At 35.5% G+C, this 121,896-nt stretch overlaps 1 protein-coding gene across 2 annotated transcripts; it reads left to right on the top strand.

Annotated features, from left to right (window-relative positions):
* The first annotated feature begins 6,631 nt into the window (after positions 1–6,631).
* On the top strand, positions 6,632–75,777 carry LOC109685548 (MICOS complex subunit MIC27). Of its 2 annotated transcripts, XM_074064088.1 has the most exons (9): positions 6,632–6,774; positions 26,973–27,077; positions 31,811–31,930; positions 46,247–46,301; positions 47,865–47,963; positions 53,698–53,789; positions 58,941–59,054; positions 59,257–59,374; positions 75,254–75,777. In XM_074064088.1, exons 1-9 carry the CDS (start codon positions 6,760–6,762, stop codon positions 75,340–75,342), a joined length of 807 nt encoding a protein of 268 aa, XP_073920189.1. In that variant the 5' UTR covers positions 6,632–6,759; the 3' UTR covers positions 75,343–75,777. The 2 variants fall into 2 exon arrangements, with proteins under 2 accessions (XP_073920189.1, XP_073920190.1); XM_074064089.1 differs by lacking the exon at positions 26,973–27,077 and having other exon boundaries at positions 6,663–6,774.
* Positions 75,778–121,896: the final 46,119 nt, after the last annotated feature.

Below are 121,896 nucleotides of genomic sequence, written 5' to 3'. Positions count from 1 at the left end.
AGATTTACACATCTCTTAGCAATAGCATGTCTTTTCCTATAGTATAACCTTGGATGATGCCCTTTGGTTTTGATATCTTCTCAATATTTAGAAGACAAAATAAACTTTATTGATAAATTATTATTTTTACTTATTTTAGAAAAATTCATCTGGTTATCAGAGAAATGACTTTACCTTGAATACAACACAAAAAATTCAATAAATGAATCTATTATCTTCAGAATTCTCATAGACTAGTATGCTAGGGATTTGGAGTGGATAGATTACTGGTCCAGTAAATTCTAATTTTCAGATGTTTATCATTGTGATTTCTAGTCCCATTTATTCTTTTCCTTTTCATTTCTTGACTACTTATGCAAAATTATGACATTCACATTTTCCTTTGTCCAAATACATGACCAATAATATATATTTTAAATGGATTCTTGACTACTATTTTTTTCTTTCTAGCTCCTGCTGTCTCCATTTACAGGAAAAGGTTTGTTTATACTAATTTCCTCTAATTTTCATCAACCTATTGCCCTTTTATATTTTTGATTATATAATAATAATGATAGAGATTTTCTGTAAATATATTAAACTTCAAATTTTTGAAAAGTATGAACAAATTATTACATTACTTTTTTGCTCCAAAATTTTCAAATAACTTTAAAAGAGAATTGGGAGAAAAACAATTATGTGCTCTTCCTGAACAACGTCTTCCATTGCTAAGATTTTAATGATCATTTATATACAAGATTAAAAACTCTTTATTGACTGCTCAGATCTCTCATTGGAGCTGCATTATGTATTTGAATGTCATACAAACATCTTAAAGTGTACACATTCCAAACTGCATTCATACTCTACTCACATTCTCCCCCATTCCATGGTAAACTGTCTTAGTTTCCATAAAATCATACAATATTTGTCTTTCTGTGCCTGGCTTATTTCACTTAGCATAAAGTCCTCCAGGATAATCCATGTGTTGCAAAAGACAAAATTTTCTTCCTTTTAAAAGTTCAATAATAGTCAGTTGTGTGTATGTGTTATATTTTCTTTATCCATTCATCCAATGACAGGCTTCCATATTTTAGTTATTGTGAATAATGCTGCAATGAACATGGAAGTGCAGATACCTCTTTGGCAATCTAATTTCACTTCCTTTGGATGTATACCCACCAGTAGGACTGCTGAATCAGATAGTAGTTCTATAAAGTAGATTTTAAGTATTGACTCTACAGAAAAGGACACAAGTATGTGAGGTGATGGATTTATTAATTAGATTGATTTAATAATCCACAACATAATCATAGATCAAAACATTACATTGGACCACATAAACATATACAATTATTATTTGTCAATTGAAATTTTTAAAATTATTAGGCCATATGGAAAGCAGTATGGAGGTTCTTCAAAATTTAAAATAGAGCTATCATATGATACAGTAATCTCACTTCGAGGCATATTATCATAGGAAATAAAACCAGTTTGGTAAAAAGACATTTGCACTACTGTGCTCCTTGCCTAAAAGATAAATGTATACACATACACACACACACACATATATATATATATATATATATAGAGAGAGAGAGAGAGAGAGAGAGAGAATGTGAATATGATTGTAATAGGTCTTTCTGAAGGAACTACAGGGAGGTGAAGGAGAGAAGAGAACGACAGAGAGTAAATAATACTGAAAGACATTGATCTGTGTATGAAGATAGGGTAATGAATACACTGTAAACTGCTGAAAAATAAGAGAGCAGGTAAATAAAAAGTAAGTAATACAAGGGCCTAATATGATTAGGTATAATATATACATGTGTGAAATACCAAGGTGAAGACCCCTTGAACAATGAATATACACTTTAAAAAAATGAAGGACAAGAAGGTAAAACAGGTCCTGTCTGGAGGTGAATGGGTTGGATACCAGTAGAGAGGGGTGGATAAATGAAGAGGGTGAATATGGTCGATGTACTTTGTATATATGCATAAAAATTGAACAATGAAACCTGTTGAACTTCTTCTAAGAAGGAGAGGTGAGGAGGAATGTTGGAGGGGGTGAATCTAAGATACATTATAAGCTTATATGTATATGTCATAATGAAACCTCATTGTATAACTCATATATGGTAATAAAAATAGATCAAGCAGAGAAAGACAAGTGCTACATGATCTCACTCATATATGGAATCTAAAATATTGATCTTATAGAAGTTGGGAATGGAATGGTTGTTACCAAAGGCTACGGAGAGGAAGGTGGAAGGAGGAATGGCAAAGGGTGATCAATGGTTAGTAAGTTACAGTTAGATAGAAGAAAGAAGTGCTGGTGTGTTAATGTTCAGGAGGATGAGTATAAACAGTAATGTACTGTATATTTCAAAAATTAGATGAAAGAATCTTGAGTGTTTTCACCATAAAGAAATGAGAGATGTTTGAGGAGATAATGTTTAATCTGATTTAAACATTATACAATGTATGCACATATTGAAATGTCACATGATACCCTATTAATATGTACAATTTTTATGTATTTATGTATCAGTTCAAATAAACTTAGTTTGAATAAAACTTAAATTTAAAAATCAAAATTTTCTTAGGGTATATTTAATTATAGGAATCAGAAATCTATTCAAAGTTGTTTATGTCTTTTCAAAATATAAAACCTACGTGTTACAGGGCATAATACTCATGGGATTTTGTTTTTCCACTCTTAACACACATCCCCTCTTTTCTCTTAGATTGAGGAGCACTAATTGCAAAAGTATGAAACATTTCTTGCTCCCTTACAATGAAATAAAATTATTTATATTTCTAAGAACTTAAGGAAAAATATTTTTAAGTTAGTGTGTCATGAGTGGAGATGTAGTTCAGTGGCAGTGCTTGCCAAGCATGTGCATGAAGCCTTAGGTCTGATCCCCAGTACCACAACAAAAGGGAAAGGAGTCATCAGGTTGTGATGTTTATCAGATCCCATTACATAGGGGTACGATTTAGAATGAGAACTCCTTTCAGTGAAAGCCTAAAAAGGACTGGGGATGTGGCTCAGTGGTAGATCACTTGCTTAGTGTGCACAAGGCCCTGGGTATGATAACCAGCACTGCAAAAAAATGAGTATCATTTTTAAAGGGCTGGTGATGTAGCTCAGTGGCAGCATGCTTGGCTAGCATGAGAAAAGCCCTGGGTTTTTTGATCCCCACCACAGGAACAAAAAAACTAAAGAAGAAATGCATGGGGTCATGATGTCATGTGGTCAGTGGGGCAAAAGACATGTGTAAGAGGCTCTATATCCTGAGGTTCAGATGCCTAACCATATTATTATTGTTTTTTATCATTATTATCATTTGTGGTGGTGTACTGGGGTTAGAACTCATGGCCTTGCACTTGCTAAGCAGGTGCTCTATCACTTGAGTCATGTGCCCAGCCCTATGCTTGACCATATTCTTGAGAGCAGTCCTATAAACTACACATGGTCTGGAAGGTATTGCAGCTAGTGGGTTGCTGTGAAGGGCTCTGTGCAATTGCACAGGATTTCTAATTAAGTGGAGAACTCACATCAGCACCACAATTTACAGACAACCCATTGCATAGAGACCACTCAAGGGGAGTGAGAACCTTGTTCTATTATGTCTCAAAGTGTTGCAATACAAATTGAGTTTAAGACTGTGATTTCCTGTTACTTCATGCCTGTCTGAAGCTCAAAGATAGGTTGAGACAAGAGAAATACATTTATCATGAAACATGATATTATGGAGTGAATAAAATGAAAAGAGTAAAAAACTGTGGAAGATACTTCAATATTCATTTTTCCCTTTTTTTGTGATATTATCCAGACACACTACTGTTCAGAATACAGATTTATCACCTAGCTTCCCCTGCTGTTAACTGTGGCCATGTAACTAGGTTCTGGACAACAGAATCTAGGCAGAAGCAATATGTCTTGCACTTCTCAGAAATATTATTAATGTGAGGGGTATGCTCTTGTTCCCCTTTTCTCCTTACTGTTGATTGGAATGCAGATATAATGCTGGAACTGGAGAAGCCATTTTTGACTAGGTATATGTTGAAAATGCTAAAACAATATGTGTTCCTGAGCCTCCATATCAGCGATGGACTGCCTACATTTACACAAGAAGGAAATAAATAAAAGTATGTAGCAATTAATAAATAACATATTATAACTGATACATAGGAATTTATTGGCAAAAAAGTTGAGGAGATATACCATGAAGTCTATGCTAGTTAGCATAAACTGAGACCAGAGACACTAATAGATAGTGAAAAAAGGAAAGATGCTATGGTAGCTTCACAGTATATTTGGAAAGACTATGATGTTCCCTTCTTTAAAGCTAAGACACATTTCTCCTCCTCTGGAATGGGCTTTACTTAATGACTCGCCACTAATGATTTAAAGAATGTGGCTGGAGTGACTGTGTTTGACATCCAAGATTGGGACATAAAAGGCATCATAGCTTCCTCCTTGTTTTTTTTTTTAATTTTTGGTTTGGCAGTACTGGGATTTGAACTCAGGGCCGCACACTGTTTAGACAGGCATTCTACCACTTGAGCCACTCTGCATTCTCTGTTCCTTGCTTTTTCTCTTATATCACTCACTCTGGGGAAGTTAGTTGTCATGTCATGAGACTCAAACAACCCTATGGAGAGCTTCATATGCCAAATAACTGAGGTCTCTCAACAACCTCATGAGTGAACCATCTTAGAAATAGATTCTACAGTCCTAATGAAGCCTTATGTTAAATACAGCTCTAACCTATATCTTGACCACAGCCTCATGAGAGATCAAGAGGTAAAATCATCTCACTAAGTCACTTCCAAATTCCTAAACCACAGAAACTATGAGACAATAAATGTTTGGGTTTTTTTTATATGGCTAAATTTGAGATAAATTGTGTGCGGCTATGGACTGCTGGTATTGACATTAAGGCTTAGAGATTTTGAGGAGGCCAAAAAAAAAAAAAAAGGTGTGAGTCAAAGAGCTCAAAGGATAATGATTGAATTCAGAAAATGTTTGAATTAAAATTTCAGAGGGGAGGGAGAAAAAACAAATAGGGACAAAAAAAGAGAATGAGAGCAGAATATGAAACAACCTTGTAAGAAGGCTTCTGGTGTGAAAAATTTCAATGTGTTTATCAGATAGGAAAATATTTGGAAAAAGCCAGAATCAGCCTTGAGAAATGCAGCATGAAAAAGTAAGCTTTACATTGTTGTTGGAAGATTGAGTTAAAGAAATTGTGGAGAAAGTCATTTACTAAGCAATAATAATGTAACAAAGTGAACATTTCAATTTTGTTTTTGTTGGTACTAGAGTTTCAACACAGGGCCTCAGGCTTAAGTTTGGGCTTTAAATAAGCACTCTACAAGTTGAGCCACTTCTCCAACCATATTATGGGCTGGGTATTTTTGAGATAGGGTCTCACAAACTACTTGCCCAGGTTGGCTTAAACCATGTTCCTTCTGATCTCTGCCTCCTAAGTAGCTATCTACCAGTACCCAGCTCATTTTGATTATTAAAAATTTTATATATATATATAGGTATATATATATATTAAACTTGCCTTCAAGAGGCTCATTTTTATTTTTCTTTAATATTAATTTAAATTTTTTATTGTTGTGGTGTGTGGGGGGTACATTGTGGCTTCCACAAAAGTTCTTACAATGTATCAAATGTATCTTACTTGAATTCACCCCCTCCACCATTCTCCTTTGTTGCCCCTTCCCCCATTCCTGGTATAGTTTCAACAAATCTTATTTTTCTATTTACAAACTTGTGTACACAGTATTTGCACCATATTCACCCTCCTACACCATTTATCCCATCCTCCTCCTCCCACTGGTACCAACCCCCCAGGCAGGACCTCTTCTGTCCTCCTGTTCTCTGATTTTGTAAAAGAAAAAAATAACATTTTTGTTTGTTTAAGATGTTTACCCAGAGAATTTCATATGATACTTACATGTATATATAAACATTGAAATTTAAAGAATAGCAGGATAAATGAAGGAAGACGCTTGTCTGACATTGCCAGAAATGAAAAGAACATTATTTGAATGTCTTGGTCACTAAGCACTGGGTACTTGTTTTAAAGCAATGAATCAAATAAGGACACAGTTTCACTTAGACATTTTCAATAGCATAGAGTTCATGCTCAGTGACATAGTTTTAGGATGAATGAACTTGCCCATGTTCGGCACAGGTAACATGGGTTTGTGTGTGTGTGTGTGTGTGTGTGTGTGTGTGACTACTGTATATAGTTAATTAAGGCGGTGGACTTGGGTTTTAGGTTCGTATGTAGACAAACCATATATACTCAAAACAAAAGAAAAGTTGTTAATCCAAGGAAACAACTCTCAACTGGACTATGGAGAATATTGTGAAAAGCTTTATCCAGGAGAAAACAAGAACGAAGCCTTTCTCTTCAGTTTTTTGTTCGTTTGTTTGTTTTATTTACTCTTTTGGAATACTGGGGTTTGAAGTCTGAGTCTCCTTTATTTATTTATTTTTTGCAATACTGGGGGTTTAGAACTCTGACTTTTATGTTTGCTGGGCAAGCAGTCTTAACCACTTGAGCCACTCCTCTAGCCCTCACAAACTTTTCTCCGAAAACAGCTTACTAGCAAGGAGCACCAGCTGCTAAAACCGCAGGAGGGCGGAGTAAAGGCCGCAGGCCAGGGCGTAAGGAGGCGGGGCTGTCAAGTGGAACTGTTTTGTCCCTCTGAGCTCTCCATAAGCGAACTTGTGCTGACAGGGTTATAGATATGGCGGCTTTTAGGGTAAGTAAAAACAAACTTAGTTATGTGTGTGTTTCAGTATCGATAACATTCCAGTAAGTGTGTGTCGGATTCTCCTAACTTCGGAAGGGAGCCCTTCAGCAAGTAGTGGTGCGAAGGTGCGATTGTGAGAGAATTTGATCATTAATTTTGAAGCCTCAATACACCTGCCTTCCTCTTTCCTTAGTTTCCTCAGTCTAGGGCACTGTTCTCTCCATAGCCCTCTACGCTGGACCGATTATCCAGCGGCGATACAAACTTAAAAACCGCTGTGTTCAAAATGGCCAGCCAGCCAGGAAGCGAACAGCTTCAAGAAAGACAAACGGGAATTCTTGGCATGTGTCTCGGTGCGCAGGGCGGAGCCTCGTGACTATCAAAGGACTTTGTTCAAATCTTCTTTGGGACAAAACAGATCGGGATAGAGATTTCCCAGAATCTCTGCAATATGCGGTTTCATAAGTAGTGTTGTTACTCACAGTCGAATAATAGACCCGTTTCTTTTGAGTTTTATAGTGAGAAAAAGGTTGTTTTAGAAATAAGAGTACAGGAACTGACTCAGCTGGCTGCTAGGTTTCACTAACAGTAATTTACAGATATTTACGTAGCGCATTTTAAGTGTCAAATGTTTTGTTAGCTTTGAAGGAGTTGTAAATATGAATAACTCAGTTCAGCTTGATTTTAAGTCAACTCTGTACCTTTCTTGATTCGCCGTTCTTACTTTATTTCTGCAATTCTGAGAGCTCATACCTTTATCTGAACTATCAAACACCCTCCTAACTGGACTCTACGTCCTTCCTGCCTCTCGTGGAATCTATTTTCCCCTTTGCTGCCGGAGTACTTCTACCAAAGGGCAAATCTGATTATGCACCTCCTCTACTTAAACGTATTTCTCCATACTGTATTAACTGCCCTTCATCTCTTGTCAGTCAAGAATGCTCCTCGATGTTGAACTACTTGCTTCACCCTTCCATGCGTTTTTACTTCCTCTTTCTGCTGATCCTAAAGTGCCATTGCCCATCCTCGTCTATGTTCTACTTACACCTCATCCATTCATCTAACATATCTGTGTACACCCTCCCCATTTGCTAAGCAGAAAACTCTTTTTTCCAAGGGAGTGTACCCAAACAAATCAGTCTAATTCAAATACCTCCTCTTTATGCTTCCACAGAACCCTCACCATATTTGCAGTATTTCTTAACACTGCAAATATTGTAATATTTACTGCCTTTTCTACCATCCTAAATCATAACCTCCTTGAGAATAGTAATTATAGCATGATAATCTTTGTATCCTTAATACTGAGCACAGGTCTGACTTATATTGGATATTTAGTAAGTTCTGCATGAACAAATAAGTGCCAGGCAGTGAGGATAAAAGAAAAAACTAAATTAAACAATGGAGATGCAACATTTAACACAAACGGCTGTGATTCTGAGTAAGAAGTGCCTTGCCTCAAAAGAAGTACAAAGTACTTTGAGGTTTCAGGGGAAAAGGAGCTTGCACCTGGTTTGAAGAGAATAAGGAAAAGCTTCAGGGAGGAGATGCAGAGACAGAAGGAATGGTTAGTAGTTAAAAGCAAATCAGAAGTGTGTTATCAGTGAAGCCTAGAGTAAAGATTTGAACTGTTTTTGTCTGTTTCTTTGTTTGTGGTGCTGGGCATTGAACCCAGGACTTTGTGCATGCTATCCTGAGCCTGTAAACTTTCTTTCTTTTTAAAAAATATGTCTTTTAAAAAATGTGTTTCATTGTCACATTTTTATACATGCATGAAATATACTTTCAGACATGTTCATCCCCTGTCCCCTCTTCTTTCCTCCTCCCCCTTCCTTTTTTCTGTTGGTCCCAAGGTGATCTTACTGATCTTCATCTACTTTCCTTTTATAGCTCATTCTACTTATAGCTTCCTCCTCCTTGTGCTTCCCCCAACACCATAGCCCCTCCCTTTACATTCATGTCTGTTTTTTTTTAAGTTCTAGATTTTGCATATGAGAGAAAACGTGATATTTGTCTTTCTGAGTCTGGCTTACTCACTTAACATGTGAACTTTCTTTTCATTTGACCAGTAAGTCACCAGTAATGGACATTTATTAAGTGCTTATCATAGGCAGGCACTATGGTAAAACACTTTATATATATATATTTTATATATATATATATTATATATATATATATATATATATAACTTCATGTATCCTCTAGACATTATATAGTAGATATTATTGTTTTACAGACCTAAAATAAAACAAAGAAATATAAATAGAGTAATATAGAGAGACATCCCAGATTGCAAGAAGTTAAAGAAAGGATAAGAGATGGAGAACTGACATTCATCTAGAACCTACTTTGGTCATTTGCTCTGCATATATTCACTTTAACCCTATTGATGACCCTAAAAAATGGGTAATATTACCATTTCACAGATTTAAAAAACTGAAGTATAAAAAAGTGCTTGTTTTGGATCAAACAGCTGGCAAGTGGAAGATGCAAGATCAAATGCAGGTATTTTTGGTTCTAAAGTACTTCTGCTATTACTTGCTTCTTCTGGAAAGGTTTATGTTATTCTTTACAAAAGTTTAGTGGTAAAAGGAAGGAAAGAAATGTTGGGATGGAAGTAGCAAATTCCAGAAAACATATCTTCTAATTTAAAGTCAGGAGACTTATGTAAGTTTGGAGACAAGGGAAAATGTGCCAAGAGCTAGTATAAAGAAAAAGATAATTAGTAATCATAGCTGTTATGTTTCTTGAGCAATTACTGTGATTTAGGTATTTCTCTTGGTGCTTTATGTGAATTTTCTCCTTTGTGTTTCATAGTGGGTCTGTGAGTTGGTATGGTTACTATGTATCTTTTTACAAGTAAGGAAACCAAAGCTTAGAAAAGTTGAGTAACTTGCCCAAACTCACATAGTAGTTACTAGTGGTAAATCCAGATCTGAAATCACATGGTCTGAGTCTAGAACCTGTACTCTTGACCACATTTCATAAAGAATTGCTGAAATCAGGAAGACAAGTGGAGGGATTGGTCAGAGCTAGTGAATGGAAGTTGATTACTGGGAGATCTTGAAGAACGTAGGTGGGAAATTGAGGCAGCTCAAATTGGACATCTGTGTGTTCTCAGTGTAAGGTCATCATTTAAAATAAGAAAAAATAGAATGTACCTTTAGGAGTTTAAGAATGGAAAAGACTTGGAAAGGGGACTATGAAAATTAAATATGCTATCAATAGACATTGAATAAAATAATTGTTGACAAGTAAGGGCTCAGCTGATATTACCTCTACTGTTACGACTTTCTTCAGCAGTGCTAATTGACTAGATGAGGAAAAGGAAACAGTTAGCAGGTACTCAGGTGCTGAGTGTTGGCCAGGTGATAATGGCAGATGATCTAGGGAATTTATCCAAATAGTTGTTTATATTGGATAAGAAGACATGAAAAAGAGGATGGAATTGATGGCCTAGAAGATTGTCAGGCACAGTGAAAAAAAAGAGCAAGTTTCAAGAGAGTGGGAGAGATGAAATGACATTCAATTTTAATCAGGGACATCTTCAAGCATTTAGGCTATTGAAAGTGAAATAGTTTTTAGTGAATTGCAAGGTAAGGTCACTACATTAGAAAGGGCTAAGATTCATGGAGCTCTTGGGGCTTAAGAAGCTTAATGAAGCATCTGTGAGGTTAAGGTATCAAAAAGGCAGTCTATGTGCATTTTTTTAGCCCAAGTTTAATAACAAGGGTTAAGAAAGAGGGAATTCTTGAAAGTTGGTAGATACAGTTAATATACATCTTGAACTATAAGAGCTTGTTGAGCAGATGTCATGATGAAATACTGATGTAGATTTAGTCTTGAGGAGCAAGGACTGTGTTGATCTCTCCTGACTTTTGGAATCAGGGGAAATTGATGGAGGACTGGCCTTCATTGAAAAGGGTTGGGAAGAGTTTACTGCTGTCAAAAAAAAAAGGCCCATATTTCATTAATGCCAGAGGTTGAGAGTGAATTTGAGGAAAATTTGGATCATGAACAACAAACATTATAATAAAATACTTAATATCATAAGGTGGCTAGGGCCATTAGGTTCCTTGGTGTTGTTGGCTGCTTGGTTAATCCTGGTCTCCTTTTTCTCCAGAGAAGGAATCTAAAGTGGTTCCTCTTACAATTATAATAAAAAATTTTAAAAAATGAAGTGATTCCTCTTGTCATTGGTTGTAGCATATGAACACACAGCTGTGGTGGTGCTGAGATCAGGGTACTTGGGTGCACTTAGTTGCCACTGTGGTTTGAATATTGCTGCCCTCCCCCACCAATGATTCAGATATTGGAACCCAATGTGATAATATGAAGAGATGGGCCTTTCTGGAATGCATTAACTTTTGAGACTTGACCTTCTAGTGCCCTTATAAAAGAGGTTGGAGGTAGTTCCTTTGCCCCTTCTGCTTTGAGAGCACACTGTTAAAAGACACATTTTTCAAGCAGAATGCAAGCTTTCACCAGACATAAAATATGCTGTTGCTTTCATCTTGTATTTCTCAGCCACCAGAACTGTGAGCAATAGTAAATAATAAATTTCTGTTACTTACTAGTTACCCAGCCTTAAGATATTTTTCTGTAGTGCCCTAAGTGAACTAAGACAGCTCTGATAATACCAGGGCTATGGCACTGTAGTTTGGAGCAGCAGTAGGTCTGGAGTATGTGGGGTCTGCACAGAATTGCCCCAGCAACTGGGAACAGGGTGCAGGCATACTTCCTGTGGCAGTGGCACCAAGACTAAGATGAGGCCTTATGTAGAACATCTACAGATTGTTGGGCCAGGTCTCTAGGGCATGCCATGATGACTTTGCCATAGGGAGATTGGATATAGAATTGGCACAGATCCATTAATGACAGCCCAACAGATACTGGGGTTCTGGGAATGGGGTGCAGTAGTATTGAAGCTCCAGGAATAGCCGTCTGTAGCTACAATTCAGGCTCCAGGATTAGGACACAAAATAGTGGTAGGTATAACTTAGGCCCCAGAGAATGGGGTGTAGAGCAGTGACAGTATCCTAGTGATGGTGAGTCACAGCCCTGGCTGAAGACCTAGGGTGGTCAAAACAGAGTAACAGCAGTGGCCTCAGAAATGTTGTTGAATAAATATATCTCAGTTTGTTGTAAGCCCTTTTATCAACATCCAAAGAATGTCAAATCTTTCAGCCTTCTTATACTTATGATTACATTGGTGCCATCTTGATAATCCACAATAATTCTTCCTCTAAAGATCCATAATTTAATAATATCCGAAGAATTTTTTTTTTTGGCAGAACTAGGGTTTGAACTCAGGGCTTCGTGCTTGCTAGACAGGCACTCTACTTCCTTGAGCCATGCCTCCAGCCCTTTTTGCTCTGGTCACTTTGGAAATAGGGTCTCACTTTTTGCCCAAGCCAGCCTAGACCATGACCCTCCTATTTTAAACTTCCTACCATTGCTAGGATGACAAGTGTATACCACAATGCCAGTATTTTTTTCCATTGAGATGGAGTCTCACAAACTTTTTTTTGGTGGGGGGCAATACTAGGGTTTGAACTCAGGACCTTATGCTTGCTAGGCAGGTGCTCTACTGTTAGCCACTCAACCAGCCCTATGTGGTATTGGGTATTTTTGAGATAGGGTCTCTTGCCTGGACTGGCTTGGAATTGCAATCCTCCTGATCTCTGCCTCCTTAGTAGCTAGGATTACAGGCGTGATGTCACAAACTTTTTTGTTTGGACTGGCCTGGAACCATGATCCTCCTGACCTCATCCTCCCATGTAGCTTAAGATGACAGGTGCTTGCTGAGCTATTGTTAGAAATGAGGTCTATACAGGGAACTTAAAAGACTAAACTCTCCCAAAATCAATGAACCAATAAAGAAATGGGCAACTGAACTAAACAGAACTTTATCAAAAGAAGAAATTCAAATGGCAAAAAAATACATGAAAAAATGCTCACCATCTCTAGCCATAAAGGAAATGCAAATCAAAACCACACTAAGATTCCACCTCACCCCTGTTAGAATAGCCATCATCAAAAACACCACTAACAAAGGTGTTGGTGAGGATGTGGGAAAAAAGGAACCTTTGTACACTGCTGGTGGGAATGGAAGCTAGTGCAACCACTCTGGAAAAAAATTTGGAGGCTTCTTAAAAATCTAAGCATAGATCTGCCATATGATCTAGCAATCCCACTCCTGGGGATATACCTGAAGGAATACGACACAAGTTACTCCAGAGGCATCTGCACACCCATGTTTGTTGCAGCGCTATTTACAATAGCCAAGTTATGGAAACAGCCAAGATGTCCCACTACTGACGAATGGATTAAGAAAATGTGGTTATTTATACACAATGTAATTTTACTCAGCCATGAAGAAGAATGAAATCTTATCATTCACAAGTACATGGATGGAACTGGAGAACATCATTCTGAGTGAGGTTAGCCAGGCTCAGAAGACCAAAAATCATATGTTCTCCCTCATATGTGGACTTTAGATCTAGGGCAAATACAGCAATGTGGTTGGACTTGGGTCATATGATAAGGAGAGAGCACATACGGGAGGTATGGGGGTAGTTAAGAAACCCAAAACATGAAAGTGTTTGATGTCCCCACTGCAGAGGAACTTATACAGAAACCTAAAGCAACAGAGGTCACTTATGAAAAGGGGATCAGGAACTAGTGAAAAGGTCAGTTAGAGATGAATCAACTTGGGTTGTAACACATTTGGACATGGAAGCAATGCTAGGAATCTCTCTGTATAGCTATTCTGATCTCAAGTAACAAAAACACTTTGTCTTTCTTATTGCTTATGTTTTCTCTTCAACAAAATTAGAGATAAGGGCAGAACAGGTTCTGTCTGGAAGTGAGAGGGGTTGGGGGAGGCGAAATGGCCCAGTGTTTGCACATATGAATAAATGAATAAAAAAAAAGAAAGAAATGAGATCTTGCAAACTTTTTGCCCAGGCTGGCTTTGACCACAATCCTCCAGATCTCAGCCTCTCAAGTAACTAGGATTACAAGTGTGAGCCACCAGAAACAGGCTCTGAAGAATTTTTTTTTCCATATAAGGAAACATCATTCACAGCTCCCAAAGAATTGTACATCAACATCTTTTGGGACTGTTATTCACTCTATCACAATCCTCTTATCAGGTAAATCTTGTTTCTGACTTTGGTAATTTCATTTTCTCTGAGGTCATATATTCATATCTCATATTAATATAGCCACTCCTTTCTTTTGATTAATGTATGTATGGAATATCTGTTTCCATCTTTTCATTTTCACCCTGTCTATAGTATATTTGTGATAAGCTACTTGTCAATAACCTATAGTTGGGTTGGGATTTTTAATCTACTCTGCCAATATTTGCCTTTTAGTTAGTATTCTGTAATGTAGTTATTGATATGTTAGGTTTTAAGTCTGTCATTTTGTTTTATGTTTATCTTTGTTCTGCTTTTCCTTTCTGTATTTTCTTTTTCCTGCCTTCCTAGAAGTTATTTGTACTTTATAAAAAGGTACAAACTCCGTTTTGATTTACTAGTAGTATTTTCAGTGTATCTTCTTCTAGTGATGTTTCTAGGAATGTCTATTGTATTTGTATTTATCCATAATTTTATGCTTTCTGGTATGCTTTGAATAAGTATCCCATAAAGACACATAAGTAAAGTTTTGGTCTCCAGTGTGGTGGTATTGAGAGGTGCTCTCCACCTTAGTAAGTGAGGTCTTGTGGGAGGTCCTTAGATCATTGCAGGCATCCATTTGAAGGTGATCTCATGACCCTTGTCTCTTCCTCTCTGTTACTGTCTACTTCATGCTCTTACATGTGTTCCTTCCATGATGTGCTACCCTCACCAGAGGCCTAAACCAATTGGGCCAGTTAATCTTGGCCTAGAACCTCCAGAATCAAACTGTGAGTCAAAACAAACCTTTCTACTTTTTAAGTAGCCTATGTCATATTTCTCATTAAAATAATGTGATGTTGACTAATACATTATCCATTGTTATTTCTTCTTTGCAGATGTCCCAGAATTTCTTCTTTTCTCAATTCCTTTCTTTTTAGAGAACTTCCTTTAGCTATTATTTTAGGACCGATCTACTGATGACAAATTCTTTCCATTTTCTCTCTTCTAGGAATGTTTTGATTTCCCCTTTATTCCTGAAGGATTCTTTTTCTGGACATAGAATTCTGGATTGGCGGTTCATTTCTTTAATCACTTGAGAAATGTGCTAATTCCTTCTGACCCTTGTGGTTTCTGATGAGAAATTTTCCATTTTTCAAATTGTTTTTGCTCTGTAGATAATGTATTTTTCTCTCACTGTGTTCAGGATTTTTATTGTTCTTTACTTTTCACTAAGAAGGAGTCATTCTTTTCAAAATTCCATTTGAAAAGTTTGCTTTAAAATGGCTCTTGTTAGTGACTTGAACCTGTATTTCATGTTAATTAATATTTCTTCACGGCAGAAGAAACATTTAAGAAAATATTGACAGAATTTTGTAAAAATAATAAAATACTCAAATCACTAATCTAAGAAGCACAGAGAACACCACATAGGATAAATCACACACACACACACCCCTACCTTACTCCCCTATACACATAGCATCCAATTGGAGAAAAGAGAAGCAGAGGTAAGAATTACAGCATGCTTTTTGAAAACTACACAAGCTAGATAATGTATCTGAAGGATAATATTCTTTGTAATTGTATTGTGATTCAGAGATGCTAGTACTTCTTATTTGCTTTTCTTTTGAACAATTGATACATTTTATGTGTAAAAACAAAAATAACCCCCAAGACCAAAATCTCTACCTATACTGCAGAGGAAATGCTTGACTATGATCTATTCTGTTTTTTTATATCATCATGGTTGCACTATAATATATGTCTCCAAACAGCATATACTTAGTTTCTTTAGAATTGTCTTTAATACCATTATATGATAGGGTATCTGATTTGTCCTGGATTGGCTATCTCTGTTCTTAATATTTATGTATAAATTCTTTATTGCATTAAGACTCAATATTTAATGATTCCAGGGTTATAAAATTCTTCAAGTTCTGTTTAACAGCTTAAAAAATATTGTTTACATAAGCCAGGCACTGGTGGCTCATGCCTGTAATCCTAGCTGCTCAAGAAGCAGAGATCGGGGGATCACCGTTTGAAGCCAGACCAGGCAAATGGTTCGTGAGACCCTATCTCGAAAAATACTCATCACAAAAAGAGTTGGCGGAATGGCTCAAGGTGAAGGCCCTGAGTTCAAGCCCTAGTAGTACAATAAATAAATAAGAATACTGTTTACATACTAAGTACAGGTTAAGGGGCACACAAATTCTACAACATAGTTTCTACTCTAAAGAAACTTACAGCTTTGTTGGTAAAGAGGACATATTCTTATGAAATGGGTGAGAAGATCATATACATTTAAATGTTATAATATATACAAAAATTCTTTAGCAATTCAAGTAAGGAGAGACCCATGTATTATAATCTGTTAGGCCTCATAGAGTTCAATGTTGATATTTAGATTATAAGGACTGAAGGAGTTAGATTGTCAACAGTGTCTCTGGGTTGAATATTGTTTGTTATGATATATTTCAGGTTTAAGGCAGTTAGGCTGGCTAAATCAGAAAGGTAAATTTAGGCTTACTTATATAAGATAAGATTAGATTAGAAAAAGCAAATCAGTGGAGTGCTTGAATACCAAAATAAGTTGGAATATTATTTTACATTATGTTTTGTTTTGAGATAGGGCCTTACTATTTAGCCTAGGCTAACCTGGAACTCACCATCCTCCTACCTCAGACTCCCAAGCAATGAGGTTGCAGGTATGTACGACCATAATCAGTTGGACTATTATTTTGAAGACAGTGTAAAGCCCTTGAAACAAGTCCAAAATAGTTCATTATTTTTAAAACTTAGTGTAAAATGGTGCAGATACACAAAAGGATGTTAGCAATAATATAATGAACACTACTAATGTAGTTGAAACATCCTATGTACTCCTTCAGCCATTATTGTATTCCACCTGAACCCCAACATAGCCTCTTCCTAGACTTTGGTATTTAACTTTGATATGCATGTTTTTAGACTTTTACTGTATATGCATATATGCCTAAAATTTATATACTATTTTTGTGTGCTTTTAATTTTTTAAATGTTTTTATTAGTATATAATAGTTGTGGAGGGGGTTTTGTTGTGACATTTCCATATAAATATTTATGTACCCTAGTTTGGTTCATCTTCAGTATTCTTCCTCTTCCCGCTCTGCCTTCTTAAAATGACTTAGACAGTTTTCAGTGTTCCATATTCATATGTGTGTAGAAAATATAGCAAATGTATTCACCCTCCAATTTTCTTACAAGCTGTATTTATGCTGCATATATTCTGCAGCTTGTTTTCAAGTAGCATTCTTCTGGTATTCATGTTTAATATGTGTAGCTCTTGTTCATTCATTTTCATCACTGCATAGTATTCCTTTTAGAAATATACATTTATTTTTCCATTCGCTTTATGGATATTATGGTTACTTACTCCATTCTTTTTATACTACAAATAATGCTGTTATGAATAATGATATACTTGTCTCTTTGGACCCATGCAAGAGTTTCCCTACTCTTCCACATAATAGCTATACAACTTTGGGCAGGATCACTTAATGTATGTATACTTCAGTTTTATCAGAATAATTAGGAATGAAATAATACTTTTCGCCCAGTGTTTTAAACCAGAAAAATCTATGTACACAGTATACAATATGCATTATACTATGCTTGCACTCTTTAAACTGTACACTAATTGTTAGCTGCTATAGTTATTCTGCTGCAGAAAAATATTTGTATTCCTATTGCACTGCCTCAGGTACTGCAATATTACTTGTGATCTTCAGATCTCAATTTAAGTCTTGCATTCTTCATACTCATGGTAGGCTAATACTATGTTTTTTTAAATGACTCTGAACATCAGTAGTCTCAAGCAATTAGATCAATAATTTGTTGTATATTATTATCAAGTTTTATTAAAGGGAGTATTTATTTACAGACTTGCTTCTTTTTCAAATTATTATGATGTCTTTCAGTCCCTGGATAATTATTTATGATTTTTTCATAACAGAAATAATCTTTAAAATTGTAGAATGTACTATATTTATTTGGTTTTCATAATGAACACAGAGGTTACTCCAGAGATTGTTTACCCTCAAACTGTCCTGTGAAGTGTAAAATAGTTTTCATGGCTTAAGAAAAGTTTCTTTAAAAATAATTCAAATTGCAGAAGGTGAAAGTCTAGTAGAGTGGGAATGAGAATACCATTTTCATTGATCTCCTAGGACAGCCTAACTGATAAAGTATAAATTAAGGCATAATAGAACCCCAAACTTTTGAGCATTGAGATCCTAAGGCTTTATAGTTTAGTGACTATTTTACTTTCATGGCTTTCCCACAGGTTCTTTATTTTTTTTATCTCAGCATTTCATTCCTTTGAAGTAGGCTGTTTGAAATATTGACATGCAAGGAACAAATTTTACAGGTATATTTTTGTAGTTTGATTATTTAGTTTATTTGTTCTTTCAGTACCACTATCTTTTCTAACAGTTTTGCAAGAAAATACAGGCATGCTTTACATGTAACAGTATAATGAATAATACTGTGGCTAAAAGATTCAAGCTGTTCTCTGTAGATTTAATGATACTTTATTCACTTAGAGATTATTCATCTACTCATTATTTGCTGAAGAAAATAAGCACCCTGATATATACAGGTCCTCTGTTAGCGACTCACTGGTGATTACTCTAAAACAAGGCACCCTTGTGTAAGTAAGACTTCTATGTTGCTGTCAAGAAATAGCTCTTAGGCCGTATCTTCAAAATAAAGCATTAATACCTTTTCCCTTTTCAATTTAAGTCAGAAAAAATACAGTACTACCTATGTTAAAGCAGAGTTGGGTTTAGTGCCACTTGTTATTATCAGAAACTTTATTGTCCTTGAAAATAGTCTAGGAGACAGAGGGGTGCCATTTGAAATTCAGAAAAGGGAAATTAATATATACTTTCATGGAGAACAGAGGCTACACCTATTCTATATGACTCAAAGAGAGTAACTAGGATCAGGGAAAATTATATGGACATGTTCCAAGTCAGTCTACTGAAGAACTTCCTCGTAGAGCTGTAAAAAAAAATGGAGGAATGACCTATTATTGATGGAGTTTCCTGGTACTGAAGATCATAAATAACTGGGGGTCACTTCTCAACATGCTTTAGAAAGTCAGACAAATTTAACATCAATAGGAATGGCTGGACCAGAAAATGTTTAAGATTCCTTTGCATTCTGAGACAGAAATTCTCATCCCAAGCAGGAGATATGTCTGATATATAACCCTTAAATTTAAAAACAATCTGTCTTTTTACAGATTCAACAATTCTGTTGAATTCACTGATCATTAGTTTAGTTTACTCCCCAATGGTTCTTGATCTTTGAGGCAAATTTCTAAACATCATCAGTTGTGTAACTATGCCCTTGTGTTTGTTTTCCTCAAGAGTGTGTGTACATTAGCTCTGTAGACAAAGGAAATCACTCAGAACAGTGCTGATGTTCTTTCTCTGATGTTCTCCCCTGCTAATAAGGCTGCTATTGGGGTAAAGAAAGAAAAGGAAGTAAATAGAGGTAAAGGAAGAATTGTAAAAACAATTTGGAACAAATGGTTATGGGAAAAATTAAAGGGTGGAAAAAAGAAGTGAGAAGAAAGAACAAAAAGTAGGAGCAATTAGAGTTGGCTACTTTTCCCTTAGTAATGATGCCAAACTATAATTTTCCTTCTTCCCCACCCAAATATAGTGTGATCCAGTGTTTACAAATAGCTCTGTGGTGATGGTATCTTCCTTTGGAACAGCTCCTCTGACACCAGTACCATACTGAAAAGGAAATTTTTTATACCTTTCTAGCTTCTTCCACTGCTGGATCTTTTGGGCTCCACAAAATGAGGACTTTTTAAAAAAAATTTAAGCAACTGTAGTGTGAAGGAATATTTTTTCCTTTGCAAAAAAAAAGATTACTGGCTATTCTAGCTGAAAGTATATCAATTTAAATAGAAAGTAATAATGGTTTAAAGCATTTACTTGATGTAATATAATAGTTGCATTAATTTTACCAAGAAATTATGTCATTTCACATGCAAAGTAGAATGCTATTTCTAGTAAGAAAGAAAAAGACTTGCTTTTTGGCCACTTAGAAATAATCTTCAGAAGGTAGAGATTTGGGCAACAAATATATTATGAGACTACTAACTTCCATTTATAAACTTTTGTCTATTATAATATTTCATTCTTAGGACATTCCTATGATAATTTTGTATCTATGCGTCAAGACAAAATATACTTGTGATAAATCTCATTTGTGGTGGGGCTGGATTGATTGGGTCCTCAAATGCTTCAATAGAATCTTGGAGTCTGTAAGCATATGCAGAAATTTCAGAGTAAATACATTTGAGGAGAAGATAGTTCATAATTTTCATTGGATTTTTAAGAAGTTAACAGCAAAGAACCAGCCTCACAATTTTAGATTAGTTTTAGGATCTTTAATTCTTTGCTTGCACAAATGCTTGATACATGTTATATAAAAGAACTTACTAGATTCTGGATTTATACTGCCTTATTTACAACTGTGGATCATTTCATTACTTAGTTTTGGTGTCTTTAATCCTACAAAGTCCTTTGGAAACAAAGAGGCATAAGACTACTCACAAGAAGTCTACATTTTAGTAGAATATAGGTTGCATTTATTTTTATAAAAAATAATAATATAATGTATTTGGTGAATACCAGATTACTGCTTCACACAAATAAGAGTTATATAATTGAGAGTGAAGGCTGTGAGTGAGCTAGTAGAACATGAGTTAGGCATTTAGAGAAGGGCAGAACACAGATAAGTATATTCATTCAACAGTGATTTTTTGAGTAGCTGCTATGTGCTGGGTACTGTTAGGTACAGGATTGGAGAAGTCATTCTAATAGGGAAAATGAAATGAGAGGCACTGAAGGAGGAGTATGCTTGACATACTTGGGGCCATAGAAGACTGATTTTGGCTAGAATCAGAGAGCATATGGATTGAGGTTGGGTAAATGTTTGTTTGATGAGGTGGCAAGACAAAACAGTAATTTGGAAAGATTAAGAGCATTGGACCTGGTGGCACATGCCTATGATCTTAGCTACTAGGGAGGCAGGAGCAGGAGTATCACAGTCTGAGCCAGCCTGGGCAAAAGTTAGTAGGACCCTATCTCAAAAACAAGCCAGGCATGGCATTACATGTCTGTAATTCCAGCTACTCTGGAGGCTAAAGTAGGAGGATCACAAGGCATCAAGTTCAATCCTCACATTAAAAAAATCAGCATTTCTGTATAATTTATTTAGTCCTATTTTCAAATTTTATAGCATTTAAATTTTAAACTAACATTAGCTTGAAATCACCTCTTATTGGAGTGTTACTGTTGTAAGTAAATAGAATACTCTCAATATTCCTCTCCCACATCTCTACAAGGTAGATAGAGCCTAATTTTCTCCTATGTATAATGCACATGTGTATATATGTAGGGGCCATTAGGTGGTTTTTAAATTCCCAATTCCTGACTTTGATAATACTCAGTATTTGTCTGATCTCAAGTACTCTAAACTGATTGAAGTTGAATTATGCCAATCTGCTGTACCATTTCTGGATGATTTTTAATATATTTATTTGTGCAACTTTGCTCACTGTGTATATTTTTATTTTTATTTCCTACTTCTTGGCTTTTTATTTATCTTAGATAAATTTTTTATACTTTCAAGTATTACTCAGTAATAATTACATCACAATTTTAAATGATAAAAATGTTCAAAAATTCTAAAATAATTTAGTTCTTTTATAAAACTTAATTAAAGTACTTGGTATTCAAAATACTTTATCATCAATGCTCTGTAATTTAAGAATACAGGCAGATTAAGCTGAGTAGTATTTGTTTTGGCTAATTTAAGATTGGTCTTTTAAGTGCTGGAACTTTAATTTGATGGAAGTTACATCTCACGTGTACCATGTAATTCTCATCCACCTTAAACTAGGGATTTGAACCCATTCTTCATCACTCATTGTCTTCAATTCTTAGCTATGCCAATTGTAATATGCTGTAGCTGTTACTTAAATGAATATATTAATGTAGATAGTGGACCTAATTGGATATTGAACCCATAAATAGCTTTAAAAAATGCTGTCTTGAAAAGATTTCTGGTGTCATTTGCCTTTTTCCTATAACTGTTTATTAAATCCACCTCTACAGTCAAAAACATCAGTCTAATAGTGGTAACAAATGCTATGGGTAGGTTAGAAGAGTAGCACTATTATAGTAAACTGAAGTTTAAAAAACTACATTTCACTCTTCCAGTCATCAGGCTGGCCTGCATTATAACCTATCATTACAGAATAACAAAACACAATATGTGTCCCTCAATTAATACAGTTCATAAAAGTGATTGCGCTTTCTCCTCCTTACTCAATTTCATTCTCTATTTTTATTAGTTGCTAGATGTTCAGGGACAGGTTTTTGGTCACAGGATATTTTGAATTGTATTATCTTTTTTCTTTTTCCCCCTCCCCTGGTTTGAGAACTCCTTTAGCACCTAAAAATTCTAGATAGCTGAGATACACTATCCTTATAGTAAGCAGGATTGTAAAGGAGACAAGTTTATAAAATCTAACAGAAAGTTCTCCAAAAGTGAGATTAATATCAATTAACTTATTATAAACTTCCTAGGCCCAAGTATTTGATGTATGAATTACTATATTTGGCATAATTCTCACAATCCCAGGGCACTAAGTATATATTATACCTCATTCCCCAAGGAGTTAACAGTCTATTTGGGGAGTAAATGTTAATACCAGTGACTAGCTGCAAGTGCAAAAAGACACTTAGGGAAGAGATGGGGAGAGTGAGAAATAAGACTACCTATATAGATTGGAGATAGATTATAGAGTATCTGAAAAGTACAGAATTGTTTTAAGTAGTGTGTTAGGAAAGAGGAAGAAAATTTACTTTCTTGAGCCAGGATAGTGCCCTGATTGACAAGAGAATTTTCTTGGCTTGACAGTAATTATTGTTGGTTGGAGTTAAATGAGACTGGAGTAGTGGCCGTAGGCTAGGAGACTGAGGATGACATTGATAATGATGATGGTAATGGCTAACTTATATTGAGCCCTTGATGTGTTCTTATGAAATAGGTGATATTATATGTGCAGAAATTGACACAAAGCTTGCTTAAAGCCAAATTATGAATAAGTAATAGAGCTGGAATTTGGATTCAAGTCTAACTCTAAAATCTACCCTCTTTGCATACCTATCTATACCATAAACACTCATCATCCTGGGCTGCTATTGTGTTATATACCTGTTTTTACTGCCTCTTGTACTAGATGTGACTCTGAGAGCATGAATCATATCTTAATCATCTCTGTAACCCCAGTAGGGTACTTGATAATGGTTTTTTTTCTGGTGATTTTGTGATTTAAAATACCTCCAAACTATAGTGCTGAAGTGCTACCTAGTGTTTTTTTAAGTGCTAGGCAACTAGTTATATGCCTTACAGAGCAAAATATGAATATTGATAGCTTTGTTCAAGCATGAATTACAGCACCATTGGCCATAAGTTCAATGTTAATAAACCATAAAAATATAAATAAGGTGTCTGGAAACAGAAATGAACATGAAACAGTTTATATATCTATCGGTTGATGAAACTGAAACCAATGAATCACAGGATGCTAACCCTGCATTTTCCCAAGGAACAGTGGTTCACAGCTACTTTGTAGAATTTAACTATCACAAATGATAATAATCAGCCATATTTTAATTAGAGAAATACTTAGAAAGATATGAGTCTTATGGGAATGGGAGAGTTATATGATGTTTATCTTTAATCTTGCTATGTGTAAATCTATATGATAGAATTCTCTTCTAGGGCCTATTATCTTTTGGAGTGAGCCAGTTTTCATCTCTCATTGATTTTAAATAAGCCATTTATGATTTATACTAGTCATTATTTTGCAGTTACAAATTGTTTTAAGCTAAGGGCTTTCCTTATTGTGAAAGCAAGGTCACCTTTTCTAATTTTAATGTTTGATTAATGAAGTCTATGAGAATGTAAGATTTTGTAATGTCTCCAAACTCTGATATTTTTTAAAATCTTACTTGATTATCTAAATCAGGGGTTGGCAAACTTATGTAAAAGGCCAGATAGGTTTTGCAGGATATGTGAGGTCTCTAGTTGTATATTCTTCTTTGCTTTTGTTTATTTTTACAAAACTTTCAGTATTTTTAAAAATCATTTTTAGCTCTGGGTCCAGTCCAGAGTTAGCTCAGGGCTATAGTTCACCAATCTCCATTGTAAATATTTCAGTGTCATATGCACTAGCTTCTCCTCTTTAGGTAGTAATGCCTACTTCTTGTGTATCTTGGACTTACAAAGGCCTGGCAATCTGCCTATGATTGCCCCTTTTCATTGGAATTTTTAGTTGTACTTTTTTGTGGTGTATAGCATGATATTGTCATACATGTATTCAATTTGTAATGAAAAAATGGGGTAACGATTTCTTTTAAAAATTCTGGCCTTTTTTTGTTTAGAGGCAGTAAGAATGGTGGCTTTTTTCTTTCTTTTTTTTTTGTTTTTGAAATTGTCATTGCGGTTTTCACTAGAGCTTGATTAACATTAAGATTCATGTGAGAAGCCCAGCCATGTAACTTCTTTATTCAGCAATCAGAAGGAATGGTAAACAAAAGTTCATTAATTTACCAAGCATAGACCATTTTTATATAACTCCTTATTTATCCTCCTGGTAATCATAAATGGAAGGCATGTACTTTTTTTCAAATATATAGCCTAAGACCTAATTAAAATAGTGTGATCCATTAGGAATTTCTGTGATCGTGTAATAGCTTTATATCTATCTGTATGGTGCAATATGGCTGTTGAGCAAGTGGAATGGAGCTAATGTAACTGAAGTTTTTATTTTATTCACTTTAAGTTTAATTTCAGTTTAAATAACTACATGTGGTCAGTGATGACCATATTGAGCAGCATAACTCTCTAACAGCTTAAGCAATAAGGCCAGTTTTAGATAGTAAGTTGCACAATTATAATTCAAAACTAGATCTGTGGCTAGACCCCATGGCTCATGCCTACAATTCTAGCTAATCAGGGGGTAGAGATCAGGAAGATGGTGGTTCAAGGCCAGACCCAGCAAAAAAGTTTGTGAGATCCCATCACAACCAATAAAAGCTGGGTGTGGTGGCACATACCTTCTATCCCAGCTACATGGGAAGCATAAATAGGAAGATAGCACCACAGGTTGGTCAGGGCATGAACATGAGACCCTATTTGAAAAATGACTAAAGCAAAAAATGCTGGGGACATAACTCAAGTGGTAAGAGCACCTGCCTATCAAGCATGAAGCTCTGAGTTCAAACCCTAGTACTACTAAGAAAAATAAAAGCAAACAAAAAACATCAAAACCAGGTCTGTGCAATTCCTAAGCTTGTATTTTTTTTCCATTGTGCCATACTGCCTCATCAATAAAAATCAAGGTGTTTATGAAGCTAGTAAGAAAGAATTGGAAGATCTTACCCTGTTGAATGGAAAATGTAGAGAAAATACAGGCTCCTACATCAGTAAATCTGTACTTTTGAGCATTAGATCATAATATCTCTAGATTCTCATATACTGTACATATTATTATTATTATTGCATTATATGAAGTAATCTTAAGTAATGGGCAAAGACTGGACACCTTTCCAAGTTCCGTTCAGAGTTAGTCCTCAGCCAAAGATAGGTTATGTCACTTGTTCCACATAGCTTACTTTGCACATGTACCTTGGTTGGTGATCCTCATTCAGGCCTGGATGGATGACCAAAAGTACCAGCTGGGGGTCTCCAGCTATGCCTGACTCATGGCCATTTCAAGCAGGTTACTTTGGAGTTCAGATTCCACTCTTGGACTTGCTATTCTAGCACTGACAAAGACTGGTGAAGAGGATGGACTTGGGAATTCTTGCTGTTTGAGGCACATGCACTTGTCTCTTAGAACCCTCATTTATGTTCCAGATCTGCAGCAGCTTGCCCATGTTACTGGTCATTCCTATTCTTCCTTTCCCACTGGGCATTTTGCTCTAGGTAGGGAAGGTTCTTTTCTTCTGGTTCATTCTCATTGGGGTGGGGGGAGGGATGTGAGCTCCTACTTAGGCTCTGGAAGTGTCCTCCTTCTTTTCCTCCTCTTTGTTTTTTCAGTACTGGAGTTTAAACTCAGGGCCTCAACCTTGAGCCACTCCTCCAGCCCTTTTTTGTGTTGGGTGTTTTCAAGATAGGGTCTCAGAAACTATTTGCCAGGGCTGGCTTTGTATTGCAATCCTCCTGATCTCTGCCTTCTAATTAGCTAGGATTACAGGTGTGAGCCACCAGTGCCCCAGATTCCTCCTCCTTGATGTTGCTGGTACCCCTCCCCCAAGTCTTGCTTGTGGACAGCACTGCCTTGACTGTGGAGGGATGCATGGTTGTGTATGAGGCTGGTGTTGTTGACAAAATGTCCTCCTATTTGTTGTCTTCCTCATAGTCAGAGCCTAGTGATATAAAAGACAGAAAATGGGTGGAATTTCCTAGACTTTGGACTGCATGCATGACACTCTGCCTATGACTGCTAAAAACAGGTGGTACAGGCACAAAAACAGATATGAAGAGCAGTGGAACACAATAGAAGACCCAGATATAAATCCACGCTGCTACACCCACCTGACCCTTTTTTTTTTTTTTTTGCGGTGCTGGGGTTTGAACTCAGGGTCTACACCTTGAGCCACTCCACCAACCCTTTTTTGTGATGGTTTTTTTCAAGATAGGGTCTTAAAAACTATTTGGCCTGGGCTGGCTTTGAACCACGATCCTTCTGATCTCTGCCTCCTGAGTAGCTAGGATTACAGAAGTGAGATACAAGCACCCAGCTTTCACACCTGATTTTTGACAAAGGCACCCAAAACACGATGGAGAAAAGACAGCCTCTTCAAAAAATGTTTCTGGGAAAACTGGATATCTGCATACAGAAAACTGAAACTAGACCCATGTCTTTCACCCTGTATAAATATCAACTGAAAGCTGGGGAGCTTTTTAATTAAAGTATTCTCCTTGATGTGTCTTTTTTAGATGGGAAAGCTGACAACCATGCCTGCAGGTCTGATACATGCCTCTCTAAATTTACATGTGGCAAAAGAAGAGGGATCCAAAAATCAAATAATGAGACCAGAGCAGGTAATTTACCTATAAAAGTTTATAAACTTTATATAATGTAAAGATAATGCAAAAGGTATGTGTTGGGTTTTTTAGTTATCTCTATTTATCAAAAAGTGCCTTTGAATTCTCAAGTACATTTTATAAATGGAAAGAAATAGTTATGAAGCATCTAGTTCTAATCAGTGTGACTTTTCTCTGGAAAAAATATACAGATATACCCAATATTAAGAAATCTCTGCCTAAGAAAATAATTAAGATTTCAGTTTTGGGAAGTGACCTTAGATGTTTTCTAGTTTAGTCTTCTATATGTACTATAATCCCCTCTACAGTAGGCACACTCAAATGCACAACTCTCACAAATTTTTGGAAATTTCAAGTATTTTGTGTTTTGCTCTTATAATTAATTCTTCAAACACCCTGCACATAAATCTTTTTTTGCATGGTAGCATGAATTTCTAGAAGCAGAATTGTAGGTCAGATGGCACAAAAAATTGGTATTCTGACACACTAACATGCAAAATTGTGATATTCATACTTGCTTTTTTGCGGTACTTGGGTTTGAACTCAGGGCCTAAACCTTGAGCCACTTCACCAGCCCTTTTTTGTGATTGGTTTTCTCGAAATAGGGTCTTACAAACCATTTGCCCTAGCTGGCTTTGAACCACAATCCTTCCGATCTCTGCCTCCTGTAGTACCTAGAATTACAGACAGCTGTGAGGTATTTGATAAACAAAAAACCCTATTTTCTGATCTCTCCTGTAGGTGTATGAGGCACCATTCTAAATGCTGGGTAAAGTTTTATTAACTTTCATTAGCAAACTATGATAGATTCACTTCTCTACATACTTGCTAACTCTAGGTGTTCTTCTTGTTAATCTTAGAAGGATGATTTTTTTTTTAGGATGATATTTTTAAGTCTTCATTCACACTTCTGTATTTGGGTAGCCCAAAATCTACGTAGCAAAATACTTACCTTTTTTTCCCCCAATAGCTGAATTCACATAGGTTTTGAATTTTAAAATAAATTCATGTGTTTTTATGTAATGCACAGGTTTCCTTGGTAATTATTCTATTTTCCAATACATTTTAGTTAGAATTTAATTGGATTACTTACGAAACAAAGTTTGTTGCCAGTCAGCTATTTGAGTAGGGACTATTCACAAGTAAGGATCTAATCTTAAGGAATTTAGAATTTCCAAAGTATGAAAATGTGATTAAATGCAGCATTTCCAGGTACTTTAATGGTATAAAGTGAGCTGTGTACATTTAAATTTGTTTGCAATAAAACCTCTACTAAACCAGAACATATTATGAATGAGGTGCTCAGGTTATCAGAATCTTTTGGATAAGCTTGTAGTTAACAACAAAGTTCTTTTTTACTTCAACTCTTCTTGTAAACATCATTATTAAAGATATCAATATGACTCGGGGCATGGCTTAAGTGGTAGAGTGCTTGCCTAGCAAGCATGGGGCCTGAGTTTCACAAAAAATTACCAGTACGATCCTGCCTTTTTAAGTGACATCTACTGAAAATAATCTCCCTTTAAGTAAACTCTGCAGGGCCCATGGGGTAACCATTTTTATCCACTAAATTTGAAGTATTCAGATCAGTATAATGACTGCTACTTGGGCTGCATGTATATAGCCAGCCTTAAAGATCCCTGGAAATCTTTTTGAATTCTTCAGTGACACAGTTTGACTTACTTTCTTGTCATTACAAGAAATAACTGGGAAAAAATTATTGATTTGTGAGTTTTAGTTACTTTGGTTCAATTTAATCTAATCATAATTTCTAACTCAGACTGTAATTATACAGTAAGTGGTATAAGCCTCCAGTCCATAGTGAGACTGTTCTGTCATTGGAGGCTATAGTGACATCGTACTTGCTGGTTCTTAAAATTCTCATGGTAGAACATCCTTTTATCATAAATATTTCAAGTGTGCTTGAATGTCCATGCTTCAGAAGGAAAGTTTTAAGCACTGGCTCATAATCATTCTGACCCCTTTAAGAGTCTGATGAAACTTTATATGGCCTTCCTGAAAAACTGCATGTGTAAACTGTTGCTTACAATAGACCACAAATAAAGGACTTTTAAAAAAACCTAATGTATAATGGGATATAAATTCAGAATCAGAAGATAGGGAAAAAAAGACTCTTTAATAGCTAGGCATGGTAACACTGCTGTAATCTCAGCACTTGAGAAGTTAGAAGCAGGAGGATCTGGAGTTCAGGGCTGACCTGGGCTGTATAAGGAGACTATCGTAAAAAAAAAAATCAAGGGCTGGGACTGCAGCTCAGTGGCAAAGTGCTTGCCTAACATATTTAAAGTCTTGGGTTTGATCCCCAGAACTGCAATAAAAAAAGTCTGAAATTGGAGAGTGTAAAAAATTAACAGGCTAGTACCAATATATCTTCATACAGGCTCTCTTTCTGGGAGAGAGGGGAAACTTCCCTAACTACAGTATACTTGTTTTCTTTCTTTCTCTCTACATATATAAACATACATGTGCACACACATTTCACCTTTAATATGAAGTATGTACTTTTGACCTTTCTAATTACATATAGTTACCATGTTGGTGCATGTTAATTCAAGCATTAGTCCTAAATGAGAAACACTAGCTTGTTTTAACTTAGTATAAGTACCAAAGACTCATTTAACAGTTAAAAGAAGATTTTGCAACATATAACTGGAAAAGTTTTACCAAATTGATACTGTCTTATAGTATTTATTTTATTTTAATTATTTTGTCTTAAATTGACAGATAAAATTTATATATTCACCATGAAAACATCATGTTTTAAAGTATATATACAAATCTAGCTAGTTAATATATGCATTACTTCACATAACTATCATTTTTGTGGTGAGAATACTTAGTATTTCTCAAGAATATAGTATATTATTAAGTATTATCTCATGTTTGTTCTTGGTAGGTTATCAGATTTGAAGTCATTAATCATATAGTTCTTTTGCTGTTGCTTTGGAAATTTGATTTTTCTCAATTATGTTTTCACCAAACTTCATAGAATGGTGATGGAACCTGAACATAAAAGAAAAAAGATCTCTTAAAGTAAAAGAGTCTTTACCTGATTAATTTTTTTCATATTTATATTTATATTATGTTTTTATTAGACATCAGTAGAATCAAAAGTCTATTTGATATATGAAAGGTATAAATAATAATAATAATAATATGATAACCATGTACCTGCCACCCAATTTAAAGGAAAAATAAAACAGAGTCTCCTGGGTTCCCAACCTGGTCCATTCAGAGATGACCACTATTCTGAGTTCTCATTATTCATTGTTTTTACTTTACAACTTTAACTTAGTTATCTGTATTGCTAAGAAACTTGTGTGTTTTGGTTTTACACATATTTGAATTATATGTTGATGGAAACATACCTGCATGTAATTTTCTGCATCGTACCTTTTTTGCTTAACATATTCCTGAAATTTATCTAAAATTTTCCATGTGACTATAATTTTTATATTTTCTCCAACTCATAATACTCCATTGCATGGATGTAACCTAGTTTAGTTATTCATTCTACTGTCTTTGTTTATTTTAGTTTTTGAGGTATTAGGGCTTTGAACTCGCTTGCTAGGCAGACACTACCACTTGAGTCACGACCCAGCCCTTTTTTGCTTTAGTTATGTTTCTGGTAGGGTTTTACATTTTTGTCTGGGACAGCCTCCTACTGACAGCCTTGCACCTAGCTGGGTTCACAGGTGCATGCCACCATGCTGGACTTACTGATTAAGAAGATGTCTCACTAACTTGTTGCCTGGGCTGGCCTCTAACTGCAATTCTCCCAATCTTCACCTCCCAACCCATTCTACTGTTGATGGACATTTAGATTGTTTCCATATTTTTACAATAACAATTTTTCTATGAATGTTATTTTATATATCTCTGGTTTCACAAGTATGGCAGTTTAAATATACTTAATTTTAGCACTACTGCATTATGTTATGTATCATCACTTAATTTCTGGCCTCTTTGTAGTCTTTCTAACCAGTTTACCACATCATCCCTGCATTTAAAATTTTATATGTAGAACGTGTTTGCTATAGTGGAACTACTCTATGGAACTAAGGGGAGGAGGGAAAGGAAAAGTGAATGACAGAGTCAATGATATTAAAATACATAACATCTGTGCAGGTAGAGGATATAACGACATGTACTGAAAGCTATTGAGTAATGGTAGGGGTGGGGAAGAAGGGGTAAGGGAGAGTAATGGAAGGGCTGGAACTGACCAAAATAAAGTATGGTCACAGCAGGGATACATCAAGAGACTGCTTGAGTATTAACTTAGGAATTAATAAATAAATACAGGATTATAAAATAGGTACAGTATGTGTGTGGGGGGTACTTATAGGAGGTGGGGAGTGTGAATGAAGGAGATGAAGGTGAGGAATGAAGTATATGTCTTTCATATATATGCTTATATGAAATAGGATAATGATATCTCTTGCAATTGTTTTAAGTGGGGCAGGGAGGGGGTTGAGGTGGGAGAAATGGTGGGGGCAATCTAACCAATGTATCATAAAAGCCATTCAGAATTGTTAAAATATATTCCCCCTGTACAATGAATGTATTCTAATAAAAATTAAAGAAAAAAATTGTCAGTAATTTTAGTTGATTTTAGGAAGAAGGTTGATGAGGATTATAGTTCTGTCACACTCCTGAAAAAGGCAACCCTGCTATTTTATATTTTTGACATTTACTGTTCTTGCCTCTAGCTCCCCATATATACTGCACCACCTCTCCAGTCTAACTATGTTGATGAACAGCCTGGTTATTTACAAATGGGTTTTGCATCTATCCGCACTACGACTGTTTATTATATTGGCTGGTACAAGGTAAGTCTATTCTGATAGTGGTTTAATATCAGAGGTTTCTTATTAATTGTTCCAGTTATTAATTGATTTCTTTTTAAAACCCTATCCATAAATTTAATGGATGAAAGCAGCAATCATTACATTATGTCCCATTATGTTGTGGGTTAGGAATATGCCCAGAGTTCAGACAGTTGAATCTTCTATTGCATGTGATACAGAGTATCCAAGTCAACTTCATTTGCACCTCTAGCACCTGCTGTAAGACTGGGCTCAGCAAGGATTGTTGACTAAAGCATGATCTCAATCATAATGGTCTCAAGGTAGATAACTTACATGTACAGTTCAGGGATCTTAAAGACAATGTTATTAAAAGCCATGGACAGACTATTTCAAGCTTCTTACCTATCCTCAAATATCAAAAAGTTACTTCCATAGCATTCTTATTTAAAATCAAATCACTAAGACTTACCCAGTTTTAAAGGGGGGGAATGAAGTATCACCTCTCAGAAGGAGCAAAAGTATTTGTAGCATATTTAACCTACTATACCACTACTGCATGGATGAAATAGTTCAGCATGCATTTATTTCAAATAGCGTGTACAAAGCATTTTTTACCTTCTACATGAAGCTGTGTGATTACTTCTGAATTATTCCTTATTTGGCTAAGCAAAATGCTGTCCACTTCTTAGGGTTAGTTCAGAAGACCATTTTAACTGGAGGCAGCTGTTGGGAAAAGTATAATTCACCAGACTTTTATGCTTAGACTTCAATGGGCAGAACAGTAGTAGAGTAAGCTGGTACCAAACTGATGTTTCATTATCATCACATAAACATAGTGATAATTCTCCAATGTGAGTATCTTAATGATAATATTGGTACCAGTGTTTTAATAATTCTGACTATTGGAATGAAAGAATGGTGTAGAATGGATAGGCAAGGAGATGGCTCATATGCCAGCATAGGGTTTATTGTGGAGAAGTGGTCCTGTAGAGAGGGGCCCCAGCAAGAGAGCTGGAGCCCACAGCCACTTACAGACTGGGGGTAGATCAAGGAGGTGGGTGGAGAAGTCCCAGGAAAGTCACTGGACAGGATAATCCTCAGTGTCCCTCTGACCTCCCTGAGATAATGATTTATGGGTGGGTCATGGCTTAAGGTGGATGTCTATTTTTTTTTAGGGCTGGGTGGAGAGTTTTCAATAAGTCACCTTCAAGGGGAAGGGGATCCAGTTCCAACATGGCTTCCTTTTGTTCACCCTAACATTCCTGCCTTTTGATATACATATTATAGGGGAATGGGGGGCTGATGTTTCTTTACCAGCTTCCTGCTGAATTGGGGCATTGAGGTCTAGTAAGTTGAAGGTATAGCAGCCGGGTCTTCTTGCTTTAGATGTCTGTAGCAGACCTGTTGGAGTACAAAACTGTATTGATCTGCTTATGGGTGGTGTCCTGGAGAAAAGCCTGAAGCCTCTGGGAAGCAAAGCAAGAAAGTGTTTGAAGGAAAACAATGGAAAAAATTAAGAGGTCCCAAAAGAGGGAAGACCCATGGCATCCACTTAGCCCAGGAAGACCACTGTTCCTAGCTGTCTGTTGTTTTTTGTCAGAGATTGGCAACAAGTTCCCAAAGTCTCTTAATGGCATCATGAATGATCCTGGACTGATTGACATAAAAGCAGTATTGACATAAAAACAGCGTTCTTTGGGTATGGTTTTGAGTGGCAACCTATATGAAGGAATGTAGGCTTTGAGGGATAAAATGAGAAATACAGTTAAATATGCATGGGCTAATGTCAATCAGCATGAGAAGGAAAAACCAAGGGATCTTAGTAAAGATATTGGCTATAGATTTAAGTAGACAAAAGACCTGGTGCAAGGGACAAAGTTATGTATAGTAAATAGTCCCAATTACAGGTGTGGACTGGTTGGTCATCTCAGTTTATGTTTTGGGAGAGGTTCCAGAGTTGTTATCTGGATGGTGTTTCATCCTTCAGCAAAAGCAGTTTAAGTCTAGGTCTTAAGTACTTGTTATTTAAGTCTAAAACTAGAAACACCTTTATTAAGTAGATACAGAATATTCCCAGTTAACAGTTAAATAGACTGCCTGCCTAGGCGGAAAACAACTCTATGAGCATGGACTACTTAAAAGATAAGTTTGGAACCAGCAAATATAATTTGTCTTAAATTAAATAAAAGGCCTTGGCCACAAATAAGAGTTTACCTTCTGTCAGAGGTGCCTGCAAGGGCTTGGATGTCTAGTAGCCCTGTGTAAAATCACTTCTTTAAAACCTCTTGGCTTTAGTAACTTTTTGTGAGGTTTGGCACAGGTGACTCCATCTGGATTGTGACAAAAATCTGGATTTACCCTCTTGTCTCCAAACTGTCTCTGAAGAATCTCCTCTGAAGATTCTGGTTAATATAAGTCCCTTGGTGTAGGAATAGCTTTCCCAGATGTTTTCAATGTTGGAAGGGATGCATCAGGCAGGTCAGGTGGGGATCAGTGCCAATTAAGACCCTTTTGGCTAAATTATAAGCAACAAAAGAGGTTTAGAAGAAGTGGGCTTACCTGACATGCATTTTTAGTTCTGTCTGGACTATAGATGATATCCTGACAACTTAAAATGCTGCAGAATGTCAACAGACAACAGTTAAAAGTTTTGCAAAAAGCCAACAAAAGCAAATATCTAAAAGGCTGACTCAATTGAAAAATAGATAATTAGTAGAGTCATTTTTGGGGTTTGATTGCAGATGTTCCAAAGAAGGACCCAGACTGTGAATGACAATACTTAGAATAGCCATGGTTAAAAACTGAAAAGTAGTTAGGTAGTTTTCAGAACATTTAGTTATTTCCATTGCAGATACCATATTTAGGAAAATAATTATTACTGACAGCATTAAAACAGCAGCACTAAATGCTCCTTGTTACAATTAGGAACACATAGACACAAGTTTGCAAAAGTCTAGCATCATTTACTTTTAGATCTCTTACAAGTTAGGGGGAAATGCCTGTGATCCCAAACAGTCTTATTTCATAAATACAGTAACATTTATTTGGCTAACAAATATAGTCCAGTTTTAAGTAGCAGGATTGCCCAAATAGCAAGGTTTGTCTGAATGTTACTGAGTACAAACAGCACAAGTGCCAAAAGTTTCATTAACCATTTTATATGCCAAAGGTTTAGATTTAGATGTAATTCTTTTGGATAAAAGAGAGCTTTAGCTGGTCCTTTTACATAAACTGACACTTTTAACTTTGCAAATGTTTTACAATATTTAGATAAAGTCTAGACACAGAACAGTTATAAGTGGTCATTTAAGAGACCTTTACATGAGCAAATACTTAAATGAGCTCTGATTTAGTAGTGTTTAAAAGGTTGACAAGAACAACAGAAGACACAAGTAATTACTTTGATAAAATCTTACCCTGCAACAGTTTTTTATAGATGTTACTTAGAGCAGAATAATGTGACTATATCCTTATTATTTTACGAACATAGAGAATCAGGTTCTAGAAATTAGACCTTAGGAAATCTTTTAGGCAACTCTTAGATTATAGTCTACTTTCTTTTTTCCTTTAACTTTTCCCCCAAACATATGCACATACCTTTCTATGTCCTTTCTACTTGTTGACTTTGTAACTTGTATTTTAAAATAACTTTTATAAGCACTTAAAATTAAATACAATTGTTTTTCCAATTAGCCTTATATTTTTACTATATAGACCCATGAAGAAAGGCAATTTTAAACTGTTTGTCTATATAATAATTAAAGACACTTTTGTTAAAAGATCTAATTATAAAAGAATTGAATGTAAATTACACTTACAACAAAATGAAACAGATTAAGGTTACTGTCCATGAAATAATGCCTGTATTTTACTTAGACCTGATTGACATAAAATTTTGAAAAATTGTTTTTTCTTAACAGTAGCAGCAGAAGGTGTGGGGGAGAGAACAGAAGCATTTTTTACATTAACTCTATAATAAGAATCATCCTAAAGACGTTTAAGCACACGTATATACAAAAAAGTTTTAAATTAGGCATGCCATAAACATCAACTTAAGCATGCATAGATTTAAGAGCTCAAGAACATTTAAAAATTAAGTGGCTCCAAGTACAATGAACAGTTTTTTTTTTTTTTTTTAATTTTCAGGAGTAGGTTGAGATGTGTCCCATTCTGTTCTTTTAGGACTCATTTTGGGCCACTTGATAGCTGAAGCAAGAGTCAATTCTAGGAAAATGTTTTGAGCCAATCTCAGTCTCCATGAAGATTGTTGCCATTAGATATCAGGTTTTTGTCTCTAATAAGTTAATCATACAATAGACATACACAAAATTCACACAATGACACACAAAACAATTACATTAATTCCCAGTGCACTCTTAGCTAGTGAAGGCTGATTTACCCCCTGAAGGTGTTTTTAATAATCTCTAACAATAGTTTACCTTGGGCTACAGTAACTTTGTTATTACCCAAATCTTTAAAGTAAATTTTAGGAGCCTAGTCTTGGGTGTAGTGTTGGCATTCCATATCCTTGTTCAGACAAAGGATACAGGATACATAAGGGAATGCCCAAGTCCACCCACTTATTTTATACTAAAAGTTTGTTTTTAAATTAGAATTTATATGACAGGCTGTGAAAAGGGCAGAGTGCAAGGTCAAAAGGATTACATTGAAACTGGTGATAGTAAGCATGAAAAAGGTAGAATGAATTAACCCCTGAAGAGTTAATTTTAGGTAAGGGGCCTAACTTGAAAAGTCCAAATGCCTTATTGAATCCATAGAAGAACTCAGGAAGGCTGCCCTTTTGCCTTTTAGCTAATGCCATAAGCTAGAAAACTAAGATTTTAATTTTAAATACACACAGCATTTTTAGACAGATAATTGAAATTCTGTCTTTAGTTGCTCCAGCCTGTGTTCATGTGAAGCTGAGGACATGGGTCCATAATCCTGATCCCATGGTGCCTTGGCTGGGAGAGCAAACAGGCCAGCCCAGGGTTACCACCTACAGTGACCTGGATATGACCTGATCCCCCTCCTGGTCTTGACAAGTGTTCATTGGGATAATGGCCCATCTCAAAGGAGAAAACTGTCAGTAGAGTATTTAGGCAGACTTAGAGGCTTAGTTTTAGGTGGGAAAAATTTAGGAGGTCAGAAAAGAAAGCAGCTCCAATCCTCAGCAACACATATGTAATTGATTTTATGTTTGTAGTCCTGGGACTATGTGAGTCACTCAGGATGCTGAGAGAACTGACACTGTGGCTTGAGCAGGACTTTTCTTTCTCTTTCTCCTTGTCCATTTCTCTCTCTGTTGTCCTCAACTTGGATGGCTAGTCCAAGCAAGGAGACAGGAGCCAGCTATAGAATGGGAGGGGTAAAAGAAATCTCTACCATGGGTGAGACAAATTTAGAGAGAAGAGTTTCAAAGTTAAACACTCTTCATACCTTGTGAAATGAGAAAAAAAGGAAAGGATGGCATAGAGCTGGGTTGAAGTCAGAGGAGGAGGTTTTTAATGGAAGACAGGAAAACTGGGGTGGAGGATAGATTTTTGTTCAGGAGTACAACACAGAGAGGAAGAGATAGAGTGTAAATAGAGACTTAGATTTTGGGAGACCTCAGACCATATCCCATAGCATTGGAAGTTTTGGAGATTGTGCTGAGTTTGGAAATTGAAAGTACCATGTTTGGGGCAACAGTTATTGTTGTTTAATTTATATTTGGGGATCCCTGCCCCCTGGGCCCCGCCAGGCACCAGCTCCACATGAGACAGCTGCATCTCTGCCCCACAAGGACCCCTGCCCCTTGGGTCCTGCCAGATCCCCACCCCATTGGGATACCCCCACCTCAGGCTGCACTGGACCCCAGCACTGCACCGGTTCCATGCCCTGCCAGGATCCCCCTAGGGCCTCACACATCTCAGGCCCTGCTGGGCACCACATAGGAAGACTGGAGCCACACCCCACTGGGAACCCCACCCCTCAGGCCCCGCCAGGCACCAGCTCCATGTGAGACAGCTGCATCCCCACTCCACCAGGTTCCCCACCCCTTGGACCCTGTCGGATCCCTACCCCACTGGGATCCCTGCCTCTTGGGCCCCGCCACACCACGCACCAGCTCCGCTGGAAACAGCCACCTCCCCCACTTCCGATAGGATCCCCGCCCCTTGGGACATGCTGGGCTCCAGCTCAGGCTGCCACAGGAGGGCTCCAAGTCTGCCTAAGAGACACAGACAGACAGGACTGGATGCTAAAGGAGTAACATCAGAAAAACTAAGAATGCAATTCTACTGTTCCAGAACTGGTGATTTTTTCCCCTTCTTTAAGGGTTTGGCTGTCTGGTTTGCTGTTTGATCACCCACCATCTCTCCCATTTTTTTTCTCTTTAGTTTTCTTTTTCTCTTCTTTCTTTCTTTTATCCTTCCTTCTCTTTCTCTTTTTTCTCCTTCTCTCTTGGATTTGTTAGTATTACTATTGTAACCCAGCTGATACTAAATTACACATAGTCCAGGGACAGAAACAGTACCTAGTGGAAATATGGGTAGACGAAAAAGTGAAGGAAACCATTCTCCCCTAAAAATAAAGTAGTACAGGATTTAGAGTGAAATGAAGAAAACAGATACCCAGATCCAGACTCCAACAAAGCAAAGATAAACTATACCAAGGAACCCAATGAAGCCTACAAGAACACTCTGAAAGAAGAAATACTACAAGTAATTAATGAGAATTTCTTAGAGATGGTACTAGACATGGTCAGCCAAAATGTACAGGCAGTACTCAAGAAATTCCAAGACAACAAAACTCAAGAATATCAGAAAACACAGAAACAAATAAATGAAATCATAGGAGCCCTAAATAAACACCAAACTGAGACAGAGATCACCATAAACAGAGAGATAAATGAATTATGGGCAAAAATTGACAATATTAATGAGGAAGTAAGCCACAATATGGAAAACCTCAGAAAAAGAATGAAACAGAAATACAAAACAAAATGGAAGCCATTCCAGCAGAATGGAACAAACAGAAGAAAGAATCTCAGAACTTGAAGATGAAATGAAAATTAAAGGAAAGCTGAAAAGCTATTAGTGAAACTCAATAAATGTGAAAGGAATATGCAAGAACTCACCAACGCCATCAAAAGACCAAACCTGAGATCATGAGCATTGAAGAAGGAGAAGAGGTGCAAGCAAGAGGAATGTGTAATATATTCAACAAAATAATAACAGAAAATTTCCCAAATCTAGAGAAAATTATGCCCATTCAGGTACAAGAGGTCCCCAGAACACCAAACAGACCTGACCAAAATAGAACTATGCCATGACATATTATAATTAAAGCAAAAAGTACAGAGACTAGAGAAAGAATATTGAAGGCTGTAAGAGAGAAAAAACAAATAACATACAAAGTAAACCCATCAAAATCACAGCAGATTTCTCAACAGAAACATTAAAAGCAAGAATAGTATAGGGCGAGATCTTCCAAGCACTGAATGAAAATAACTTCAATCCTAGGATACTCTACCCAGCAAAACTATCATTCAAAATAAATGGAACAATAAAAGTCTTCACTGATAAGCAGAAACTAAAACAATATATGACCAACAAGCCACCACTACAAAAGATTCTCCAAGGAATTCTGCACACAGAAAATGAAAGCAAACAAAATCATGAAAGGGCAAGCAATACCAAACCACAGCAGAAGGAAACGTAAGAAAGTGGAGAGTAAAATTGATTCAGCTACAGATAATCAGACCCTTAATCCACAAAGACAACTACATGACAGAGACCTCTACATACCTATCAGTGCTAACACTGAATGTTAATGGATTAAATTCCCCCATCAGAAGACACCAATTGGCAAACTGGATTAAGAAGGAAGATCCAACAATCTGCTGCCTACAGGAGACCTACCTCATCAACAGAAATAAGCACTGGCTGAGAGTGAAAGGCTGGAAGAAGATTTGCCAAGCCAATGGTCCCCCAAAATAGGCAGGGGTAGCAATACTTATCTCAGACAAAGTAGACGTCAAACTTACATTGATCAAATGAGATAAAGAAGGACACTCCATACACCAAAAGGATATAACAGTTATCAACCTATATGCACCCAACTTCAGTGCATCCAATTTCATCAAACATATCTGAAGGACCTAAAAACATATGTAAACTGAAACACAGTGGTAGTGGGAGACCTTAATACCCCCCTATCACCAATAGATAGGACATCCAAATAAAAAATCAATACAGAAATCCTAGAACTAAATTACACCATAGATCAAATGGACCTAGCTGATGTCTACAGAATATTTCATCCAACTTCTGCACAGTATACATTCTTTTCAGCAGCCTATGGAACCTTCTCCAAAATTGATCATATCTTAGGGCACAAAGCAAGCCTCAGCAAATATAAGAAAATAGAAGTAATCCCATGCGTTCTATTTGGTCACAATGCATTAAAACTAGAAATGAACAACAAAAAGAGCAGTAAAAAACATGCAAACAATTGGAAGCTGAACAACACATGGCTCAATGATCAATGGGTCATTGATGAAACAAAAGAGGAAATTCAAAGGTTCCTGGAAGTTAATGAAAATGAAAACACGACTTACCAGAACCTATGGGACACAGCAAAGGTAGTCCTAAGAGGAAAGGGTGCCCACTATCCCCACTCCTATTCAACATAGTCCTAGAATTCTTGGCCAGAGCAATTAGGCAAGAAGAATAAATAAAAGGAATACAAACAGGTAAAGAAATTGTCAAAATATCCCTATTTGCAGACGATATAATCCTGTACCTGAAAGATCAAAAAAACTCTACCCCAAAACTCTTAGATACCATAAACAGCTACAGCAAGGTGTCAGAATACAAAATCAACTTACAAACATCATTAGCTTTTCTATACATAAACAACAAACTGCAAAGGAATATATGGAAATAATTCCATTCACAATAGCCTCAAAAAAAATCAAATACCGAGGAGTAAATTTAACAAAGGATGTGAATGACCTCTACAAGGAGAATTACAAATTCCTGAAGAAAGAGATTGAGGAAGACTACAGAAGATGGAAAGATCTCCCATGCCCATGGATCGGTAGACTCAACATAGTAAAAATGGCTATACTACTAAAAGCAATCTACATGTTTAATGCAATTCCCATCAAAATCCCAAAGACTTTCATCACAGAGATTGAAAAATCTACCCTAAAGTTCATTAGAAACACAAGAGACTGGGAATAGCCAAGGCAATACTCAGCAAAAAGAGCAATGGTGGAGGTATCACAATACCTGACTTCAAACTATATTACAAAGCAGTAGCAATAAAAACAGCATGGTACTGGCACAAAAACAGACATGAAGACCAGTGGAACAGAATAGAGGACCCGGATATGAATCCACACAACTATACCCACCTTATTTTTGACAAAGCTGCCAAAAGTATATGATGGAGAAAAGACAGCCTCTTCAACAAATGTTGCTGGGAAAAGTGGTTCCCCATCTGCAAGAAACTGAAACTAGATTCATGTCTATCACCTTGTACTAGTATCAAGTCAAAGTGGATCAAGGACCTAAATATCAGACCTGAAACTCTGAAGTTACTACAGGAAGGAGCAGGAAACACTCTGGAACTAATAGGTGTAGCCAAAGACTTCCTCAATAGAACCCCAGCTGCCCAGCAACTTAGAAAAGGACAGACAAATGGGACTTCATAAAATTAAAAACTTCTGCACAGAAAAAAGAAATGGCCTCTAAACTGAACAGACCACCCACAGAGTGGGAGAAATTTGCCAGCTATACATAAGACAAGGGACTGAAAACCAGAGTATACAGGGAACTTAAGAAACTAAACTCTTCTAAAATCAACGAACCAATTAAGAGATGGGCAACTGAATTAAACAGAACTTTCTCAAAAGAAGAAATTCAAATGGCCAAAAAAACACATAAAAAGATGCTCACCATCTCTAGCCATAAAGGAAATGCAAATCAATACCACACTAAGATTCTACCTCATCCCTGTTAGAATAGCCATCATCAAAAACACCATCAACAACATGTGTTGGTGCGGTTGTGGGGAAAAAGGAACCTTTGTACACTGCTGGTGGGAATGCAAGCTAGTGCAATCACTCTTGGAAAAAAAAATTTGGAGACTTCTTAAAAATTTAAACATAGACCATGATCCAGCAATCCCATTCCTGGGGATATACCCAAAGGAATGCAACACAGATTACTCCAGAGGCACCTGCACACCCATGTATATTTCAGCTCTATTCACAATAGCCAAGTTATGGAAACAGCCAAGATGCCCCACTACTGATGAATGGATCAAGAAAATGTGTTACTTGGACACAATGGAATTTTACTCAGCTGTGAAGAAGAATGAACTGGAGAACATCATTCTGAGCAAGGTCAGCCAGGCTCAGAAGACCAAAAATCATATATTCTCCCTCATATGTGGACTTTAGATCTAGGGCAAATGCAACAATGTGATTGGACTTGGATCACATGACAAGGGGAGAGCACATACGGGAGATATAGGAATAGGTAAGAAACCCAAAACATGAAAGCATTTGATGTCCCCACTCCAGAGGAACTAATACAGAAACCTTGAAGCGACAGAGGTTAACATGAGAAGGCGTCAGGAATCAGTGTAAAGATCAGTTAGAGATGAATCAAGAGGGGTTGTAACACATGTGTACACGAAAGCAATGCCTGGAATCTTTCTGATTCCAGTTGACTTAAGCTATCCTTAACTCAACTAGCAAAAATGCTTTGTCTTCCTTATTATGCTTGTGTCTTTTCTTCAACAAAATTAGAGTTAAGGGCAGAACAGGTTCTGCCTGGAAGTGAGGGTGGGAGAGGGGGGAAGTGGGGAGAAATGAGCCAAATAATGTATGCACATGTGTATAAATGAATAATTTAAAAAATTTATATTGGGGTCAAATTGTGTTACAATAGAAAATTAGCCATTTGGGTTTAATGGTCTTTGTGAGCCACAGTGTTTAAAGATTTTGGAGGAGATGTTCCAATGGACTGTGCTTCAGGGCCTTGGATGACTTTTGACCCATTTTTGTGGATTAGAAATTGAGGGTCTGAAATCGAGATCGTTCCAATGGGACCAGGGGTCCAAAATTGAAACGATTTCAGTGGGGCTTAAGGTCCAAACCAAGACGATTCCTGTGGAACATGGACTGAGATCAAGGGTCTAAATCAACACAGTTTCAGTGGGACTGAAGGTCCAAAATTCAGGCAATTTCAGTGGTATTCAAGGTCTGAAACCAAGACAGTTCCCATGGGACCTAGACTGAGATCAAGGGTCTGAAATGAAAACAATTTCAGTAGGACTTAAGGTCGAAAATTGAGATAATTCCCGTGGGACCTGCACTGAGAATGAGAGGTGATGAACAATCTCCACAGTGGCCCTACCTGGTAGGACAGGTGTATGAGAATGCAGGAGCTTCCCCACCGACAACTGATAACCTACATATGCGTGCACCTGGATATTTTCTGGGCGTCCCCAGAAAATAGGTGAATCCACCCAGTTGGACAGAGGGAGTCTCTTGCCTGGCCAGGGCTTCCATGGTTCACAGTCAGATGTCCACAGTAGGACACAGAGAGAAACCCAGATTGAGGGGAAAATTAACCAGAATTTAAAGGCGGGTTTTGGGTGGAAGTCCAGCGATGGGGAGATGGTCTCTGGCGGAGCTGTCAAAGAAAGGAAAGTGTGGAGGAGCAGCAAAATAAAAGGGGAGAGACACTGGGGACAGGGCGGTGATGGTGGTGGCGGTGGTGCAGGGGGAGGAAGATTACTGCCTCTGCTCAGGGTCCAAGAGTGAACCTGAGAATCACTGCTGCTTTCCAAGTTGTGGAGTAGAGAGCTGGGAATAGAACCTACATGCCCATCCGGGTTTCAGCACCATATGTTAGAATGAAAGAACTGTGTGGAATGGATAGGCAGGGAGACAGCTCATAAGCCAGCACAGAGTTTATTGTGGAGAAGTGGCCCTGTGGAGGTATACTCCAGCAAGAGAGCTGGAGTCCACAGCCACTTACAGACTGGGGGTAGATAAAGGAGGTGGGTGGAGAAGTCCCAGGAAGGCCACTGGACAGGATGATCGTTAATGACCCTCTGACCTTCCTGAGATAATGATTTATGGGTGGGTCATGGCTTAAGGTGGATGTCTATTTTTCTTTAGGGCCGGGTGGAGAGTTTTCATCTCCACCTTCAAGGGGAAGGGGATCCAGTTCTAACATGGCTTGCTTTTCTTCACTGTAACACTAACCACACACCTTTCTTCTAAATATAAGCTGATTGTGAATCCTTGTGCATTGTTTGTTCTAATTCATTCCTTTTTAAAAGAAATTCTAATGAGCTTATAAAAAATAATATCCTTAGGTGAAATACCAACTCAATAATTTTTTTATTTTTCCAGATGATATTTCAAACAGGTGATGAATACATTGTGTTATTTTTGAAAATTTGTGCTTGTCATACAATTCTAATGGTACTGGTTGTATTACACAATCTTAACAGTTTGATGTCTCAGGGAAATATCTTAACTAATTATGGTCTGAATCATGCCCCTTGGGCTGTATGCCAATAGCTAAATGATTCAGGCTTAAATCCTCTGAGACCTAATTTTCCATGGTGTTCTCAGATGTGTCTTCAGTGAGGTAATTGTTTCTGAGAGATCTTTAAATTGCTATTATAACTATCATCCAATTTATACTGAAAGAACGTTTTCTTCTGTTAGTATGTTGAAACAAATAGGTTGAAGAAGAGCACTTTAAAATGTATTTCATATTCAATATAAACATTTCCTTTCTAATTCCCTCAAAAAAATTATCTATTCCTTAAAAATTATGCCTGACTTAAATTACATTCTGTGTGAAACAGAATCATGTAAAGCAAATTCAATTCATATGCTTGCTCTTTAAGGGTTTTGAAATTTAGGTAGCAGTGCCCTCCAGTGGTAAAAATGAATTCCTAATCATAGCTAAGGAATTTTTCCCAAAGACTGGTTTTCTACCTTAATGGTTAAGTGCCCAGTCAGTGGATAATAGGTATTTTAATGTTAAAGGTGAAATTTTCTCAAAACAGTCTTGCAAGAGTAAATCTTAGTGGCTCTTACTTAGGCTCTATGCTTGTTTGTATAACTTCAAACCAGGTTGAACAGGACAACACTCTGCACCTCTGTTTACCAGTAAACTATCTGAGACAGTTTACTAGACCAAGAAATCGTAGTAGTACTAACTTCTTTGCCAGCTAATATAATCACTTCTATTTTCTACTTTGAAATCTCTATTGCTCTTGTTTTTAGGTATCATAGCAGCTAGTTTAGAGAAGACCATATGTTTGGATTGTGTTTTCTTGTATGTACAATAGAATACAGCATGATGATAAGAAAATTGTTTTGTGGCGTCATTTTTCTTCGATACAAGTGAGATAATACCTATTGCTCAATAAATATAACAATATTTCTTAGAATAAATTAGTTAGAACTGGGCACCGGTGGCTCACGCCTGTAATCCTAGCTACTCAGGAGGATCACAGTTTGAAGCCAGCCCGGGCAAATAGTTCACATGACCCTATCTTGAAAAAAAAACCTTTCACAAAAAATAGGGCTGGTGGAGTAGTAGCTCAAGGTGAAGGCCCTGAGTTCAAGCCCCAGTACTGCAATCAATCAATCAATCAATAAGTAAGTTAATTAGAAATGGTAAATGGTTAAAGCTTTAATCCCTCTAATGGGTTAATGTAATCTTGATTTATGGAAAATTTATGTTCCTATTTAAAAACAAGATGAATATTAGTCTGTGTAGGACAATTTCTACCCTGAGATAAATGTCTTATTTGGATTTTTTTCATTCTAATTACACACTAAAGGGAGAAGGTAAAGCTCTTCTGTTTAAACTTTTTTCTATTTTTGTTTTTTCTCCAAGAATCATTATGGTCTGCTGTTGCACCTGTATTGATCAGATACTGCTTCTATGCTGCAATGTACCTCACTTTCATGCTTTATTTAAATTCCATTCATTTTTCTAGGCCATTATAATGAGATGATAAATTTTCATATTTTTCCAATAACCTTTCTATGAGGTGTTCTGATTATTTTATAGGCATTACTTTACCCACTTAAAGGAGGAAAATAGTACACAAGTATCATTTATATTAAGTAGAGTGAAAGGCAAAAAATGAAGAGAAGCAAGTGCCCTCATAGTGAATAAACAGGATTTAGATTTGAGTGTAATTCTAAGTCAGCTTTTTAATATAATTTCAGAGTTGTAAGCTATTTTATCTAATTATCAACAACTTCAAAAGCACAGATGTCTTTCTCCTTTTTTTGCTAAGGGTGTTTATGTCTTTCTGAAAAATGGAATAATGGAAACAGTACAATTTGGAAAAGGTAGGTGGATGAAACATCCATAATTAAAAATGTTCTATTATATTTTTTAAGTTGCACTGTTTAAATGTTAGAAAAATAAGCATGGTGTGTTGTCTATTACTATGCTATTGCAAATTCAGAAGATACTCTGTGATTTATTGATAATAATAACAAAACAGAGGTATTGACCATTTATTTTGCAATTATTATACATTAAGGCATTGTGCAAAGCATTTTACATAATTTATGTAATTGATTTTTTCTCATAATTCTGTGAGTGTTGCTATCATAATTACAGTATTTCCATTTTACAGATGAGGAAACAAAAGTTTGGAAAGGTTATGTAGGTTACCAAAGTCACATAGCTAAGTGTCAGTGCCCAGATTTAAACTACATATGTCTTAACTGCAAAGTTCATATTATATATTTATAAAGAATAAATTAAAAACATATCTCCATTGTTGATAGTTTAAATAAGTGTTATTTTCTGTTAAAATATGTTATAATTAGCTATTAGTTGCTGAAAAATGATAAAGTGATAAAAACATTTTCCTCAAAATGTTTAAGCTTATGTTGAAAAGTAATTATATGACTTTTTAGCTTGTTGAGGGTGTTTGGCCGTAGATATTGCTTCTAATATTCTTGGCCTACAGCAGTTGTCAAAATAAGTATGCATGGGAGACAGAAAGATAAGTTAAAATTTTAAGTGTCTTCATGAAACTGATGACCTGTATATGAATTCTCATTACTTAATGTATTAACAATTAATTTAACATTATGTCTCATCATAATCTTTTTTTTGAGACAGGGTCTCAGTATGTAGCCCAGCCTGGCCTCCTACTTGTGATCCTCCTGCCTCAGTCTCCTGAATGCTGGGATTGCTGGTGTGAACTACCGCATCTGGCTATCCCTCATCAATTTTGAGGACTATGCTTAAATATATATTTGCCATATAAATACTATGATAGAAAATGTAGTTTTGGAACCAGAAACAATTAAATATATAAAAAGGCAAGACACCTGAACTTTTGTTTACTCTTTATCTGCTTTTTTGTCTAGGCTCAGTTCTCATCCTGATCATTGGTTTTAACCAAGAGCAATGGCTGCTTTGAAGTGTTTGCACAATAATGACCAGAAAACTTTGCCTAAGGGCTAAGTTCCTTTATGAAGTATTTTTCATTTCTTACTGGATCCTACCACTGTTTGAGCAGATAAAGTCAAAAGCATGTTCATTATAGGAATAAAATGCATACACAGTCAGAAATTTATGTTGTAGTAATTTACATTAAGGTGTACCTTCAAGCATATTTCATTAGAGAGTAATAATCACCCATATCATTGAGAAAACAATTTAAATAAACTATGAAAAGGAAATTTTATAATGAGTAATTACTATAACAAACTATTTAGATTGCTGCTCATAGCATCATTTTGTGTAGCACTTTTAAAGAGTGTTTAAACCACCCACTATTACCTTATTATCTACCATTAAGAGAGTAATCTCCAACCTTTACTACATTATACCTCTGTAGAATGCCAGGTTGTAGTGAGTCATTTATATTAATTTTTAACTGGTTTCTTGAGATGCATATGTCTATCTGAAGAATCCTCCTCAAGATTTTCTTCCCAAACTGGGAGTGATTACAGTTTCAGGATTGGCGGGTGTGATTTCAGCAAGAAAAGGTACGTTTTTAAAATATATATTCTCTTATATTACTTATAAATTTTGCTTTCATAGCCCTTATTGATTAATATCAGAATACGTTAGTGTAAAAATGTTTAGATTTTTTAGTATACCATAGTTACATTTATAAAGACTAAGACTGAAAATAGCAACTGTGGTTAGAGATGGAGAGCAACCGAAACTCATACATTGCTGGTAAAAATGAAAAATGATATGGCCAGTCTGGAAAATAGTTTGAGAGTTTCACATGAAGATAAACATATACTTACATGTGACCTAGCAATCCCACTCCTGTGTATTTACCCTAGAAAAATAATAAACTTATGCACAAATGTTTATAGTAACACTGTTCATAATCATAAAAAGCTGGAAAAAAACCCAGATACTTTAAAAACAGGTAAATGGGTAAACTAAATTGTGGAAAATCCATATAAAGGAATAGTATTTGGCAACATAACGAAATGAGCTATTGACACTTGCAACAATCTTGATGAGTCAGAGTGAAAGAAGCCAGCCTATGTATGATTCCCTTAAGGTGAAATTCTCAGAAAGACAAAACTATCAAGAACAGATCACTAGTTCCCAGGGGTTAGAAGTGAGGAAAGGGTGCAACTACAAAAGGATAACATGACATATTTTTTAGGAATGATATAACTGTTCTCTATCCTGACTGTAGTGGTAGTTAGATGACTATACATGTATTAAAATTGATAGAAATGTACAAATTAACTGCATGATTATTTCTAAATAAAATATTTAAAATATATAGATGTTTGTATTAAAGTTGTAATATGCCATTCTGTCTTCTAGGTAATTTTATTTTTTAAAGATGTTGAGAGTCTCACATTACCAAAAATTTTCTTAAAAATTTTATGTTAAAATAAAAAATGTACACTAACCAGTAAAACTACCTTTCTTTTTTTAAAAAAAACTTTTATTAGCATATATTAGTTGTATAGGGAGTTTCATTGTCACATTTCCATATACGTTTACAATGTAACTTGGTTAGATTCATCCCCTCCATCATTCTCCCTTACACTTACTTAAAATAATTTCAGCAGGCTTCATTGCTCCTTTTTCATACAAGTATATATAATATACCAACCATATTCCCCCTCCATCACCCTGTATATTTGTCCTCCTCCTCCTACAAATACTCACCCCTTAACAGGACCTGTTCCAGTCTTTCATTTTTCAAGTGTGTATTCATTGTTCAAAGGGTATTTCGTTGTTCACCATGGTATTTCACCAATGAATATATTGTACTTTAATTAGATTAATCCCTGCTATTCTCTCCCTTGCTCTCTCCCCCAACCCCTATTAATCAACAGCTTTCAGTGTGTTTCATTATGCCATCTTTCTACATAGATGAAATGCATTCCAATATTACTCATTCTTTATCATTTTCTTCTCCTCTCCTTCCTCTCCCTAGTTCCCACAGTTTGTATTTGTGTATACATTTATCTTTTGGGCCAATCTTTCACATATAAGAGAAAACGTGACTTTTGTCTTCCTGAGCCTGGCTTATTTCACTTAACATGATAATCTCCACTTCTATCCAGTTACCTGATAACAACATAATTTCATTCTTCTTTATGGCTGAATAAAACTCTATTGTGTATATATACCACATGTTCTTAATCTGCTCATCAGTTGTAGGGCATGTGGGCTATTTCCAAAGCTTGACTGTTGTGAATAGTGTGTAATAAATACGGGTGTGCAAGTGGCTCTATTGTATCATAACTTATACTCCTTCTGATATATGCCCAGGGGTGGCATCACTGGATTGTATGGTACTTCTCTTTTTAGTTTTTTGAAGAACTGCCATACTGACTTCCATAGTGGTTGTACTAATTTGCATTCTGACCAACAGTGTATGGGAGTTCCTTTTCCCCTGTATCCTCATTAACATTTATTGTTATTTTCTTGATGATAGTCATTCTACTGAAATGAGGTGTTATCTCAGTGTCATTGTGATTTGCATTTTCTTTATGGCCAAGGGTATTAAGCATTTCTTCATGTATTTATTGGCCACTTGTACTTCTTTCTTTGAAAATTGTCTGTTCAATTCATTTACCTATTTATTCACTGGATTGCTGATTCTGTGGGAGTTTAGTTATTTGAGCTCCCTGTAAATTCTGGTTATTAAACCCTTGTCAGGTGTATAGCTGGCAAAGATTTTCTCCCATTCTGTAGGCTATCTCTCCAGTCTTGAGACTGTTTCCTTTCCGGTACAGAGGAGTTTTAGTTTGATGAAGTTCTATTTGTCAATCCTATCTCTTATTTGGTGAGCTGTTAGAGTTCTATTTAGGAAGTTATTGGCTATGTCTCTATGTTCCAGTGTTTTCCCTATTCTATCTTGTAGTATTTTCAAAGTTTTAGGTCTCACACTGAGCTCTTTGATCCACCCTGAATTGATATTAGTACAGGTGAAAGACAGGCATCTAGTTTCAGTCTTCTACATGTAGATGCCCAGTTTTCCCAGCACCATTTGTCAAAGAGGCTTATCTTTTCTCCAATGTATTTTTGGGCTCTTTTGTCAAAAATTAAATCCCTGTAGCTGTGGGGATTTGTCTTTGGATTTTCTATTCTGTTCCACTGATCTCCTTGTCTGTTTTTGTGCCAGTATCATGCTGTTTTTTATTGCTATGGCTTTGTAGCGTAGTCAAACAACTTTTGTTAATTATGACCACTCTAGGGGTATGTTAAGGATTTGAGAGAGACATGCTGATATCTCAGGTAAAATCTGATTCACTTTTGGGCTCATCCTGACCAAGGTAGTTGGGACTGACATTAGTCAACAACTCTTATTTGGTGTTAGACTTGATACACTTGATTTCTTTGCCCCCTTTTGCATCTTATTTCTCTACCACCTCTGCCCTTCCTTTTTACTATACCAATTGTGTGGAGGGCCCAGACTGCCCAAGACTACTGTCACCTTTGATTGTTAACTAGAAAGACTAACAGGGCTCAGAATAGTTTCATAGTCATGGGTAAGGTGAAAGAATACAAAGTTAAATCAACCAAAGAAAAAAGGCACATAGGGAAAAACTTAAAGGAAATAAGGCATAAGATTCCAGTAATACTTTTCCAAGTAGAGTCACATAGGATGTGTTTAATTTCTACAATAATGAGTTGTGACAATGTGAGTAAGATGTTTTCAATAAGGGTTGGGTGATAACAACTACAGACGGAATAACCATGGTTTGAGGACTAGTTAACTCAACACTATGTACCAAAGTTCTAGACTTCCAGGAGAAAAGCAGGTTGTTTTCCTTATGTTGAGTACAACATAAATCACATTTGTACTAACAATTGAATACAAGCCACTCATCATTTAGTGGATGTTTTATACCATTATACAGGACTACTCACCAGTTAAGTTCCCAGGTGCTAGCCATGGGCCAGCCTTGCCAGCACGTTTTTCAAATGAGAGCAGCCTTGGGCAGGCTATGTTAGCATACTTTTCTGCATACCATTAAGATATCCTATTTCATAAGCACATAGTGAGTTTTGTTTTGACCGTCTTTCATCGCCTTATGTTTAGAACCATTGAGCACCTGTCTTCTAGTTATTCATAAAATGGATAATTAGATAATAGGTTATTGTGAACTATAGTCACCCCACTGTACCATAAAACACAATCCAACTTCCTACTATTCCCAAATTTTGAAGAAAATTGTCCAAAACATATTATTTAGTTTATCAGTTAGAAACTCATCATCTTTTACTAAGAGAAAATGTGCCTTAGATATTTGAATATGTTCCTGAATGTCAGAACTGGAATAATTTAATCAATGTTTTTCACATTGCAGATCTGAACCTACTAGTTGGTAGCGAAATAAACATTCAGGTTGTTTCTAAGTGTTTCTTATTAAAATCAATTTGCAATTAAAACAAACAAAAAAATAGAAAAAAGATAAAGTAGAAGTGAATAGCAAATATCATAGTGCTTTGTAGTTAGTATGGGTAAATATCCTAAAACTTTTGTTTTAGTGAAGTGTATGTACATGTGATAGGTCATAGGTCATAATGTAAAATTTGTTCTTTAAAATGAATGATGGTGTTAAAAAAAAGTTTGAAAGCTGCTAGTTTCACTTAACCCTGTTATGCTACAGATAACAGTCAAAAGAAAGGAATCACTCACTGGTTTTTTAGTACATAGCACATAGTTAGAGGCTATGTTTAGAATACTTTCCTAATTATTGAAATAAGACTGTTGAACCTAAATGAAATATATTTTCTTGGCATCTTACATCAGATAAAGAGAGGATGAATGTGTTTTCAGTCTTTATAACGGCACACTAAGGAAAAATTGCCACTTACCAAATTTAAGAGCAGCATAATTAGGGGGAATTTAGTGAGTCAAGGGAACATAATCATGAGACATCAGGGCTGTAGATTCAAAAACTAAACAATAGATACTAGAATAATAGTAAACAAGACTAGAGTAAAGGAGCAACTTAGGACATGTTTAAATTAACCTCAACCCTCTTACCATATTGCATAAAACACTCCATATCTAGATGAAAACTAAACTAGAAGTTGAAACAGCCTGCCCACCTTCCCCAAGCTCAGTCACAGATGTTACTATAAAAGGCTATCTTAATAATGGTTAAACCAGGCAGAGAAATGCCTTTTGTTTTTAACTTTCCCTAAACTGCAAAGTTACCAGCAAATATTGCCAGGTATTTTTCACTTTAGTCTTTATTTGATATATCAGATAGGCAGTTTCCTTTTTAAATCAGGGGTTATAAAAGCTAAGTTTGAGAAAATAAAAGTATGTACTCCAATTATTGTTTTGTCTAAATTGTTTCAACTACTTGATCAGTCATATTTACACAGTCCAGGACAATCAGACAAGCATTTAGCATACATGTTATTTTAAACCAACAGTCTGGTGGAATTAGACTTTAGCTTAAAGTAGTGATTTTCCAACTCTTCTGCAGAACCTTCTAGAGTTCCATGGATGTGTTTATAAGTGATGTGTGAAGGAAGAAAAAGCCATGCAGATGGGGCTAGATTCTGAGTGTCCTCTACCTGGGTGAATCAGAACAACTTAAAGTTTAACAGGTTTTATATATTGAAGTTTGTAGTGAGATTTTATTGGGAATTTTTTGGAAAAGGCTACTATTCAGAAAGATGTGAAAATGACTCTGAGATGCTTAGTTAAGATGCTTTCAGAAATGAATTAGTTATGTCAAGTTGCTTGCAATACTGTTACTTTAGTATTCTAAATCAGTGACATGAAGGAGTTATGTTCATTTTAAAATCTTTAGTTGATTGGTGAGTTGAATCCTTTATCTTCCTGAGTACTTAATGAAAGGATATATAAAAGACAGTCCATTTCACTCACAAACTCAATAGTTGATTAATTCTCTGTATTAGCTTGCTTTGTTAGATATTTGAAAAAATATGATCATAACTCTAAGTTTCTTAGGAAATAAAAGTACCTAGCTTTTAAAAAAGGAGAAAATCATCAATTCCTCTTGTGTAGATAATTATCAGTATTAGATTGAGAATACTTTTCTTAAATTAGGCATGACAGCCAAGGGTTATTAATTGAATTGAGATACTTAAGGGTATTTAGGTACCATCTTGATTGATATTATTACCTAAAGAGTAATTTAACAGAGGGTGATGGCTTAAAGGGAAGCAAGAAAAACAATACAGCATTAAGTCTCTGGTTGGTGGAATCTATTTGGAATTGAATAATTTGTTTGAATTTCATAGGTTCCAGGTTTAAGAAAATTGCTTATCCAGTAGGCCTGGCCACATTAGGAGCAACTGTTTGCTACCCAGCTCAGTCAATAATAATTGCAAAGGTAAGTTCTTTCATGTGATAGCAACATTTCAGAATTTATGTAAACTCTCAGTGTGAAAGTATGTAAATATCACACAACACCTGCAACATTTAATTTTCAGAGACATATAGTTGGTATCAGTTCTTATGTTGGCAAAATCACATTAGCATCTCAGCATGGTAAATGCAGTTCTTAATTATGTGATCATCACAAATAAATAGTATGAATTTGTTTAAATATAATTAACAATATAAATGCAGGTTTGAGAATTAAGTTCAAAGGCATTGAATTAGAATTGATAGGGAGAAATACTGCTCCACTGTTGAGCTGTATAAAATTCAATTTTTAATTGACAGAAAATTGCACCTGCTGGCAGCTGCTCAGTTGAGAAGGTTAACATAATGCAAGAAACAAAAAAATTGATAGATTACAGAGGCTTCTGAAGTTAAAAAATACACATATGCAAACTGAAGTTTGAAACCATCTGGAACAAAGAAACACCTTCCATAAATGCTTATTATAGTTGTGTTGTCATTTTCTTGTGTGCTTACTAATGACTTGAACAGTTTTTGTCCATTTTTTAAATGTACTAGGAATTGAATCCAGGTCCTCAGACATATTGGGCAAGTCCTCTACCACTGCATCCTCCGTCCTAGTTTTATTTTTAGGATTTGTTCAGAATGAAGAGAGCTTTGGAATGTGAAAGTTTTTCCTCCTTTTCTACTTCCTTTAATCATCAACATTTAGCATTACCAACTCACACTTGAAGTATTGTGTAGTGGTACCAGAAAGACTTTCTGTACTTTGTATTCTTATTACTATACCTCTTAAATTATTGATGTAGATATAAAATAAGGGATTAAATTTAATTTTACTTTACCAAAAGTAAAAATAGAAAAATTATTGAAAATTATTGAACAGCTTTCTTAAAATAAACCATATCTGTAATACACTTTCTACGTTTTCCTATTTCAATTTATTTTTTTAAAAAGAACACTATGTTTTTTCAAGTTTAGCAAGGATTTAGAAATAGGAAAGAGAGAGAAAAATACTTCAGCAAAGACTCCAAACGAACACTTTAGAACATAATGCAACTGCAGATTATATTTTTTCTTAGTTCTCCCAGCTTTGTACAGTTATTTTGCCTACCTCTAATTTCACAGTAGTTATTTTTAACCATTCACTTTTGAGTCTTTACAAAACATTTAAGTTAATATTCCTAGAAACATTAGTTCTTTTCATGTTCATATTTTATATTATGTTACATTTAAATTGCTTAATTCCAAATAAAACTGATGTAAAAATTTGGGAAAATCATCACACACATCAACTTGTAAAAATCACACTTTAGTATATTGAAGAATACCTACTAGTGATGAATATTCAAGATTATATGAGTATCGTTTAATATAATTTAAAAGAATCCTTGGTAATCAGACAAGCCTCTTAAAAGGATAATAGGACAGAGTGGGTATTCCAAAATCTAGAAATTTAATTCTTACAAAAGTCCTAAGTTTGGATGGAGTGTCATATCCATTCAACCAGCATTTTTGTCCATTTAACATATATTGGTCACTATCCTACATTATAGTGTAGAAAATGAAATAGCTCAAGAAAACAAAAAGAAATGTCCAAAAATTATATTGAGTATGTCTTTGTATATATAGAGATGAAATTTAGTACATGATAAAGGTGGCATGATCAGTGTGTAAAGAAAGGATGCATTATTCAAGAAATATGTTGGGATAATTGGCTGTTTAGAAAAATACTAAGACTTTTACCAGCTGTCATGCAGAAATAAATTCTAGATGGAATAAAGATCTAATCGTGAAATGAAATGCTATTAAAAGTATGAGAAGAAAAGAAGAATTTTGTGTGATTTTGAGATAGGAAATCTTAAGTAAAAGACAATCTAGAAGCCATCAAAGAAAAAATTAGCAGATTTGACTACATCAAAATTTCTACATTGCAGTACACGATGTACAAAGTTAATATATAAATGAAAACTGGGAAAGCTATTTGTATATATATGTCAAAGGACTGATATGACAAAGTACTAACATCAATCATGTGTTGAGTACCTATAAATCAATGAGGAAAAGGTGAATACCTTCTTCTAGGAAAAGAAAAAAGGTGCATGAACAGACAGTCCACGAAATAAGAAATATAAATGACCAACTATATGAAGGATAATAGATTTATCAGAAATAATATAAATGTGCACCTATTTGATGGGTCAGAAGTTTTTTTCAGTGCTAGGGATTGAACTCAGGGCTTCATGCATGTTAGGCATGCACTCTCTCACTGAGCTATATCTGTAGCTGCAGATGCTTATTTTTAGCCTTTCCATTTGACAAAGACCTAAAAGATTCATAATGCTGCTGTTTTGCTGCTGTTATTAAATAGAGTGGGAAAATTGACATATATCCTTGGTGGGCGTATGAATTATTGCAGTATCTTAGTGAATTTATAGAAAGTACCATGGCAATATTATCAAAAATTTTAAAATGCTCTCTAATCTATGAATTTCATTTCTAGGAATTTATCCAAGGTAATATCACAAGGATGTATGATCCCAGCAATTGCTTATACTTGTTTCCCTACCCAAAAGGGAAACAGTCCATATGCCCATCAGTGGGGATTTCTTAAATGTTGTGTTGTATCCATTACAGAATTCTAAATTATGCAGTTGTTTTTAAAAGTAGGTCTGTTAGTATATAAACAAAGAGGTGAAAACACCTCTATAATACATTGTTGAGCTTTCAGAAAGTCAAATCTCAGAAATGTATATACATATACGTATAGTTTGATTCCATTTATACTTAAAATGGAAAACAAAACTAATTTATCTTAAAAGTTAAAATAGAATTGAGACTGTTGTGTATAATCTATTCTGTAACCTACTTTTCCCTCTCTATTCTGTGGTTCATTGTGGACTTCCATCCATGTTAGCTGGTGGAGATCTACCTTTTCCATTTTGGAATATCTATAAATATTACCATGCCATTTGTTTTAACATTTGTGCATGCATAAGTGCCCTGCATCCATGGTTTTTCTGACCCATGGTTTCAATTATTTGTGATCAGTCACCATTCAGAAATATTGAGTGAAAATTCCAGAAATAAAGAATTCATAATTTTAAATTGCATGCCTTAACGAGTAGTATGAAGAAATTTTACACCATCCCGATCTGTCCCACCTGGGACATGAACAGTTCTTTTGTTCATTGTATTCTACACTGCACCTGATAACCCAGTAGTTAGTAAGTAGTTACCTTGGTTAGCAGATTGACTAATATCATTGAAATATCACTGCGATATTTCAGTATCACAATGATCGTGTTCAGATAACTTATATTTTACTTAATGGCCTCAAAACACAAGAGTAGTAGTGCTGACAATTCAGATACATAAGAAGGGGAAAGTTGACTTAAGAAAACAAAATAAAGTATATGCCAAAGTTGCTATTTTGAGTGACTGTATCCACATACCTTTTACAGTATATTGTTATAATGGTTTCTATTTTACTAACATTACTGTTAATTCCTTGCTGTGCTTAATTTATAAATTAAACTAGCATATGTATATTAAAACACAGTATATATAGGGCTCAGAACTCTCCTTGGTTTAGGAGTGTCCTGGGGATCTTGAAACATAACTCTCACAGATAAGGGCAACAACTGTATATATAATGTGTACATAGAGTAAAAATTCAGGAAGATTATCCATATAGCTTTAATAAAGGTTATGTTGGGAGAGAAAGAGAACTTCTTTATAGTAGGTTATTGCTTAATTTTATAAGTGTAGGTATATACTTAAAAAAATGAAAACATTTTCATTTGAAGAAGAAGAGCATAGCATTAAAAATCAAGTTTGTAGAAAGCATAATCCTAGAAAGATCCCCCATGAAAAATCAATAGCTGTTGGATTTACTTTTACCACCAAGAAGAAAAGGATGGGAAAAGAGTAGGAAGGATCCAGAAGATTTTCAAAGGGAAAGTGTTATGAATGAAAGTAACAGTTTTAGGAATTGTAGTCCCTGCTTTAGTGTGTTTATAATTCATCTTTTCTTTCTTTCTCCCCTCCTTCTCTTCCCCCTTCCTTTCTTGTTCTGAAATCTAGGCTAATCTGGAACTTGAGATCTCCCTGCTGGGATTATAGGTGTGTACCACCACACCTTGCTTTATTTTATGTTTCTACCAGAAAAGAATATTATCCTCTAGAGAAATTAGTTGATGCATTTTCTTTCTTAGTGAATGGAGAAAATGCATAAAATTTTAAGCAAGCATTAACTTCACAGAATCTTAAAAATCTCATTTTCTTAGTCCACTGTTTATTATCTCAAGTTATTTCTTCTTAAACTTCTATAAATAGACATAGTTTTCACTTAGCATGAGGTCCTCCGAGATAATCCACATTGCTGCAAATGGCAGGGCACAGGAAAAGAAATATTGTGTGATATCACTTACATGTGGAATATAAAGTAGTCGAACTTAGAGAAGCAGACTGTAGAATAGTGGTTGCCAAGAGTTGGGTATTGGAGATGTCCATAAAGAGTACAAACTTTCAATTATAAGATGAAAAAGTTCAAGAGGCCTATGTATAGCAGAGCAATTATAGTAAATAATTATGTATTGAATACTTAAAATTCACTGAGGAAGTAGATCTTAAGTGTTCTCACCACATGCACAAAGTTAACTATGGGAGGTGATGAATATGCTAATTGGCTTGGCTACAAGAACCATTACAAAAAGGAATACTTAGATAAAGACCTCATGTTGTAAGAGTAAAATAGATGCAATGTTTATTTGTCAATCATGCCTCAAAGCTGAAAAAGTAATTTAACAACCCTAAAATAAGGCAAGGGGAGAAATTCAACAGTATCAAGGCCCTGGGTTTAATCCCCAGCACTACAAATAAAAATATATTAGACATAGGTTTAAATTGGTTGTAGTATAAATGCAAACTGTACATTTATTAGCTCTTTGCATGAGACAAGTAAGTTTTCATTTGAGATTTGGGAAATGCTGCTTTATGTTATATGACTTAGAGGCTATTATTTTTACTATTCATTCTGACCTGGGTGTTCATATAAAGTACCTGATAAGAATTTTTGAATGATTATTTTAACTTTTAAAGATATATTTTTTGACTCACTTTTTGTTTGAGTTAGGTAACTGGGAAAAAGGCATATGATACAAGCCAGCAACTTTATGAAGCAGTGAAGTCGTTGTGGACAAAAAGCAACAAAAAAGACCCATACTCTGAACCTGAAGAAAAAACTAAGGTAGAGTTTAAAAGGAACAAAAAGGTAGAGACTGAGTTTTTTTGAGTGGGTATTGGCTTGTAATGGGAGTACTAGACCAAAGTAAAGGATAAATTGGAAAATAAAGGAATCATAGTATCATGTCATGCTATAATTTTTAGGATACTTTATTCTCTTAATAAAATGGTTTACTAATAAAGGAAAAATCTTTTTTTATAAACAGGTAGGAAGCTCCAATGAAATAGAAATACCTACAAAAACAACTCACATCTTGAAACATTCAGTGCCTTTGCTGAAAGAACTCAGCTCTGAAACAGAGACCAAATCAGAATCCACCTCAGGTTTGTTTGGAATGATTTGATTTGTTTTCATTCTTTTATTAAATAACTTTATAGCATTATAATTGGCAGTTTGAACTGACTTATATGTTTTCTTCATAAATGTATTTTCTCTTTCTCATATAGGTAGTTCATATTTATGTTTAGGTTATGAGAGACTTTCAGATACTTGGGATTTTTTAAAATAGTTCATAATACAGATCTTTATGTGTGAAGGTGTAGAGTAGCACTGACAGGTTGATTGAGTGAAGCATTTAATAGCACTTTATAGATGCGAGTTATTTTATCAGGAGGAGGAAAATGTCCTTTCTGGATTCTATCAGTTTACAGGTAGGAGACAATGCCTACATAGAGAAATATCAGCTTCCATTTCTCATACTATTTACCTGTCAGGTGTCAGGCTCTTTGTCATTCTTAGTTTCCACCATCTGTAGTTTTATTAAGATTAGGTGCCAACATGATAAAAGCGAGAGCACACAAGGGAAGGGTGAGGATAGGTAAGACACCTAAAAAACTAGCTAGCATTTGTTGCCCTTAACGCAGAGAAACTAAAGCAGATACCTTAAAAGCAACTGAGGCCAATAGGAAAAGGGGAACAGGTACTAAAGAAAAGGTTAGATCAAAAAGAATTAACCTAGAAGATCACACACACGCACAGGAAATCAATGTGAGTCAATGCCCTGTATAGCTATCCTTATCACAACCAGCAAAAACCCTTGTTCCTTCCTAGTATGGCTTATACTCTCTCTACAACAAAATTAGAAATAAAGGCAAAATAGTTTTTGCTGGGTATTGAGGGGGTGGGGAGGAGAGGGAGGGGGCGTAGTGGGTGGTAAGGGAGGGGGTGGGGGCGGGGGGGAGAAATGACCCAAGCCTTGTATGCACATATGAATAATAAAATTAAAAAAAAAGATTAGGTGCCAAGAGAAATTTCTACATCAAATAGAAGTAGCAATAATAATACTTCTAACTTTGCTAGTATTCAATATTGGCAATTAATTCTTCATGGGACCAAATAGTGACAAATTATCCTTTCTAAAAAAATAGTACTATGATTTTGCTGTGATCAAAAAGAATGTATCAGGGTGTTTAATACTATTTTGACAGTGGATTCACATAAACCCACCAGTCACTGGTTTGTATTTGTCTACCTGTACAATGTGAATGATTCAACCCAATAAGTTGTCATATTATAAAGGAAATGTGACCAATTCAGAGGTAGAGAATTAGGAATAGTAACCTTTATCAAGCATGCACTGTTAGGCAAAATGTTGTATGTGTTATGTTATTCAGTCTTTACCCACAAAAGAAATCAAAATAATCAAAATAAACAGTTCTGATGTACCAGTAATTATTCCCATTTTTGATGAAAAGTTTGAGAATAAGGGAGCTTAAATAGCTTGCTTTAAACCAGACAGGTTGTGAGTAGCAGATGACATTCCTGACACCCAAGTCCAATTTTTCATTGTATATAGTTTTTCTAATTTAAAACCAGAATTAGTCTTTAATTTCAACATCCTCCCTCTCTCACTTAATCTTTTAAAAACCTGTCAGCTGGATGGTACACACCTATGATTTCAGCAGTTGTGAGGCTGAGGCAGGAGGATGGTAAGTTCGAGACCAGCCTGGGCTACCTAGCAAGACCCTATCTCAAAGAAAACAAACAAACAAAACCCCAAGCAGTAGTAACAATAATAAAAATAAATATTTTTTAAAAACTATCAATAAATAATAAGTATGATTTGAATACTTTTCTCTGTCATCCTTCTTTTCTAATCTAGATAAGTTATACGGGTTTTACTTTTTCTAAATAACCTACAGTTGACCAAATTCCCAAAGGATATAATGTATCCAGTCAGTTATCTAAATTCCTGTCCTTCCAGAGAATCTTGGTAAGGATGAAACAGCTGAAAGATAGAACCAAAATTATTCCTAGGTAATGTCTTTCCTTTACACATCTGTATTCTGAAACTCTTCACACACTTGTCTTAGGTGGTACATGAAAAGTAATTTAAGGAGATGTGCAGTGGAAGAGAGATGACAGTGGTATTTATCATTATCATATATGTCTTAGTTCAATCTGCTATAAAAAGTAATACCATAGACTGCTTATAAAGGAAGTTTATTTCTTACATTCTAGAGGCTGAAAGTTCAAGACCAGGGTTCCAGCATGGTCAGGTTCTTATGAAGTCTCTCTTCTGGCTTGTATATAGGTGATTCAGTTGACTTCTTGTTATATCCTCACATGGCAGAGAACAGAAGGAAGCAGGGTCTCAGGATTCTTACAAGGGCACTAATTCCATTCATGAGGGCTCCATTCTCATCACCTCATCTAATCCCAATTACCCTCCAGAGGCCTTACCTCCTTATACTATCACATTAGTCGTTAGGGTTTTAACATATGAAACTCAGGGAGACACATTCAGTCCATAACAATATATCACTGAGAGTTAAGTATGTCACTCTTGAGATCCATTGTTTCTACATTTCACATGTAATCTCAAAGGTCTGTGACCTAGGAAACAGTAGTGATTATGACCACAGGTTTAGAATAAGACTTGGATCTGAATGCCAGACACAGCATTTAATAGTTCTCTTACCTAAGGCAAGTTATCTAATACCTCTAGCCTCAGTCTCCTCATTTATGAAAGGGAGTCAATAATAGTTCTCACATGATTGTTGTGATGATTAAATGAGATATTACATGTAGAGCCATAAGAATAATGTCAAGCACATACTAAGCTGTAGATGAGTATTAAAAAAATTAATTATCATTTACCTAAAATAATTATCCATTTTGCTTAGCAACAAATTTTCATTGAATATACTTTAGGATCACTGACTAGGTATCCTAACCAATGGCCACCACTCATTACCATGCAGTCTGTATTGGGAGTATTGTCCAACTAATGTTGTCACTCTGAATATGAGTTCAGTTGCTCTCTACCATCCCATGTACATTTAAGGTCAAAATTATATTATTTTGGGAATGACTAATTTGGAAATTTTATGTCAAGGACCTCTTCAAGAATCTAATGAAGCATAATGAAATTTCTCACAGTCTTATAGGATTGCTGTCTCCCTAGAACAGTGGCTGGCAATCTATTGCCCATTGCCAGATCTGGCTCACTGCTTCTTTTTGTACATTCTACAAGCTTAAGAGTGGTTTGTACATGTTTTAAATGATTGGAAAAAAATGAAAAGAATACTATTTAATGACGGGAAAATTACATGAAATTCAAGTATATGGAAATTGTCCGTAAATAAAGTTTTGCAGAATGCAGCCACATTCATTTGTTTATATGTTGACGATGGCTGCTTTCACACTACAGTGATGGAGTTGAGATGTTTCAGTGGAGACCATATTGTTCACAAAGTTGAAAATAATATATTCCTGGCCTTTTGCAGAGAAAGTTTTCCAGTTCCCATTCTGCAGGGAGAGCCACATACACACAACTTTCTCCCCCTAATATTTGCCAGATTTGTTTGTGGATCTGGAGACTAAATAGCCAAAAACCTCTGCAGGGCAAAATTAAATTCCCTGTACCTTTTAGTGCTGAGAAGATAGGAATTTATGAAGCTGTCAGTCAGAAGCTGAAAAATAGGAGGGAACGAGAGGATTTGTGACTGATTCATAAAACTATAATCCAGCTAAACTCAAGTTAATACCTAACTGGATAAAGATGGTAAGTGCTTCATCCTTCTTAGAAGAGGGAAAGGTTACCCCTCTCTGATAGATGATACCATCTGGAGCTTCTACAGTTCTATTATATAGTGTCCACCCTACAAAGAGACAGGAAGATATGACTGACAATCAAGTGAAAAAAAGAAAGCAGTAGCTGCAGACTCAGGTGACCTAAATATTGAAGTTAGCAGAAATGGACATTACAATAGCTATGATTAATATGTTAAATAGAAGAAATAACGGACAAATGGGTGAGAAAATGAAGAATTTTACAGGAACTTGGAATCTATTTTTTAAAGTCAAATTTATATTATAGAAGTGAAAAAATGTAGTACCAGAAATGAAGAATTCATTGGGTTGTTTTAAAAACAGCAAACAGTATGCACAACATTAGTGAACTGAAAGACGAGTCCATAAAAGTAGCCAACTGAAGCACGGAGAGAAAAAAGAACAGAAAGGATAAAACAAAGTGTGAGAAAATACTTTGCAGTCACTACTATCCCGAAGTATTTGAATTACTGAGAAGCTGAATGCTGATTGTCCTAATTTTATAGTTAAGAAACAAAAATAGAATTTCCAAAACTCTGAACTAAAAAGTCTGCTAAAGAGCTTTAAGCAGAAGAATTAATTTTTACCGGAGATAAAAATGTGATAAAGTACAAAGGAAAGCATTATAATGACTAGGGCATTGAGATTCAAGAAGAGTTTTGTGGGAATTTGTCCACTTAGAGGACAAGAGAGCCCTTTGTTCAGCTCAAGAGGTGCAAACATTTCTAAGAAGAAAGATATCCTTAATTCCTCAGATGAACATGAGATGATGATTTTAAAAAGAATGGATATCACATGACCTAGGCCAAGTGGTTCTATCCCTCTGGCATGAGGGATCCATATCACAATTACTTGAGTTTTCTTTTTTTCCAAAATTCACAGGAATTATAAATCTGAATCTCCAGATGTGAGCCCTATGAGCTGATTGATTTTAGGAAAAGTTCAACAGGGAGTTCTACTACTCATTTCTCTAGTTAATAATCTCTTACCTAAGGCATGAAAAATTAAAACCTTGAAGCCTTCTAAGAAATTTTGAGGGAGAAATCCAAGATGGCGGCTAGAGGTAGGAAGCAGAAAGCAACCCTCCTATAGTGAAATCTTGGAGAGACGCTGGAGACACACTTTGCAGGCATAATCACCGAGAAAAGGCATAACTTTGACTCCTCCACATCTCCAGCCGGCGCAGAGAATCTCCACTTCACGTTAAACGGAGAAACGAGGAGGGCCCCCTGGGCCGCCAGTGGCCGACGCCCATACGGCTTGGAAGATGCGGACCAGGTGAGCTTCGCGGTACCACGGTAGCCCCACAGACAAGCCTGGGCCAGAGCAGCATAGCACCCTGGACAGACTGACCTCCACCCGGGAAAAAAAGAGAAACTGAGTACTAAGCAATAAGAACAGTTAAGACACGCTGGAAAGAGGTTGGGGCGCCCTGAGCGCTGAAGATTGGGGGAAGGGAACCCTTCCCGGGACTGTAAATAAACAAGCCAGGCGGGCCGGAGAGGCTCTGGTGGGAGCGGGGCGCGCGCCCAGCAACCAGGAGTGGGGAAGCTTGTGAGAGGAGAGAAGACCCACTTCCCATGTGAACTGTAAATAAACACGCAGGCCTGACAACGCGGGGATGTGTCACCTTTCCCAGTGCTTGGAAAGGGGAAAGCCTGTAGCAGAGGCTCCCGCACAGGAGAACTCTGAGCAAACAAAGCCTGTGGGACCAGGTGAGTGCTAGCTCACCCCAGAGATCTGCATAAATAAGGCCGCCAGCTACAGGCTGAGAGCAGCAGGCAGGTGAGCCACAGTTGCAGATACCACTCTCAGAACTGCCTCCAGACGCTTTTTTTCCTTTTTCTCCCTACCTTTGATGAGAGAACAACCGAATTACACCTGCAAGCTGAAAGACTTACTGAAACTGTATTGCATTTGAACTGGGGACACTTGGTGGGGCTTTTTTTTTTTTTTCTTGTGTGTGTGTGTGAGTGTAGTTTTGTTCTACTTTATGCATCCCCTTTGATGAGACAACTACAGAACAACATCTGAGGCACCAACTCCAGGACTGGAGATTGAGACGGACATCCAAATTATTAAGACTGAAATTGCATTGCATATAAACTTGGAAGTTTTTTGGTTTTTTTTTTTTTTTTTAATTTTCTACTTTCCATTTTATTTTAATTCATTTTTATATATAGATGTTACTTTCATATACTTATCTTTTTTTTTTATCTTTGATTTTAAATCCTCTCTCTGTCTCTCTATTGTCTGTTCAGCTTACTGTCGATTAGTACACTAACACTCCCTGTTTATACCTTTGAAACTCTCTTGTCTGATACCTTGTTCTGCTTTCTCCCTCTTGTCTGTATATTTGTTTTCCCCTTTTCTTTAACTTCTTGCTTTCCATCTCAGCTCACTCTTCCATTCTCAATATTACCATTGTTATTATTACAAGCTAGAAAATACTTAATTACACACAGTACAAGGACAGTAACAACACCAAGGACAATGACGGGAAGACAGAAAAAACAGGGAAACCAGTTTCCCCACAGCAAAAAATTAGTACAGGAACCAGAGGGGAATGAAGAGAACAGAAACTCAGATCCAGACTCCAACAAAATGAAGATAAACTATGCCAAAGGACCCAATGAAGCCCACAAGAATAATTTAAAAGAAGACATACTACAAGTACTCAATGAGAATTTTATAGAAATGATACTGGATAGGGTCAACCAAAATGTACAGGAGACACTCAAGAAATTCCAAGACAATAAAAATAGAGAATTTGAAAAAGCAAAAGAAGAAATAAAGGAAACCATAGAAGCACTGTATAAACACCAAAGTGAAAGAGAGAACACAATGAATAAATGGATAAATGAACTCAGGACAAAAATAGACAACAATAAAGAAGAAAACTGCCAGGATATGGAAAACCTCAGAAAAAAGAACGAAACAGAACTGCAAAACAAAATGGAAGGCCAATCCAGCAGAATAGAACAAACAGAAGACAGAATCGCAGAACTTGAAGATGAAATGGTAATTAAAGGAAAAACCGAAGAACTATTAATTAAACAACTCAAGACATGTGAAAAGAAAATGCAAGAACTCACCGACTCCATCAAAAGACCAAACTTGAGAATCATGGGCATCGAAGAAGGAGAAGAGGTGCAAGCGAAGGGAATGCGTAATATATTCAACAAAATAATAATGGAAAATTTCCCAAATCTAGAGAAAGATATTCCCATACAAATGCAAGAGGCCTCCAGGACACCAAACAGACCAGATCAAAATAGAACTACTCCTCGACATATCATCATTAAAACAACAAGTTCAGAAACTAAGGAAAGAATATTGAAGGCTGTAAGAGAGAAAAAACAAGTAACATACAAAGGTAAACCCAACAAAATCACAGCAGACTTCTCAACAGAAACATTAAAAGCAAGAAGAGCGTGGGGTGAGATCTTCCGGGCACTGAATGAAAATAACTTCAACCCCAGGATACTCTACCCAGCAAAGCTATCTTTCAAAATAGATGGAGCAATAAAAGTCTTCCATGATAAGCAGAAACTAAAACAATATGTGACCACAAAGCCACCATTACAAAAGATTCTGGAAGGGATCCTGCACACAGAAAGTGACACCCAACTTAACCATGAAAAGGCAGGCAGCACCAAACCACAGGATAAGAAAAAGCAAGACAGTAGAGAGTAACATCAAGTTAGGTACACACAATCAAACCTTCAAACAACTAAGATAACTAAATGGCAGGAATCATCACATACCTATCAGTACTAACGCTTAATGTTAATGGACTTAATTCACCCATCAAAAGACACCGTTTGACAAAATGGATTAAAAAAGAAGATCCAACAATTTGTTGCTTACAGGAGACTCATCTCACCGACAGAAATAAGCATATGCTTAGGATGAAAGGCTGGAAGAAGATTTACCAAGCCAATGGCCCCCAAAAACAAGCAGGAGTAGCAGTACTTATCTCTGACAAAGTAGACTTCAAATCTACATTTATCAAACGAGATAAAGAAGGACATTCCATACTAATAAAAGGGGAAATAGACCAAAAGGAAATAATAATCATCAATCTGTACGCACCCAATGTCAACGCACCCAATTTCATCAAACATACCCTGAAAGACCTAAAAGCATATGTAAACGCCAACACAATGGTTGTGGGAGACTTTAACACCCCATTATCATCAATAGATAGGTCATCCAAACAAAAACTCAATAAAGAAATCCAAGATCTAAAATATGCAATAGATCAAGTGGACCTAGTAGATGTCTACAGAACATTTCATCCAACCTCTACCAAAATAGATCATATCCTAGGGCACAAAGCAAGCCTCAGCAAATATAAGAAAATAGAAATAATACCATGCATACTATCTGACCACAATGCAGTAAAAGTAGAACTCAACAACAAAAGTAAAGACAAAAAACATGCAAACAGCTGGAAACTAAATAACTCATTACTTAATGGAGAATGGATCATCGATGCAATAAAAGAGGAAATTAAAAAGTTCCTGGAAGTCAATGAAAATGAAAACACAACCTACCGGAACCTATGGGACACAGCTAAGGCAGTCTTGAGAGGAAAGTTTATAGCCATGAGTGCATATATTAAAAAGATTGAAAGATCCCAAATCAATGACCTAATGATACATCTCAAACTCCTAGAAAAACAAGAACAAGCAAATCCCAAAACAAATAGAAGGAGAGAAATAATAAAAATAAGAGCTGAAATCAACGAAATAGAAACCAAAAAAACCATACAAAGAATTAATGAAACAAAAAGTTGGTTCTTTGAAAAAATAAACAAGATCGATAGACCCCTGGCAAACCTGACTAAAATGAGGACAGAAAAAACCCAAATTAGTAGAATTAGGAATGCAAAAAGGGAGATAACAACAAACACCATGGAAGTCCAGGAAATCATCAGAGACTACTTTGAGAACCTATATTCAAATAAATTTGAAAACCTAAAAGAAATGGACAGATTTCTAGATACATATGATCATCCAAAACTGAACCAAGAGGAAATTAATCACCTGAATAGACCTATAACACAAAATGAAATTGAAGCAGCAATCAAGAGTCTCCCCAAAAAGAAAAGTCCAGGACCTGATGGATTCTCTGCTGAATTCTATCAGACCTTTAAAGAAGAACTGATACCAACCCTCCTTAAACTGTTCCATGAAATAGAAAGGGAAGGAAAACTGCCAAACACATTTTATGAAGCCAGTATTACACTTATCCCAAAACCAGGCAAAGACACCTCCAAAAAGGAGAACTATAGGCCAATCTCCTTAATGAACATTGATGCAAAAATCTTCAACAAAATAATGGCAAATCGAATTCAGCAACACATCAAAAAGATTATTCACCACGACCAGGTAGGCTTCATCCCAGGGATGCAGGGGTGGTTCAACATACGAAAATCAATAAACGTAATAAACCACATTAACAGAAGCAAAGACGAAAACCACTTGATCATCTCAATAGATCCAGAAAAAGCCTTTGATAAGATCCAACATCATTTCATGATAAAAGCTCTAAGAAAACTAGGAATAGAAGGAAAGTTCCTCAACATTATAAAAGCTATATATGACAAACCTACAGCCAGCATTATACTTAACGGAGAAAAATTAAAACCATTCCCTCTAAAATCAGGAACCAGACAAGGATGCCCACTATCTCCACTCCTATTCAACGTAGTACTGGAATTCCTAGCCAGAGCAATTAGGCAAGAAGAAGGAATAAAAGGAATACAAATAGGTAAAGAAACTGTCAAAATATCCCTATTTGCAGACGACATGATCCTATAACTTAAAGACCCAAAAGACTCTACTCAGAAGCTTCTAGACATCATCAATAGCTATAGCAAGGTAGCAGGATATAAAATCAACATAGAAAAATCATTAGCATTTCTATACACTAACAATGAGCAAACGGAAAAAGAATGTATGAAAACAATTCCATTTACAATAGCCTCAAACAAAATCAAATACCTAGGTGTAAACCTAACAAAAGATGTGAAAGACCTCTACAAGGAAAACTATACACTTCTGAAAAAAGAGATTGAGGAAGAGTATAAAAGTGGAGAGATCTCCCATGCTCATGAATTGGTAGAATCAACATAGTAAAAATGTCGATACTCCCCAAAGTAATCTACATGTTTAATGCAATTCCCATTAAAATTCCAATGACATTCATTAAAGAGATTGAAAAATCTACTGTTAAATTTATATGGAAACACAAGAGGCCACGAATAGCCAAGGCAATACTCAGTCAAAAGAACAATGCAGGAGGTATCACGATACCTGACTTCAAACTATATTACAAAGCAATAACAATAAAAACAGCATGGTACTGGCACAAAAACAGACATGAAGACCAGTGGAACAGAATAGAGGATCCAGATATGAAGCCACACAACTATGAGCAACTTATCTTTGACAAAGGAGCTAAAAATATACGTTGGAGAAATAGCAGCCTCTTCAACAAAAACTGATGGGAAAACTGGTTAGCAGTCTGCAAAAAACTGAAACTAGATCCATGTATATCACCCTATACCAAGATTAACTCAAAATGGATCAAGGATCTTAATATCAGACCCCAAACTCTTAAGTTGATACAAGAAAGAGTAGGAAATACTCTGGAGTTAGTAGGTATAGGTTAGAACTTTCTCAATGAAACCCCAGCAGCACAGCAACTAAGAGATAGCATAGATAAATGGGACCTCATAAAACTAAAAAGCTTCTGTTCATCAAAAGAAATGGTCTCTAAACTGAAGAGAACACCCACAGAGTGGGAGAAAATATTTGCCAATTATACATCAGACAAAGGACTGATAACCAGAATATACAGGGAACTTAAAAAACTAAATTCTCCCAAAACTAATGAACCAATAAAGAAATGGGCAATTGAACTAAACAGAACATTCTCAAAAGAAGAAATTCAAATGGCCAGAAAACACATGAAAAAATGCTCACCATCTCTAGCAATAAAGGAAATGCAAATTAAAACCACACTAAGATTCCACCTCACCCCTGTTAGAATAGCCATCATCAGCAACACCACCAACAACAGGTGTTGGCGAGGATGCGGGGAAAAAGGAACCCTCTTACACTGTTGGTGGGAATGTAGACTAGTACAACCACTCTGGAAAAAAATTTGGAGGCTACTTAAAAAGCTGGACATCGATCTACCATTTGATCCAGCAATACCACTCTTGGGGATATACCCAAAAGACTGTTACTCCAGAGGCACCTGCACATCCATGTTTATTGCGGCACTGTTCACAATAGCCGAGTTATGGAAACAGCCAAGATGCCCCAGCACTGACGAATGGATTAAGAAAATGTGGTATCTTTACACAATGGAATTTTATGCAGCCATGAAGAAGAACGAAATGTTATCATTCGCCTGTAAATGGATGGAATTGGAGAACATCATTCTGAGTGAGGTTAGCCTGGCTCAAAAAACCAAAAATCGTATGTTCTCCCTCATATGTGGACATTAGATCAAGGGCAAACACAACAAGGGGATTGGACTATGAGCACATGATAAAAGCGAGAGCACACAAGGGAGGGGTGAGGATAGGTAAGACACCTAAAAAACTAGCTAGCATTTGTTGCCCTTAACGCAGAGAAACTAATGCAGATACCTTAAAGCAACTGAGGCCAATAGGAAAAGGGGACCAGGTACTAGAGAAAAGGTTAGATCAAAAAGAATTAACCTAGAAGGTAACACCCACGCACAGGAAATCAATGTGAGTCAATGCCCTGTATAGCTATCCTTATCTCAACCAGCAAAACTCCTTGTTCCTTCCTATTATTGCTTATACTCTCTCTACAACAAAATTAGAGATAAGGGCAAAATAGTTTCTGCAGGGTATTGAGGGGGTGGGGGGAGAGGGAGGGGGCGGAGTGGGTGGTAAGGGAGGGGGTGGGGGCAGGGGGGAGAAATGAACCAAGCCTTGTATGCACATATGAGTAATAAAAGAAAAATGAAAAAAAAAAAAAAGAAATTTTGAGGGCTGGAGATCTAAAGGCAAAAAAAAAAAAAAAAACCTTTCTAATTCAGGAAATTTGAGTGAGCAAAATCTTTGTTCAGACTCTGAACAAGAATATAAATTAAGATAGAGAGTAGAAGTGCTAGAAGACTTACCCAGTTTATATATACTGTTGGGCAAATTTGACACGTAAATATACATACAATTATTTGTCACATGCCTACTAATAGTATATCTGCTTGACAAAGAAAAAAGACTGTTTCAAAGCACTTTTCACTTGACTGAGCAATAGATTTCACCAGGTGGCAGTAAAGATGCAACTGAGAAAAACCCTGTGAGAGCCAAGAACAGCTAGTAGGTTCTTAGTTTTCTGATGAGACTCCTTCTCAGAATAATGTTTTCAAATGGAAAAATAAACACATAGTGATAGATAATTTTCTTTAAATGTATTAAACAATAATATATAACAACAGATTTAATACCTTCTATAATTTTAAGTTAGTGGTAAGTGTAAATATTTTAAGATAATCTGCAACTCTAATGTAATATAAAAATATCTGTGATTTCTACTGATGACAAAATGTAAGGTACTGCTAATTCTGCAACTGTTTTGTTGCCTATATTTGTTAATGAATAAAATGTCCATTTTGAGAGTAGTGAAAATAAAGACAAATTTACCCCACCCCATTTGATAGATCATTTAGTCATATCCTAAGCCTCCAAAGGTACCTGATATTAAGAATCCCTAACCTATGGAGAACAGTATTACTGTTATGAGTAATGATTACTTATGATTTGGGTGGGTTTTTGATATTTGGTGATGATGTTATGTATAGGTGTGTTACAGTTTATAAAGTGTTACAGTTTATAAAATAGAAAACATTTCTGAAAAATAAGTATAAGATAAATCATTATATTCACATTTATTTCTCCTTGCCTTTATTATAAAACTGAAAGTCAAATTATTCTATGGTAAAAAATATGGCTCCCAAATGCAATAAAATCATTTAAAAATGAATCATAGTCTGAAAAAAACATACTTAAAATGTAAAAATTCGCAAGAAATATTTCAGTATTATATTACAAAGTATATATAAAAATAGTTATCTCACCAGGCACTGGTGGCTCACACCTGTAATCCTAACTACTGATATCAAGAGTATCACAGTTGGAGGCCAGTCAGGGCAGATAGCTCATGAGGCCCCCATCTCCAAAATAACCAGAACAAAATGGACTGGAGATATGGGTCAAGTGGTAGAGCACCTGCTTTGCAAGCACAAAGCCCTGAGTTCAAACCCCAGTCCCATAAAAAAAATAACTGTCACTTGTTCATTTAGTATACACAAGATATTGCATCACTTTGCACCCATTATCATGCTTAATACTAAAAATAATTATGAGATTGTTATTATATTCCCCATTTTCAGAAGAGTTAGGGTTATTGTATTGGGTTCAAAAAAACCTGGATTCAACGGCTGTGGACATGGCTCAAGTAATAGGGCATCTGCCTAGCGAGCACAAGGTCCTGAGTTCAAACCCAAGCATTGCAAAAAACAAAAACAAACAAACAAAAAAAACCCTTGGGTTCAGTCTTTGCTCCATTACTTTGTAGCTGAGTGACATTGTAAAGTTACTTAATCTGTGAATTAAAATATCTTTATCTTTGGAAATGTTATAATGAAACCTCCTGTATAGCTGTCATATACCAACAAAAATGTCTTCTTTTAAATGAAGGACAAGAAGGTCTTGTCTGGGGGTGGATACCCAAGGAAGGGAGGAGGGCATAAGGAAAGGGTGAAAGAGGGCAAATATGGTGGATGTATTTTGTATGCATGTATGAAAATAAAACAATGAAACCTGTTGAAATTGCTCTAAGAAGGGGGAGGGGATGAGGACAAATAATGCAGAAGGTGACTCTAAGATAAGTACGTATGTAAATGTTACAATGTATCCCTTTGTGCAACTATTATGTGCTTATAAAAAATTAAAAAGTAATAAAATATCTTTAAAAATAAGAATAATATATTCATGTATTGTTTAATGCCATGGATATATGCTGAGAAATGTGTATTACATGATTTCACAATTGTGCAAACAACACAGATTATACTTACACAAACCTAAATGGTGTAGGTCAATATTCAACATGGCCACTTGATGCAATTAAGAGGCATGGTAAAAGCAAAGTATTTTAGGCTGCTGCTGGAATAACCTGGCATACTGTTTTATAGTAAACTTTTTTTAAAAGTGGAAGGAGTGAACTTTAAAAGAATGATAAATTATAGCATATTGAATACATAAATCAGTAAAATCATCATTTATCATCAAGTATTTGGTATATATAGTTGTATGTGGCTATACTTTTGTTTGATTGCCAGAAAGTAAGTTTGTTTACATCAGCATCACCCCAACATGTGTAATGTTTTGTACTATGATATCACTAGGTGATAGAAACTTTTTTATTAACTCCATTATAATTTCATGGGACCACTGTTGTATATGAAGTCTTTCATTGACCAATATATCACTGTGCATGTGGGACTTTATGAAAGTAGTGTTTACCTTATGGTTGTATTACAAGGTAGTGCATGAAAATAACATCTTTCCTGGCACTCAGTAAATTTGTCAAGATCGCCATTAAACTACATTGCCAAATCCAAGAATCAGTTCTCATTCTCAATCTCATGAAGTCCATCAGTAACTTTTAATACAGGTTAAACTCTTCTCCTTGAAATAGTCTCTTCACTTGGCTGTGGGATATCACTTACTCTTGGTTCTCTTCATTAGTCTTTTCTACTACATTCACCTAATCTTTTAACCTCAAAACTTTGCAGTTTCTAAAGTGCTCCTTTCTTGGACTTCTCTGATAAGTAATCTCATATAGCCCCATAGTTTTAAATGCTAGATAGAGGCTAGAATTATAAAATTTATAAATCAGTCAAGGCCAACTCTGAACTCTATATATACTTTCATTTCTAGCTGTGTACTCAACATTCGTAAACAGATGTTTAGTAAGGAATTCAAATTTAAAACATCCAAAATTTAGCATTTTACTTGCTTTCTCACAAATCTGCTTCTCGAACCATATTTTGTCCTGTCTCAGTAAATGTTAACCCCGTTCTCCCAGTTTTTCAAGTTAAATAGTCTCTTTGCATTGCATAATCAATCCATTTAGGAAATTAGGTCAATTATACCTTCAAAATTATTCAGAATCCAATCGTTTCACCCCTACCACTGCTATTATGCAAATTAAAACCCTCAGCATTTCTCCTGGAGTGCTGCAATTGCTTCCTAACTAGTATCCCTGCTTCCATACTTGTTCTTTTGGTTGCTTCTTTCCATAGCTAAACATGATTTTATTAAAAACATAACATGTCACATCTTTACTCAAAATTGTCTGGAAGCTTCTCAGCTCACTTAAAAGCCAAAATCTATCTGGGTGCTGGTGGCTTAAGCCTGTACTTCTAGCTACTCGGGAAACAGAGATCACAAGGATCATGGTTTGAAGCCAGCTGCAGGCAAATAGTTTGCAAGATCTTATTTCAAATATACCCAACATAAAACAGGGCTGGTGGAGTGGCTCAAGGCTCAAGTGGTAGAGCACCTGCTTAGCAAGCATGAAGTCCTGAGTTCAAACCCTAGTACCACCACAAAAAAAGACAAAATCTTTACAATGGCTCTCTTTGACCTAGCCTAATCATGTCTGATGTCAGTCACTGCCCCCCACATCTTGTTTACTTTGTTCCAGCCATATTGGTTCCCCAGACATGCATTGGGTCTATTACAGTAGTTGTCAGCTTATCTTGAAGCCATTTTCCACAACATCTGCAGGCTATACACATACATCTCTCTCAGTTCTTTGCTTACATATTACCTTTCCAGAAGGCTTTACCTGGTCACCCCATTTAAAGTTGCAGGTCACCTAAATAACTCCATATGCTTCTCTCTGCTTTATTTTTCTGCATACTAATTGCTACCATTTAATAATATCTATTTTGCTTAAGTTATTATCTGTTTCACCCATTTTTGGTCCATGTTGGCAGAAATTTTTATGTCTTGGTGACTGCTATGTTCCTGATACCAAAATTAAGTTTATTAAATGACTAATTTTTTTACTTTAATACTTTACCAGGTGCTACACAGTTTTTGCCTGACCCCAAACTCATGGATCATGGGCAGTCCCATCCAGAAGATGTAGATATGTACAGCACTAGAAGCTGAAATAGACTGCATAGAGAGCCACAAGATGTGTGAAGTTGCAAAATAATGATGAAAATAATGCAATGGGGAATTGATGCATAAAGTTTAACTTGAGGTTTTTCCTTGACATCTTCAAATGTACAGTCACACAGTAATTAGAACACAAATTGTGAATGCAGTCTAAACAATATTGAATGATTGATGAGGCAACACAAGTAGAAGTATGATGTATTTGATTACTTGTAGGGGCATTTACTAGAAAGCAAAACAGAATGAAGATAAGAACATCAATGAGACTAAATATGAAAATATGTTTATTCATATATACCTATGTACATATGTATATGCTCCACTTCACCAAATTAATGTCAGTTAAATTAGAATGGTATATGGAAGATTGTATTCTCTGTTTTTTCACTTCCCTAAGCTGAAATAAAATATTCATATTGTGTGGCACATGAGCTTGGTTTTGTCTCATTGTTGAATTGTTAATTCCTCTTAAATGTCTGAATACATCTTGATTTGAGTGGACAATATGAGCCCCTTGATGCTGCTTAGCAATCCTTCTAGTGGTTCCTAAGTTGTTTGTTCCTCTGTTCCCCAGAAAAGGTATTACAAAGCTTTCATTCTTATCAAGCCTTTTACACCTGTCAAAGTTAACTGTGCTTCCTTTTTCATAGGACAAAAAACTACAATTATTAGACATTACCATTCCCTACTACTTCCCATCTGCCTTATAGGCTTAACTCTTTTCAATCATGTATTCCCTTTCCTGAGAATAATGTATCTATTTGGATTCCTGATCTCATTCCTTCCCATCTTCTATGACCATATTCCATCTTGTCTAATCTCCAGTTTTTGGTTTTCGCTTTTCACTCATTTGTTTTCCTCAACCTCTGAATAACTTCAACTTTTACATGTCCAAAAGCAATAATAACAAAAGACAAAACTCTAGTTCTTCCTTCAAGTTGTCTTTTCTGTTGCGTTTCTTCCTATAATTTCCATGCATCTTTAAAAAGTAATTAATGTCCCTTTCTTATTTTGCTTTCAATTTTTCCCTGAGACATCCTGGCTTCTCTCCCTACTTCACCCCCTCCTTGAAAGTCATTCCTCCCATTCTTTTCTGTTATTCTTGCTTCTCTTGTTAATTCTTCATTCTTCTCTTGCTCTGAATCTCTCAAATGCTGAGACTCCTCAGCTTCTATCCTTTGTGATATTTTCTTATTCTATATGCTATCCTTTTCATTCAACCAACTTTACTGGTTTCAGCCACCATTTATATGTTGTTGTTATTATTTTAGCACCCATATTTCCAATTATTCATTAGCTATATCCACTTAACATCCCAAATTGTGTCTTCCTCCCTGTCATTTCTCAAATCTATTCTGCCTTTTCTGATACAGTTATGGCTCTTGTTCATACGTTTATTGTACTTTGCTGGGTTTACATTAGCTTCCTAGCTAATCTGCTCACTATTAATCTTGCTTTCTCTTATTTCACAATGTGTTTTTTTTTTTTTTACAAATGATCCAGATAGCACTAGCTTAAACAAATGAGGATCTGTTTAAGTCCTGGAATTAGGCAGTTACAGGGGTAGTACAATGGTTTATAAGTACCATAAAGGGCCTAGACTTTTTCACTTTACACTCTGGTCTCTGTAGCACACTGATTTGTCACCTCATGGTCACAAGATGGCTGCTGTATATCAGAGAAGCACATACACATTCAAATAAGAAGGGGCAGGGGGAAATGTAAAAGATGCTCCTGACTCTTTATCGGAAAAGTAAATGTTTTCTTTAATCTCCTCAGAACACCTCTACGTATATCTAAACCAGAATTTCTTTTTATAGCCATACATTTAATTCAAGGAAGATAGGGAAAATGTTTTTTCCTGTGGTAAAGGAAAGGAATAAGTAGTTGGAAATAGATGTTGGGTTTGTTCTAATGTATTGTATCTGCTACCAGATTCTGTCACATAGTTGTCTTACAAATACTAATAATTAGTTGTCTTTCTAAAATCTTCAGTAGCTCATCATTGCCTATGGAATCAAGTTCACACTCCTTAGTACAACACAAGGCCCTTCATATATAATCCAAGCTAGGATTCTAATCCTATCTTCCTTCTTACACACTCCACTGCAACGTATGTTATGTTTATGGTTTATGACATGCCACTTGCTCAATGAACATGCTTGCCCTTTATGCCTCTTGTTCTCTGCCTATGCTAATGTTTCCTATTAGACTCTCTTCCATCAAATTTTCTTTCAAACTGTAATTTCCTACCTGTTCTTCATATCAAATTCTACTGTCAGCTTTCTTGATTGTCCAAAATAGAACTTAAATTTTCTGTATTCTTCCTTGTACTTGGTATTTACAATTAATATTACATTCTCACAGACAAGACTCCTCATGGGTGTTTCTGAGTCATGCTTCTTTGTCTCTGAAATGCCTGGTACACAGCAGGAATTTGCATGGTCTGCCATGCCAGTTGTAGTTGGTTATAAAGTAATTATAATTCTATAAGGGACTTATATTCCACCAGGAAGAAGAGAAACATAAACAAGTGTTTTATGTGTTATCTGCACCATGTACAACCAAAGAGCTATAAATGTTCGGAGATAGAATGTAGTTCTAGGATGATGGCAAAAAGATAATGATACTTCAGTTGCTCAAGATGAGGAGTCAGTTCACAATATGGTAGTAAAAAAATAGCCTAAAGCCAAGTATAAGTGTTTTTTTAATAACCTACTCTTGGATTATCAGTATTCTTACTGGCTGTTAGTAAGAGTGCATACTGAAGAGCTAACTGTGTCTACAAAATATGTTTCAAAGTAAAAGATCTACAAGAATATTATGATCACTTGCTGTATTTTACAACATTCAATGTCAAACTGCTGTTGAACTCAGGTAACATTCAAATGGTGCAGCCTGTGTTGGGATGAGTTGTTATGAGGCTTTATTCATTCTTCCCTTGCCATGTCCATAAGTTCTTCTCTGTTAAATCTGAACAGATGCCATCCCTCCTCTGAGGAAAGGTCTAAGGCCCCTCGACGAGTGTAGTACTTAATAGAAGCCTGGTTCCAAATGACGACAAGAAAGTGCATGCAGTTACAATTGGTTCTGATGGCTATCTGTTTAAAAACAAACAAGCAAATATTATTTTTACTTGAAAGTATAGTTGTCATTAACATTTTTATTGGTCTACTGTATAAAAGAAATTATATATGCATAATATTGGTAAATAATGAAATATTTATCTTTTGGACTACCCTATAGTTGTGAAAAGAAAAAAAGTTCCAACGTTCTAAGCTTTAGAAATCCCTCTCCTTAAGAATACAAAATTGATTTTCAAAGTCTTTATTCTACAGAAAAAAGTTTACCTTTAAGAACAAATTTTCTCATATATTTCCTAAATGAAAAAGTACCTTCCATATTATTGTGATTAACATTATGAACCTATTTTATGGGTAAAATTGCTTCTAATATTCCTCATGCTTTTACTTAATAGCAATAAAAGCATATAGTATGGTTGTAGATTATATAGAAATCAATTTTAATTTAATGTAATACAGATTCCATATGAGTATTTGATCCAATGTGAAATTCATGTTAGGGGTTATGTTTAAGAGGTGAGATTACTTGATTTATATCCTATTAAATAATACTTGATGAAGAAAAGGATAATGCATAGACTATCAATACTAATTATAATACATACCTGACTTATCCTCCTCAGCATTTCAGCTCCAATACCTAGACCTGTTAAATAGGTATTGACAAGTTAAAACTGTAAGTTGAAAAACTCCACTTAACTAATTGTTTTAGTTTAAAAGGAAATAAAATACAAAATTCTGTATCTGGTTGTTATACAGTGTGTGCTGAAATTCAACTCATAAATACTGTTCACATATCTTTTTCCTAATTGAATGTGATGCCAAAGGTAATATAAAAGACTTTGGGTTTAAGATCAAAGAAGAAGAAATGAGTATCACTATTTTCTTACAACAGGGCACATTCTTGTATATGTCTACTAAAACCAACTTAAAATGTAAAATAATTTTTAAAGATAAATGTATAACTGTGACAGTATGGTTTAATCAAATGTCGAAGAGAACTAATAAGAAAACATTTTTCTAATCTGTGATTGAGGTTTTCTGCACTATGTTAGTGAACAGGCTCTTGAAAAAGAAATGAGTTACATAAATAAGTTAAACAATATTTATACTAAAGTCCCCAGTATATAAATTAAAATATGCCTTTTTTTGTAATGTACTTTCTTTTTTGATATTTTATGTTTTTATTGTGATGTACTTTCTATACAACAATAAATATAGAATTTTTAAACCTGTTGAAATCACCATAAGAAAGGGACTAAAGTAGAAAGGAGAAAAATAGAGGGCATGAACCAATTCAGATTATAATACATATACATGGAGATGTCATAAGGAAACACCCTGTTGAACTTTCTTAAACAAACAAAAATGCCTTTAAAAAAAAAAACTGGAAAACAGGAAGGTAAAACAGATCCTGTCGGGGGATTAGTACCAGTGAGAGAGGGGAGGACATAAGAAAAGGGTGAAAAAGGCTGAATGTAGTAGAAATATTATGTACTCATGTATGAAAATGGAAAAATGAGACCTTTTGAAACTATTCCAGGAATGGGGGGAGAAGAGCATAAAGGAGACTGATGGAAAGGGTGAATTCAACTATGATATATTATAAAAACTTTTGTAAATGTCACAATGTACCCCCAGTGCAACAATAATATAATAAAAATAAAATATGCCTTTTTAATTTTTAAAATACTTGTAAGTAATATTATAATTATAGTGTTACCTCGGTAAGCCTGGATGATATAAAAGTCCTCCAAGTAAAGTAATTTGCCAACCCATGGGTCATATGTGAAATAGTACATGGCAAATCCAACAGCCAATTTTTCTAGGAAGAGAGAAGAGAGAGCACAAAGAGGTTAATGCTTTGAATCTTAAAAATTTATTTTGCTCCAAATAGGATATCTTTGGTATTTGTTTTAACTATCAAAGTAATAAGTGTTGAATGGACAAAAATATCAGTACATAAGTATATAATATAGAAAGTTTAATCCTCTTATAAAGTTTAAAAGATACTTAAGTACTCTTTATAATTTGGCTTATATTCTTCCATTTTTAATGCTTATATAAATGTAAGTACACACTACGTATTTTCTTTTCAAAAGCCACTGGGCTTACACATGTATTTTCGTGTCCTCACTAGTATTTATATGTGATATAACTGTACTTTGTTTTCAGGTTATGGAAAATATACAATAGATTAAATTGGGAAAGGAAAATTAAGTTTACCTGATGGCTTTTGTGGGTCATGTATTTCGGCAATCAGGCAGTAGAAAAGGGGATTGTCCCCAAAGCCATCCCTGAGTAAATCTGAAATATCAATTCACATACAGTATGTCAGAAATTTAAAGCAGAGAGGGGGAAGATTGAAAATTAGGAAGCACCAGAAATTCATCTTTCAACCTGGACAACAACTAACAGAAATTGCTTAAAGTGCATATTTTGGAGCTATTCAGAGTTAATTTGAACACTTGCAACTTCCTGGAGACAGTCTGGAGGGTAAATAGCAGTTAATTTAGGTCAAATTCAGCCCTAAATGTGGTACCAGCTACTCCCTCACCAGTCCCATGGAAGGCAGCTGTGAGGATGACAGCCTGCAGTTTGCTGGAGACATAGTGGGAAATAAAGATATTATTTTTAAAATATTGGAGTTATATGTTTTAACTGTGGAATGCCAATCTAATCACTGAGCTGAGGGCTTAGAGGTTGGCTGCCATTATTCTAAACCCCACCAGCTTAAGTAGCATCCAGGAAATTTAATGGAGCTACACCTGTTGGACATTCAAAACAAAATCATAGATAAAGGGGAATGTAGAGAAGCCCCATGAGTGACTGAGAAAATACACAGGCCAGACAAAACCTAAGCTTTCAACTCAGTCTGATCCCTGACATGATGCCCTACAACAATCAAAAGCTGTAAGTACTGAAAATCAAAATGCTTCAGCAAGAAATCAACAAAACATAAAAGAAGGTATTAATGGAGGAAATGAGGGATAAGAAAAAGCTACAAAGCATATAGAAAACAAATACAGAAATGGTGAGGTGAATCTTCTCATCAGTAATGTAAAAGAATTAAACACTCCATTCAAAACACAAGGATTAGCAGAATAGACAATTAAAAATAACTAACATGATTCAACTATATATTGTCTGTAAGTAGCATGCCCTAGATTCACTGAAGACAAAATTAGTTGAAAATGGAATGATGGAAAAAGATAATTTCATGCAAATGGTAACCAAAAGAGAACTAGGGTGACAATACTCATATTAGACAAAACAAACTTTAAGTAAAAAACTATTATAAGAGACAATGACATTATATAATTATGAAAAGGTCAATTCACCAGCAAGATATAGCCTTAATAAATATACGTCCACATTTGTGAGCATCACCAATCCAAAATATATGAAGCAAACACTGATGGAACTGAAGGTAGAAATATAGAGCAGTACAAGAATACACTATAATACCCTATTTTCAATAATGTGTAGAGCAAACCAACAGAAGATAAATAGGGCAATATATGACTTGAACAACACTACAGACTTATTGGACCAAACAAACATACAAAACACTACCCCAAAACTAATACAGAAACCTTAAAGCGACAGAGGTTAACATGAGAAGGGGATTAGGAACCAGTGTAAAGATCAGTTAGAGGGCTGGGGATATAGCTTAGTGGTTTAGTGTTTGCCTTGCATGCATGAGGCCCTGAGTTCAATCCCCAGTACCACAAAAAAAAAAAAAAAATCAGTTAGAGATGAATCAACTTGGGTTGTAACACATTTGTTTTTTTGTTTTTTTTTTTTTTTTGGTTTTTTTTTTTGGAGATCTTCCTCCTCTTCTGTTTTCCCAAAGAGACTGTGTAGAATTATTCAGACTTTTTTAAATGTTTGGAAGAATTTGCCAGGAAAATCATCTTGACTGGGAGATTTATTTTTTTGAAAGATTTTTATCTACAACTTCAATTTCTTTAATAATTATAGGATTATTTCACATGTCTATTTTTATCTTGGATGAATTTTGGTGGCTGTGGTTGTCTTAGTTTAGGCTGCAAAAACAGAATCATAGACTGAGTGTCTTGGACATTTGTTTTTTATGGTTCTTGGAAAGTCTAAGATCAAGGTGCCTGCAGGTCCTGTGTCTAGTAAGAGCATTCTTCTGGTTTTCAAATGATCATCTCCTCCTAGTCTCCTCGCATGACAGAGAGAAATCATCTCCCTTTGCTTCTTCTTATAAGGGCATTAATCCCACTCATGAGAGACTTACCCTCATAACTTAATTACCTCCTTAAGGACCCACCTCCTAGTATTGTTATATTGATGGTTAGGATTTTGATATATGACTTTTAGAAGAACACAAACATTCAGTTCCTAACAATGGTCTTTGAAGAATTGATCTATTTGTTCTATGTTATCAGATTTACATGAGTAGAATTGTTTGTATCATTCCTTTACTATTCTTTAATTTCTGAATTACTGTAATTATTTCCCCTTTTTCATTCCCAATACTACCAATTCTCTCTCTTTCTCTTTTTCCCTCCCTCCCTCCCTCCTTCCCCACCCCTCATTTTGGTAGAAGTTTGTCATTTTCATTGATATTTTCAAAGAACTAGCTTTGGGTTTCATTGACTTTGTTCTATTTTGATTTTCTGTTTTCAATATCAACAAATTCTTTGCTCCATTTCCTCTTTCTGTTTGCTTTGGGATTATTTTGCTCTGCCCTTTCTGGTTTCTTAAGATGAAATCTAAGGTAATTAATCCAAAACTTTTCTTCTTTTCTAATTTAAGTGTTTAATACTATATTTTTTCCTCCAACTACCACTTTAACTGCATCCCACAAATACTGTGTTTTCATTTTCATTCAGCTTTAAATATTTTCTAATTTCCTCTGAGGTTCAATTTTACTCATGGATTACAGAAGATGTTGTTTGATTCAAAGTGTCTGGAAGATTTTCCTGTCATCTTTCCATTACTGACATTTATTTCAATTCTATTATGGTCAGAGAAACGTATGATATCAAGTTAACTTTGATAAGATTTGCCTTATGTCCTGTCTTACTGAGGGTTCCATATGCACTTGAAGATGATGTTCACTCTCCTTTCATGGGCTGAGTGTTTTGCAGATGTCTGTTGGTTCTAGTTGAGTTGATGTCTACTTATTGTTTGCCAGTTCTATCAATAAATGAGAAAGGAAGGACAATGTTTCTAATTATAATATGGATTTGTCTATATCCTTTTTCAATTCTGCCAGTTTTTGATTCATGTATTTTAAAACTCTGCTGCATCCACATTTAGATTATTATATCTTCTCTTTTGGCTTACCTTTTTATCATTATGTAGTAACACTTTTTATCCCTGGTAATTTTCTGTTATACTGTCTAATTTGTCTGATATTAATATTGCTACTCAATTTTCTTTTGATTAGTATTTGCATAATATATATTTCTCTGTCTTTTTACTTTTAACCTACCTATATCATTATATTAGATGTGAGGAAGTAAGTGCCTTCTGGACAGATTCTTTTTTTTAATTCATTTATTCACATGTGCATGCCCCCCTCCCCCACCCTGGACAGATCCTTTTTAAAATCCAATCTAATGATGTCTATATTGAAGTTAATGTTAGATCATTTGCATTAAATATAATTATTGATATGTTTAGATTTAGGTGTATCACTTTATTGGTTTTCTATGCATCCCTTTATCCTTTTTAAATTATTTCTGTTTCCTCCTTTCCTGACTTCTTCTAGGTAAGATGAACATTTTTTAATTCAATTTTAATTTATCTATTGTAATTTTTACTATCTCTCTTTGTATAGATTTTTTTAGTGATTGTTCTGGGGATGACAATATACATGCTTAATTTTTTACAGTCTACTTAAAATGATTATGTTACCACTTCCAACTTGTATATATTAGGTTTTTTGTCCCTGTGACAAAATACCTAAGAGCAACTATATGGAGGAGAGGTTTATTTTGGTTCGTGGTTTCAGAGATTTCAGTCCATGGTTGGCTGTATGCTCTTAGGCCTGTGACAAGGCAGAGACATCATGGTGGAAGGACATAAAGGATAAAAGCTGCTTCGTGGCACCCAGGAGAAGCAGAGAGACCAGCAGAGGAAGGGACCGGGAACAAGAGATCCTTGTCAAAGCCATGATCCCAGGGATATATTTCCTCCCATCGTTCCCCACCTTCCACATTTTCTACCACCTCCCAATAGTCCATCCAGTTATGCATCCATAAATGCATAATCCACTGATGAAGTTGGTGCCCTCATGATCCAGTTATCTCTCAACAATGCCACCAGCTAGGGACCAAGCCTTCAACATGTGAGCTTTTGGAAGGGACACTTTAGACTCCAAACCTCAACACAAGTGGAATGTGGAAACTTCCCATTAGATAGGTTTCTTTATCCTCATCTATTTATATTGTAATTGTCTTATATATTGAATCTGTACATAGATCAAAAATGCAATCAGACAATATTGACATTTTTGCCTTCGGGTTGTAACACATTTGTACATGAAAGCAATGCTAGGAATCTCTGTAGCTGTCCTTATCTCAACTAGCAAAAAATGCTTTGTCTTCCTTATTATGCTTATGTCTTCTTTTCAACAAAATTAGAGGTAAGGGCAGAACAGGTTCTGCCTGGAAGTGAGGGGGGAGGGGAAGAGAAGGTGGGGGAAGGGGGCAGGGGGGAGAAATGACCCAAACAATGTACACACATGTAAATAAATGAATAATAAAACACACACACACACACATTTTTCTCAGGTGTACTTTTGTTCAAGATAGGCCATATGTGATGTCACAAACCATATCTTGATAAATTTTAAATGATTGGAATAATGCACAATAACTTGTCCAGTCACAATGTGATAAAGCTAAAAATCAATGGCAGGAAAAAACTGGGAAATTCAAATTAAACAGCACACTTGAAAACAACCAATGAGTGATAGAAATAAATCACAAGAGAAAATATAAAGTATTTAGAAATTAATGAAAATACAGCAAACAAAAGTTTATGTGATCTAGTCAAAGCAGTGTTCATGGGAAAATTTATAGCAATAAATACCCATATTATAAAAAAGGAAAAAAGATCTCAAACAATAGCCTAAACTTAAGGGATATGGAACTAAAGAAAGAACGAACTAAGTCCTAAGGTAATAAAAGTTAACATGGATAAATAAACTAGAAAAAAGACCAAAAGTTGGTTTCAAAATTGATGGCTATAGTGAAAAAGAAAACAAAAAAGGAGAGGGTGCAAACCTTAAAATAGGAAATGAAAATGGGTGCCATTACTACATTAAAATAGGTACATACTATGGTATATATTCTACAAGGCCATTAGTCACCTAGTAGCCATCTTGGGTATCAAGTCAGTTTTCATGATATTGTAGTGCTTGCATTCAAGTAACCCTTATTTTATATAATAGTGGCCCCAAGTACAAAAGTAATGGTACTGAAAATATTAATACAGTATATTGTTATGATTATTATACTTATTGTACTTTTTAGTTATTGTTAATCATTTACCATACCTAATGTATAAATTAAACTTTACCATAGGTATGTATAGGGAAAAAACAGAGTTTACTTGTAATATCTGTCATGTCAGGCATGAGTATCATGGAACATATCCTCTGTGGACAGGGGAGATAAAGGTATACTGCAAACTACAAAACATTGCTGAATGAAACTAATGAAGAACTACATATATTGAAGGACAGCCCATTAGTACAGATAGGAAGATTTAGCATTGTTAGGATGTTGAAACAACACAAAATGATTTACATATTCAATGTAGTCTCTATCAAAATCCTTCTTCATAGAAACTTAAAAGCTCATTGTCAAATTCATATAGAATTCCAACACACTCCAAATAGCCAAAACAACTTTAAAATAGAAAAATAAAATTGGAAGATTCATAGTTCTGATTTTGAAACTTACTACAAAGCTATAGTAATTAAATCAGTAATTAAATGGCACTGACAAAAGGACAGATATCTAGACCAATGGAACAGAATAGAAAGCCCAAAAATAAATATCTACCTGCTCAACTGATTTTAGACAAGGGTGCCAGACCATTCATTGAGGAAAGGACTGTCTTTTCCAAATTGCTGGGAAAACTGGATATTCATATGCAAAATAACAAAGTTGGACCCTTACTTCATACCATATAAAATTTTAATTTGAAATAGATCCAGAACATCAACATAAGTGCTAAAGCTATAAAACTCTTAGAAGAAAATGTGGAAACTCTGCAAGACATTGAGTTTGGCAGTGGTTTTTAGATATGACACCAAAAGCACAGGCAGGAAAAGAAAAAAATAGACAAACTGAACTTCATCAAGCTTTAAAAATTTGTGTATAATAGAACACTATAAAAGCAGTCAAAATAAACCCCAAGGAATGGGACAATTCTTGAAAATCATGTCTAAGAATGAATTAATATACACAATACATTAAGAACTTCAACATAGCATAAAAAACTATTCAAAACTATTCAAAAGCAGACATTTTTCAAACAAGATATACAAATGGCAAATAAACACATTTGAAAAGATGATCAACATCACTCATCACTAGGACAATGCAAATCAAACCATAATGAGATACCACTACACACACATTAGAGTAATTATTATCCAAAAACAAGAATGACAAAAAAGCAGCAAATAAGTCTTGATGAGGAAATGGAGAAATTAGAACCCTGGCTAGTAGGAGTGTAAAAAGGTTGAAGCTGCTATGGAAAATATGGAGGTTCCTCAATAAAAGAAACTGAATTGCCATATGATTCAGAAATACATGTCTAGGTATATGCCTAAAGGAACCAAAAGTAGGAACTTAGACAGATGCCTGTACTTCAGTGTTTCACAGCAACATTATTCACAATAGTCAAACGGCAGAAGCAACCCAAATGTCCATGTATGGATAAATGTATAAAAAATGAGGGATATACATAATGGAATGTTATTCAGCCTTAAAAAAGGAATAAATGTCTGATACAGAATACAACTTGGATGAACATCAACAACGTCATGCTAAGTTAAATAAGCCAGACATTCAAAAAAAATTATTGTGTATTTCCAGTCATATGAGGTACCTAGAAGTGGCAAATTAATAGAGCCAAAAAAATAAGAGGCAAAGTAACACAGATAGAAAGTAGAACAGTGGTTACCAGTGGCTGGGCTGGGGAATGAGGAATTACAATTTAATGGTTACAGACTTTCAAACGGGATGATTAATTCCAGAGATAAGTGTTGGTAATGGTTGAACAACACTGTGAATGTACTCAATGCCACTGGATTGTACACCTATGAATAGTTAAAATGATATCTATTGTGTATATTTTACCACAGGCTTTAAACTTTTATAGTTGTAGGTAAAAGTTGAGAAATATCAAGTATTTATTTGCCTCTATATACGTACACAAGGACTTTTCAAGATAAAAACAAGACTGAGAATATCATGAAATTAGTGCAATTAAAAGGTACACTGATAATCAGAACAATGGAAAGATGGAGTACATTTTTTTGTTGTTTTTCATTTTTTCTAAAGATTAACTGTTACACATTACCCTGAGCAGTATTTTCCTAACTAAAAAGAAATGTGTTATCTCAACATCCTAATACTGTTTTAGTCTGAGTACTACTTTCAGAGTGTCTATTACTTTCAACTTTATGTTTCTTAGTATTTCATTTAGACCAGCAAAATTACTAGTTAACATTCTAGTGATGTTAATTATCTGTCACTCAGTATTATAATGAAGCCATTTATAAAGTTGATAGAATGTTCTCAGTTTATTAGATTCATTCTGAAGTATCCAGCTTCAGGGAGTTATACTTAACTATACTCTTCTATTTTTAAATAAATAACCCTCTTTACCTTATCTTTGCAACTTGTGGTTTTATGCACTTTAATCATATTTTCTCTTAATCTTCCTATTGCTGCCTAAAAAATACTAATTCATCACAAAATATTAGCCTTTCCATTAATACTTGTGGCTATCAAATGTAATAAATATTTTGCAAACATCTTTAAATAATTTGCTTTGTATTTTTCACCCTATCAAACTCAGACCAACATACTGTGTGTTAAATTATACTTTTTTGACCACTAACTCTTCTTGTTCTCCACTTTGAAAACCAGTGGAAGTATATTGTATCTGTAAACTTTCAGAAACTGTTAAATATAAATTTCGTGATTGAAAAAATGGGGAAATATAGCCAGGCACCAGTGGCTCATGTCTGTATTCCTAGCTACTCAGGAGGCTGAGATCAGGAGGATCGTGGTTAGAAGCCAGCCTTGGGCAAATAGTTCCAGAGATTCCATCTCCAAAAAAATAACCAGGCCAAAAAGGACTGGAGACATGGCTCAGGTGGTAGAATGCCTGCTTTGCAAACATGACACCCTGAGTTCAAACCCAAATCCCACAAAAAAGGGTGGGGGGACAGGTATAAAAATACTGGATCACTGAAAAAACATATATATGTCCTATATATGTAGATACTTTTAATGGTATCAATTTTATATACCAAGAGCAACAGCTTCCACATATCTAAGCACTGGTCCTGTGTGCATGCGTTTCTTTTTCTTGCTCTGAAAATACCACAAAATATCTTACCATCTTCTGTTAATTTCACTGCATCTAGCATGTTTTCACAGTCAGCTAATTCCTGTTAAAGTAGAGAAAACTTTCAGTTTATGATTTAGTAATGAATTATTTAGATAATAATCAAGATGAAGTTTTTATTGTATATTGATGGACATAGAATGTCCTAAGAAGTGTTAAAAAGTGAGTCAGACTTAATCCCAGTCATCTAGAAATTTAAAATCTATAACAGCAATGCAACAAAATAATAAAGATAGAACACTGGGTGTGATAGCTCACACTTGGAATCCCCAGCTATTATGGAAGTAGAAATTAGGAGGATAGCAGTTTGAGGCCAGCTTGAGCAAAAGGTTAGCAAGACCCTATTGCAACAAACAAGCTGGGTGTGGTGTTATATGCTTGTAATACTAGCTATGCAGGATTGGAGGCTGGCTCAGGAAAAATGTGAGATTTTGTGTGAAAAGTAACTAAAGCAAAAAGGGGCTATAGATTTGGCTCAAATGATAGAGTACCTGCCTACCAAGCTTGAGGCTCTGAGTTCAAACTCCAGTACTGCCCCCTCAAAGAGAATAAAGATGGATGGATGATAAATAGATAAGATAGATGATAGACAGATAGATAGATAGATGATAGATAGATAGATAGATAGATAGATAGATAGATAGATAGATAGATAGATGATAGAGTTGATCTGTCAGCCATATGACGGTCAATTATCCAGGTTACCAGTTTTGAAGGCAACTCAAAACTGGGAAGTAAAGCAAAAAAAGAAATGGTTTTTTGAGCATTCAAGTTAGTTGTCATAAAGTTTATGTATTGTGAAGATCACAGACTCAACAGAAAAGACTGTCAATGTGTTTTCCCTGAGAAGTGTTTTTGCCAGGTGCTTTAGCCTTTTCTTTTGATTTGGCTTTTTACTATACTTTTAAACATCCAATTAATTCTTTCATTCATGATTTGTATCTCATGCTTGGAAAGTTATGAAAATATTCACCCTTGGTTTCTTCTTAATTTTAATTTTGTTAGGCTATATTAATTATACAAGTAATGGATTTCATTTCTTAAATAATTAATATTAATAATTGATTCATTTGGATTTTGTTTGGTGTAAGAAGTGAGGTAGAATTTCGCCTTTACATTTTCCCTCCAGTTATGCCAATGCTGTTATTAAATAGTCCATCCTTCATTCACTGACTTGAAATGTCCCTTTTATCATACACTACATTCCCATACATACTTACTGGACTCTGAATTAGTTTACATTAATTACCATAATATTTTAACTTACAACTTTATAGTATCTGGTAAGGATCATCTCCCCTGTTACTCTTCTTTTTCTGTTTATTTTTTCATATGTAAATCTGGGAATTTTGACTGGAAGTACATGAATTTTATAATGGAAAAGAAGGTTTTAAAATATGTAAGTAGGACAGCAAGAACCAAGTTATGCATAGCCTTAGTAAGAAAGTTGGATTTTATTCATACTGCAACCAGAGTCCAGTGGAGTTTTGAGCATTTTGGCTGCTGTATAGGGAATGAATTGTGCAGGGAGTACAATAATTATTTATGTTCATATCTCCCCTGACACTGTAAGCTCCTTGAGAGCAGAGATGGTAATTCAATAATCCCTATATTCTTTAAAGGGCTTAGTAATAACCTTATTGTTTATAGAATGAAAAAAAAAAGAAATAGTAGTTCTACCCAGCACTTGTCTATGGATCACCAATGGTCCACACTTCAAGAACCACCACAATAAAAGGCTTGAGATAGAAACTCTGGTAAGCAACAAGTTATGGCTTCCTAACTGAAATGATTAGATCCTCCAATAATGCTGTGATGTGATTAGGATAAAATGGCTGCATACAGAAAATACTTGAAAGAAATGGTAGGACAGTAAATAAAATCTGCAGTATACTCAATTAAGGAATTGCTATGATGACAAACTCTAATAAACTCCTTTGTAAAGAGTATTTTACAAGCATAACAATGAACAGAGTTAGAAATAATGGACATATATTAAAGAAGAACATAAAACTCAAAACTAATCACTATATACCTGTCTATGATGCATGAAGAGAAAATAATTTCATTTTTCTATTGTTTTTCTACAATGACTACACATTAAATAACTCCCAAGAAACTTCAGCCACATAAGGAATATAAGCTACTGCTCTTCTATGGCTCTTTTATATGGAATTGTGTATCACATGAACAATTGCCTTCAGTGTCCCAGAATTTCAGCACAGTAACAATGGCTATTTGCCTCCTTACTGCACTGGAATGATTTCTAGGAAAACCATTAGAATAAGCATTTACATAAGAAATTTTTAACTCAGCTGCTTGGACTCTTGGCAGCTACCTGTGATCAGACTTCTGGAAATAAGGAATTGTCTCCAAAATTTGTTGGGTGTGAATATTTTTTTCTAGGAAGCCAACCATGAGATTCTACAAGTAAGTGTGATCTTAGAAACAACAAGACTCCCTATTCCAAAATCTTAGCTATTAATATCTGAAATTCTGTCATTGGTGGATCTTTTCTTTAAGCATTCCTTTTCTCTAAGATCTTCATTTAAAGTTAAAATTTTCTCAGGAGAGATAACATGTTCAGTCTAAAAGCTCATTAGTTGATTCTCCCATGACCCTTAGCTTCCCTTCTATATAATAAGCAATTTAATGCAATTATATTGTTATTAAATCATTACAACAATCTTTGGAGATAGGAATTATAATAACCTTGATATTTATATATGGAAAAATGAAGATTATTAGGGAGGTTTAGGACCTCCAGCAGGTTGTATACATGGGTCATAATTAGGAGAGCCAAGATTCAAACCCAGGCTATGCCTCCCTTATTCTTTTTCAGGCCTAAACTAATGTCAAGAAACTGCAGGAAATGAGGAGAGACAAGCTTACTTTAATCAAGCGCAGGATTTCTGGACAGTCTTGAGCCTCTGCATGTCTTACTTGGAAAGAAGTCACAATCGATTGTCTTCTGTCTGATTGGCTAGTTCCTAGTTGACTCTCACGTGATTGGCTTCCGCTTCGTTGACTCAAGCCTGGGTTGTTACCGCCTGATTGTCTTGACTCTGGTTGACTTGGACCTGGTTGATTCATACTTAGTTGGCTCATACCTAGTTGGTTCAGGCTTGCGTGGCTCATCACTAGATACTTGATGTCTTCTGGGCTAGTGTTTGGGCTTGACTGACTCATCACTGGATGCCTCATGCCTGCTTGGCTCATGTCTAGTTGGTTTGGGCGTAAGTGGCTTGTTGCTGGATACCTTACATCTGCTGGGCTAAAGTTTGATTGGCTAGTGTTTGGGCTTGAGTGGCTCATCACTGGATACCCCATGCCTGCTTGGCTCGTGCTTAATTGGCCTATGCCTAGTTGGTTTGGGCTTGAGTAGCTCATCACTGGATACCTTATGCCTGCTGGTCTAGTGTTTGATTGGCTAGTGTTTGGGTTTGAGTGGCTTGTCACTGGGTGCCTCTTGCCTGCTTGGGCCATGCCCTGTTGTTTCAGGCTTGATTGATTCATAATTGGATACCTCATGTCTGGTTTGCCCATGCCTGACTGGGTCATGCCTGGCTGACTCATGCCTGATTGGCTGGTGCCTGGTTGGCTTGGGTCTGGTTGCCACGTTCCTGGTTGACTTGGGACTAGTTGGCTCATACCTGGTTGCCATATGCTGAGGTTCTTCATGCTTGGTTGGTTCATGCCTGGTTGGTTTGTGTCTAGTAGATTTGTAACTGGTTGGTGCATATGTGTTTGGCCTGGGCCTGGTTGGCTTATGTCTGGTTGTTTCATGTTCAGTTGGTTGATATCATTTAGGCTTCTGCTTGGTTGACTCATATCTTGTTGGTTCATACAAAGTAAGCTTGTGTGTAGATGACTTGTGGCTATTTGTTTCACATTTGGTAGGCTTGATTGGTTCACACCTGATTGGTTCTCCTCCAGTTGATTCATGCCTGGTTGGTTGAGGATAGGTTGGCCAAGGCCTTGTTGAGCTATGATTGGGTGTCAGATAATGAGTTGGCAGACAAGGGGTTGGCCAATAAAGGTCTTGATGGAATAGGACCTCTTAACTACAGTGATGTGGTGAGAGGCTGTTGGCTGTTGGCAATTTTTCTGAACTTAATTCATGCTTCAAGATACCCTTCTATCAAGGTGGGAGTTGAAAAAAGAGAGGGCTACCTGAGGAATGTTATTGATGTCTCAGATTCGCTGGAGTTGACTTCACCAGTGATCACAGATACAAGCTTGGATGGGTTTCAGCTTGTCATCTGGCCTTTCCCTGCCAACAAGCCTGAAGGGGAAGAAGAAAATGTGCCTAAGGGAGTGTTACCATGATACTCCCTGCAATGTCATTGTGTCTTAATGATGAAGCCACAATGCTGCCCCCCTATGAAGTGAAGGAGGGGCGGAGCAGGGGTGCCAGGGGCTGGGCATGGGTGCCAGGGGCAGTTGGCTAAGACTTTATTTCCTCCTCTGTAAGCTATTAAGAGGGTAAAGCATGGGCCTGGAAGGAGTTTCAGAGCTTATGCTTGGTAGTCCCCCTAAAGGCCTGCTGTTTTAACCAACCAATTCAGACACTTTCCCTAAACCACTAACCATCTCCATGCCCCAATCCTGGAATAATTCACTTTCTATTTCTGTCCTGTTGTTTACTTATAGCAGATGGTAAATGTTAAAATTGTTGTCCCAGTGAGATGCTCAAATCCTGAGTGCAGAAAATATTTCTTTAAAATAGTAATAGCTATATCTACTATTTATTGAATTCTTTCATGACATAGGCTCAGTGGGAACTTCTCATTCAGTCCTATAGCAATTCTGTCATCCCTAATTCTAAGGAAACTAACTCAAGAGATTTGGCAACCTGTCCAAGATGTCATAACAGTTGGTAGAGAAACTGAATTCTGACTCAGATCTAACAGACTCCTTTCCCAGGAATTTTACCATTACTTCTTCTCCCATATCTATGAGGTCAGACGTGGTCATTTTACCCCTATGATAAAAATGACTGGCAAACCAAGTCACATTGCAGAATTATGTCAAGTTTAATACAAATTAGATGTAGGTACATTTGGATCCTGATCAATAGTTTTCATCATAAAAATGAGAGTTAAATATAATGCTTCCTGTGGTTTCAGGCACAGTTCTAAGAAACACTTGTATTAACTGAATCCTCACAGCAATCTAACAGGTAGGTAATAGCATTATCTCTATTGTTCAGGAAAACAAATTGAGACTCAAGGAGATTAAGTAACTTGACATAGATAAAACAGCTAAAAGTGTAGGTAAAATAAGAAAACCCCAGTTATTTTTGTCTTTTCTCTGAAGTGTCAAGAAAGAGGCTAAGTAATCTTAGCTGTTTGCATTAAAAAAATCAAACGATTTGCATAATTTATTATGGGAATTATGATGTTTGTTTTTTGCTTTATTAGAGGAGACATGTGTTAGGTTTCCAACTGATACATTTAAGGAGTAGAATTAGCAAATACGGTTTAGTGATCTAGAGCTAGCTCATAAATTTCTTTTGCATTTTGGCTCATGAAACTTTACATCAGGTAATGACCATTTGGATGCTTGTTTGTTTTTTTTTCTTTAAGGAATATTGCATTTGAACATTGTGCAACTGAACATTATTTAAAGGAATACACACAATATATATTCTTGCACTTATTAGGGGAACTTATCCTGTCTTGTGAAATCAGAATGAGATTGTATTCACCAACCACTCAAAAATCACTTTTTGTGTGTGTGTGTTTTTGTTTTGTTTTGTTTTGTTTGAGTACGTAAAAAATACCAAAAACTTCAGTAGTCAGTCATTGCCACCAGGTGACAGTGTTATCTAGTTTAGGAAAGGAAAGTTTAAATGACATATATTACAAGATTATATTTCATAAAAGTGTACATATTCTCAAATTTTGAGGTTTTTCCCCTTCCATATATCATCAGAAAATATCTAGATGTCTAATTTTAATTTTAACATGCTATTTTATTAAGACCTAGCTTTGGAGTTTTGGAGTATACTCAAGTGGTAGAATAACTGCTTTGCAAGTACCAAGCCCTGAGTTCAAATCTTAGATCCACCAGAAAAAAGACCTAGTCCATGTATTTAGTTTTTTTCCTAAAAGTTTAAAACTTACATACGTTGTCTACTCTGCCAAAATATTTTTAATTAATTTAACACATAAAGTCACTCCATAGATATAAAAGTATGCATTATGTTTGTACACTTAAACTATATTGGTTAACATATATACATACATACATATGTATATATATATATATATATATATATATATATATTTCCCTTTCTAAACATGCTAAATAAAGTCTAGTACAGTATTCTGCATCTGACTCTAGCTTGGTTTCATCTAAGTGAATACTTCCAATTGAGAAAGGCATTTGTATAATTTTCATCTATACAAAGAAGAGTTTAAATTTGTGGGATGATCCCTGTAACTCAGCCAATATTTTTAAATTCTCTGTTTTAAATTCACAGGCTTTTTTCACCCCTTGTAAGGCAAACAGGAAAGAAGGGATGGGGGAAGGTAGGTTTGGGTGTGGAGGGGGATTTAGGCAAGGAGCCAGACTGGAACAGAACTGACAAATGGGATATTTTCTGAAATATAAACTTAAAGTACTTTGGAGACATTCGTCAAAAGGCAACACTTTCTTTTTAGAGTAATCTTTGCTATTTTTATTTTGTTAAAGAATACATACTCATGATAGAAAATTTGGAAAATATCTGTCACAGGTAGACAAAAATTCTTGTAGCAGGGAGGAGGAGCAGAAGAAAACAGACTAAGCCTTAGTCCTGATAAAACAACAGGGAGGCAGGGAGGGCATAGCAGAGAGATAAAACCTGAGGAATCTGAACATGAACTGGAGAGGGGAAAAAGTCACATAGCACTAAGGTAAAGTAACCAATAAAATTAAATATAACCATATATGGCTTAGACCTTGTTTTTTGCGTCTGTAATCTGCTTGCAAGGGTATATAAGGTGAGACTCCCTTGTTCTCAGGGCTCAGCCTTTGGACATGAGTCTGCTGAGTCTGTGCTGGCACAATAAAACATTGCTTTGTACTAAATTGCCTCAGTGTCCCGTATCTCGGCTAGCAACATCCTGCAGCAATCTCTTTATAATTTTCCCTAATTACAAAGCAACAAACCCAAGAATTTATATTTTCATCCTCTTAAGATATCATTAGCAAATTTCCAATTAAAGAAAAATCATGTCTTTGCTCATGCTGTCTCTGCTTAGCTGAAGTTGCAGTTCAGGGATAGATGGCTTTTTTGTTGTTTAGGAAAGTTCCTAACCATAACCTTTTGTGAAAGATGTGTCCAGATCCTAAGCTGGGTTGGGGATGTGAATGAAATTGCTTTAAATATGAAAAGAACTTGAAATGTTTTTTGGAGAGTAATCTGGAGAAAGAGGCTGAAGATCTCAGGAAGTAGGAAAAAGGTAATTAAATGGAAGGAAAGAGTTCTTGCCTTGAGGAGCAGAAGTTTGCAAAAACATGGTAGGCTGAGGTTTAGGCACAAAACAGTTGATGAGAGTTTCTCTCTAAGATGTTAATATTCAGTTTTAAATTGTTCCCTAGGTGCTTTGTGAAAATGTGACTACCTTCTCTCCAATAGTTTAGTTGAAGTCACCACATATTAACTTTGTATTCCTGGTAGTTTGTGGGCATGAAAGTGGAGGGATGAGGACCACATGTGGGGCAGAGGTGCTGAGAGAAGACAGCAATTGCATAAACCTAGGAGCTGGGACAAATGACAACAGCTTGGAATGATTCATGAACAAGCATATAAGAAAGTGGTTACCCTAGAGAAGAAGGATTGAGTAAAGAGAACAGATGGTACTGTTACCTGGGTACCTGGGGTAGAAACTCAAGACATTTCGTTATTACAGCAGTAAGTTTCTCCACAGAACTGGGAGACATTTGGGTTACCTTAGAAGTATATAAAATAGAAATGAAAAATTGCTTAGAATCCTATCTGGAGATAACTACTATTTACACCTCTATGACTATCCTTCCTAATACTCTTTTTTTAAATAGACAAAATTTTTTAATAAAGTCAGAATCATAGTTATTATCTTTTTTCACTTAGTAATATATTGCATTCTTGAAAACTGCTGAGAGTAGATTTAAAATATTTTTGCCAAAAAATAAATACTTGGAGAAACACATATGTGAATTAGCTCAATTTAATTCTACAACAATGTATGCATATTTAAAACAGCATGTTATACACAATAAACATATGAGTTTGGTCAGTAAAAAATAAATTGATTTTTAAATTTCAAAGCATACATGTATTATATATACATACAATTAGTTTTCTCCAACTTCTTAGCATTCCAAAATACTTTTTAAAGAATTCACTATTATTCAACAAATATATATTAAATACCAACCATGTACAAGATCCCACTGAATATTTATCAAGTGCCAGGTAATATGGCAAATGCTTTATGTACATAATCCCATTTAATCCTCACAATGACGTAGGCATAAAGATCCCAATTTCACAGATAAAGAAGTTGAGCCTTAGAGAAGTTAACCTACCCTTCCCAAAAGCATGCAACTTGAGCTGGGGCTCAAACTCAGTACTAATGTGACTCCAGAGCCCACTGCTCTAAATCAGAGGTGAGTCACTTCACTGCTTAATATGAGTTTTCATTTATCTCATCAATCCCATATTCCATGTACATCTTAATGGTTTCTAATTTTGGGGTATCAAACAATGTTCCAGAGACTATATTTGTACAAAATATTTTAAATAAATATCACTTTAAATATTTCTTGGAAACTTTTTGGAAAAATATCAGTTGATGAACCACATATTAAAGCTTTATTAAAGATGTTTAAATACCATGCATCTGACATGTAGGACACTTAGGTAAATGGTGTCCGTCAATGTTCAAGTTTCGGCCCATAGCTAGGACATGTCAGACTATTCTTTTCATGTTAAAGAACCTGTTTTCACTCTAACTCATCAAATATTTGAAGGAGAATCAGAGGAAATTGGTAGAAAAAATATTTTCTTGCAAGGGGTTTTGCATGACATTAGTAGTAATTAGTGGCATTTTAAATATCTAGGTTTTTTTCATTTATTTTAATAACAAAGAGTAAAACCAGGTGTATGTTTAAATTAAGTGAATAAAGTACTAAAATGAAAAGTTCAAAGATTAGAGTATGATTCATAAAACATTAATGAAATGACTTTGCTTACTTTAATTCTTACTAAGAAAATTGATATAATTTAAATCCTGCTTTCCCCCTCCTTTTAAGGTGACTTGCAACTCAAAATAAATATAATCTTGCTTTTCTAGTGTCTTTGAATATCCCTGCTCCTCTGTTCCTACTCTCTCTCTCTCTCTCTCTCTCTTTCTCTCTTTCTCTCTCTGAAAAGTTGAGTTGAAGCAAGGGACAGATACTACAGCTGTGGTTGCAGAGAGATTTGTATATTCTCTTCCCCTTATTTAGACTCAACAAATCTTATTTCACCATTTATTATCTTTCTGACATATCTCCAGTTTAGTAGGAAATCTCAGCTCCAAAAGAAGAATAATGCCAATCTTTTTCACCTCCAATAAAAAGTAATATTGTTAAAGAGAACGAAAGTTAAAGTTAAAAGCTCTTCAGAAGAACAAGATTCTGGGATGAAAGAAGACCAAAAAGGCTAATAAGGTTAGTGGTATTGATAATGATTCATTTTTGGATCATTAGGAAACATCCAACACAGCAGGAAGCAAAGTTAGAGGAAGTACATTTCCAGAAACCGATTTTACTTCAATGGTGTTTAATGAGAGAGTTCTACTTCATTTGAACTTTGGAACTAGGAAAAAAAACATAGCAATAAACTAACTTCTGCAATATCTTGGGCCATTATGGGAAAAGCTATTACCATGAATATTGTGCTTACCTAATAAGTACTAACCAGATGCTTGTGACTTTGCAGCATATACTCCAAGATGTGCTTGTTTTCTTCTATGAGTCTATTACAAAAATGTATTCGTCCATAATAGAAAGAGGGGTGTAGGCAAGTAGGCTCTGCTTAAGTTGGCCCTGGGCCCTGCAGTTCATCACTGATTTATTTATGATATTTTTAGCCTTCAGTTGCCTGGAGTGTACAGAATCTTGTATCTCAGACTTCAGTATGCCCTCAGATATGGAAAGAGCATTGAACTGAGGATAAACAAATCCCAAAACAAAACATAACAGATGTAAAAAAAAATCCTAGCTCAAGAATCACTTTTGTGCTTGGTAGTAATTTTGAAGCCTTAATTTTCTCCTCTACAAAATGGAAATTATAATATGTGGCCAGCCTATCTCATACTTCATGGAATTGCTGTGAAGATCCATTTAGATGAAACAATGAATAAAAAGTACAAATATAAGGGATTGTTACTTTATTTAGAGAATGATTATGTATAAATAAAACAGGAAATAACTAATTAAACAAGAATATGGCAAAAAATAATTGAATAGTCCTTAATTTTCTTGACCTCCTTCTCGACAATTCCCTTTAATCTTACTGATCTCTATGGTAACTGCTTTGTTTGCTATATCAAGGTGACCATTACATAGGGGGTCTTGTCCCCTTGCCTGTCCCCTACATGCCTTAAATGCTAAGGGAAATTTGGTTAAAAGATCCAAAGTTTCCATCAGACAGGAGGAAGGAATATTTTCTGGAGATCTATTGTGCTGCATGGTGGCTGTAATTAATAGTGATGTGTAATATACTTGAAAATTGCTAATAGAATAGATTTTAAATGTTCTCAACATACATAAAAGTAAGATACATGTGAGGTGATGGATACCTTAATTTGATTTAATAATTCTGCAATGTATACATACATCAAAATATGTACACCATAGATTATACAATTTGCATTTGTCAATTTAAAAGATAATAAAACAAAAATTACTCTTTAGGCATTTTGAAATTGTTTCACTTCCTGAGCACAGGCCTTCTTCTCATATTTAGTGAAGTCACTCTTGTTATGCTGTTACACACATCCCAACTCCTAACTTTCAATTGTCTAGTTAATTCTTATTTTTACTGTTTTATATACTACTTTTTAAAATCAACAAACAGCATGCTTTATTTGCTAATGGATAAAGCACAGTATCAAGCAAGCTTAAAATTAATCAAATTTTGCCTACAATCTAGCTAAGTAGACATTTCTTATTTCTCATTTCTCAATTTAGATGTAACTTTTTGAGAAGTCTTTCCTGACCCTCTTTAAACAAAGTTGCCCTACATGCACTTCCCTCAATACACTGTGTTTCTTGTACATACTGCTAAAAGGAGACATGCATATCAGAACCGCCTGGGGAGCTTATTAAACTACAGATTAACGGGATCTACCCTCCAGGTGTTCTGTTCACTGAATTTAGTGCAAGGCCAGTCTGCAAACTTAACAAGCATCCCAAATCACACTGATGCACACACTGAGGTTTAAGAACAATATTCTGTCATACCACTCATCACCCTGAGTTATAATTGTATGCTTATCTTTTCCCTCTAATTTTGCAATGAGAGCTGGAACTGTGTTTGTCTTGACCATCATTGCATTCCCAGTGCCTGGCATATGGTCAGCATTCAACTAATGTTGGAAAGAAGAAAAGAAAGACAGAAGGAAGGGATGGAGGGAGGAAAGGAAAAGGAAGAGAAGGGAAGGAAATGGAAGGGAAGGGAAGGAAATGGAAGGGAAGGAAAGGGAAGGGAAGGAAATAAAGAAAAGAAAAGAAAAATTTCCTAAAGTGAGAAGAACTATATGAACTCTGTATGGCCATTTGAACCCTGCCTATCAATGATTACAAAGAGACATGCTCTAAGAACATACATACTAAATGTGAAATATCTACTTCTGGATCAACTTTCATCATAACTGCCAGCTGTGATTTCATAATAGTCTCTTTTTGTTTTTGTTTTTTGAGGCAGGGTCTTGCTATGTAGCCTAGATTGGCCTTGAACTCGCAATCCTCCTACCACAGCCTCCTGAATGCTAGAATTATAGGCATGTGCAACCATTCCTGAATTCATAATAGTCTTTTAATGGAAATTGTAGGCAATATTTTAAATACAAAAAAGGCACATACACAACTAAGCAAATTATTACCTCCATTTTCATTGAAGAATAGTGCCCCGGCCTGCGTGGGTATGCTGTGTGAACCTGACTAAGAGCAATGGGGAATGAGAAATAAGACACACAGAGATATATAGACAAAAAACATAAAACAGAAAGTTGGGGACGGGAGGGCTGCAGGTTCCTGATGGGAAACGTGAGTGCCTACCTGAGCCAGATTGTTTATTTTAATAGGTCAGCACAAGGAAAAGACTCAGGTAAAAATCAAACTTTAATAATTCTTAATGCAAGGTAAAAGGAATGAGGTTTGGTGGGCTAATTTCCCTAAGGCTAATGAAGCTTAATTACAACACATCAGTTCTGTAATCATCAAGGCATGAAGGACACCTTATCTAAGGTATTGATTAATCTAGCATCAGGGAGTTTCCTAACAGTTCTGGTACTTTATCTAGTTTTGCATCAGGGGGCTGGTATGCGGACACAGCAGGTTGTATTCTTCAAGGAGATGTGAGAACAGAGGTCAAGACACCATGTACTGGTAAAATTATGGTAGAAGAGGCTGTGCAAACCTCTACATGGAGAGGCTGTGCAAACTCTATTATATCCCAGTCCAGGGTTCATGCCTGGTCCCCAACAGAATAGGATTGGGAGAAGGATATTATTTTGGTTTTTATTTTATATATTTCTGTATTTTTAAAATTTAGAGTGTATATTACATTCAAAATTTTTAAAATTACTAAAAATAAGAATTGCTTTAAAAAGTCAGGGGTTTCTGACTCCATTGTTTATAAATATGCTAGTCTATACAAATGTATTTTTAATTGTTTATGATCCAACTTTCTCTGTGATATTTAGATATTAGGGATTGACATGGAACTATTTATCTTTGAATATTTATTCCTTTCTTCTTTCATTTTTGTTATTTTTATATTACTGTTGTACTGGGATACATCGTGACATTTACAACAGTTCTTACAGTATATCATAGTTGAATTCAGCCCTCCATCATTCTCCTTTATCCCCTCTCCCCCCATTCCTGGAATAGTTTTAACAGGTCTCATTTTTCCATTTTTGTAGATGAGTACATAACATTTCCACTACATATTTCTTCAGGCTACATCCTTTAAAGCACAATGAAGAAGTCACATTAAGCAAATATTGACACAATGAGATGAAGAGCACTAACTTTGAAGTCCACTGGTCCTTACTTTGAATTCAAACATTGCCATTTAATAGTTCTGTTATGTTGTAAAGTCAATTTATATCTCTAAACTCAGTTCTTCATCTTTAAAATGGCAATAATATTACCTTCTTCACAAAACTGTTGTAAAGAATGTGAGTTTATTATAAATTGTATAGCATGGGACTAGGTATTCAATGAATGCCAGTTTTCCTCTCCACTTTGTTCATTAAACAAATCTATACTTTACCTATGTTCTGTAAAGGAGGCTCATTAGTAACCAGCCCAAAGGGAGGATTTTCACTGTGGGGAGGTTAGCAAAGATCATCACTAACCCAACTATCAGGAACAGGAATCCAAAATTCCTGTGTTTTGACCTTCAGTTTTATCATTGTCTGAGTTGAGATAGAACACATCCATAAGCAGTAAATTATATGAAACAGATTTATCACATACAGATAGACAGTAAGGGACTAAAGAAGTATAGGATGCCTTTAAAGCCACCCCAAGGCTCCAAGGGTGAATAGTGTCTCGATTGCTCATTCCCCACTTGTGGAACGCCCAAAAGACAGCCTGTCATTGGCTTTATACCTCAGTGGTAACATAATTCACTGGGAAAAGTTGTGCAGGACATTCTCCTTCTAGGGAAGAGAAGAACAAAGCCTGGGCTGTCCTTGGCAGTTTCTCCATAACTCGGGATGTTATAGTCCCTAGGAGGGACAGGAATAAGGCCTGTTTCAACCATTTTCTCACTATCTCAGGAGATTGTATTCCCAGGTCATTCTATAGTAATTTTGAGAATTAGAGAAATGAAGAAGACGGGGGAAGAGACTGGGTAGAAAACTATCTGAGAGCCATCCAGCATGTATCAGACATCACTTTCTGCACTGGATGCATAAAATGAACATGGTAACTGTCCTCATAGTGCTAACAGTATTCTAAGAGACAAGTTACAGCTATCTGTCTACCTAGTGAAAAAGTCTAGAAGTACCATGAAGAAGAGGCATAGAGTGCTATGAGAAAGTGTAACAGAGGTATCTGATTTGATTTTGGTTTTGTTTTAATATGTGAAAGTGGGTATCTTCCTTGGGAAGTGACAGTTAAACTGAAGAGCACTTGGCCAGGTAAAATATTAAGGCAAAAACAAAAACATCCCCACTCTATCATTTTAACCTTAAGTATATCTCTTCTTCCTTCTACTTGAATGTAGAAACATTTAAGAAAGTGTGTGTGTGTGTGTGTGTGTGTGTGATATGTAGAAAACAGTGATATAAAATTTTACCATTGCTTTATGTAAATGTTAGGTATCACTTTTGAACTCTGAACCCATGAGAGTTTATCTCAAAGTCAGTCTGTAATAAACCCATAGGAATTTGCTTAACCAAACATCTACAGTACTACAATATTCTTTCAGATGAAGAATATATGTCATATATATGTATATATATATTTGAATGCTCAAGTACTATTCAAATGTTTTTATTAGAAAACTACTTTCTTTAAAATACATCAGTGTCATGAAACTTACAATAATAAAACTGTCTTACTACAGTCCAGCCATTTCATTCTTGAATCACTCCTTTAAAGACTTCACCATTTATGTGGTACATTGCTAAGCAATGTCTTAAATTTCATTTTCTAATTTTGCACCCACACAAAAAAAATAGCCTACTCATGGTGCTTGACTCCCAGAGTAAAGAATTGCCTACCCAGTGAGGGAACTCAGGGGACTCCAAGTATTCTTCACCCATTATAACCCTGTGTTAGCCCTGATCCAAAAAGTTGCTTCAGGTCTCCTTCAGCACAGACCCAGAATGCCCTAAATGATTTCAAAAATTCCAGAATTGACCTTGCCTCACAAGAGTTAGTCAAGGTATAAATTCATGGCCATAATGGATTCCAGGTTCTTTCCCCTTCATTATCTCCAATTCATCACCAAAGGAGCCCAGCCTTCATTTAATTTTCTGTTTGCTACATTCTCCCATCCTTAATCTCCACAGCCTGGTTTATCTCAACAGTTCCTTATTTTGGTCTTCTTAGCTTCAGCCTTTCCTGCTACAGTCTACCCTTACCATGAATCTGAGTTATTAAATATTATTTTATTTATGTTTAATTCACATGTAACACACTCGGTTCCTGGAGTTGTTCTAAAATATTATAAACATATTAATTCATTTAATCCTACTTATAATCCTATGATACAGATAATATCATTATCCTCATTTTGAAGGTGACAACCCAACCCTGAGACACATAAGAGATTAAAATAATGTGCCCAAAGTTACACATCAAGTGGTAACTTTACATTTAGGTAGTCTAAAATCAATGTCTATGCTTTTAACATCTATTTTGTATATCTGTTCTCAGTATGAGACATCCTCTGGCAACTCTCTTCTTAATGATCTTGTTCTGTGAATTATAAACTGTGTCACTGTGGGAATTTTTTTTAACATAATTATATAATCATTTTATGCTTATCGGTTTGGATACCCCAAAGAAGCAGTAAAGTTCTCAAGGAACACCAGCCACATCATACCTGATTTCTGTAGCTTTCAAGATTTCTAGTATGGTACTAGGTACCTTATAACTTGCAAAGACATGAACCAGCTTCCAGGGGCTGAAATACCCAACAGGGGCGTTTACTCTTTCATCACAAGTTCACCTTTCTGTTTGCTTAATCCAGTATGTATCATCTTGAGAAATTTACTCACCATAATTAAAATGACTCATGAAGCATAGTTCAAAGCTATTTTGAAACACTGTACAACTGACTCAGGAAATATTTTAATCTGTCCACTCAACTTCCTCAAAGTCTGCCACCATATAGTTTTAATGATCTATTTTGAAAAAAATGATAAAAATTAAAAGCTAGATTTTTGTTACTAGCTTGCCCATTTAGATTCCTATGTAGCATATTGTGATTTGGGGTACAATTTAGAGCCAGGGAACTTGAATTCCAGTCCCATCTTTAGTACTTTCCTAGTTATATGACATAAAGTGCTTAATTTCTTTGCCTCCCTCTTTTATCTCACCCACTATTGTTTTCTTGTCTATAAATTGAAGATAATATTTGCTTTGCTGCAAAGATGTTTTCGATAATCAAAGAAGATAATGCATTTGATAGTATTTTTTAAATGCCAAAGAACTACACAAATGTAGGTTGCATTGTTATTCACAATATCAAGTCTGAGAAACAAAAATCTAAGATTAAATTTTACATCTGATTTAATCCAATCTGTGTGATCTGTCTGGGTGAAAGAATGAACTTCTCTGAACCTCATTCCCTCTATTTGTAAAAATAAAACAGCTTATACTTTTAACATTTTGTCACCTAATGATTAATTTCCTCTATGTACTGATGGTAAATACAAAAAAAGTGTAATAAAAATCTAAATTGTTAGTGAATTTTTTTCAGACCAAAAGTTACCAATGCCATGAAGGAAATTAATTTAAACTAATGCCTTCTATTAACACTTAATACTCAACAAAAAATCTTTTATACAAACAACTGGTTTTAATTTCTCCCATTTTCTGTAATTATAAATAATGATAAAATCCTATATGCACATTATCTTGTAGGAAAAAAGTAAGTTACTTTCTTTGCATTACTCAAAAAACTGAAAGACAGCTGGAGGTGTGGCTCAAGTGCACATATGAAGCCTTGAGTTCAAATCCCAGTCCCACGAACAATGAAAGTAGAGAAGAAAAGAGAAATATTCAAAAATTATTTGGGAAGTATAAGAGAAGAGACTTGGTGACAGGCTGAATGTTAGGATAAAGGACGTGGTAATGTACAGGGAGACTCCTGGGATTTGAGTTTTAGTAAATAGAAAGATGAGAGTTGAATTTAATGAAACATGGCATATAGGAGAAGGAGCAAGTTGGAGTCAAGTTTGTAAACTCAGTTTTAATCATGTCAAATTTGAGGTGGCTTTGAAATTCCCAAGCAGATGTGTTCATTAAGCAATTCGACATCTAAGACAGATTCAGGTATACTTTCAGCAACGTAGTAGATGAAGACACAACCACAGCAATGTTAACCAAGAAAGAAAACAGAAAGTGAGGTCAGAACCTTGTGGACAGAATATTAAGAAGTAGCTAGATGCCGGTGGCTCATACCTGCAATTTTAGCTGCTGAGGAGGCAGGTATCAGGAGGATTGTGGTTCTAAGCCAGTCCTGGACAAGTGGTTGAGACCCTATCTTGAAAAAACCCATTACAAAAAAGCCCTTGTGGAGTGACTCAAGTGATAAGAGTGCTTACCTAGCAAGTGTGAGGTCCTGAGTTCAACCCCCAGTGACACACCCCCCAAAAGAAGTAGAAAATCTTATGAACTAAATGGAAGAAAAGGAACACATGAAAAAGCCTGAAAACTTGTCTATGGAGATATGGAGAAAGGAAGATATTGATGTCACAGAAGACAAGGGGACAAAGTTTCCAGAAGGGATTGGTCACCAGTATAAAATGCTCCAAGTGTTCACTGAAGATAAAGATTTAACAAGTAATAACTTATAGATAACCTGGCAAGTCAGTTTCACTTCAGTGGGGTGAAGGGAGTGATATCAAACTGCCGTAAGTGGAGGAGTAGATAAGAAGTAAGGAAGCCTGTTGATATTTCATTTTGGTAGACCCATAAACATTGGGGACTCACAAAAAACATTAAAGCATACCTGAATTGACAACATATATATATACACACACATATATATATATATATATATATATATGTGTGTGTATATATATATGTGTGTGTATATATATATATATATATATATATATATATATATAATTTCTCACTATAGCACTTATTCCTGTTTTAGGTCTATAAGCCACATATGAGGGAGAACGTGTGATTTTTGGCCTTCTAAGCTTAACTTCACTTAGGATGATGTTCTCCAGTTAAATTTATTTACCTGCTAATGACAAAATTTCATTCTTCTTTGTGGCTAAAAAAGTTCCATTGTGCATAAATACCACATTTTCTTAATCCATTCGTCAATAATTGGGCATCTTGGCTGTTTCCATAGCTTGGCTATTGTGAACAGTGCTGCAATAAACATGGGTGTACAGGTGCCTTTGTAGTAACCTGAGTCACATTCATTCGGGTATATCCCTTGGAGTAGGATTGCTGAATCATATGGCAGATCTATGTTTAGTTTTTTAAGAAGGCTCCATATTGTGTTCCAGAGTGGTTGCACTAGCTTGCATTCCTACCAGCAGTGTATAAGGGTTCCTTTTTCCCCACATCCTCACCAACATTTGCTGTTGGTGGTGTTCTTGATGATAGCTATTCTAACAGAAGTGAGGTGGAAGCTTAGTGTGGTTTTGATTTGCATTTCCTTTATGGCCAGGGATGGTAAGCATTTTTCATGTGTTTTTTAGCCATCTGCACTTCTTCCTTTGAAAAAGTTCTGTTTAGTTAGTTCCCCATTTCTTTACTGGTTCATTGATTTTGGGAGTGTTTAGTTTTTTGAGTCCCCTTTATATTCTGGTTATCAGTCCTTTGTCTGATGTATAGCTGGCAAATATTCCCTGATCATTCCTGTACTAACTGCAAGGTTTCAGGTCTGATGTTAAGGTCCTTAATCCACTTTGAGTTGATACTAGTATAAGGATAGGCATGGATCTAGTTTCAGTTTTCAGCAGGCAGGTAACCACTTTTCCCAGCAACATTTGTTAAAGAGGCAGTCTATTCTCCATCATATGTTTTTGGCACCTTTGTCAAAAATAAGGTGGGCATAGCTGTGCAGATTCATATCCTGGTCCTCTATTCTGTTCCACTGGTCTTCATGTTTTATATAATTGTGGTTGAAAAATTAAAGCTCTGCCATGCTGTCTTTATTGCTATGGCTCAGTAATATAGTTTGAAGTTGGGTATTATGATACCTCCAGCGTTGCTCTTTTTGCTCATTATTGCCTTGGCTACTCACAGTCTTTTGTGTTTGCAAATGAACTTTAGGGTAGATTTTCCAATCTCTGTGATGAATGTCATTGGGATTTTGATGGGAATTGCATTGAAAATGTAGATTACTTTTGGTAGTATAGCCATTTTTACTATGTGGATTCTACCAATCCATGAGCATGGGAGACCAATCCACCTTCTGATTTCTTCTTTAATCTCTTTCTTCAGTGGTTTGTATTTCTCCTTGTAGAGATCATTCACATCCTTTGTTAAGTTTATTCCTAAGTATTTGATTTTTTTGAGGCTTTTGTAAATGGAATTGTTTTTCTATATTCTTTCTCAATCTGTTCACTTTTGGTGTGTAGAAAGGGTACTGATTTTGTAAGTTGATATTGTATCCTGCTACTTTACTGGAGCTTTTTATGGTGTCTATGAGTTTTTGAGTGGAATTTTTCAGATCTTTAAGGAATAAGATCATGTCATCTGTAAATAGGGATAGTTTGACTAATTCTTTTCCTATTTTTATTCCTTTTATTTCTTCTTCTTGCTTTAATACTCTGGCTAGGAATTCCAAGAATAGGTTGAATAGGAGTGGGGATAGTGGGCACCCTTGTCTCATTCCTGACTTTAGGGGAAATGGTTTCAGTTTTTCCCCATTAATATTGATGTTCACTATAGGTTTGCCTTATATAGCCTTTACACTATTGAGCTACATTCCTCATATTCTTAGTTTTCTTAGAGCTTTTATCATGAAATGATGTTGAATCTTATCGAAGGTTTTTTCTGTATCTATTGAGGTGATCAAGTGGTTTTTGTCTTTGCTTCTACTAATGTTCTGTATCATGTTTAATGATTTACATATGTTGAATCATCCCCGCATCCCTGGAATGCAGCCGACTTTGTCATGGTATATGATTTTTCATATATGTTGTTGGGCTCAGTTTGCCATTATTTTATTGAGGATTTTTGCATCAGTGTTCATTAAGGAGACTGGCCTGTAGTTCTCTTTTAAGATGCATCCTTGTCTGGTTTGGGGATGAGTGTAACACTGCATTTTAAATATGAGTTAGGCAGTGTTCCTTCCCTTTGTATTTTGTGGAAAAGTTTAAGGAGTGTTGGTATTAGTTCTCCTTTAAAAGTCTGGTAGAATTCAGCAGAGAATCCATCAGGTCCTGGGCTTTTAATTATTGGCAGATTCTTTATTGTTGTTTCAATTTCATTATGCATTATAGATCTGTTTATTTGGTTACTATTCTCTTGGTTCAGTTTTGGATGGTCATAGCATCTAGAAATTTGCCCATTTCTTCAAGACTTTCCAATTTATTGGACTATAGGTTCTCAAAGGACTCCCTGATGATTCCCTGGATTTCCTTGATGTTTGTTGTTATCTCTCCCTTTTGTTTCTGATTTTATTAATTTGGGTTTTTTCCCTCCTCATTGTAGTCAAATTTGCTAGGGGTTTGTCAATCTTGTTTCTTTCAAAGAAGCAGATTCTTTTATTGTTGATTCTTTATATGGTTTTTTTGGTCTCTGTTTCATTAATTTCGGCCCTTATTTTTATTATTTCTCTCCTTTTGCTTGTTTTGGGATTAGCACATTCTTGTTTTTCTAAGAGTTTGAGATGTAGCGTTAGGTCATTTGAGATTTTTCTGTCCTTTTAATATATGCACTCATGGCTATCAACTTACTTTTTAAGTCTACCTTTGTTGTGTCCCATAGGTTCTGATAGGTTGTGTTTTCATTTTTACTAAATTCTAGGAACTTGTTTTTGGTTTCCTCTCTTATTTCTTCTATGACCAACTGATGGTTGAGCAATGTGTTGTTTAGCTCCATTGGGACCTGAGGTAAGTCACTGCCAGTTTGTGCAAGGTTGTCAGATCTGTTGTTGTTTTCACTGGGCAGCAGCTGCATTGCCCTAGTGCTACCACTCCCATCGGCTCCTCCCCCAGCAAGGTGGGGACAATTCACTTTTGAGTATTGCCTTCAGTCCCCTACAACTAGTTCAGGGATACACCACGGCCCCACTTTGGGAGGTTAGCTTCTCATCCCACTCCCACTTTTAGCCTTTGTTACTTGTCCTGCCTTTGTTCCCTGAAAGTTTGGCCCCTTGACCCACCCCTGTTCTCAGAGGCAGGTTCAGGGTCCCACCTGAACCCAACTCACAGTGTTAGATTACAATTTGCTGTTTATGCTTTTCAGTTTTGTTTGGGGGGTATTCAATCTGTCCAGGGGCTGTGCTGGATTATGTTCCTGGGGGGTAAGGAGAGGAGATATGTTTGGATTATGTTGCTCACCTGTTGGGTCTGCAGGTTTATGCAGGCAACTTTGAAACTGGCTGGTGGGGAGAAATGGTGTGTTGCTTTTCTCAAGGCAGACACTTACTAGGATTGGATTCAGCACAGTGGGGTAGACTTTGCATGGGTTGGGGTCCAGTGTATCGCAGAGCTCAATTCTTATTGATGATCTGTGTTCTACTTATTGAAGAAAAAAGAAAAAGAAAGAAAAGGGAGAAATGGCCAAGGGGCTTTTTGTTCTCCCAGAGCAGACACACCCTATTGGCTGTGCTGGGCAGGATTTTCTGGGCTGTTAGGTGCATTAAAAGCTGTTTTAAGGGTCAGTCCTTGAGTTTTATGTCAGTCCTTGAGTTGGAGGATTACTTTGGCTAGAAACAATCAGAATTACCCAAGTGTAGCTCTCATGTCTCGAAGTGGTTTCTGGAGTTGTAGAGCTCAGGAATTCTGATTCCCTACCCTAATGGTCATCTTGGATCTCCTCTCCTTTTGTTTCTTTCTTTCTTTCCTCTCTCTCCCTTCCCCCCTCCCCCCTCCCTCTCCTTCTTTCTCAAAAGACATAGCATGTTTAAATACTAATGGTAAAGAACCTACAGAAGAGACATAGGTGAAGATTATTCAAGAGAGAGGGAATAATCAAAGAAACAGAGACCATAAGGGGGTAGAAAATGATTGGATTTGGAACACACAAATGGAAGGGTGGGATTTGCTAAGATTGGGAAATATCTCTTCCACTGAGATCAGAATGAAAGAGGTAAGTGTGGAAGCCAAGGGACAGAATTTCATAGGTGAGTGCTGAATGGCCAGGTCCAGGAAGTAGAAGAGGTCTTGCATCATCAGATCAATTTTACCCTGTGAAAATTTTTTACTTACTAATGATCTGAAATCATAGGTTAAAGTAATGGTTGAAGAAATGACTGTGGTTAAGAATTACTGATCAGTCTGATGCTAGAGGTCATTCACTTCACCTCTTCAATTCTCTATTGTTGTATCACCTTTCCAGTACATAAGGAAATTGTGTAAACTCTTCTAAAACATACCCAAAGACAAACCACTTTTTTTCACCTTCCCTGTATCCAGCCCAGTCACAGCCACCAGCATCTCTCTATTTGATTATTTTAATAATGATGCATACCCTTGTCACTAAGGCTTCTTTCAAGATTTTCTTTGTTTTGGTTTTCTGCAGTTTGGACATGATATATCTAAGTATAGAGCTTTGGATATTTATCCTACTTAGTATTCTCTGACCCTATTCAGTGTTTTGTTTGGTATTTATCCTACACAGTATTTGTGATCTGTGGTTTAGTGTCTGTTATTAACTAGGGAAAATTTTTAGCCATTATTACTTCAAATATTCCTTCTCCCTTTTCTATTTATTCTCTATTTGATTTTCCCATTATGCACATGACACATTTTTTCCTAATCATTCCACAATTTTTGAATATTCTGTGTTTTTTTCCATTCTCTTTTTTCTTGGCATTCAATTTTGTGTACTTTCTACTCACATATTTTCCAACTCATATTCTTTCCTTAGGCATGTTCAATTTAATAAACCTATTAAAGACATTCTATATTTCTGTTACAGTGTTTTGATATATACCATTTCATTTTTATTCATCTTTAGGGTTTTCATCTCTCTGCCCATATAAATACCCACCTATTCTTGCATGTTGTCAACCTTTTCCATTAGAAGCTCTAGCATATCAATCATGAGTATTTTAAATTCTGGGTCTGATAATACCAAAATCTCTACTATATCTTAGTTTGTTTCTGGTACTTAGTTTTTCTCTCTTTGCTGTTTCTTTTCCAAACTTTTATTATGGCTTGTAAGTTTTCATTGAAAACTGGACATGATACATCAGGTAACAAGAGTGAGGATGAGGTTTTATGTTTAGTTGGATAGGAGTTAGGTATTTATTGTTTATTATAGTTGTGGCATCAACAGCTAAAATTTCCTCTGGTGCCCTTGGTTTTGCCTCCTTTAGTAGAAGTTTTCTGAGAAACTCCTTAAATAGAATCTGTGCCTTGCAACTGTTTGAGTTATAATCCACTATTGCAGCCAAATTAATGTAGCAGTAGGGTATTGAAAGCATGAGGCCCTCCTAAGATAGGACCCCAGGATTTTTTTAAACTGACACATGATAATTGTACATATTGAAGGGATACAATGTGATACTTAAATATATGAACACTATGTATAATGGCCAAATCAGAGTCATTTATATATCCATCACCTCAGACATTTATCATTACTTTGTGTTGGGAAGATTTGAAATCACTTCTTCTATTTTGAGATCTGCAATAAATCATTTTAAGTATAGCCACTTTACTGTACTATAGAGTACTAGAACTTACTCCTCTTATCTAATTAACTTTTTAAACTCAGTAACCAACCTCGCTTTTATTGCCCTTCCAACTTCCTTTCCCAGCCTCTGGTAACCACCATTCTACTATCTACTTCTATGAGATCAACTATTTTAGATTCTACACATGATCAAGATTTTGTAGGGAAACTGGTGAGAGATAGGGATCTAATTTCATAGTTCTGCATATGGATAGCCTTTTATCAGCACCATGTTTTATAGAGGTTGTCCTTTCTCCAATGTATGTTCTTTGTACCTGTTTTTGGAAATCACCTGAATAAAAGTATTTCTGGATTCTTTGTTCTATTCTATTAGTCTGTGTGTCTGTTTCTATGGCAGTAACTTACTGATTGGGCTACTATGACTTCGTAATATTGTCTTCATTTTGTTCAGGATTGCTTTAGCTATTTAAAGCCTTTTCTGTTTCTGTATGAGTTTTAGAATATTTTTTCTATTTTAATGAAGAATGTCATTGGCATTTTCTATTTATTACCATAGATTAATTATACAAAGAAATTTCCTTGTGATATTTCAATATATGCATATGATGTTCTTTGATCAAATGCACCCCCTATATTACTTTTTCTTATTTTTCAAGCCCTCCTTTTAAAACAATTTTAACAAGTTTTATTATTCTGTTTTCATATATACATATGAATTTCTTTGGTCATATTCAACTCCCTCTTCACCATCTCCTTTTGCCCCACCCCCACTAATTTCCACCCCTAGTCACTCTGTTTTATATTCATGTGATTGATTTTTTTGTAGGTCTAGATACTGCATATGAAAGTGAACATGAAATATTTATCTTTTTCAGTCTGGCTTATTTCAGTTAACATGACAATTTCCAGTACCATCCATTTCCCCACAAATGACCTAAGTTCATTCTTCTTTATGGCTGAATAATACTCAATTATATACATATGGACTACACAATATACCACATTTTCTGAATCCATTCATGAATTGATGGACACTTATTCTGATTTCATAGTTTGTCTGTTGTGAATAGTGTTGCCATAAATATGGGTGTGTAGGTATCTATATTGAATACAGCCTTAGATTCCTTTGGATACCTTCTCAGGAGTAGTACAGCAGGATCAAATGGTAATCCTATTTTCAGTTTTTTTGAGGAAGCTCCATACTGATTTCCATGGAGGCTCCCACCAACAGTGTATTCCCACATCTTTATTCCAACATCTTCTCCAAGTTTTGTTGTTGATTGTTTTCTTGATGACTGCCATTCTGACTGGGGTGAGATGAAATCTCAGTGCAGTTTTCATTTACATTTCATTTATGGCTGAGAATGTTGAACATTTCTTCATGCGTTTTTTGGTCATTTGTAGTTTTTTTGAGATCAGTCTGTTCAATTCATTTACCTATTCATTAATTAGATTGTTTGTTCCTTTGGTGTTTAAATCTGGAGCTCTTTATATATTAAGGATATTAACCCTTTGTCTGATGAAGAGCTGGCAAAGATTTTCTCCCATTCTGAGGATTGTTTCTTGATTCTAGTAATTATTTCCTGTTCTTTGCAGAAGACTGTTAATTTGACACACTCCCATTTGTCAATTCTTGCTCTTATTTCCTGAATAATTGGAGTTCTATATTATGATACCTCAAGCATTGCTTTTTGTTCAGGATTGTTCTGGCTCTTCGGTGCCTTTTGTTCTATCATACGAATTTTAAGATTTATTTTTGTATTTATTCAAAAAATGTCATTTGAATTTGGAGCACCTGCCTAGCAAGCAGGATGCCCTGAGTTCAAGCCCCAGTGCTACCAAAAATGAAAAAGACCACTTGGACTGGAGGTATAGCTCAAACAGTGCCTGGTCTGCAAGTGCAAAGCCCTGAGTTTAAACCCCAGTCTAAGAACAAACCCCAAACTTTTATGGGGATTGCTTTGAATCTGTACACAGCTTTCAGTAGAATAGACATTTTTGAAATATAATTCTGCTGATCTTTGAATATGGAAAATCTTTCCATCTTTTGATGTCTTCTTTGATTTCTTTCTTTATGATTTTAAAGTTTTCATTATAGAGGACTTTCACCTACTTTGTTAGGTTTATTCCTAGGTATTTAATTTTTTGAGAATATTGTGAATGGGCTTGTTTTCCTGATTTTTTTCTCAACCTGTTCATTATTGGTATATAGAAACAATACTTATTTTTCTTTGTTGATTGTGTATCCTGATACTTTGCTGAAAGCATTTATCACACTAAGAGTTTTTTTGTGGGGTTTTTAGGGTATTTTAAGTATAGAATCATACCAGCTGCAAACAGGGATATTTTGGCTTCTTCCTTTTATTTCTTTTTCTTATCTTACTGCTCTGGCTAGAATTCAAGCACTATATTGAATAAAAATGGAGAGTGTGAATATCCATGTCTTGTTCCTGACTTTAGGAGAAATAGTTTCAGTTTTTTCCCATCTATTACAAAATGTTGGCTATAGGTTTATCATATATAAACTTTACTATATTGAGGTACATTCCTTCTATACTAGTTCATTCAGGGCTTTTATCATGAAGATATGCTGAATTTTGTCAAAGGCTTTTTCTGCATCTACTGAATTGATCATGTGATTTTAGTCCTTGATTCTATTTATGTGCTATATCATGTTTATTGATTTGTATATATTAAACTATCCTTGCATCCTTGGAATGAAACCAACTTGATTATGGTGTATGACCTTTTCAGTGTGTTGTTGAATTTGGTTTGCAAGTATTTTATTAAGAATTTTTCTGTCTATGTTCATCAAGGAAAAAATTAGTGCAATGCTGACTTAATAGAATGAGTATGATGGTGTTCCATACCATCCCAATTTACCAAATACTTTGAAGTGCATTAGTATTAGTCCTTTAGAGGTCTGGCAGTATTCAGCATTGAATCCATCTAGTTCTGAGCTTTTCTTTTTGCAGAAACACTTTATTACTGCTTTAATTTCATTACTTGCTATAGGTTTGATTAGTCCTCTGGATTCAATTTTGGTGAGTCATATGTATCTAGAAATTTATTCACTTTTTCTATTTTTTTCAGTATATTAGAGTATAAGTTTTGGGAACATTCCATAATGATCTTCTGAATTTCATTGGTGTTTCTTATGATATATCCTTTCTCATTTCTAATTTTATTAATTTGAGCTTTCTCTCTCTTTCTTTTGATTAGTTTGGCTGAGGGTTTGTCAATCTTATTTGTCTTTTTAAACTACTTTTTGTTTCACTGCTTCTTTGTATTGTTTTATCCTTCATTTCATTAATTTATGCCCTAATCTTTGTTACTGCTTTCCACGTACTGCTTTTTGTTTTGGCTTGTTCTTGTTTTGCTAAGAGCTTAAAGTGCATCAGGTTATTTATTAGGCATTTTTTTTCTTTAATAAAGGCACTCATAGCTGTAACTTTCCCTCATAGAACTGCTTTTGCTGTGTCCCAAAAATTCTGGTAATTTGTATTTGCATTTTCATTTGATTCTAGGAATTCTTTTAATTTCTCTCATCATTTCTTTAATGACCCACTGATCATTCAAGCATGAATTGTTCAGTCTCTCTGTGTTTATATATTTTCTCTTGTTATTGATTACCAGTCTCATTCCATTGTGGTCTGACTGAATGCAGGAGGGTGTTTCAATTTTCTTATTTGTTAAGACTTGCCTTGTGTCCTGAGATACAATCTATTTTGAAGAAAGTTCTGTGGCTTAATGAGAAGGATTGTTTCATGCACATGTTGAGTTTCGATTGGAAGAACAATGGCTGAACATCACTTTGGGTAGTACAGGTAGATACTTTAACAATAATATTTATTCTTCAGCCCCATGAATATGAGATGCCTTTCTACCTCACATGTCCATTTTGTTTCTTTCATCAAATTTTTATGTTTTTCATTGTATATATATTTCCCCTGGCCTCAGGAGTATTTTTTTAACCTCTCAAGATTGTGTGTCCATGCTCAGCCTTTAGTAATTCATCTATTGCCATTTAAAAGTTCCCAGAAGTTACTGGCTGTGGTGGCTTTTGACCCAGGTAAGCTAATCTGAACTGTGACTCTCTGGGTGATAGAAGTTTTTTGAGAAGAGTGATTAAAGTGGGTTCAAGATATACTGAAAGCATCATCCCTTTTTGCTGTTAATGGGAGTACAAAAAAGGAAAATAGTTGAAGGAAAATGTAGAGACAAGGGTTTTGGGCAGGTGCACTTAACCGTTTGAGCTACTCCACCAGCCTGTTGAGACAAGGGTTTTGAAGACGAGAGACACTAGGACATGTTTGTTCTTTGGAATAATCTACTGGATAGTGAAACATTTAACACAGGAAAGACTTGGAAGAATAACTGGAGCAAAACATTAAATAGACAAAAGAAAAAGAGACTCAATGTATGAGTTATTATTATAATTAAAAATATTGTCATTACTGTTAATATTATTATTACATTTTTGGTAGTACTAGAATTTGAATTTGGGATCTTGTGCTTTCTTAGGCAAGTGCTCTGCCACTTGAGCCATGCCTCCAGAAAATTATTTATATTACTTTCAGCACAAATGTTCAAATGTGTGTTGGTTTTTCTGATTCATGTGACTTTGTTTCTACTGTTCCACATAGCATTTCTATCTCCTTTCTAACCACTATTGTAACCATCCTTTTGCTTCAATAAACCATAACTTGAAATCCAGAAAGGTGTCTCAATCCTATGAAAAACTAAGAGTCTGTCTGAGTTTGGGATTAATTTTTTAAATGGAATGGAGCCTAAAATTTTTTATGGTAACTAATACAAGCATAGCATCCATTGTGTGCCAAAATTTTTCTGAATACCTTATATATCAACACATCTTATTGTTACATAAGATAGATGTTACTGTTATTCCCATTTTACAGAAACAAAAAAATAGGCAAAGGGGAACAAAGATATGAAGCAAAAGAATTGGACACTAGAATCAATAAACTTACCCCAGCATAATATTCTTTCCCTCTTTTGAGCAAGTATTAATTGAAGACCCTCATAATCATTTCAAGGTTTACTGAGCTTATCAATTCTCTAAAAAGAAGAAAGCAAGCTAAGTTCCCTTTTTTTTTTTTACAATGTCTTGGCATATACTCACATGTTTCAGAAAAAACTTTTCAGATTACTCTCACCTTCTTATGGCTCATTATTTACAAATTTGCCTTTGTTCATAAATAAGCAAGTCAAAATTGAAACTAGATTCTTATCTCTCACTCTGTACAAAATCAACTCAAAACTGATGAAAGACCTTAATGTAAGACCTGAAAGTTTGAAACTATTAGAGGAATACATAGAGAAAACACTTGAACATATAGATATAGATAGACTATTAAGACTATATATAGACCTTCTGAAGAGAGCAACCATAGCTCAGGAAATAAGAGCAAGAATTGTCAAATGAGATTGGACCCAATTAAAAGGACAGAAAGGACATAGATTGAACTGACAACATACAGATTAGAAGAAAATTTTGCCAGCTGTTCATATGACAAGAGATTAATATACAGAATATATAAAGCAGTCACAAAATTAAATACCAAAAGGATAAACAATTCAATCAATAAGTGGGCAAATTGACTGAGCAGATATTTTTCAAAAGAAGAAGGACAAATGGCCAATAGTTACATGAATGAAATGTTCCACCTCTTTAGCCATCAGGGAAATGCAAATCAAAACTACTTTGAAATCTAGGTGTGGTGTCATATGCCTCTAACCGTAGCACTACGGAGGCTGAAGAAGGAGAATTTTGAGTTTGAGGCCTGCCTGGGGTTCTGGACCAGCATAGGCAAAGCCAAATCCTGTCTCAAAACAAACAACTAACCCCTTCCTCCCAACCCCGCCTCAAAAAAAAAACCTACAGTGAAATTCCATCTCACCCAAGTTAGAATGGAAATCATTAAGAAAACAAACAGCAGCACATGCTAGTGATGATTTGTGTGGGGATGGGGGATGGGGAGTGGGAAGGAACACTTATACACTGTTGGTGGGAATGTCAATTAGTGCAGCCACTATGGAAATCAGTATGTTGATTGCTCAAAAAACTGAAAAAAGAACTACCATATAATCTTGCTATGCCACTTCTGGGTAGGTACATGTCTGAACAAATCAAAGTTAGCATACAATAGAGATACCTGCATACCCATACTTACTGTGCCACTATTTTTAATAGCCTAGCTATTCACTAAAATCAGCCTAGGTGCCCATAAAAAGATGAATGGATAAAGAAAATATTATATACATAATACACACACACAATAGAGTACTATTCACCCACAAGGAAGAATGAAATCATGTCATTTGCAAGAAAATAGATGGAATTGGAAATCATCAAATTAAGTGAAATAAGCCTGACACAGATAACAGATGTTATGTATTTTATTTCATATGTGGAATCTAGATAAAAGACAACATGAAAGTAGAAGGGGGATTATTAGAGAAGTAAAAATGCATCAGAGGGAAGGGAAGGAGACAGTAGGAGAGGATAATATGTGAATATACCTTATGAAATCCATTATTCTGTGCAATTATTATGCACTGATAAAAAATAAGAAATGATTAAAATGAAATATATGATATCCTTTTCAAAGTAAAGTATCTGGCTCTAAATTTCATTCAACTGATACTCTTTCTGTGAGCAATCCTTACTCCCCCTTTAAAACGACCTTTTATTGAAGTATTACATTCAGAAAAATACATTAATCATAACTATACACATATAAATTTTCATAAAATGAACATATCCATACAACTGGTACCTAGATCAAGAAGCAGAACATTATCTTGCCAATCCTTAGTCACTACTCTCCCAAAGGTAACCACTATTAGTTTTAGATGTTTTTGAACTTATATCCATCCCACTTGTCTATTTTTGGTGGTATTGGGGTTTGAACTCAGACCTCACACTTGATAGGCAGGTACTGTACCACTTGAGCCACTCCACCAGCCCTCCGTCCCACTTTTTAATCATCCCTTATTCCCACTAGCAATATACATATTTCTTGCCTGCTTTTGATGTTTTCCAACTCATTCAATAATGAAAGCTAAGATTATGTTACATATTGTGGCTCATTTCAGTGGCTACTTTTTTTGTTCTTTTGATTTTTATTTGCTACATTTATATCATAAAATAATAAAGGATAGCCACAGTTATTGAGCACTTACTATGCACCAGATAAATTCTGTGGTATTTGTTTAATGCTTCTAACAACCATATGAAGTTATTGCTATAATCTCTACTTTTCAAAAGAGGAAGCTGAAGCACATTTATGTTAGGTAACTTTCCCAAGGTCACACAGATAACAAGTGGCAGAACTGGGGTAAAATTTTTGTTCTTTTGAAATAGTACGTTAACCATGTCTTATATATAATGAGCTCTTGTTATTATAACATTAATTTTACTGAATCATTTAAGTAGACTTACTTATTCAGATCTAATATTACTTTAGTTACAATTCATACTGAATTCTCCATTTTATAATTATATCAAAATTTAGGATTCATTATTAACCTTCTTGGATTTCATTGTGTCCTGTTTCATGACTTAGATAATTAGCAGACTCATAGCTACTTACCTTGTATTCTTAGAATTTTTAAAAAGCCATTTTGGTTGATCTATATTATTGTTTCTTTCTATTATTATGACATATCAACTATAATATTTTTTTGGCTCAAAGTAATAGAACATTCACCTAGAAGTAGTTTAAATAATAGATGTTTATTAGTAAATCTCACACAGCAAGAAGTTTATGATTAAACAATCCCAAGATTGATTCATTAACTAACTGAGGTCATCAAGGACTTATTTTTTCATTTTTTTACTCTGCAACCTCCAGTGTATTGTGATGGCTGTACTCTTGGTGGCAAGATTACTGAAGCAGTTCCATCATCACATCCTGACATAGCTGTAGGCAAGAGAAGAAGAAAAAGATTGCAAAGGAAGGTAGCCCTTTTTTTTGATGATACATGCAATTTATTAAAAAATACTGAACTAAAAAGCACTGACAGACCTGACACAAATTAATCTATGTTATTTGTGATATCATTATTTTATTACTTTTTGTATGTGGAATATAGATCAATTTATATGAGCAGATTTTTTTCTTTTTTTTTGTTCATTTATTCACATGTGCATACATTGTTTGAGTCATAACATTCTGAGAAGCTCCATTAGACTTCCTTTTATGTCTTATTGGTTGGAATTGTGTCACGTGACCCCTTTTAGCTATAAAGCAGGCTATGAGATAGTAATAACTTCCAGCCTCTGTTAAGGGAGGAAGGGTGTTTGTTTGCTGGTAAGGGGAAAATTGTTGTTAGAAATGTGACCGCTATTGTATACTTCATACGGATGATTTATAACTGTCCTTAGTGTTTTACAAAGGATGTAGATGAGGAAGGGAGCTATGAACCAAATCTATAGTAAATCAGATATGTAAGCCATAAATGTTCCTTTCCCGTGACTTCTCTTTCTGAAAGCCTTCATTGTGCTGTGTTTCTGAAGTCTGAATTTATGGCAGAATTTTCTAAGTGGGCCTAAGTAAATTTATTCCATATTGGCTCAAAGTTTGAGGAAAGTAAATTTTGGTTTAATTGGAGCTGATAAACCAAACCAGGGTACATTGTAAACATATATGGAAATGTCACAATGAAACTCCCTGTACAACTATTATATACTAATAAAAACTTTTAAAAGAAAAAGACAAAAAGGATATTTCTCACTAAGTTGTAAAAAAGCTGCTTCCAGAGGGTTTGAGTTACCTGTCATCTGAATGTTTAAGCAGAACATTTTACTGACAATAATAATCTATAAATTCTGAACCACAACACTGACATTAATCTCAAAATCCAGTGGAATGTTGTAGATGAAATTCATGTAAAAGTTAGGTAGAGAATTAAACTCTATCTGTGATTTATTAAACTTTATATTTTATTTCTTACTAAATATTTAAATATGAACTTGACTTCCCCCATAACAGAAACAAATAAAAGTGCCTGTTTTTGAAAAATGGGCATGTTTTTC

Source organism: Castor canadensis, chromosome X, assembly GCF_047511655.1.
Source record: "Castor canadensis chromosome X, mCasCan1.hap1v2, whole genome shotgun sequence".
Classification (NCBI taxonomy): domain Eukaryota; kingdom Metazoa; phylum Chordata; class Mammalia; order Rodentia; family Castoridae; genus Castor; species Castor canadensis.
The sequence above is the reverse complement of the archived record's forward strand: the minus strand, read 5'-3'. Positions and strand labels throughout refer to the sequence as shown.

Bases quoted from the DNA above. Each gene is read 5' to 3' on its own strand.
- LOC109685548 (XM_074064088.1), top strand. The intron at 27,078-31,810 runs GTAATTTACCTA...TCTTGCCTCTAG, and splicing joins AAATAATGAGACCAGAGCAG to CTCCCCATATATACTGCACC. The intron at 47,964-53,697 runs GTACGTTTTTAA...TGAATTTCATAG, and splicing joins TGTGATTTCAGCAAGAAAAG to GTTCCAGGTTTAAGAAAATT.